Source organism: Schistocerca serialis, chromosome 4, assembly GCF_023864345.2.
Source record: "Schistocerca serialis cubense isolate TAMUIC-IGC-003099 chromosome 4, iqSchSeri2.2, whole genome shotgun sequence".
NCBI lineage: Eukaryota > Metazoa > Arthropoda > Insecta > Orthoptera > Acrididae > Schistocerca > Schistocerca serialis.
The window spans coordinates 375,511,917-375,656,095 of NC_064641.1; positions in this window are offsets into that span (position 1 = coordinate 375,511,917).

Here is a 144,179-nt window from a genome sequence, read left to right on the forward strand (position 1 = left end):
GTGAAATAAATATGAAGTGCAGGAAAGCTAAGACGAAATTCTGCAGGAAAAATGTGAAGACATCGAAAAAGAAATGATTGTCGGAGGGACAGACTCAGCATACAGGATAGTGAAAACCACCTTTGGTGACATTAAAATACAGGATGATAACATTAAGAGTGCAACGGGAACTCCACTGTTAAATGCAGAGGAGACAGCGGATAGGTGGAAAGAATACATGAGGGGGAAGATTTGTCTGATGTGATAGAAGAAGAAACAGCAGTCGATAGGTGACGTAGGGGATCCAGTATTAGAATCAGAATTTAAAAGTGCTTTGGTGGACTTAAGATCAAATAAGGCAGAAGGGATAGATGACATTCCATCAGATTTTCTAAAATCATTGGGGGGACGTGGCAATAAAACGACTATACACTTTGGTGTGTAGAATGTATGAGACTGGCGACATATCATCTAACTTTCGGAAAAGCATCATCCACACAATTCCGAAGACGGCAAGAGCTGACCAGTGGGAGAATTATCGCAGAATCAGCTTAACAGTTCGTGCATCGAAGCTGCTTACAAGAATAATATACAGAAGAATGGAAAAGAAAATTGAGAATGCGCTAGGTGACGATCAGTTTGGCTTTAGGAAAAGTAAAGGGACGAGACAGGCAATTCTGACGTTACGGATAATAATGGAAGCAAGGCTAAAGAAAAATCAAGACGCTTTCGTAGGATTTGTCGACCTCGAAAAAGCGTTCGACAATATAAAATGGTGCAAGCTGTTCGAGATTCTGAAAAAAGTAGGGGTAAGCTATACGGAGAGACGGATCATATACAATATGTACAACAACCAAGAGGGAATAATAGGAGTGGACGATCAAGAACGAAGTGCTCGTATTAAGAAGGGTGTAAGACAAGGCTGTAGCCTTTCACCCCTACTCTTCAATCTGTACATCGAGGAAGCAATGATGGAAATAAAAGAAAGGTTCAGGAGTGGTATTAAAATACAAGGTGAAAGGATATCAATGATACGATTCGCTGATGACGTTGCTATCCTGAGTGAAAGTGAAGAAGAATTAAATGATCTGCTGAACGGAATGAACAGTCTAATGAGTACACAGTATGGTTTGAGAGTAAATCGGAGAATGACGAAGGTAATGAGAAGTAGTAGAAATGAGAACAGCGAGAAACTTAACATCAGGATTGATGGTCACGAAGTCAATGAAGTTAAGGAATTCTGCTACCTAGGCAGTAAAATAACCAATGACGGACGGAGCAAGGAGGACATCAAAAGCAGACTCGCTATGGTAAAAAAGGTATCTCTGGCCAAGAGAAGTCTACCAATATGAAATACCGGCCTTAATTTGAGGAAGACATTTCTGAGGATGTACGTCTGGAGTACAGCATTGTATGGTAGTGAAACATGGACTGTGGGAAAACCGGAACAGAGGCGAATCGAAGCATTTGAGATATTGTGCTACAGACGAATGTTGAAAATTAGGTGGACTGATAAGATAAGGAATGAGGAAGTTCTGCGCAGAATCGGAGAGGAAAAGAATATGTGGAAAACACTGATAAGGAGAAGGGACAGGATGATAGGACGTCTGTTAAGACACGAGGGAATGATTTCCATGGTACGAGAGGAAGCTGTAGAGGGCAAAAAGTGAGAGGAAGACAGAGATTGGAATACATCCAGCAAATAACAGAGAACGTAGGTTGCAAGTGCTACTCTAACGTGAAGAGGCTAGCACAGGAGAGGAATTCGTGGCGAGCCGCATCACACCAGTCAGAAGACTAATGATGATAAAAAAAAAAAAAAATCACTAGGCGTAAATTCAATTCACTCGTAACGTCACGGGCAGAATTCTATAACTCGTGAAACATTTTTTCATAAAGGGGAAATTTGTTCTTTAAATACCACATGTTAACGTTGAAAGACACATATTTTATAACGACGTACATGCAACGGACAGGAGTATCAAATAACGAGACTTATCGAAAATTAGCTTGTTCGTGCGTTTCGTGTCATATCATGTGAAATATAATTTCACATGCCACTTTAAAACAGCAAAATTTTTTAGATTGCCACCGATCAGTTTTCATTTTTTGCTTGCCAGACACATGATAGACGCAAAGCTCATGTTAGTTCATTTACGTCACGAGGATTCCGTTGTTTGATTTCGAAATTATAAAATCGAGTAGATTAACAATTTAACATAGTCAGATGAAAGTAAAATTTTTTATCGATATTACATGTATGGTAGCGTGGAGGGTAAAAATCGTAGAGGGAGACCAAGAGATCAATACACTAAGCAGATTCAGAACGATGTAGGTTGCAGTAGGTACTGGGAGATGAAGAAGCTTGCACAGGATAGAGTAGCATGGAGAGCTGCATCAAACCAGTTTCATGACTGAAGACCACAACAACAACAACAACATGTATGCAGTGGTTATTTTATCGTAAGCTACATGGCGTACCCGGCTTCGCTCAGGGAGTTGATATGAGATTGTGTCGGAGTTAGAATAAAAGGATAAACGGTATAAGAGGTAAATAATTTTATTGAAAACCATATTCTAACTACTTACAATACTTGTTTACAAACAACATTTTTCATTTTGTTACCTGGGGTATATAGTACAATTTTTTCGAATTTCCTACGTGTATTTGACCGTGAGAGAAGCAGGATGACGCTCTATTTTAAAGTTTGTCCTCGCGGTTTGTTAACTGCAAAACCGTGCGTAATATGATTGGAAATTGCAGTCTTTTAAATTGGAATGGCAATTGAGTGGAAATTGGAAATTGCAGTCTTTTAAATTGGAATGGCAATTGAGTGGAAATCAGTAGTATTATGGGGGTAAATGAAGGGTGCCCTTCGTACTTTCCAGTCATACGTTTGGCTTTGTAGATGTTACTCGATAGCTGTTCACGTTCATCCTTGTTCCATTACATAGTTTTGGTGACTTGAGATATCTGAGTCGCATGTTCAGAGATCGAGTTCTAAGTCGAAGGAAATGTAATGGCATTCCTGGTACTCGTACATTGGGAACTTAAACATACTTAACGCACTTCGTCTGTTTCGTTTTTTCGCTATTCTTTTTGTTTTCACCGTTTTGCTTCTAAAGTGGCAAGATCTCCTCCTCTTTTACTTTTGGGCATTGTGTACAATATAAATCAAATCAACTTTCTACTGGAACGCCAAGTACACTTTAGACAAATATCACACTTGATTTTCTATTATGTTCAGTCTCTGTATCACTTTGACTACTCATAGTTCACTATTTGTTTTTATTCACTCACTGAACTACTTTTTCGGTTCATCCCTTCGTTACTGATAAGAAACTAACTCTCGAACACACGACGGGCCTTGGTTTATATACCCCGACCAATGGGTAGTTCCACCAGTGGTGAATTCCAGAACATACCAAAAAGGCTCCGAATGGGCCACAACGTTCCAGAACATTCCACAAATTCAAGAGTGTTCTGGAATGTTCCACAATGATTTGGGATTTCCCGAACACTCTGAAATCTTCCTGAATGTTCCAGACTATTCCCGAACGCTCCAAAACATCCCGGATTATTGTGGAACACTCCGGAACATTCTGGAATGTTGTGTAATGTTCTCGAATACACTCGAATACTCTCGAATGTTCTAGAAATTTCTACAGGGCGAGACTTCCAAGCCGTTACATCTTCAAAAGCACGCCCCTCAGGTAAAAACGGGAACCTTCTTCATGGATGGGGGATAGAGGGCTACCAGAGTTTAGCGGCACGCACATTGTACACTTGCTTTTATAATATGATATACACTGATTAGTTACCATTACGTTGAAATATTTAAAGAAACATTTGTGGTACTAAATGTACCTTAAAGGGGCACGCTAGTAGAGCGGTCTCGCAGAAACTAAGGCAATACTGCTTATTAATGGATGGAATTCCAAATTTTACTACTGATATGAATCTTAGTGAAAGACAACCTGTTTAGTTCCAACACGAAGCTGCAGTACTGGCATAGAGTCACACGAAATTTTCATCATTAGGGCCGATACCCCTATGAAATGCGGAAATGACCACTATACGTCAGAGAGCGGGACCTGCCACTATTAAAGGAGGCGGGAAATAATGTGTTGTCTGCAGAGAAGCATTAACAGCATAATGGGGTGGCCAGGACAGCTCTGTGACTTCGAACGTGCACTAGTCATTGGATGTTATATGGATAACAAATCCACAAGGGACATTTCAACTCTTCTAAAGCTGCCCAGGTCGACTTTTTGCGATGTGACAGGGACGCGGGAACGTGAAGGTACAACGACGATTCAACGAAGACTAGGTAGACCTCATGTACTGACCAACTGGGACCATCAAGCGTTGGGGATGGTGGCTGTAGAAAATCTCCTGACTTTAGCCGAGGGAATCGCTCATGAGCCCCAAAGTGCTACCAGCAGTCCAGACAGCACTATGACTGCGTAGGATGATAAAAACGATGGGGTACATTGGTTGAGCAGCTCTTGATAAACCACACATTTCTCTTGTCAGTACTGAGCGACCCCTTGAGGTAACGTAAAGCAGCACTGGCCAGGGGTCTGAAGTGATACCTTTTGGGTTTGGCGAATACCTGGGCAACATTACCTACCATCGTATGTGGTGCCTACAGTGAAGTGTACTCCACTTGTTGTGCCTAAGATAACGCTATATGCGGGAGATAATCAACACGTGTTACAGCACTGTGTACTGCATACAGCAGAGGAACAGGTCGGAGATGATGACTCTATCAACATGACAATGCAACCTGTCATAATGCAGCATCTGCGCTTGGTTTGTGGACAGCAGCTCACCTTAAAAATGCTCTGGCCCGCCCAGAATTCCGACGTGAACCCAGAGGAACGCCTTTGAGATGTTAGAATTTCGACTTCGATGCAGATCCCAGCGTTCATCACTACCTCCTTTGGTTTCAAATCTTGTGTAAGAACGGGCTCCCACTCCTCCACAGACATCGTGTCGTCGTTGAAAGTGTCCGCTATAGAGTTCAAGCAAACATAAAGACGAAGGGTGCACTCACCCTATGTTAATGTTCACTAATAGATGTTTGCATATTTCTGATGAAATAGAGTATACTGTAAAAATATTGACCGTTACATTTAAATGCCATAAATATTACAGTACATTATATAAGATGGAATCCTGTGGATCAATTATTACAGCGGCAGCTAGACTCCACTCAACACAATATGGCGAAAATCTAGAATAAGGCGATTTCGGCGACACCTGTTCCTTATTCTACGAAGTTCTGACATTGTTTGTACTAACCCTACTGCTATTATCTTTCAGCTGAATCCATATAATGAAGTGCCAGCTATATCGAAAGTATCAAGGATGATTCTTGACTCTACAGTGGAATGTGTGTTGAATGAAACTTTCTGGCAGATTAAAACTGTGTATCCGATCGGGTCTCTTAGATGATGATATCGTTGATGATGATGATGATGAGGATGACGATGATTTGGGTTTAAAGGGCATAAACATCTTCGTTCTCACTCCCTCACTGCACTAAAAGTCCATGTAAAATGATGTGGAACTGGATAAGGAGAACTGGCAGCCCTAGCATGTCGTGGTTGATAATTCGCGTGGCAGTAGCGTAAGTCAGACGGAGGTGATTCTGAGAAATCTGAAGGTATTAAGCTTCCTCGTGCAATCTGCTTTGGGTTGGCGTACATGTGGAACCACATTAAATTGCTCTCAAATAAAGTCCCTAAATATTTGACAGTCTCATCGACTTCAGGTAACTGGTTAGCAAGTGAAGTTATTGGAACTGATGCGCAGTCCTGATGAGACACAAGAGAATGGTGCGATATTTCGCGGGAGAAAATTGATATCCTTGATTCAGGGACCAATTATGTAATTTCGTGTACAGCCTCCTGGACTTGGCACTCTGTTATGTGCAATGGTGGAGAGCCATGATACAGGCAATAGCCCTCCACATGCAGTGACGGTAAGGGCGTCGGTTCCACGGATGTCACAACACCAGTGATTGCGACGGCATACAGGGTTACACTGAGAATCAATCCCTGAGAGACATCAGTTTACTGCATGTGTTGATTGCTGACAGTCGAGCCTGTCTGTACCCAGAGCAGTCGGAGGTATAGAAAATTATGGATGAAAATGGGCAAACAGCCCTGGAAGCTCCATTCAAGCAGTGTAGACAGGATGTAAATGTGCCAGGACAGGTGGTATCATAAGCGTTCTGTAGATCAAAGAAAACAGCGATAAGGTGTAGGTGATGCGCGAAAGCATTTCAAACTGCTGATTACCGACGGATCCTGTTGGTCTGTGGTAGACAGGAGTGCTCGAAGGATACTTTGGAATTGGCTCCACCCACCAACACAGTCGTCAGTCGATCATTATTTCGAATAATTTACACAGCCTCTTCCTTAAAAATATTGTTTGATAATAATTCAAAATTTGAGGGCCTTTTCCCAGTTTCCCGCCATTGTATGGGAAACTCCATTTTGTGCCGAATGCGATTGTAAAACCCGAGGGTGTATTTTATGCTGTCATTGTTTAGGTGTTTAAGGACTTGGCTGTGGTTGTATCCAGTCAAGAAGCTGTGTCACGACACTCTGCTAAGTAGTATGGAACACCGTATGACTCAAAGCATTGTGCAAGGAAGATTAATGAGTTTTGCTTCGCCAGGCGTTTCTGGGTCGTGAAAGGAGGATGGTACTTACCATGTGCAGACACTTTGGCAAGGTGATATTCAGCCACGAGCGCGGAATGAGCACCGACGGCACCACTGACGGAGGTGGCAGGAACTACTGTCGATGGTAGGTGGCCACAAATGTGGAGGAGTTTAGTCAGTAGTTGAGACGAAGGAGTGTGAGCGCTCATAGATTATCCATAGCATTCCCAATACTCCTGCTTCCTCTCATTAAAAACCATGCCTTCACTCGAAGTCTCTTGAATACTATAACATGTTGAATAAAGCAGTGGCACTTGTGTCATTGAATCCTGTGACACACCCTGGTATTTCTTCAGACCGCTATGCCATTGGTGCCCGTCGGAAGACCCCGAAGAATAGGGTAAAGTTGCTTCCATGACATATATAATCGTATAAATAGTATGTTGTACCACTTCTTCGACAGCCTTCTCTTGCCTGGCTTCAAAAGTTGCTGTGGAAGTGAAATCTTTCCAGTTGGCTTCCCGAAAGGACGACAGTGGGCATGTTCCATTGGTTGAAGGTTTGAGGAAGAGAGAGTAATGTAGTAGAGGACACTATAGACGATCGGCTGGATTGAGGACGAGATGCTCAGGCTGCAGACTGTAAAATCTATGGGTGAGTATTTCCCATGAGCTGTACTAAAATTTGTTGGAACTGTAAAATCTATGGGTGAGTATTTCCCATGAGCTGTACTAAAATTTGTTGGAACTCCAGCGTTAAGTAGGCTGACTTCTGGTTCTTCTAAGACAAGTTTTGAAAGGTATGTATGAGCCTCATAATAATTCTCTTTTGGTATTCTATGAAATAAAATTGTAATTTGTGTGCAGTTTTATTTTTCAGGTTATTATTCGTTACTTTAACGTTTGTCAGTAATTTAATTTCATTCACTATCTAGCTTCGACTAACTATCATTTCGAATTTCGAAGTTACAAGTTGCTTTGAGAAAATAATTTGTCGAAAGTAAAATTAAAATGTATAGTGCAAGAAGTACGGCTTGAACAGTGTCGATCTTTTTGAATTCAAAGAATGACTAGCGAACACTATGCTTGCCCGCAATCAAGAAAAGGTCGGCTATTACTGGTGAATGAGATCCCAGTGCGCCAGCTACTTGTTACGTCACCCAACAGCCAAGTACGGCAACCACAGTGGAAATGGTACAATATGTAAACATGCTAGAGAGCATGCCACTTAAGTGATCAGAGACAACACGGTCTATTTAAACTGTTTAGTGTATTCGAGTCTTCTTCAATTCCCGAGTGAATACTCTGCATTATAATTAAATCACTCGAACGTGACCAGAAAGTACGTACGAATTTGCTCTATCCTATCACAGTCGTCAATATCGAAATATCTGGAACTGGAAAACAATGTGATATTGATTGCGACGTCAAATATGGCGCAAACAGGTCGACGATGGCACTGTAGAATACTTTAAAGCAGGATTTCTTGCAAGTTTTGTCCAATAAATGCAAAAAAAATGTTTTTAGTAGTTAAACATCATACTTAAACTGCAAGGAGTTTTTTAAATGACGTTTTTATTACAGTGGTAGGTAAAAAATATTAAAAAAATGGTTGAGGGTTTGGTATTTTTTTATCTACAAGGATATATGATCTTTAAACATCGTCGAAGGAAAAGGCGTTTTATGTATTTTGAAGTAGGTGTAACCTAATTTTGAATAAGACTGCATTACAGTGCCTGTCTTGATAAGAAGAACGATCCAATATTCATTCAGATCTGCGTGTATGTTGTTCTTAATAACAGAGGAACTGCAATATCACGTTTATCCGCCGATACCAGGCATCAACTTTCAATTGATACGTCCCCCTCCGTACACGAATTGTCCGCAGCTCGTGGTCGTGCGGTAGCGTTCTCGCTTCCCACGCCCGGGTTCCCGGGTTTGATTCCCGACGGAGTCAGGGATTTTCTCTGCCTCGTGATGACTGGGTGTTGCGTAATGTCCTTAGGTTAGTTAGGTATAAGTAGTTCTAAGTTCTAGGGGACTGATGACCATAGATGTTAAGTCCCATAGTGCTCAGAGCCATTTGAACCATTTGTACACGAATTACATAGTGTGAATGGATGGACCTTGCCGAGTCCTCGCCCATCCAAGTACACCAGATTTCTCCAGATGCGCCCATGTCGAGGACATTAGAACCCCTTATCGGTGATTTGGAAGTGTTGTGATGGAATAGCAGACGGTTAAGAAGAACAAGGAATGGTTGGTTTTATGCATGATGGAGCTCCAGACGGATGGCGTTCGAAGCATTTTATGTAAATCCACTATGCTATCAATTTGAAAGTATTGTTCTAGTGTCTTAGATCAGTTCCAGGAGGGTACTGAGAAGAGAGAACATATACACATGCACTTCTAAGACTACATGGTTCTGCACTTAATACAGGCTATTATATTAGATCGCTTCAGTTTCTGACCTATCAGCCATGTGAAATGCAGCGCTATTAATATTCCAATGTAAGAAATATGCTTCCAGCGCAAGACATACATCCTTCTTGCAGGATCTCTACGATAAACTATTGTTGTTGTTGTTGTTGTGGTCTTCAGGCCTGAGACTGGTTTGATGCAGCTCTCCATGCTACTCTATCCTGTGCAAGCTTCTTCATCTCCCAGTACCTACTGCAACATACATCCTACTGAATCTGCTTAGTGTATTGATCTCTTGGTCTCCTTCTACGATTTTTACCCTCCACGCTGCCCTCCAATGCTAAATTTGTGATCCCTTGATGCCTCAAAACATGTCCTACCAACCGATCCCTTCTTCTAGTCAAGTTGTGCCACAAACTTCTCTTCTCCCCAATCCTATTCAATACCTCCTCATTAGTTACGTGATCTACCCACCTTATCTTCAGCATTCTTCTGTAGCACCACATTTCGAAAGCTTCTATTCTCTTCTTGTCCAAACTGGTTATCGTCCATGTTTCACTTCCATACATGGCTACACTCCATACAAATACTTTCAGAAACTACTTCCTGACACTTAAATCTATACTCGATGTTAACAAATTTCTCTTCTTCAGAAACGATTTCCTTGCCATTGCCAGTCTACATTTTATATCCACTCTATTTTGACCATCATCAGTTATTTTACTCCCTAAATAGCAAAACTCCTTTACTACTTTAAGTGTCTCATTTCCTAATCTAATCCCCTCAGCATCACCCGATTTAATTTGACTACATTCCATTATCCTCGTTTTGCTTTTGTTGATGTTCATCTTATCCTCCTTTCAAGACACTGTCCAGCCCGTTCAACTGCTCTTCCAAGTCCTTTGCTGTCTCTGACAGAATTACAATGTCATCGGCGAACCTCAAAGTTTTTACTTCTTCTCCATGAATTTTAATACCTACTCCGAATTTTTCTTTTGTTTCCTTTACTGCTTGCTCAATATACAGATTGAATAACATCGGGGAGAGGCTACAACCCTGTCTCACTCCTTTCCCAACCACTGCCTCCCTTTCATGCCCCTCGACTCTTATAACTGCCATCTGGTTTCTGTACAAATTGTAAATAGCCTTTCGCCCCCTGTATTTTACCCCTGCCACCTTCAGAATTTGAAAGAGAGTATTCCAGTTAACGTTGTCAAAAGCTTTCTCTAAGTCTACAAATGCTAGAAACGTAGGTTAGCCTTTTCTTAATCTTTCTTCTAAGATAAGTGGTAAGGTTAGTAATGCCTCACGTGTTCCAACATTTCTACGGAATCCAAACTGATCTTCCCCGAGGTCCGCTTCTACCAGTTTTTCCATTCGTCTGTAAAGAATTCGCGTTAGTATTTTGTAGCTGTGACTTATTAAACTGATAGTTCGGTAATTTTCACACCTGTCAACACCTGCTTTCTTTGGGATTGGAATTATTATATTCTTCTTGAAGTCTGTGGGTATTTCGCCTGTCTCATACATCTTGCTCACCAGATGGTAGAGTTTTGTCATGACTGGCTCTCCCAAGGCCATCAGTAGTTCTAATGGAATGTTGTCTACTCCCGAGGCCTTGTTTCGACTCAGGTCTTTCAGTGCTCTGTCAAACTCTTCACGCAGTATCTTATCTCCCATTTCATCTTCATCTACATCCTCGTCCATTACCATAATATTGTCCTCAAGTACATCGCCCTTGTATAAACCCTCTATATACTCCTTCCACCTTTCTGCCTTCCCTTCTTTGCTTAGAACTGGGTTGCCATCTGAGCTCTTGATATTCATACAAGTGGTTCTCTTCTCTCCAAAGGTCTCTTTAATTCTCCTGTAGGCAGTATCTATCTTACCCCTAGTGAGACAAGCCTCTACATCCTTACATTTGTCCTCTAGCCATCCCTGCTTAGCCATTTTGCACTTCCTATCGATCTCATTTTTGAGACGTTTGTATTCCTTTTTCCATGCTTCATTTACTGCATTTTTATATTTTCTCCTTTCATCAATTAAATTCAATATTTCTTCTGTTACCCAAGGATTTCTATTAGCCCTCGTCTTTTTACCTACTTGATCCTCTGCTGCCTTCACTACTTCATCCCTCAGAGCTACCCATTCTTCTTCTACTGTATTCCTTTCCCCCATTCCTGTCAATTGTTCCCTTATGCTCTCCCTGAAACTCTGTACAACCTCTGGTTTAGTCAGTTTACCCAGGTCCCATCTCCTAAAATTCCCACCTTTTTGCAGTTTCTTCAGTTTCAATCTGCAGTTCATAACCAATAGATTGTGGTCAGAATCCACATCTGCCCCTGGAAATGTCTTACAATTTAAAACCTGGTTCCTAAATCTCTGTCTTACCATTATGTAATCTATCTGATACCTTTTAGTATCTCCAGCATTCTTCCAGGTATACAACCTTCTTTCATGATTCTTGAACCAAGTGTTAGCTAAGATTAAGTTATGCTCTGTGCAAAATTCTACAAGGCGGCTTCCTCTTTCATTTCTTCCCCCCAATCCATATTCACCTACTATGTTTCCTTCTCTCCCTTTTCCTACTGACGAAATCCAGTCACCCATGACTATTAAATTTTCGTCTCCCTTCACTACCTGAATAATTTCTTTTATCTCGTCATACATGTCATCAATTTCTTCATCATCTGCAGAGCTAGTGGCATATAAACTTGTACTACTGTAGTAGGCATGGGCTTCGTGTCTATCTTGGCCACAATAATGCGTTCACTATGCTGTTTGTAGTAGCTAACCCGCACTCCTATTTTTTTATTCATTATTAAAACTACTCCTGCATTACCCCTATTTGATTTTGTATTTATAACCCTGTAATCACCTGACCAAAAGTCTTGTTCCTCCTGCCACCGAACTTCACTAATTCCCACTATATGTAAGTTTAACCTATCCATTTCCCTTTTTAAATTTTCTAACCTACCTGCCCGATTAAGGGATCTGATATTCCACGCTCCGATCCGTAGAATGCGTTTTCTTTCTCCTGATAACGACGTCCTCTTGAGTAGTCCCCGCCTGGAGATCCGAATGGGGGACTAATTTACCTCCGGAATATTTTACCCAAGAGGACGCCATCATCATTTAATCATACAGTAAAGCTGCATGTCCTCGGGAGAAATTACGGCTGTAGTTTCCCCTTGCTTTCAGCCGTTACTATTGTTACTATTGTAACAAACTGTAATATGAAAAAACTACTTCCTTAAAACATCGGCTTTGTGTGATACATGCACAATATAGCTTTCCAGAGCAGTATAGCGTCCACTGTTCACATCCGATCACGATTCACTTTACCCACATCTGTCCTATATATAATGATCGTTAGTGACAGCATACCTCTTACAAGGAAACAGATTAACACATAGCAGCGGCGTCCAACATGTGAAATTACACATCATACCACCACTAAATCTGTAAACAGCACATCTGTGAAGCAGATGTATACATGGGGATTGCAGTGTCTCACAAACACCTATCGCTAACTTGGAATCATCTTAGTTATGAAACTGAAGTCTCGATTTTACACCCAAGATGCGACAGGGAAATGGGGTACATCGCATACATCTTCGTTCGTTTAGAGGAATGTGGCGAAACAGGATGGTCACGTTTCATCACACATGAGATAGAAGTCCTCTGATGACCGAGAGGTTTGCTGTTTTTAATCGCAAGCAGACAGTGCTCTAAGTCATATACAGAACACGTGGTTGTATACAGGTCGAACACATGCTATGTCACACAAGTGATGCGTCCTGACAGAACAATGGAGAAAATGGTCAAATGACCTGCAGCAACATCTCCCTCTCTAGAATGCATCATAAGTCTGCCATTAAATCGTACCTCGTTACAGCTCCATCCCAATCGATCACTCTGTCAACTCTCTGTTATCGTTTAACGCAGATGCATGTAAGTTTAGAGGCAGATGGTTCTCTGTTTTCCTGAAAGAGTCTAATATAGTAGTCAACTCGCATGTATCACTATTACCTCAATAGACATATAGTAGAGGGCGGCCTCAACAGAAAAAAAGTGACTGCTTTCCTGGTTCCCATCACTTCCATGTCAACGATTTCTCAGATTCCTCTTGCTGTCGGATACTTTTTCCCGTGTACAAGTTGTTCTGCGCCAACCAGGAGAAACGCAAGTACTTCCTCAATTTCCCGACATTTCGGTATACTCGTATATTCCCTCAATTTATATGTATTTTCTGTCATTTTTCGCTATTCTATTTGTTTATCTCACTCGTATCCATGCATTCATGACATAACCTATCGTCCCGTGTTCTGAAAGTGCTTGTAAATGTAGTACAGCTGCCCACACCTAGAACAAGTACACTATTTTTCTGATCGGGAGGCATAGTATAGCACTGTACACGATTGCATCTAGTATCCTCCACACCCATAATCCACATCTGCAGTGCGTTTGCTCTGTTTTCTGTCTGTCTGTGTGTGCTCGTGTGACGCAGATACAAGGGAGGAGAGAGATGCGGTAAAAATCTTACCGAGTTCTCTATCGAATGAAATTAGTGGAGCTTTTATAGTTCGTGATTTTTCTCTGTTGGATGGTACAGAATAATGATGACAGCATGTAGGGGTGATACATATGGATGGGCTGCGAGGGATGCAGATCTGCTTCGAATTGCAGTACCTATGTTATTTGGGGATGCACCACAATGCAGTAGAAAAATCTTCGTCCTTCTCCCAGTTCTTGCACTGTCTTTTATGCTACCTGATGTTGCAGGAGCAGGCTTCATTTGGCGCTGACCTTACACATCTTAGCCTGCCGCTGTGGCCTTGCGGTTCTAGGTGCTGCAGTCTGGAACCGCGGGACTGCTACCGTCGCAGGTTCGAATCCTGCCTCTGGCATGGATGTGTGTGACGTCCTTAGGTTAGTTAGGTTTAAGTAGTTCTAATTTCTAGGGGACTGATGACCTAAGATGTTAAGTCCCATAGTGCTCAGAGCCATACTTACACATCTTACACTGCTGGCGGAGCTACGACAAAATGTTCCCATTTCGACCAAATGGTCAAAACACGGTCCTGTCGCACTAACTCAGGTCACTCAATTTCTACACGGGTTGCGGAAGGTGGTGGATATACAATATGTGATCAAAAGTATCTGGACACCTTGCCGAAAATGACTTCCAAGTTCGTGGCGCCCTCCGTCGGTTGGTTCAAATGGCTCAGAGCACTATGGGACTTAACGTCTGAGGTCTTCAGTCCCCTAGAGCCTAAACTCTTTAAACCTAACTAACTTAAGGACATCACACACATCCATACACAAGGCAGGATTCCAACCTGCGACCGTAGCGGTCGCTCGGTTCCAGACTGAAGCGCCTAGAACCACTCGGCCACATCGGCCGGCCCCTCCATTGGTAATGCGGGTATTCAGTATGTTGTTGGCCCACTTTTAGCATTGATGACAGCTTCCACTTTCGGACGCATACGTTCAGTCAGGTGCTGGAAGGTTTCTTGGGAAATGGCAGCTCATTCTTCACGGAGTGCTGCACTGAGCAGAGGTTGTAACCTCCCCCTCACTTATCGACCTTAATGACAGTGAAAAATTAAACCGCGTGTACTTAATGGGAATTTGGGAAAAGCAATCGTCACCAAAGTTAATCTGCCGGTAAAGAGGGAGGAAAGGGTTACATCTAAATGAAAGGAAAAATGCAAATGAAACTGGTGGAAATTAATTTTGAAAAGGGGTAAAGTTAATAAAGAAAGTAAATGTTACTATAGTAACTGAAAAGGAAGGGTTATTACACATATAATTAGCACTAGAAGCGTGGCAACTGAAGGTTGACACGTGTAGCATGAAAACAGAGTTTGTCAGAAGTAATAAATTTCATTACACTCTGACTTAATTTAGCAAAAGAATTACTAAAACCGGAAAATCGAAAGTTAATTTAGTGACTTAAGTTAATAGTGAGCTTTCTGAAGCACATCGAAATTCAGTAAAATACGGTTAGTCTTGGACTACCTCAACAATCATTTCAAAAGCTACTTGAATCTACGCAATTTAGAAATAAGAGATTTAACTTCTAACTTGAATTAAATGATTCTGAACAATTAAAAATAGTAAAATTTAGTACGTACCAAGCTGAGCTGCTGTCACAGGTAAGCTAAAATATGCTAACAAAATTCGCACTCTTAATTTGTGCTCGTGTAATCTAAATATTGTAGCCGGCTACGAATGCTTTAACTGAACTTTGAAATTAAAGCTGTGAAATCGAAATATATTTTATTAATGATGGCGTTTGAATTTCAACGACACTCAGGTTCATTTCGGAAAAGGAAGGGGCCCTGCTTGGCAATGCAATTGGGACAATGAGCAACAAAGGTTCATGCTAAGTTACTGTAATTTTGTGATGCAAAAATTTTAAAAGCTGAGGTCTGCCATACAGTTCTGAAACTTTACGTGCTTTTAGTCTTCCTTGTTGGTTGATTGAAGGTTTGAAGCCGTCGATCGAGGAGGTGGCGACAGTCACTCATTGTCGGCCGTCGCTGTTGCAGAAGCTGGATGTTGGCGCGCCTTCTTCTCGACACGGTCACCAGGCGAAACGGGCTCTTGATGTGCGCCATCTAATGCTTCCCGTCCGCGACACCGTGTCAGAAACTATCATAGCAAGTCGAGCGCAATTACATGCTGCCCAACCCCGAAAGCGCGGCAACTCGCAGGAGCGTCACACAACACACCTGCTCCACTGCACCACCCCAGCCAGACTCCCCCTCTCCCCTTTTCCACGCGACAGAGTTAACACTACCAAAGATCCTAAACACTTTGGTTCTCCACACGACCTATCGATGTATTCGTTCGATAGCATAGTTTTCTCTAGGCCAGACCCAGCGTATAAATACAAGTAATATTCACAAAACAAACCAACATAAATGCATATATATATATATATATATATATATATATATATATATATATATATATATATATATATATACAAACAGTAAAACAATTACAATATATAAAAACACAGAAATGTCACATCTTCAGGTAACAAAATAAGGAAAAAAATTATAGTGCAGCAGATGGAAATAGGAGGATATGCATTTCTGGCGTTACAAGGTATTGATGTCAGTCAATGAGACCTGGCACCAAGTCGGCGTTCCAAAACATCCCAAGGCGTTTTGTAGGATTCGGATCACAACTCTGTGCAGGCCAGTCCATTACAGGGATGTTACTGTCATGTATCGTGTTGAAGGATGCAATCGCCATCCCTGAATTGCTCTTCAAAGGTTGGAAGCAAGAAGGTGCTTAAAACATCAATGTTGACCTGTGCTGTGATAGTGCCACACAAAACAGAAAGGAGTGAAAGCCCCCTTCACGAAAAACGCATTGTGTACCGTGATTCGTCGCTCCACACGACATTTTTCCACTGTTCAGTTGTCCAATGTTTACGCTCCTTACACCAAGCGAGGCGTCGTTTGGCATTTACTGGTGTGATGTGTGTCTTATGAGCAGCCTCTCGACCATGAAAACAACGGTTTTTTTTATCTCCCACCTAACTGTCATAGTACTTGCAGTGGTTCCTGACGCGCTTTGGAATTTCTGAGTGATGGTCTGGATAGATGTCTGCCTATTACACGTTAGGACCCTCTTCAACTGCCAGCGGTCTCTATCAGTCAACAGACGAGGTCACCTGTGCGCTCTTGTGCTGTGCATGTCCCTTCACGTTTCCGCTTCACTATCACATCGAAGACAGTGGACCTAGGGATGTTTTAGAAGTGTGAAAATCTTGCGTACAGACGAATGACACATGTGACACCCAATCACCCGACCTCGTTCGAAGTCTGTGAGTTCCGCAGAGCGCCCCATTCTGCTCTCTCACGATGTCGCTGATATGGAGTACCTGGCAGTAAATGGCGGCGCAACGAACCTAATACGAAAAACATATGTTTTTGGGGGTGTCCGGATACATTTGATGACATAGCGTAGTTCTCTCTCGCTTCTGCTCAGTTCCGTCTTCAACTGGAATGATCACATGCACAAAGCTGCAGGAATGATAGCAGCTGCAAGAGGCGTTTGGACTGCCTAAAAAGCTATGTTGGAATTTTACTGCAACAGACTGGCTTGGATATCACTGGTTATCACTGACATCGTTATTCGCAGGTGCAAATATCAGTTTCCTCTACTTTTTTCGATGTTTTACGTAAAGGTATTCTCAGATGAGATTAATTTTTAGTTACTAAGTGGTTTACAGCACCCTCCACGTCGCTAAAGTTTCGAGTTTCTAGAGAAATAATTTCCGGTCGATATCTTCGAAATTAATCTGCGCAAGCGATACTGCATAGGAAGTGATATTGCTGTGCGCTTCACATCGAGAGGTATCGCGAAAATTGTATGATATTATGGCAAACCATTTGAAATCACATATGTTCTTGTAATCCCAGAGTCAGGAGATGGATGTAAAAGCAAGCAAACACGTCGGGGCCAGAAACAATGACGCCTTTGTGTAGAGGGGAACCGACCCAACCTTTGTTCAACAGTCTTTGCGGTATACATACGAGTGTCTGGTGATCGCTACTGTGTGTCCTATCGTGAGGGATTTATAGATTCAAAATATTGATAGCTGTAAGGGAAGTGAAAGATTTTTTTTATGTGGAAAATTATGTGTGCTATCGATATTTAGATTCGTTCCAGAACCACGGCCGTCAAGAGGAGACAATTCCAGTATATTTCTCGGTGTTAGACGGCAGCAGCCATCCTAATATTTAATTGTAGTTACACTGGTAATATGTGCCTAGTTTCCTATATTCTAGTGAGTATGGAGATGTCCATAGAAAGCACAGCAGCATGCAAGCAGGTTGGGGCCTGAAACAGCGTCTCAGTGGAAGCATTTGTTCCTTCCTACACTGGTTCAGAGAGTCTAAGAAAGCTTCCGACTTACGACGATTTGGCTTGCAGCTCCCCCTGGACGTGTAAATAGTGGACTAATATCCAGTTTGCATTGAGTTGCCTTCGGGACCGCATGTGTCACAAGTATACATTGCGGAAATTTGAGACGGTTCAATACAATGAGTGTTTCCGCTGGGAGTATTGACAGTGTTCGAACTCCTACTACTCAGGTCCTCGTCAGGTGGACGTTCGTCCATGGCCGGGTGGCCTGTCTCTGAACGACATGCGTTTCCATGGCTGCATTGATGGGCCACATTTAAAATGACAATTTCCTCCGTTGATGCTGCACTGTGGCACAGTGAGTACGTGGGGTTGTATTTGATGACCTGTAGGCCAGTTTTGCTGGGTTTCATTGTCTGTGAAATATCGTAATCTGTACAAAATAGTTTTTTGCTGCTGAAAGTCTCATCTGCAGAAAAAATGGCGGACAGTGTTTCCACTCTGGCAGCATTAGTAAATTGGCGGGTAAATTCATTAAGAGCCAATCAGAATGCTCCATTCATTCACAAGACATCCTTTGTGCTGGGACATAGGAGCCTCTCTACACACTGGTTCAAACAAGATGGATCGTACTTTATCTATGGAAAGTTCTCAGTGTAAGGTGATGTATTCTTTGTTGTGGTGTTCAAAGACAAGATGAAGTCTGGCGTGATGTGGTCCCTCATTCAGCATTGTGGCATTGTGGCATTACGACAACTCCAGACCAGTAGCTGTAGGACACCGAAAATTCCAGCCATGCTACACACACATCTTGTGTCCATGCGTCAAACATACTCGGCAGGTAAATACATGCACGTGGCCGCCGACACATCTTTCATGTGGGACGGAATGTCCCATTAAGATCGCTAGTGGGAATGCACCCTGTATTATTCTATGATGCATGTCAACAGATTTCTAGAGTGCGTTCATAGGGGTACTTGGCTGTTGTTTTTATAGACATGTGTCGTTGTTATAACATTAAAAATGTTTTAGCTGTGTCTGCGAGGTTGAGCAGCTATGCAAACATCTCTCTCAGTGCTGGGCCCACAGCTATGTGTTATTGTGCCAGCAATGGAGCCCAGGTGAACATGTGAGTGTTCAGAGGAAGAGACTGCTCTTATTTACATAGACATGCGACGTCAGTATAATACTCGAAGAATTCAGTATAATACTCGAAGAATTCTAACTATATACCTGAAAATAGATGCGACTTTCACATGCTGGCTGTAGGCAGCAGCAGCCTGAGAGCAATGACTTGCACCCCTGCCTTAGTCTCCAGCGGGGGCTCGCACCCGGAGTCAGTGGGCATCAGCGTGCGCATGCGTCGAACCTCTGAAACATCGTGGTCGAGTTTCTGAACGATAGTTCGAAAGTGGTTTTTAAATGCATCGAATGTTTATGCACTGCATTATTTTTGGCTTTTTAAGCCTTGTGAGCATTGGCAGAGACTTTTACTTGCATCATTTGGAAATTTACGACTTGTTTTCGTGTCTGCACATCAGTGTACTGCATTATTTCGGTGATTTACGAGTAGTTTGCAGATCTGTAGGCTATGTAGTGTGACAAGCACATCAAAGCGAGTATTTTGTATCAGTGTAATAAATATACTATGTCAAATCCATCCCTAAATAAATTGTTCCAAAATAAATAAAGTACAGTCCTTCCTGTCATTTTTCCCCCAGACTGCCATGGGATGACAGCGTCCTCTGGTGGCAGTACTGTGTATAGGTCAGTTGGACTCCTGTCATTTACTTAGGTTAGTGGAGTTAGCCCAGGTGACCTTTTTTCTCCTACTAAATTTGAACTTCTCAGTATGACAGCATTGTTATGTTGCCATATCTATCACCACCATCTTGGATCGGCCATTTTGAATAAATTTGGCAACAATGCAACGTGGGGTGGTACATAGGTTGTCCCACTACTGTTGCCATTATAGCAAGTATGAATACCAAAGTTAATAAATCAGTCAAGAAAGCTAGGAGAATGTTTCTGCTAGATAGAGCAGATAAGCAGTTATTACCATCTCACTTAGACAGTGAATTGGCATCACTTAGTTTCAGTAAAATGGATGTAGAGGAATTATGGGCACAGTTTAAGCAGATTGTAAACCGTGGTCTGGAGCGTTATGTGTGTTGTAAGTGGATAAAGGGTGCAAAAGACTGACCGCGTTTTAATAATTAAACCTGGGGGATACTGAGGAAGCAGAGGCTGTTGCACTTACGGTTGAAAACGGACGATAAGTGGAGGTTAGTGAGTTTCATATATCTTTGGAAAGAGCTATGTGCGAAGCATAGAGCAACTACCGCAATCACACCTTAGTAAAAGGTATGGCTGAGAATCCGAGAAAACTAGTCTAGTGAAAAACCGCTAAGCGGGTCGAAGGTTACATTCGGTCACTTGTTGACCAGTCTGGTGTGGCAATTGAAGACAGCTAAACAAAAGCCAAAGTTTCAAATTTCACTTCCAAGAAATCGTTTACACAAGAAAATCGTACAAACATGCCTTCATTTGACCACAGGACAGACTTCTGTATGGACGACATAGTAATAAGCATCCCTCGCGTAGAGAAGCAACTGAAAGATTTGAAAGTATATAAATCAGAATGTCTGGATAGAATTCAACTTCGGTTTTACAAAGAGTACTCTACGGCATTGGCTCCTGACCTAGCTTGCATTTATCGTGTCTCTCTCGTCCAGCACAGGGCCACAAGCGACTGGAAAAAGGTGCAGGTTACCTGGGAAATTACAGAAAAATATCCCTAATTCAATTTGGTGCCGAATTACTGAACATATTCTCAGTTTGAATTTAATATACTTCCTGCAGACTGAGAAGCTTATGTCGACGAATCGGCATGGTTTTAGAAAGCGTCGCGTGTGCGAAAGTCAGCTTATCCTTTTCTGACATGATATACTGCCAACTATGGACGAAGGCCACAGGCAGACTGCATATTTCTAGATTTCCGTGAAGCATTTGACACGGTGCCCCATTGCAGGCTGTTAGAGGAGGTACGAGCATATGGAATAAGTTCACAGATGTGTGTGTGTGTGGCTCGAAGACTTCTGCCGTAATAGAACGTAGTATGTTGTCCTCGACGGCAAATGTTCATCAGAAACAAGGGCACAGTCAGGTAGTGCCCCAGCGAAGTGTGGTAGGAGCGCTATTGATTTGGTGGACAGTTGACGATAACGTTTGGTTTGTGGTGCGCGGTCATCAGCGCCTACACAAAGGCCCAATTCTTACAAAGTCCAATTTTTACACAGTCCAATCTAGCCACTGTCACGAATGATGAAGCTGATGATGAAATGATGAGGACAACACAGACACCAAGTCCAGAGCAGAGAAAATCCCCAACCTGGCTGGGAATCGAACCAGGGACCCCGTAATCCTTGGCGGACAGAATGAGCAGCAGTTTGCGATTGTGTGCTGATGACGCGGTGATGTGTTATATGGTGTAGAAGTTGAGCGACTGTCGGGATACACAAGACGACTTGGACAAAATTTCCAGTTGGTGTTGTGATGACTGGGTGTTGTGTGATGTCCTTAGGTTAGTTAGGTTTAAGTAGTTCTAAGTTCTAGGGAATAAGGAATAGCGCAGTAGGCAGTACAGTTGAAGAGGAATGGACATCTCTAAAAAGGGCCATCACAGAAGTTGGGAAGGAAAACATAGGTACAAAGAAGGTAGCTGCGAAGAAACCATGGGTAACAGAAGAAATACTTCAGTTGATTGACGAAAGGAGGAAGTACAAACATGTTCCGGGAAAATCAGGAATACAGAAATACAAGTCGCTGAGGAATGAAATAAATAGGAAGTGCAGGGAAGCTAAGACGAAATGGCTGCAGGAAAAATGTGAAGACATCGAAAAACATATGATTGTCGGGAGGACAGACTCAGCATACAGGAAACAACCTTTGGTGACATTAAAAGCAACGGTGGTAACATTAAGAGTGCAACGGGAATTCCACTGTTAAATGCAGAGGAGAGAGCAGATAGGTGGAAAGAATACATTGAAAGCCTCTATGAGGGTAAAGATTTGTCTGATGTGATAGAAGAAGAAACAGGAGTCGATTTAGAAGAGATAGGGGATCCAGTATTAGAATCGGAATTTAAAAGAGCTTTGAAGGACTTACGGTCATATAAGGCAGAAGGGATAGATAACATTCCATCAGAATTTCTAAAATCATTGGGGGAAGTGGCAACAAGACGACTATTCACGTTGGTGTGTAGAATATATGAGACTGGCGATATACCATCTGACTTTCGGAAAAGCATCATCCACACAATACCGAAGACGGCAAGAGCTGACAAGTGCGAGGATTATCGCACAATCAGCTTAACAGCTCATGCATCGAAGCTGCTTACAAGAATAATATACAGAAGAATGGAAAAGAAAATTGAGAATGCGCTAAGTGACGATCAGTTTGGCTTTAGGAAAAGTAAAGGGACGAGAGAGGCAATTCTGACGTTACGGCTAATAATGGAAGCAAGGCTAAAGAAAAATCAAGACACTTTCATAGGATTTGTCGACCTGGAAAAAGCGTTCGACAATATAAAGTGGTGCAAGCTGTTCGAGATTCTGAAAAAAAGTAGGGGTAAGCTATAGGGACAGACGGGTCATATACAATATGTACAACAACCAAGAGGGAATAATAAGAGTGGAAGATCAAGAACGAAGTGCTCGTATTAAGAATGGTGTAAGACAAGGCTGTAGCCTTTCGCCCCTACTATTCAATCTGTACTTCGAGGAAGCAATGATGGAAATAAAAGAAAGGTTCAGGAGTGGAATTAAAATACAAGGTGGAAGGATTTCAATGATACGATTCGCTGATGACATTGCTATCCTGTTTGAAAGTGAAGAAGAATTAAATGATCTGCTGAACGGAATGAACAGTCTAATGAGTACACAGTATGGTTTGAGAGTAAATCGGAGAAAGACGAAGGTAATGAGAAGTAGTAGAAACGAGGACAGCGAGAAACTTAACATCAGGATTGATGGTCACGAAGTCAATGAAGTTAAGGAATTCTGCTACCTAGGCAGTAAAATAACCAATGACGGACGGAGCAAGGAGGACATCAAAAGCAGACTCGCTATGGCAAAAAAAGCATTTCTGGGCAAGAGAAGTCTACTAATATCAAATACCGCCCTTAATTTGAGGAAGAAATTTCTCAGGATGTACGTCTGGAGTACAGCATTGTATGGTAGTGAAACATGGACTGTGGGAAAACCGGAACAGAAGAGAAGCGAAGCATTTGAGATGTGGTGCTATAGACGAATGTTGAAAATTAGGTGGACTGATAAGGTAAGGAATGAGGAGGTTCTACGCAGAATCGGAGAGGAAAGGAATATGTGGAAAACACTGACAAGGAGAAGGGATAGGATGTGATACGACATCTGCTAAGACATGAGGGAATGACTTCCATGGTGCTAGAGGGAGCTGTAGAGGGCAAAAACTGTAGAGGAAGACAGAGATTGGAATACGTCAAGCAAATAATTGATGACGTAGGTTGCAAGTGCTACTCTGAGATGAAGAGGTTAGCACAGGAAAGGAATTCGTGGCGGGCCGCATCAAACCAGTCAGTAGACTGATGAACAAAAAAAAAAAAAAAAGGTTCTAGGGGACTGATGACCATAGCTGTTAAGTCCCATAGTGCTCAGAGCCATTTGAACCATATTTGAATCCAGTTGGTGTGATGAATGGCAGCCAGGAAAAACGTACGTTATTGCGGATCAAACCCATAATGTCCGGATACAGTATTAGTAGCATCCTGCTTGGCGCAGTTAAGTCGTTTAAATATGTGGGCGTAACGCTGCAAAGCGATATGAGACTGAAGAACACGTGAGGACTATGGTAGGGAAGGCGAATGGTCGACTTTGCTTTATTGGGAGAATTTTAAGAAAGGAAACCGCATATAGGTCACTAGTGCGACCTATTCTCGAGTATTGCTCGAGTGTTTGGGATCCTTACCTGGTCGAACTGAAGGAAAACATTGAAGCAATTTTGAGGGGGGTGGGGGGAGAGGCTGCTATATTTGTTACCGGTAGGTTCGAAGAGTACTGAAGTGTTCCGGAGATGCTTGGAGAACTCAAATTGGAATCCCTCTAGGAAAGGTGACTTTGTTTTCGGAAGACACAAAAGAAAATTTAGAGAACCAGCATTTGAAGTTGACTGCCGAAAGATTCTACTGCCGTCAAAGTGCATTGCACTTAAGGGCCACAAAGGTAAGAAACGAGAAATTACGACTCATACGGAGGCATATAGATTGTTGTTTATCTCTCGCTCTATTTGCTAGTGTGACAGGAAAGAAAATGCCAAATAGCGGTACAGGCCCCTTCGCCACACACATTACGGTGGCATGCGGAGTATCTATGTAAATGCAGATGTGTATGTAATCGTCCTTTCATGTCCGAAGACGCGAGGGAGTGGCTACGGTCAAGTAGATGGGACGCCGTCAGTATGAGGGGCGCTTGAAAAGTCCTTGCAAAATCTGAGAGATGACACTACCGGCGAGTATCGAGGTCATATTTAGTTAGTAGCATCATTGGAAAGAACGCACACCTAGTTTCAGCCATATTGGTCTATTTCTTTGGCATTCATGTGAATCAAGGAAGTCGAGTGATTGTCAAAAAATGGACAAAAACGAATTTCGTGTTGTGATTAAACATTACTTCATGAAAGACAAAACGCCTCAGGAGACAAAAGAGAAGCTTGATATAGATTACCGTGACTCTGCACCTTCGATTAGAACAGTTTGCAAGTGGTTTCAAAATTTTCGGAGTGGCCATATGAGCACAAGTGATGCTCAACTTTCTGGGCAACCTGTGGAGGTTACGACTCCAGAAATCATTGATAAAATCCATAATATGGTGATAGATGACAGAAGAGTTTAGGTGCGTGAGATTGCTAGTGCTGTGGACATCTCGAATGAACGGGTACATAATATTTTGCATAAACATTTGGAGATGAGGAAGCTATCCGCAAGATGGGTTTCGCCATTGCTCACGCTTGACCAGATACGGAATCGTGTGAAGTGTTGCAAGGATGGTTTGCAGCTGTTCAGGAAGAATCTGCAGGACTTAAAGCCTCGTTTCGTCACTGTGGATGAAACATGGATACATTACTATACTCCTGAGACCAAACAACAATCTAAACAATAGGTTACTAAGGGGTAATCTGCATTAAAAAAGGCGAAGAGCATTCCTTCGGCCAGAAACGTTATAGCGACAGTATTTTGGGATTCGCAGGGGATAATCCTCATCGACTATCTGGAAAAGGGTAAAACCATTACAGGTGCAAATTATTCATCGTTATTGGACCGTTGAAAACCGAGCTGCAAGAGAAACGCCGACGATTGGCCCACAAAAAAGTTGTTTTCCATCAAGACAACGCACCAGCACACACCTCAGCAGTTGTAGTAGCAAAATTATTTGAAATAGGATTCCAACTCGTTACATATCCCCCCCCTATTCTCCAGACTTGGCTCCCTCTGACTACTGTTTGAAGAAATGGCTGGCGGGACAAAGATTTTATTCAAACGAGGAGGTGACTGCAGCCGTAATTGGTTATTTTACTGCCTAGGTAGCAGAATTCCTTAACTTCATTGACTTCGTGACCATCAATCCTGATGTTAAGTTTCTCGCTGTCCTCGTTTCTATTACTTCTCATTACCTTCGTCTTTCTCCGATTTACTCTCAAATCATACTGTGTACTCGTTAGACTGTTCATTCCGTTCAGCAGATCATTTAATTCTTCTTCACTTTCACTCAAGATAGCAATGTCATCAGCGAATCGTATCATTGATATCCTTTCACCTTGTATTTTAATTCCACTCCTGAACCTTTCTTTCATTTCCATCATTGCTCCCTCGATGAACAGATTGAATAGTAGGGGCGAAAGGCTACAGCCTTGTCTTACACCATTCTTAATACGAGCACTTCGTTCTTGATCTTCCACTCTTATTATTCCCTCTTGGTTGTTGTACATATTGTATATGACCCGTCTCTCCCTATAGCTTACCCCTACTTTTTTCAGAATCTCGAACAGCTTGCACCACTTTATATTGTCGAACGCTTTTTCCAGGTCGACAAATCCTATGAAAGTGTCTTGATTTTTCTTTAGCCTTGCTTCCATTATTAGCCGTAACGTCAGAATTGTCTCTCTCGTCCCTTTACTTTTCCCAAAGCCAAACTGATCGTCACCTAGCGCATTCTCAATTTTCTTTTCCATTCTTCTGTATATTATTCTTGTAAGCAGCTTCGATGCATGAGCTGTTAAGCTGATTGTGCGATAATTCTCGCACTTGTCAGCTCTTGCTGTCTTCGGAATTGTGTGGATGATGCTTTTCCGAAAGTCAGATGGTATATCTCCAGACCCATATATTCTACACACCAACGTGAATAGTCGTTTTGTTGCCACTTCCCCCAACGATTTTAGAAATTCTGATGGAATGTTATCTATCCCTTCTGCCTTATTTGACCGTAAGTCCTCCAAAGCTCTTTTGGATTCCGATTCTAATACTGGATCCCCTATCTCTTCTAAATTGACTCTTGTTTCTTCTTCTATCACATCAGACAAATCTTCACCCTCATAGAGGCTTTCAATGTATTCTTTCCACCTATCTGCTCTCTCCTCTGCATTTAACAGTGGAATTCCCGTTGCACTCTTAATGTTACCACCGTTGCTTTTAAAGTCACCAAAGGTTGTTTTGACTTTCCTGTATGCTGAGTCTGTCCTTCCGACAATCATATCTTTTTCGATGTCTTCACATTTTTCCTACAGCCATTTCATCTTAGCTTCCCTGCACTTCCTATTTATTTCATTCCTCAGCGACTTGTATTTCTGTATTTCTGATTTTCCCGGAACATGTTTGTACTTCCTCCTTTCATCAATCAGCTGAAGTATTTCTTCTGTTACCCATGGTTTCTTCGCAGCTACCTTCTTTGTACCTATGTTTTCCTTCCCAACTTCTGTGATGGCCCCTTTTAGAGTACTGCCTACTGCGCTATTCCTTATTGCTGTATCTATAGCGTTAGAGAACTTCAAACGTTTCTCGTCATTCCTTAGTACTTCCTTATCCCACTTCTTTGCGTATTGATTCTTCCTGACTAATGTCTTGAACTTCAGCCTACTCTTCATCACTACTATATTGTGATCTGAGTCTGTATCTGCTCCTGGGTACGCCTTACAATCCAGTATCTGATTTCGGAATCTCTGTCTGACCATGATGTAATCTAATTGAAATCTTCCCGTATCTCCCGGCCTTTTCCAAGTATACCACTTCCTCTTGTGATTCTTGAACAGGATATTCGCTATTACTAGCTGAAACTTGTTACAGAACTCAATTAGTCTTTCTCCTCTTTCATTCCTTGTCGCAAGCCCATATTCTCCTGTAACCTTTTCTTCTACTCCTTCCCCTACAACTGCATTCCAGTTGCCCTTGACTATTAGATTTTCGTTCCCTTTTACATACTGCATTACCCTTTCAATATCCTCATACACTTTCTCTATCTGTTCATCTTCAGCTTGCGACGTCGGCATCTATACCTGAACTATCGTTGTCGGTGTTGGTCTGCTGTCGATTCTGATTAGATCAACCCGGTCACTGAACTGTTCACAGTAACACACCCACTGCCCTACCTTCCTATTCATTATGAATCCTACACCTGTCATACCATTTTCTGCTGCTGTTGATATTACCCGATACTCATCTGACCAGAAATCCTTGTCTTTCTCCCACTTCACTTCACTGACCCCTACTGTATCTAGATTGAGCCTTTGCATTTCCCTTTTCAGATTTTCTAATTTTCCTACCACGTTCAAGCTTGTGACATTCCACGCCCCGACTCGTAGAACGTTATCCTTTCGTAGATTATTCAATCTTTTTCTCGTGATAACCTCCCCCTTGGTAGTCTCCTCCCGGAGATCCGACCGAATGGGGGACTATTCCGGAATCTTTTGCCAATGGAGAGATCATCATGACACTTCTTCAATTACAGGCCACATGTCCTGTGGATACACGTTACTTGTCTTTAATGCAGTGGTTTCCATTGCCTTCTGCATCCTCATGTCGTTGATCATTGCTTATTCTTCCGCCTTTAGGGGCAATTTCCCACCCCTAGGACAAGGGAGTGCCCTGAACCTCTATCCGCTCCTCCGCCCTCTTTGACAAGGCCGTTGGCAGAATGAGGCTGACTTCTTATGCCGGAAGTCTTCGGCCGCCAATGCTGATTATTTATCAAAAGTTTGGCAGTTGCGGGGATCGAACCCGGGACCGAAGACGTTTTGATTATGAATTAAAGACGCTATCCCTAGACCACGGGTTCCTTCGTAAATTATTTCGTACCGATATCTGTTGACAGCAGCCAAGGCGGAACATGACTGTGCAGATCAACTGTGATCTGACGCATTCTGTTACGAACTGGGTATGTACGGAAGTCGGCCCAGCATCCTGCCTTACGATCATGTACAGCGCCGCATGGCCGAGAAGCTTTTATGACGTCCTTTGCGGGCACCTCGAACAGCAATTCGAACACGCGAATAGTTCTAATGTCCAATCCCACATGTTCTATTTGGACCACGTCAATATTACCATCAGCTTGACGGAAACGGAGTCCTGTTTGGTCGTGTTTAGAATGCGTTCCCGTGCATCGTCAATGATCGTTTTAACGTAAGCAGTGTGAATGAGAATCAAGAGATGGATACCGAGAAGTTCAGATGGCGGGATCTTAGATTCCTCACGGAGGAAATGGTCCACGTCTAATGCTTCCAGTAATGCCATTTCAGGAACAAAAGTTGAAACGTAATGTCGATTTTCTTAACTTATTTGCCATGATCGCAGTGCACGAAGCCCGCGTGAAGGCTAACGCAATGTAAACCAACACGCTCAGCAGATGGAGGTATGGGATGTCCTCTTTGGGCTGGCGCTAAGACCAGACTACAGTCTCTGTTTTTCTCAGCTTTTCGAACATCTTGCACCATTTGACACCGTCGAAAACATTTTCCAGGACAACAAATCCTATGAATGTCTCGTGATTCTTCTTTAGTCTTGTTTCCATTATCACAGCAAAGTCAGAACAGCTTCTGTCTTGCCTTTATCTTTTCTAAAGCCAAACAGATCATCTAAAACATCTTCGATTTTCTATTCCATTCTTCTGTATATTATTCTTGTCACCAACCTGGATCTACTAGCTGAGAAGATGATTGTGTAACAGTTCTCGGACTCATCTTCTCTTGCAAGCTTTAGAGTTGTGTGGATGTCGTTTTCCCTGAGGTTAGATAGTATATCGGCAGTCTCATCCATTAAATTTTGATTCTAATAATGGCTCCCCTATTTCTTCTACATCGATTCATCTTTTTTTAGTATCACATCATCAGATAAGTCTTCCAAAATACACAGGCCTTCAGTGTATTCTTTCCACCTATCCTCTCTCTTCTCTGACATTTAACAGTGAAATTCCCATTGCATTCTTAAGTTACCACCCTTACTTTTAATTTCATCGAAGGTTGTTTTGACGTTCCTACTTCCTAGGCAGTCCTTCGACAATCCCTTCTTTTTCGATTTCTTCACATTTTTCATGCAGTCTTTTCGTCTTAGCTTCCCTGCACTACCTATATATTTCATTCCTAACTGACTTTTCTTTCCGTATTCCTGAATTTCCCTCAACATTTTTTGTTCTTCCTTCTTTCATCGATGAACTGAGGTATTTCTTCTGCTAGCCAAAGTCTCTTCGCAGTTACATTCCCTGTATATACCTTTTTCTCTCCATCTTCTGTGATTGTCCTTTTTAGAGATGTCCAGTCCTCCTCAAGTGAACTGCCTACTGAGCTGCTCCTTATTGCAGTATCTAGAGGCTCAGAGAACTTCAAGAATATCTCTTCATGCCTTAGTATTTACGTATCCATTTCTTTAGGCTTTGATTCTTCCTAACTAATCTCTTAAACTTTGGTCGGCTCTTCATCACTACTAAATTGTGCTCTGTGTCTATGTCTGCTCCTGGGTACGCCCTACACTCCAGTACCTGATTTCGTAATCTCTGCCTGACCATGATGTAATGTAACTGAAGTCTTTCCGAATCTCACGGAGTTTTCGAAGTAAACTTTCTCCTCTTCTAATTCTTGAGTATTCGCTATTACTAACTGGAATTTATTGCAGAACTGAATCAGTATTTCTCATCTCTAATTCCCCGTACCAAGCCCATATTCTTCCGTAACGCTTTCTTCTACTGCTTCCCTTGCAATCGCATTACAGTCTCCCAGGACCGACTTCCATCTACATTTAAACACTGAATTACTGTTCAGTATCCTCGTATACTTTCACTATCTCCTCATCTTCGGCCTGTGACGTAAGCATGTATACTTGAACTATCGTTGTCGGTGTTTGTTTGCTTTCGATTCTGATGAGAAGAACTCTTATCGCTGAAATTTTCACAAGATGCCTCTCTCTGTTCTACCATGCACTTCATAACGAATCATTCTCCCGTTATACCATTTACTGCGAGGCTGATAATGCAATATATTTATCTGACCTGAAATCTGTGTTTTCTTTACATTTCACTTCACTGTCCTTCACTATACCCACATGATTTCCCTCTTCAGACTTTCAAGCTTCACTACAACATTCCTCGCCCCGACTTGTAGAACATCATCAAAAATGGCTCTGAACACTATGGGACTTAACATCTTAGGTCATCAGTCCCCTAGAACTTAGAATTACTTAAACCTAACTAACCTAAGGACATCACACACATCCATGCCCGAGGTAGGATTCGAACCTGCGACCGTAGCAGTCCCTTGGTTCCGGACTGCAGCGCCTAGAACCGCACGGCCACCATTACCGGCTAGAACATCATCTTTTCGTTTGTTATTTACTCTTTTTCTCATGGCCATCTGCCTTTTTGGAGTCTCTCATAGAGTCTCAAATGGGAGACAAGTCGGAAATCTTTATCCAATTGAGAGATCATCAAGCCCTGCGGATACACATTATGTATCTGTAATGCAGTGGTTCTCGTTTCTTTCTGCATCCTCATGCCGTTGATCACTGCTGATTTTTCTGCCTTTGGAGCAGTTTCCCACCTCCAGGGCAAGAGATTGCCCTGGACCACTGTCCTCTCCTCCATTCTCTTTGACATGGCCGTTGCGTGAATGAGGATGGCTTCTTATGCCAAAAGTTTTTAGCAGAATTTAAGCGATGGGAGGATTCGAGCCAGTGATAAAGAACGTTTTCATTATTAATCGAGGACAATACCCGTAGATAGTGGGGATTACAGTTTCGCATGTCTTACTTTGGAACGACGGCATAGATAATGTTGTGGGGGAAAGCGAACCAATGACCGCTATTAACTGCGAGAACACGTAGAAGATTCGATTGGTCCACGAATGAGACTATCTACACCACGCTCGTCCGTCCTCTTGTGGAGAATTACTGCGTGGTGTGGGATCCGCATCAGATAGGACTTACGTAGAACATCCAAGATGTTCGAGAAAGGCAGCTCTCTTGTAATTTCACGAAATAGATGAGAGGGTGCCTCGGATATGATACACAAATAGTGGTGGCAACCATTAAAACAAAGATGTTTTTTCTTGCGGCGGGATCTTCTCATGAAATTTCTGTCATCGACTTTCTCTTGCGAATGCAAATATTCTTTTAATATCCTCCCACATCGCTAGAAACAATCCTCGAAATGAAATAAGCGACATTATACACTATGTGATCAAACGTATCCGGACACCCCACCTACTGCCAAATACTCCGTATCAGCGACCTTAGTAGTCACTAGAGATAACTGAATGGGGAGCTCCGCGGAACTCACGGAATTCGAACGTGGTAAGGTGATTTCGTGTCACTTGTGTCATACGTCTGTACGCGTGATTTCCACACTCCTAAACATCCCTAGGTCCACTGTTTCCCATGTGATAGTGAAGTGGAAACGTGAAGGGACACGTACAGCACAAAAGCGTACAGGCTGACCTCGTCTGTTGACTGACAGAGACCGCCGACAGTTGAGGAGGGTCGAAATGTGTAATAGGCAGACATCTAGCCAGACCATCACACAGGAATTCCAAACTGCATCAGGATCCACTGCAAGTACTATGACAATTAGGCGGGAGGTGAGAAAACATGGATTTCATGGTCCAGAGGCTGCTCATTAGCCACACATCACGCCGGCAAATGCCAAACGACGCCTCGCTTGGTGTAAGGCACATAAGCATTGGACGGTTGAACAGTGTAAAAACATCGTGTGGAGTGACGAATTACGGTACACAATGTGGCGATCCGTTGGCAGGGTGTGGGTATGGCGAATGCCCGGTGAACGTCATATGCCAGCGTGTTTAGTGCCAACTGTAAAATTCGGAGGCTGTGGTGTTATGGTGTGGTCTTGTTTTTAAGGAAGGGGGAAATGTCTCAACGCAGACCAAAAGCGTGAACAAGTGGCTGTTTCGCACTTACATTTTGGTGCGATTTCACCGGGATCCTGTGGGATTTTTGGATCATCTCGTGGCTGTGAATGGGACACTAGTGTACCATTATGAACCAGAGACCAAGTAATGTCCAAACAATAGAGATACAGTGGTTCTTCATGTCCAAAGACGTTGTAAACAAAGATCAGCAGACAACTTTCTCCCATGTGTCTTTTGAGATACAGATGGGTTCTTGCTTACTGATTATTTACAACATGGTAAAACCATCACGGAAAAGTACTCTGTTGAAGTTGTCGACAAACTGATGCAACAGTCGGTCTCCAAACGGCGAGGAAAGGTGAGGAAAGGAATCTCGTTTCCGCACCACAATCCCTCATCTCACAATGCGGCCATCACACAGTACAAACTGCCAAATCTTCTCTTTGAAACCCTCAGACATCCGCCTCGTTCACCTGATTTGGCCCCTCTTAGACTTAATGTTCCCAAAACTGAAGAAACGTTTCAAGGGAAGATGATTTGTAAAACACAGAGGAACCCAGAAAAGGCTACGAATCAGTGGCTTGGAGCACAATCGAAATAATATTTTTTAGATTGATTGAGGAAGCTGGAACAAAAATGCCACAAATGTGTTAAAATCAAGGGGTAAAACGTTAAGTATATAACTTTTTGCAAACCGAAAACACCGTTTTTTGTTTATAAAGCCAAGAACTTACTCGCTCCCTCTCGTAAATGAGGGGTTGCTATTTTTCCTGTTATTCTCCCACGAGATATACACATTATCTACAAGCAGAAAGTTGTTAACGTTTTATAATACCTGGACGAAGGAAAAAGCTGCAGCATGCATAACTAGTAAAGTAAATAGGTAGGGGGCGGGGGGTAGTATGGACCAGTGGGTAGTATGGGCCAGTTGGTCTTTCAGCTATTCACTACTAGGTAGCAGCATGGTACACAGTGTAGTCTTTGCCGCCAGCGCCATTTCGCCATGTGCATAGAGTTTGTTTGATTCCCAGTGTCGTATCATCAGTGAGTGATTATAGTTTGTTTCCGCTTCTACAAGTTGTTGCCTCGAATACTTTTTAAAATCACCCTGAATCATTACAGGTAAGAATATACTTATGAAACTAGAGCTGTTGTTTAGTTTACTCTATTAATACAAGACGTTGACAATTGCATTTCGTTTGCTGTAACAACGTTTCGCTTACTGCCATGTTTTCACATCAGTGTGAGCCGGGTAATATGGGCCATGCGACATTCGGGTGGTATGGGCCACGGCATTAATTTTTTTTTCTTTTTTTAGGCTACTATGCCCACATTTAAGAAAAAAACCAGAAGGTGAAGGTTGGGGAGAATGGTCAGAGAATTATATGAAAAATGCAGTTGCAAGTGTACTAGAAAATAAACTTTCCGAAAGAGCCGTGTCTTACCGATACCACGTACCTAGAAGCACTCTGCAAAGGAAGTTAAGAGCTATAGCAAACAGTGAGCCAGCTGATACGAAACTACAAATGGGGACTTTTAAGGCAACATTTGATGAAATATGTGAAAAACTGTTAGTAGCTAATTTGATGGATTTGGATTCGAGACTAATGTTCCTGTCCAAAACAGAGTTCTTGAAACTGACTTGTGTCCTGGCAGAAAAATTAAATTTGAGTCACAGATTCAACAAAAGGACAAAAATGGCTGGAAAATTTTTTTATGCCAGTTTTATGAAGAAGCACCCAAGTTTGACCTACAGAAAACCACAATCACCTAATCTGATGCGGTGTGTAGGGTTTAATAAGCCACAGGTCGAAAGGTTCTTCAGCCAGTTTTAAATTCTCTTAAAAGCATTCCTTTCGTCCATCCCAAATTTGTAATGCCGACGAGACTGGCGTATCGTGTGAGCATGAAAATGACAAGGTCGTTACAGTGAAAGGCAAACGTCAAGTGGGGGAAATTACTTCTAGAGAGAGGGGGTGTAACGTTACACTTGTAATTTGCATGAGTTCAACCGGGCAGTTTATTCCTTCGCTTTTTATTTTCCCAAGGAAACGAATGAATGACAGTCTCATGATTGGTGCTCCAACCGAAAGCATTAGTTTCCCAAATTCTAGCGGTTGGAAGACAGCTGAGGATTTTCTTAAGTGGCTTCGACACTTGGTTTCCTTCACAAAGTCCTCAGCAGGAGATCCTGTCTGGCTGATTGTAGATGGACATGCCTGTCTTGAGAACTTGGATGTCATCATGTTTGCTCGGGAAAACCACGTCCATATGTTAAGTTTTCGCCCACACACTTCTCGTAAGTTACAGCCTTATGATAGAATGTTCATGAAACCTTTAAAAAACTGCTACAACACAGCTTGGAGTTTGTGGATGAGGGCTCATCCCGGGTCAATAATTAATGACTCCGATATAGTAAAATTGGTACGTGATGCCTACAAGCAAATGTGTCGACTAGATATAGCTGAAAATGGATTCAGATGCACTGGCATTTACCCGACAAACCCAGACGTATTTACTGATTTGGACTTTATGGGCAGTGATGTAACCAACATTGTACAGGAACCTCTCCCCGAGATGACCCCTGATGGGGTTGTTGTTACTTCATCTAGGACACCCACTTCGACCTCACCAGCAGCTCTGATAGCGCCCCCTCAGCTTGCTTCATAGGCAGAATCTACAGTTACTTCTGGAGAGAGCACCACTTCCTCCAATGCACAACACTCAAGTGAACTCAATGATTCAGCAAGTGTTTTAAAAGAGAAGTCGCCTGTCTTTCCTGCAGCGAAAAGAGGTTGACTTGTCGGAAAAGAAAGCCAGAGAAAAGCGAAATATTGACATCAACTCCAATAACAAATATGCTGACAGACAAGAAATGAAAGGAAGATCAAAAGGAAGAACCACAATAGAAAAAGAGACACGTGAAATTTTCAAAACAAGAACAAACGTTGACCATTAAGACGAAGAAAAATGAACATATCAATTTTTTTCTATAATGAGAGTCCTACATGAAGAACTTCTCAAGACGTAGATTTAAAATGTACTGTGCGTGGAGAAAGGTATGAGGAAAACTGGATTCAGTGCAACAAGTGAGAAAGCTGGGCACATGAGCTCTGTGCAGACACTGACGACTAACTTTTTTACTTTTGTGATCTCTGTAAGTTAAATAAATCATAGGGTAAATGAGCTGTAACATGTTATACATTGTGTATAGTATTAAACAATAATACCTTTATTCGAAACAGTGTTTTTAATTTATAAACATAATCATATTGGTGTGGCCCATACTATCCGCCAATTTTAAAATGCCCTAAATGCATGGTTAATTCTAGTTACATTTTGTGTTATGTTCCCTTCATATATTGCTAAATATATTTTTATAACTTAAAAGAAAGAAGTTGAAAACCTGATTTTTTGCTCATAACTGAGTTAAGCTACAAATATATTTTGTAACTTAAATTTTTCCGTAAATGACTCATAATACCCGCCGTTCCCTTGTAAGTTTTAAACTATTTAAAAAGAGAAACTGTTTTCGTCGCTTTTTGGAACTTAGTTGTTAGGAAGAAAATATGCAAAATCTGCAGACTATGAATTATGAAACTGGATGTATGAATATGTGTACGCAAGCGAGTGGGCCAATTTTTCTGAATAAGAGCACTTAGCGACTTGCAACAATCTTTGCACGTAATTTCAAGCCTTCACGAAATTCTTTCTCGCTAACAACCCCTACAAAAGGACACGAGAAATATTTATCAGTTAGTACTTATCCGTTGCTGATGCAGCAAAAAGTACCGCATAGGGCATGACGTTACCATTTATAACTTTTTTATTACTAACTGTACTCACGACACATTTGCAGACAGTATATATAAGCACCACTGAATGAAAGTGTAAAATTATGTCATTGTACGACTCATGGTTCAGGAGGTATGATGTCATAAACAATGAAATGGGCGAAAAACAGCCGCATCGTACGTAACGGTTACATTTATTACTTCTTTGCTAATAACTCTACTCGCAATAAATTTCGCAGATAGGATCCACATATGCCGCTGAATGTGCCTGTGATGTCACAAACATTTAGCACAAGGCCAGATACTGTGTGGTAGGGGCGTGGACGCAGAACTACAAATAAATAGCCGGACAACTCCGGATTTCTCCGCTAATATACAGTATTCAGTCTTCTAATTACTGTTTCACGTGTTTGTGGATATAAATTTTCTCGAGTAAATAAATACTTGAAGTGTTTGGAGGACACATTTTCCATTCTTTCAATTGTCAGGAATGTGGAGGATTTATCGTACGACCTCTGCCAAGATCATCGACATTGAACTTTGTTTGGTCATTAATAAATTACATGACCGTTGCTTGTTCCTACATTCTGTTACTGATGATGATGATGATGAAGTCCCATACTCCTTGACAGAGCGTAGGGGAACGATGCGGGAGATCCGCACCGCCGTACTAGGCAAGGTCCTAGTGGAGGTGGTTTGCAATTGCCTTCCTCCGACCGTAATGGGGATGAACGATGATGATGTAGACTACACAACAACACCCAGTCATCTCGAGATTGGTCCTCGTCCGTAGTCTAGGCATTATCCAACGGGGGGGGGGGGGGGGGGATGGGAAGAAAGACATGCCAACCAGCTTTGGGGGAAACATTCCTCATTGGTGATGAGCACAGGGTACACAGGTGAAACGCCCTGACAGCGCCGGAAATCGAAGCCGGGACCCTGTCCTCGGGAAGCGAGAACGGTACCGCGAGACCACGAGCTGCGGACATAGAAATGTGCAATTACAGCGCAATGAAGCATTTTAGTATGGTTTACGAAATTCCGACGTTGCTGGAGTAGTCGCTCATGCCCTGAGATAGTACATACCGAAAACGCCAACGAAAACCTTGACAACAGATGCGAACGTGCGCGCGTCCTGTAATAACACTGGTAGCCGAGTCGGCAGGTGTTGAGACTGCAGGGAGAACTTGATTGGGACAGTTGTGATCCATGCTAGGCCGGACGAGGTCAGCGGCGTCGTTAACAGGTGGCGGCACCTTTGACGCACGATCTTTGATGGTGGAGCTCCAAGTGTGAGCTGCTGAGTGCTGGTCTGCTGGCCTGGCGCTCTGAACACGGGGTGGGGAAATACGCCATCGTTTCAACGAATTGCAGAGGGTAGCCACCATGTACGAACTGACTGAATAAAGAAGGTATGAGATAAAATAACAACTGAACCAAACTATTGGCAGAGAAGACAGTCACATGGTTTTAAAGACAAAAATTACACTAGTGCATTAGGGAAGGCGCAATCTCGCTACGAGATTTAATTTAAAACTTATTAAATGTTGAATGTTATGGATATAGAGCGGTCTTTAAAAATTAATGACTCAGAAACGCTTTAAGCGCTCACTGAGCACTATCGAACTGGTCCAGTAGATTTTCTGCACATTGCGTATTTCAAATTACAGGCCGGAATGTATATTTTGCGCATGAAGAATGAGTTTTATAGTAAATAAAACATGAAAGTAGTTGCAGCATTTGTCAACAGAGGTAATTTGAAAGTATAATTAGTTTAATTGCCCAATATTTATTAATTACATTAAGACGAAAAATAGCGCTCATATGAGTAAAACGATTATTTGTGAGAAAATCATTGAAGCTATACAAGAACTAACATCAGCATTGAAAACCGGACGAAATTTACGTTCAAATTCATGCGTAATACGTCTGTTTGATATTAAATTTATAGTTTGTATGTGTTTTCGAAAGTCAGAAATACTTGAGCTAGACTCAAGTTCAGTGCGAGGGTACAAGAATCGGCCGCCATTTCCGCACGACACACACGGGGGTTTTGGCGTTCAGTTGGAGCGGAGTTCGCATACGGACATGACGTACGTTGGGCTGGAAGTCGCCTCGTGTGTGTAACCGAAATATTTTATATGTATTCGCTCGGGACTTGTATAATATTCGCGTGTGACGATCGCGAGGAGTTTGAAACATTGTTCAGCGTTTTTACTCTGAATAATTTAGTATTATATCCGTCTTCAGTAATTCTAGTTCTCTTTCCTTCCTGAGGCCTTATTCCTGCTGCAATGCAGGGTCGGCCTTGTTACTATTTATTTGGCAGTGTTAGTTGCAGGGGATGGCCGGATGCCCATCCTGCTCCCACCCCGAACTCCCTGGGATGGAAGTAGTGTACCCTTGCCGACTGTGTCTAGTGTAACCCATGGAATAGTGCGAACATGTTTCAAATGTCTGCAAGTAGTCATGTAATTGAGGCGGAACGTGGGTACCAGCCCAGTATTCACCTAGAGGGATGTAGAAAACCGCCTAAAAACCACGGCCAGGCTGGCAGGCATACCGAAGCTAGTCGTTAATGCGTCGGGCCGATTCGATCCGGGGCCGGCGCGCCTGCCCAAGTCCAGGAAGCAGCGCAGTAGGGCTCTCGGCTACCCTGGCGGGTCTCAGTAATTCTAGTTGCATGTACCGAAATAAACAACAACCAGTAGCATAATAGAAATTATATATCCTTCACAGTCTTTAGGTACTTAGAACCTTTGTTCAGAAGGATGTGGTTCATAGTGCCTGTTTTTTGTACAGACACTACAAACTAAATCCTTCTCAAGAAGGGCACTAAATACTTGAAACCGGTTAAGGAAATAATTTTTTTTTAATGCAGCTGGTTGCTGATTATATCGATACACTATGAATAATATTGGGCTACCCGACTTTGTCTAAAAATGTACGAACTGTTCTGCTGTTGACTTTGATGGTGACATGCAATAAAAAAATACCGTTAACTCGCAATGACAGAATTTCAATTTAGAAGTGTGCTGAAGCACTCTGAATAATTTTCGCGGATTTTCTAAAGATCAAGCGAACATGTGATTGTCGTCGACCTACTTAGGTTCTCGCACTGACATTAGTTTAATAATAAACTGTTGAGAATTGTGTGAAAGGATATTTCGCTTGTTTTCTCCGGAATATTTTCAGTTTGTGAAAAATGAGAACTGAATATTATTTTACAGCAAATCCCGCCGTGCAATTAAAATTAACTAGTGACTGCTTTCATTTAGGATTAAATGCGACAGAGGTTCAAAAATGGCTCTGAGCGCTATGGGACTTAACATCTGTGGTCATCAGTCCCCTAGAACTTAGAACTACTTAAACCTAACTAACCTAAGGACATCACACACATCCATGCGCGAGGCAGGATTCGAACCTGCGACCGTAGCTGTCGCGCGGTTCCAGACTGAGCGTCTAGAGCCGCTAGACCACGACAGAGGTGTTTGCTGACCCTCGGACAGCGACGAAGCCAATAGTTTGAAATACAACCATGCGCTGAGAAGCACTATCAACAGCGTTTTTCCATCTTTATTTAACTTTTTATTGCTGCTCCCGCACGCAGGAGTTCACGAGTTGAACTTTGTTGGAAGCAACAGGGATTAATTTCACCATTAGTGAGTTACTTTTTTCATTAAACAAGCAACAAGAAGAACAGAACATATTGAAAACAAACCGCTTTCCTCCCACATTTCTCCTTCTACGTCGCAGGCAACACGCAACTTTTGCGTTTACGTGGAAATGGAAACGATCACTCTTGACAGACGAGAGTCAAGAAGAGAATAAAAAGCCAGGGGCGTTGCTGTAGACTCATTTACCAGACGTAGTCGACTGAGACAAGAAAATTGGAGTTGAACCATAGTGGTCTCGAATACGAATTCAGTTTCTTAACCAGTGCTCCACGTGGCTAGGTAGCTGATAATGGACACTGCTTAATTAGTGCTTCGTCAATAGCACAAGGAGAGATAGGAAAGCAAGTGTCTCCTATGTTCATTCCGCAATAACGTGTAGCAATTGAAAGTATAATTTTCCGAGTACAGTGTTGAGACAAATCGTACTGTAATCTCAAATGGCCACTTTCAGTTCTTCAATTGCGTTATTATTGTTTTTTCTCGGGAGCTAGGCATTTCAGAATGTTGACAAAGTAATTAGTAGCGAATACTGGCAGTCATGATCTTTTAGGTGTCCCCTTCCTTACGTTTGACGGAAGTTTTGGTCACGATTTTCCGGCGTATTGGCCAATCAGCACTTGTGTAATTTGCGTTCAGGCCAGCGCTGTGTTCTTCGTGCTTCGGGGAGGTGGGTGTTTAACGCGGTTGTTGCAGAACTGCAGTTTTGTTGTGATGATGCGATTTAGTGCGGTAGTCTCCACCTATATTAATACACTTCTCCCAGTGATGCACTGGTTATTTTATAACTGATACAAATAAGTCCTTGTATTCTTATTTGAGTTTTTTTCCATTCCATGAATTATCTTTTGGACTGATTTAAAACTGTGAATGCTGGTTCATTACACGTAAGCGTCTTTTTCAGAAAAGGGTCACCATTCCTTTCACAGTATTCTCTCAGGTCTGTACACCAAGCCTTGTTTCCTTGGGTTGTTGCGTAAATTCTTTCGGCACCCACCCTGTACTTGTTTGGCTGCAGTTTGGGCTTTTTACTGATAACGTTCTGAACTGCACCAACACTTACTGAAACTATTTATGGTATAGTTTCAACTGTAATACGTCGATCCTCAGTGCGGGTTTCAAGCGAAAGAATTGACACTTCAATTGGTCAGCCACGACGCTTGTCGTCAGTCAATGAGGTTCGATCATTTTTGAATTGTTTTACCGACTTATAATTTCTACCGTGCATACAAGTTTCACCATGCTGTAAAATCGCTCGAGAAAATGTTTTATTTGCTTTTTTACTTTTATAAAGCCATGCTTTTTTTACATTTAGAAAGCAAATAACAGTTCGGGAACTTTGTTCATCTAATTGGGAATTCAAGCGGACACGCTATCGTTAAAATACTAAGCTTATAACCAAAGGTATTTTTGCCGTCAGGTGTTTTCAGCTCATATTTGTGATGCCATCCTGAAGTCATAAAAGTACTAAACTTCTCCTACACACTGTTTCATTTCTACATCAATTTTACCGTTTAATTACCGAGTGAATCTCGTATTTCTTACCTCGAATGGTTTCCCCTGCTTTTAACAATACTTATCCCCGTTCTAATGCACGAGTTTCAGCTGACAAGTTACGTTTTGACGAAGTACTCTGGTTGGTGGGACGCCATGCTTGATTCTGCGAAAGTCAAAGTTTCACAAGCCATGTGAAATAGAGTGTTGTCTCGAAGTCTTTCGTACGACTTGGCAAACCATGCAGTTTCAAATCTTTCGAAGTTCAACGTCATTCAACCGATCAAGTCATTATTAGCAGTTACTCAGTGTTTTACGTTTGACTGTTGTGGTAATACTGTATCGAGTCTACATCACCACGGTGCAGTGTTCACTACAGCACTTTGCATTTTGTTATGAACGTTCGACTGATATTTTATGTTCACTACTATTCAGTATCTGGTACTATGGCTGCTGTATCTTACGTTGCACAGATGTTGCAAGTATGTGCTGCTCAGTGGACTTTAGATACTTCCAAAATGGTTCAAATGGCTCCAAGTACAATGAGACTTAACATCTGAGGTCATCAGTGCCCTAGACTTAGAACTACGTAAACCTAACTAACCTAAGGACATCACACACATCCATGGCCGAGGCAGGATTCGAACCTGCTAACGTAGCAGCAGCGCGATTCCGGACTGAAGCGCCTAGAACCGCTCGGCCAAAGCGGCCGGCTTAGATACTTCGTTAGCCAGATTTCATTCATTATATATTGTCAGTAAAATTAGCTTGTGATTGACAGATTGCAGTAGCGCGGAGCTGTGTTGCCGGCGAGCAGAGAGCCACGCTTTTCACGTACCTACAAAACTGGCGACACAGCCAGCAGATGATGCTTGAGAGAGAATTATGACTGGCTGGCAGCTGGCCCACAACTCTCGAGTCGCTGAGACGTCAATCACAAAATAATGTTAGTCACAATATAACGTTTTACGTGGGTCATTCAAAAATGTGTGTGAATTCCTAAGGGACCGAACGATTGAGGTCATCGGTACCTAGACTTACCCACTACTTAAACTAATGTATGCTAAGATCAATACACGCACTCGTGCCCGAGGGAGGACTGCAACCTCCGGCGGGAGGGGCCGCACAATCTGTGACATGGTGCCTGAAACCGCCCGGCCATGGGTCATTACTGGAGTTATTACAACGCATAGTTTCTTCATAGAAGGGAATGTTAGATTTTCTTTGTGTTAGTAACACCATTTCTCTAAAGAGCAAGCACTTTACAATTTTTCTTTCTTTTTACTCTTCCTCCATAAAATTCGTTTCAAAATGCGAAACAACATGAACAGCATTTCTTCGTCCACTATAGACCAGATATTAGCGTCCTGACTGAAAGACCAGGATAGCCGCTGTTCGGGTGTTAGCACAGTTTTCAACAACCCGAAGGCAGGTTTGAGCACCACAACGCTTTGTGAACCATGTTTTTAATAGACATCTTGCTTTCCTGCTAAGTTTGAACTGACTTCGCAGCCAGTCATAAGGGGTTGTAAATTTTAAAGGACATTCAAAACCACAGAGCTACTCGGATTCTTTTTTTTTTACGTTAATAAACCATTGACAGTGGTCGATAATAGACGCGAACTCACGGACAGCTTCTAAGGGCCAACAGAGAAATCCAGTCCAAGACCTTTGAATGTGTGGTCTGACACCCACTGTAATTTTTATTTTGGCTGGAGCCACAATAATGGTAAATATTTTGAACACTGTTTCCACCATTACGCTCTAATAATTTTTATTTTATTGTTATACTATCCAGATTTAGGCGGTAGGCTATTTTCAGATACAAAACGGGAATAAACAGTAGAAGCATAAATCACAAAAGCAAGAAACGGGGCAACCATGTCAAACTACATCAACTGGTATGAAATACAAGTCCTTGTCGAGAAAGCATATCTGCTCATGTAGGCCTCATCTGTCATTAGTGTAAGTGAGAACTTCTCTACAACTCCTAAATATATTGCACACTTTCGTTTTTGGTTCCTATAGCACAGCTGTTACATGAAACTGCTCACCAATAAACAGGTATGCTCCACACTATTGTGTCTGAACAACTGACTTAGACATAGATGAAAGGATCTTTCAAACATAGCCTGAGAGACATCACAGTCTGCACAATGCTTTCTGTAGTGTGTTTGTGAGGGAACAAAGTAGCTGAACTGTTTATTTTACGTGGTAATTACAATACAGTACCTTTTATATATCTTAGTTACGTAAGAAACAACCGTTTTAAAATGAGAAATAGTATCAAAATAACCTGAGTGCCTATAGCGGCAATGTGAGTAAATAATACTGACTACGTACTAATAAAGCTAATAATGGCAGTACTTCTTATTCTTCTTCGACTTCTACTACTTCTACTACTAAATATGCCACTAATGATGATAATAATAGCAGTGGCGAGTATAAAAAGAATTTATGGGTGTACAAACGTTTCCTGATTCAGCTGGTTCTGAGGAAAGGAAATTTGAGAAGATTGCGCCAGCTAAGAATACTGGGTAATGAAGATCTACTTGGAAAGAATGACGTACAATGGTAACGAGTGCGTACAGGGACAGTGGTAATCATGGTGGCCTTAGTAGATATGTCGTTAACAGCCTTCTGAAGCTGGAGATGTTATTCAGTTCTGTAATATACTGCGGGAGGTCGTACCAGAGCCAGGGTCCTGCTACTGAAAACGAACTTTGAGAAAAGTGGCTGACGGAAAGGAATTTGCTATGATGGGAGTGGTATTTCTGGCGTGTTGTTCAGGATAGAGCGTTAAGTTCGAGAAGAGATGTGGTGGACAGTGTACATTGATAAGACAGAGACGATAGAGGATATCGAAATCCTCTGCGCTTGCCTGCACGCAGCCAAATTAGCTGTGCGTATAATGGTGAAATATGATGAAAGGGTCGCACATTATGCACGTAACTAACACACACATTCGTAACCAGTTCCAGCCGCCGTGAACGACTGAGGAAGACCTTTCAGGATAACATCGCTGTAGGCAGTAATTGTAAGTGTGTACAAATTTCTTTTTCAAGTCAAGAGGGAAGAGCTTTTTATAATTTTACAGGGCATAGACAGATACTGATGCCTTGTGGCACATTACAGTTACGTTCTGATTCCAATTTATAGTGTCATCTATTATTACTCGTGGACACTTTTCTGAGGAAGAGAAACTGGTATTTGTCCCATTTAGGATAAAAGGTGGTAGCGATTCCCAATGGCTAATGGGTGTCTAAAGACCAACCATTACCTCTTAGGTTTTGAACGGGTGGAGCTTTAACACACCATCCTGCACCCATTTTGACAGTGCATACAGGTAGGTATTGAGATTCTGGATAGCTACCTTCAGGTTTATTGCTTTTGAACCTAGATACAACTGGAGGTCATCAGCTCACCTGTGATTTTTCAGTAGGGCAAACTGATGACATCACTTACAATAAATTAAAAAATACCGAATCCTGGGAGGCTTGTGACTTTATTGTGACGAACAGGACGTATTGTTGTTAACACGTAGGGACGAGCGAAAATATTTATCGGTCAGGAATGAAATATTAAAAGAACTGTTGAGACTACACACGACTGACTAAACTGAGGCCTTATTACTGTCCTTTTTGTGAGCTGAAACTTTTATGCACATAAGCCGATTACAGGATCAGTGATAAAAGCCCGCGGATGTATGAATTTATTTAAACCTTCTCTTTTGTTGTGGCAAATTAAAGGCTGTCTGTATCGTATTGTACATATGTTTTGCTCTTTTCCAATTGCTTTTATTTACATTTTTCTGTTGATACAAACAGTTACCGTTCAGCGATAACAAAAATGAAACGAAATTTTTTAATGCATGGTTATATGAAAAATCCATTATTTCTATCTCCTGGGAATTATCTTTCGGGAGTACTCAAATCTGTTAGCGATATTTTGAAATGTTTTCCCTTTACACTGGTTCGTTTGACAAAGGCGTGCTGGAAAGTAATGCCTCCGAATTTGTGTGAAAACTCTTGAAACTTTTAAAGTAAAACATACTTGAAGATTCGATTAATTTTCAGGTGTGCAGCTGCAAGAATTCTCCTTCTTCCTCTTCTTCTAATATCTCGTGTGTATAACGTTCAGCCATCTTCAGATTGAGGCGCAAGACTGCCGCTCCAGTGCTTGCTTCGTCCCTTTACACTTGTGTACCGTGCGACTGTGCATGCGGCCACAGATGCAAATGCGCCAGAGACGTTGGTCGGCGTCAGAGACGTGCACAAAGCGCGAGTTACATCTACGACTCCGCAGTCGATCTATGTTGGCATGTCGATATATGATTGTGAGCTGCACTGTAACGAGGTCTTTGAGAGTTTATTAAACCAAGTGCCGGATTCCATGACTTATCAAGGTTCAAACCACTATCTCTATTGATTAAATTGGTTGTCAAGCGAATCTCAATTGCCTCCTTCACTATCGAGTCCGAAAAAGATGATGTAGTTGCCAAAATTTCGACGTTGTGATACAACATACTGTGACCAGTGCCAAAACAGTACTCTGCCACTGCCGACTTGTTAGGTTGTAAAAGTCGTGTATACCTCCGGTGTTCTGTACATCTTTCTTGGACAGTATGAGTTGTTTGTCCAATGTAAGAAAGGGCACATTCACATGGAATTAGGTAAACTCCAGGTTTCCGGAGCAGCAAATCATCTTTGACGAAGTCAACGAGTGCAGCTGTCTTGGGTGGAGGACGAAAAATCACTTTTACTTTGTGTCTGCTGAGAATTCGTCGTATTTTTGATGATAGGCTACCCACATATGACAGGAAGGATATTGATTTAAAGGTTTCTTCGTCTTCTTCTGCTTTCTTTGTGGCCTCTTTCAGTGCCTTCAGTATTTGCTGTGGGGAGTACCCATTGCCTTGAAACATTCTTTGCAAGTGCGAAAGTTCATAATATGCGCTCTATGGGCCAAAGTTCATCGAACACTCATCGTCTGGGCAGGATGGTGGCAGCTATTTGCACGTAAATACAAATCCGCTTGCGTCGGCTTCCGATACACTTCATGTCCCAAAGTGCCATCTTCTCTGCGGCGAACCAGAATATCCAAGAATGGAAGGCATTCCTCCTTTTCAATTGCCATTGTAAACTTTATTTTATCATGGAGGGAGGTCAGATATCTTAAGAAGTCTTGCAAGTTATCTTCACCATGGGGCCAAACTACAATGGTATCACCAACATATCTCCAGAATACTGTGGGTTTCAAGTCAGCCGATTCAAGCGCCTTCTCCTCGAAGTCATCAAAAGCAAGAAAAAGGCTCTTGTTCGTCAGTATTAGCCGAATTAAAATTGCTCTTGCTGTTAATCGTAAGTTGAAAAAATTAACAGTACGACACCTACTTACAATGTGGCAAATTACATCGTTTTCTGTGATTAAGAAAACTATTACCGTAGAAAAGCATAAAATGACCCAAAAGATACTCAAAAGCTAAGAAAATGTCGAACGCATGTGATATTATTGCTTCTGCAGCACAAAGGGCCAGTGAACAGTGCTGCATGATATTCGGAGATACTGCACATCATGCTTCATGAAATACAGTCATTGAGGAAAAAGATATTGAATCAGCCTGTAATTGTATACTGAAAAATATATACAGGAAAGCTTAAAAGAATGCAGCGATTAAAATGGCTCAAAACTACTTAGTACATGGTTATATATCGATAAGAAATACAGGTAATGTAATTTAGTAAGTTTGTTAGTTGTTTATTCATCCACAGCTCGTTTACAAAATCAGACATGTCATCTTAGTTGAGAAAAGGAAACAAATTGTAATTTATGCTTAGAGCAATATTATCTTACCAAAAAATACTTTAACGCAATTCATTTGTATCGCTTAATTGCCTAACTAGACTGGCATCAGGTCTTGATACTTCCACAATTCTATTGAATTTTTCGTGTTGTCCCCTTGGCCCATGTGAAATAGATGACTCAGCACTCCACAACAGTGACTGAGATGTCGAGCTAAATAAAAAACAGAAATAGAGAGAATAGAGAATTGTACATCAGAGATCCTGAGCGTAGGAGTTTATGGCAAGAATCATTAAGCTATGACAGTTTACTACAGAATGTCAGTTCTTTGTTACTGAACAATGTTATGATCTTTACTATTGCTTACTACATTACATCTAAAGTATGCACGACTTCGTAGTACGAATTGTGATAGAGGTATACCTAACTAATATTTTAAACTTGGAATTTTTGTTGTTTCTGTAATCTTCAGAGACAATTTTACAATTTTATTACGTTGTGAATTTGCTCGTGGTAAATGTGAGTTTAGTCTGGCTCTTTTTCGTTACTGACTGTTACTCCTTGTGAGACAATTTATGAAAACAAGCAGATGGGCCAAGGAATACATTGGAGTGAGCGACGTAATTATGGCTGTAATGGATGTGTGTGGAGCATGTATCCAGGCAGATTGATGTAAGACAGGCAAGGAAATTGACTGCTGATTTCCACGAGAAAAGAAGGGGTTTAGACAGCGACCTGATGGAAATTGGACTAGTGTTGTTAGAAAACAAGCAAGTGGAGCGCGAGTAAACACATTTCAAGCAGTGATGATGATGATGGTCATATACAAAACAATGATTACTTGAGAGATATATCCACTTAAGGACGAAATTAAAAAACACTGATCGTACTAAATGTGCAGACATCTGATAGGCATTTCTGAGGAGAGCTGACACCAAAATGTTTTTAAAAATTTCGATTTTCACAGTGTTCCATGTTAGTTGAGGGATAAATGAGCGCTAATGCCGCATCTTGGGTACAGAAAAGTTAACTGTACTGCAACAGCAACTTCTATTTCATTTTGTTTTTAAATTTATTTTCTTCTTGAACTTAACAAGAATGATTATTGGCTGTATTGTAAACGATCGAATTTAGTTTTATTTTTGTTTACTTGATTCAGATGATCCAACTAGAATCTTGAGGCCATCTCTTACACCATTTGACCAAAAATATCTGGACACCTATTGGTGAACATTAATACAGGATGTATCCATTCTTTTTTATGTGAGCTTGAATTCTGCTGGGGACACTTTAAATGAGGCATCTGAATGTCTGTGGGGGAATGGGAGCCAATTCTTCCTCCAGCTCCGAAACGAGAGAAAATGGACATTTGTGGTAAGGTCTTATGGGACCAAACTGCTGAGGCCATCGGTCCCTAAGCATACGCGCTACTTAATCTAAACTAAACTAACTTAAGCTAAGGACAACAGACACACCCATGCCCGAAGGAGGACTCGAACCTCCAACGTGGGGAGACGGGTGGGCCGTGACCAGGCGCCCTAGACCGCGCCTCTGTCCCGCGCGGCGAAACGAGAGAAGATAGTTAAGGTAGACTCTAGGGTATGGAGCAAAGTGGACGTTGTAGCTCATCCCGAAGGGGTTCCATTGGGGTCCGGTCGGGAATCAGATCAGGCCAGTCCATTTCTGAAATGCTATTGTGCACAAACTATTTCCTCACTGATGCCGTTATGACAAGGCGCATTGTGTAACGATACAGGTATCATTATAACACTAAATATGTTTATTAGTAGAAAGATTAAATTTCTGTCACGTAAATTATTCGCTTTTATACAGCACAACTTTGAAAAGTGACAGCTGGTGCTGCTGAAGCAGTTACATATTTCCTTAGTATATATTAAGAAATAAATGAATATTATGTTCCGCTTTTTGTTAAAAGCTTAGACTGTGAAACCGACTGGAAAAGTAGGTGTGCATTATGAGCAGTAACAGATTTAGAATTAAACAGTAACTATTACGGACATTCCCGCTTATTGATCTGTGCAAAGGTATCCCGCCCTTTTTGAGAAGAGTGCTCTCAAACGTAGATTGTCGAGATAGTCATAGCAGGATCAAGACAGTGCGTGGGTATAGTCTTTGAGTGGTGAAAACTGAGCACTTGTGAAATTAGTCTCGGATGACTGTTGAATAACGCTATTAATTTGTAAAAGTGCAGCTAAACTGTGTGCTACAGAAGAAGACGTTTGCTCTGACATATTGCGGAGTGAAAAGCCAGCTGCATCGTGGAACATGGGGCTCTGCTCACTGCAAGAGACATTGCTAGCTATACGTACAGCTGAAGATCCTGTAGCGTTTAGAGCGACAAATACCAAGCTGCCACTTCAATTTCAATAGCATTTGTTAAAGAAAAAATTTAAATTATTTGGTCTGTTCTAGATCATAGATATTTCGTCTGCACTAAAACGTAAAGTGGACTTCGATTAGGCAAGCCGTATTAGCAAAACGTGTAAAAGTCATGACATAAATGGAGCTGCAAGTTGAGAAAAAAGTAGTTCAATTGCTCTAAGCACTATGGGACTTAACATCTGAGGTCATCAGTCCCCTAGACTTAGAACTACTTAAACCCAACTAACCTACGGATATCACACACATCCATGCCCCAGACAGGATTCGAACCTGCGACCGTAGCAGCAGCGCGGTTCCGGACTGAAGCGCCTAGAACCTGCCGGCCACAGTGGCCAGCTGCAAGATGAGAAAAACACATTTTATTTACGAAGCAAAAGATTGTCTTGTATGTTTACGTATTTAAAAATCAACACCCTCAGTGTTTTCAATCGAAGATTTTTTTCAGCAATAAGAGCTGATATTTGAATACAAAATCGATAGCCAATTTGCAGAGATTTCGTACATAAATTATAAAACAGCCAAATTTCTTAATGAGTACTATGTTTCGCTGCTGCTGTTCGGAAGACACCACAGGTTAAGCAGAACTATTTCTTATCGTCATAAAACTAGTGGCTTGTGTACTTTGCAACTCGAAACCAGTGGCGTGTGACGAAATCAGATTGTGTTAATGTCAGCTATAGGTGGTAATTGAGACCTATTACGTAATTTCTGATTACATATTTATTAAGTGACAAACGTTTTCATTCCATGTCTGAAATATTTTTATAATCCAGAATGAGATTTTCACTCTGCAGCGGAGTGTGCGCTGATATGAAACTTCCTGGCAGATTAAAACTGTGTGCCCGACCGAGACTCGAACTCGGGACCTTTGCCTTTCGCGGGCAAGTGCTCTACCATATGAGCTACCAAAGCACGACTCACGCCCGGTCCTCGCAGCTTTACTTCTGCCAGTATATTAACTTTAAATATTTTACCAAAATAGCAGCATGTGAAATCCCCTTACATCAGATGGGAAAGGAAAAGGACACATGGTAGGGTGGACCCGCAATAATCGCATCATTTTTCCTTTGAGAGTTCATATTTATTTACAGAATATATACATTAATAAACAGAATGCAATATTTATCTTGTCAAAGAATGAGCAACAGGATTTTCTTTTGCAAATAATCGTTTTCAGCCACTGATACAAGACACCAAGCCACAGTCAAGAAACCAGTAAGAAAAAGAAACTTGGTCTCAGAATAATTAAAAGCATTACTCTCCCAAAACTTTAAAAATGGCCACTTACTGATCTTGAAAGGGTTTTAAAAGATGAAATTTCAATATTAATCAGACTATCTGTGAAAGGAACATATGCAGTTGCGTCTACTAAATCAAGTCCAAACATCCAGTCTTCGGAACAGACTAACATGGAAGTTAAGTGTCAACTGTCATAATCCAGCAAAATTTTCTTTTACATGCATGGAATGAATACAATACTGAAGTGATGGCAAAATGATTAGAAGAACATCTCGAACACTGACCACTACAGAAGATTCAAAGTTTCCAAATATTAACACAATAAGTACGAGCTTAAATAATCTGATTTTGAAAATGTGAATGTTAATCATGAAATGGATAATATTACCCATTTCAGGAGAGACGAAAAACATCTGGTGGAAAATATTAACGTAAGAGCTTGTAATTAAGAGTGTAGGCTAAACAAACTTAAGAAATATGCTGCTTGCGCAAGCGGCTCCACTAAGGTAATGTCAGGCAGCCACAAACACTCCAGAGAAACACCATGCCGGTGTGTAGCTGCAGCAGGTCCACACAGGAAGTGCCACTACAAACAGTGGACCCACAACTAGTATAATTAAGAGCTGTTGCCAATAACCGCTCAGGTGAAACATGAGGTAAAAGGAAGAAGTTAAGAAAATGTAATTCACTAGTGCCTTAATATCAATGGCATAAAACCTTCAAATCTATCATAATAAGATAGTAACACTACTGAAAACTTCACAGAGCGAACTGCACTTAACATAAAACTGTAAAATGAAGGTGTAATAAACGTCTCGCGCCAAAACAACTGAATAGGGTAAGTCAACCTCAGAAAGTTACTTGACGTATAAAAACGGTCAATAAGTGTCCTAGGCTGCACAGCCAGAGACTCGTTTGGCACAAGCAAATTTCTATGAGAAACAGGAGCTTATCTCTAGAAGGTGCTACTTAATTGATAGCATTTGTAAGTAAGGGTCTCTTCCATGATACTTTGATTTCAGAATGATCTAAAATATAATTTGAACAACTTACATTAGTTCGCCAAATTTCGTTAAAATAATTAAAAAATTAAGTAACAAATCCTAGAAAATATCTCACGGCGCTGGAAACAACCACTTGATAAACAAGATTTAGAGCTTATGAACCATTTAACAGCACTACATACCTAACTTCATTAAATAATGGGGTAACTACAAGTACTGTGATGGCTCACAGAAAAATAACACTGATTTCAAAGCCACCAGATTTAAGGTACCACACAGTTCGTGACACAGAGAATTAACAGTCAGGCAGAAATTGAAGTAGCATTTATAATGGCAAGTAGCCATCTTTACATGTGCAGAACAAGCACTAAATTCTAACAGACCAATTGCGGTGAACAACTATTACAATGAATGAAATTTTTTTGAGTTCTGTAAAGGGAGAATCGAATGTGGGCATTTCACAGTGCTGTTATTACCAACCATTGTTATACCAAAAATTCGTTATTCTTTATTTTCAGCTCAATGCAAATCACCAGCATCCAAAAGCGCCCAGCATGGACATACTGGGGACATAAGGGAAGACAATTCAGCTGAAGCACACTGAGGGCTTGGTGAAAAGTCCATTGCATCCACTACCGATACGCTAGCAACGACCCGCTCTCCTCACAAACATAACCAATGGCACACACAGCTGACAGACCGACCATTGACCGTGTTGCCCTCTCCCCACCTACCCAGACACTTTCCCACTCTAGATGCTCCGGCGTGTTTTCAAGGCTCCGGCGTGTTTTCAAGGCTCCGCACCAGCAATAAGACAGGAAACTAAGGCTAATTCATGCCACCTAGCAGGCCGCCAGCTACTGAAGTGGGAAGAAAAGTGAAACCACCATGTCTCAACCTCACCTACCCAAATCGAAAGAACCCTCTTTTTTTTTTTTTTTTTTTTTACCAAGGGGGGAACTAACCAGCCTGCCTCACCTGGGTAACATGTACCTTAAGAGGTTTTTCCGGTATTGAGATTACGAACCAGTAAATTAACTGGGTTTAAGACACTAATAACAAAACAACGGCAACAAATCATGGAGAAAGTTCCACTGTAATTCCAGTATGCTGTCCACCAACCACGCTGGAATTTCAGCCGAAAACCTTTATCTCCCACGATGCCTTGGAAGTGTTGCCTTCCCTGATTATAGTGTCTGTCCTGACGACGATGGGCTCATTTATACTTCCTCGGCCTGCCACAGTTCTGTTTAATCAACTCAGAGGTAATACACTCAAGCAAAAGACCGTTTATACTCTACAAGTTTCCAAGAGAAGGGAGAGATGATACGCAAACATAAGTGCCACTGGAACTGCTCTAGAGGCCCCATGCTGTGCATAATTAAAGGTGAAACTGATCCAAGGTAGCGAAGTATCCAATTTTCTCTGAGCCTTAGCACGGCAAATGATCAAGACAGCTTTCAAATTTATATTAACTCTTTCTTAAAAGGAAGGCTGAGGATAATGGAGGGTGGTCGCAAAATTTTTGATAGCATTATTAAAACAAAAACGCTTAAACTCGCTTGAAAGAAAAGCTGGGTCACTGTCACAAATAAGGTCCTTAGGCAGTACAGACCAAGAAAATATGGTAGGTGGCGTATAGCTGGAGATGTTGTAACTCCTCTAGTAGGAAATAATCAAATCGATCACCATCAATATATAACGATTTCCCTCCTTAGTGTGGGAAAGGAAGCCTGCATAATCAATAAATAATTTAACCGTGGAACCCTGTTCCTTTTAGGATTGTAAAAGCCTCTTACGTGAGTTGTTGCTGGGTTTTCTCATGCTACCCCATTCGCACACGCCTGCTAAACGATGAAAGTCGTTGTATAACGAACGCCAGGTGAGGTGACGCCGCACCTTAACTAGGGTCTTATAAATGCCCAAGTGTGCATCCAGCAGTGAACTATGAAAATAAAAAATGAAGGGCACCAGCGTTAGGTAAAGTTCACGACACAATACCCCCTTTCTTAATAAGTAACTTTGAACCAGTTCACCAGCCAACAAACGCTTCCTAATAGGTCCTAAATAATGATTCTGATATTGTTTAAGCCCGAGGTCGGTAAAGGTCTGAGGTATCTCGGTCAAGACACTACAAACAGGAAACCGCCCAGTAAACAACAGCCCTCCAGTTCCCGAATCTCTTCTTCAAACACACTACCAAGCGCATCAGCAACATGGTTGTCAACACCTTCAATATGACAAACTCTGAAACGGAACGCAGGTATACAGACAGCCCACTTTGGAATCCTACTGGTCTTCCTAGGTCGTGATGAAACCTAACTCAAGGTTTGGCTGCCGGTCTCGAGATTAAATTTTAATTAGGTAAGAGCAAAAAAAAAAAAAAAAAAAAAAAAACCAGCCAAGACCTCGTAAATCGAGTATTTAAGCTCAGGACCTACTTATCTTGTGGAGGCAAAAGCTAGAGGACACCTCTGCAGAATCTTCCTATAAAAGAATAGCGTCAGCTTTGAAAGAATCAGTCTGAACTATAAATATCTTCTGAAAATCGAGAATGGCCGATACAAGAGGGTTAGCGAGAGCGCTCTTGATAGCTTCAAAACCAGATTGCTGACTCTCCAAGTAAAATTTTCTTCTTTTTCACGGTGACTGTTAAGGGAGACAGAAAGCTGAACAGAATTAGGGAACGAAATTCCGGAAGTAGTTGGTTATACCGATGTATCTGACCACCCTTTATTATTGCTAGGAGGAGGGAGCTTTCTTAAATCGGTAGTACGCTCTTGATCAATCTTAATAACGTCCCTGGAAACCAGGTGATCCAAAAAATAAATCTGCTGCCTAGTGAGAGTAACTTGAGATGGTCTAACGGTAAATCCTGCTGAACAGATTCTCATCAACACATGCCCAAGATGAGGAAGGTGTCTATGAAAAAAGTGTAATCATGGTAATTATACACAAAAACGAACTTGATATCCCCTAAAACGTTATCTGACAGTCGTGAAAGCACAGCAGCCCCAACAGTCCATCCAAATGGTACCTGATTAAATTCATACTGGTTCCAATCCATGCAAAACGAGGTAACCTGTCTGGATTCCTCAGTGGCATCTGGCAGTAGACTTGATTTAAATCAAGTGCTCAAGAACTGCAGACACAGAAAACCAAGTAAAACAGTTATGGAGATCAGGCAAGGGAACTGACTCCAAAATTACTTTCTCATTAAAGCCCCTATAATCAACAACCGGCCAATAATCTTCACTCTGTTCCTTAGGTATCAGGAATACGGGTGAAGCATATGGAGTAGTTGGTCTAATAACTACATTCCACTGCATTTGGTCAATTCTGCTTCAGTATTCTCATATTAGGAGGCGAAATACGATAAGGAGAATAATGCACCAGAATATCATCGACCAAACGGATTCAGTGGTTAATCTTATCGGTTACACCCAACTGATTAGTACGTACATTGGAAAATTGTTGTAAGATACTCCTCAGCTGTCTAGCCTGACTGTCTTCAAGATGACTAAGTTCGAACTTCGGCTGGCCTGTGCTTCAGGAAATAATATTACTAATCAGACGACAAGAACGAAGGGAATTTTCTCAGACGGACAAAATGTAAAGAAAAATACATTAGTAGCAAAGTCTAGCACCAAACTTGTCCGTTGAATGAAATTACACCCAAGCAACAAGGTGATGAACAAATTTTTAACTATAATGAGCTTAACAGGCCAAGAAAAATTACAGGTGGAGAAACCCCCCCCCCCCTCCCCTCCTTGCACCTCACCCACCAGAGGCAAGTCTTTCTCGTTGGAAACATGACATCTCTGGAAGGAGAGGTGTACAGGAGACAACTTAAACTGCGAAACTCGAGGTACCAGAGATGGTCAAGCATGGAAACCATTTCCAGAGTCTTGAAGCCCACAAACGGTTCTCGGTCGAGACAAGCACAGAGATATGGAAGAGCATGTTGTCACAGCCACAAATAGGGGCAAAACACGTGGGAAGCTAACTGACAAGAGTTTTACCCCACATCTGGTGTCATAAGCTGTGGGCAAAGCTTAACTGGACACTCACGCACAAGGTGGTTATGTGCATCACACAGAAAACCTTTCTCAGCTCGTGAGTTAAAGCGGGTTGATGACAATTATCCTTTGAAATAAAAGTAACAGCCTGAAAGCCCCCTACCCTGCGCCAGTTGGTAATCCGCAAATTTAGGTACTTCAACCGAAACAAGTAAATCATTCAACTCAGAAAAAGGTAGTAGGGCTTTAGGCAAATATAAAACACGAACGATCCTCCGTTCTCATGCCTTCTAAAATATTCGAGAATATCTTGCTTCTTAAAGTTCATATTCAAGGTGGAGGCAGCCATACGAACTCTTTCAATATAGTCAATGACCCATTGTATGTTTGCACCTGCCAGTAGTATGCATGCTCAAGCTCGCCACAAATGCGTGGTGGTAACTATCAATCTAGGTCGGAGCTAGCCCGAGGTACACTGGCTTTGGAGTTTGTCACACAACAGATCGCTGAACAATCCTTTTGGCAGAGGATAGAGCAAAGTAAGTACCACGGAATGCGAAACTTGTAAAGCGTTCGCACGAAGCTCAAAGAGGACAAGCAACCACAACACTTAATGATTTTGATTTAATTGATCAACAGGCAATCGGGGACCCCACTGAGCAAGCACATAATCGGGTTGGACAGCTTGGCAAAGGAATCACATTGTCCTACCTCTGCGTTAAGTCTCCACATCCCAAATCCTGTGATTCACTAATCGCTATATTACCTCCTACCTAACTTTAGACTTCATTATCTAAAGCCAAAGAACATTACTGATCTTTAAATCTTTCACCTTAACAATTAACTGTAACGTCTCCTTTTCCTGATCACTAAGCTCAAGGTAATTTAAATCAGCAAGGCGGTTACCCCAATGGGACAAATGCACTTGCGATCTATAGATTTGCTCACAAGTAGACAGACTACCCTTCAAAAAATTGAATATTGTGAGACAAATCCTCCAAATCTGCAGAAGTAGCACCTACCTAACCGACAGTGTCAGAGTAAATGTGAAGAGGGCTATCTAATGCTGTGCACAGTTCGGCTACAAGTTCGGAGATATCACCCGCAATAGGAATGTTCCTCAGCCAGAGATTGTTTTCGAGGCGCTCGCGTTTGGGGTAAAGTAAGCCCAAGCAACCTCTGGAATCGATAGCAGTATCGCTCTCTCAAACAGCTGACAAAATTTTTAGTACAAGAAGTCACAACTCTCAAACTTTCGGAAGAAAAATTATGCAAAAATCAGTGACAGTTCTTCCCCTCCCCTTTACCTAGAATGAAAGTAATCATGCTCTGTGGCTACCATTGAAATCCCCTTACATAAGATAGGAAAGGAAAAGGACACATGGAAAGACGGTCCCACAATAATCACATCATTTCTCCTTTGACATTTCATACTGATTTACTGAACACATTACACTAATAAACAGAAAATATTAACCACATCAAAGAATGAGCAACAGGACATTTTATGTGAATAACCGCTTTAAGCTACTGATTAAAGGCCCCAATTCGCAAGTTAGAAATCAATAATAACTACAAAATTACAAAGTGAAAAGGTAAGATATTTGTTAATTAAAGGAATTTGGCCTTGGAATAATTAAAAGCATTGTGCTTTCAAAAGTTTAAGGAAAATCGGCACTTACAGCTCTTAAAAGTGTTTTTAAAAAGTTATTTAAATTACTTTCCGTATTAATCAGGCTAGCCTTTGAAAGTAACATCTGCAGCTGCGATTATTAAATCATGAGTCCAAACATTCAATCTCCAGAACAGGCCAACCATGGAAGTTAAATGGTTCAAATGGCTCTGAGCACTATGGGACATAACATCCATGGTCATCAGTCCCCTAGAACTTAGAACTACTTAAACCTAACTAATCTCAGGACACTACACAACACCCAGTCATCACGAGGCAGAGAAAATCCCTGACCTCGCCGGGAATCGAACCCGGGAACCCGGGCGTGCGAAGTGAGAACTCTACCGCACGACCACGAGCTGCGGACATGGAAGTTAAATGCCAACAGTTACAATCGAGCAGTGTTTTATATAACATACATGAAATTAATACAACGTGGAAGTGATGACGGAAGAGAAATGTCATCTCAAACGTTGAGTAATAGAGAAAGAAAGCTCAAAGTTTCCAAACGTTAACACAATAACTACAGGCGGAAATCTGATTTAGAAAACCTGAAGCTCATTACAAATCGGATAATATTACCGATTGCAGGAGGGATGTAAAATATTTGGCGGAAAATATTAACGTAAGAGCTTTAAGTAAGAGCGTAGGTTAAACGAACTTAAGCCAATCGCTGCTAGCGCAAACTGCTTCATTAAGGTAATGTCGGGCAGCCACAAACTCTCCGGAAAACAACATATCGGTGCATAAGAGCAACAGGACCCCGAACGCAAGTGCCAAGGCAGACAGCGAACCCGGAACACATAAATCTGAAAGCTATTAACAAACACCACTCAGGTGAATGCTGAGCTAAAAGACATAAGAAAATGCAATTCGCCCATGCCATATTAGGCTAACAATGACATAAAATCTTCAAATGTATCATAATAATCAAACAAAAACATTACTTAACAATGCACAAAGTGAACAACGTGTAACAACATAAAACTTATAACATAACGGTATAATGAACGTCTCCCCCTAAACAACTTAACTGAATAAGGTGACATCATTAACCCCAAAGTTACTTGAAATAGAGAATCAGTCAATAAGTCACCTAAGCTACACAGAATTGTTTGCAACAAACTGAAATTTCTATGAGAAACAGGAACGTATATGTAGACTGGCGGCCCGCATCTCGTGGTCGTGCGGTAGCGTTCTCGCTTCCCACGCACGGGTTCCCGGGTTCGATTCCCGGCGGGGTCAGGGGTTTTCTCTGCCTCGTGATGGCTGGGTGTTGTGTGCTGTCCTTAGGTTAGTTAGGTTTAAGTAGTTCTAAGTTCTAGGGGACTGATGACCATAGCTATTAAGTCCCATAGTGCTCAGAGCCATTTTTTTGTAGACCGTGGTACTTAACGGTTAGCATTTACAAGTAAGGGTCTCTTCCATGACACTTTTATTCGAGAACGATCTAAACCACAATTTGAACAGCTTACGTTAGTTGGACAACTTCCGTTAAAATAATTAAAATATTTAACAATAAATCCCAGATAATATATCAAGGCGTTAGAAACAACCACTTAACATACCAGGCTTAGAGATTACTGATAATTTAACAGCACTAAATTACCAATTTCAAAAAACACTAGCATAATGATAAACACCCTGCTGGCTCGCAGGAAAATTACACTGGTTTGAAAGCCACCAGATTTAAGCTACCACACAGCGTGTGGCGTAAACAAGTAACACTAAAGCAATATCTGAAGTAGCACTTATAGCGGGAAGCACTCACCACATATCCAGACACTTCCCCTCTTCACACGCCCCGGTGACTTGTCAAGACTCCGTGCCGGCAATAACACACAGGAAGCTAAGGGTAATTCGTACTACTCAGCGGGTCGCCAGCAAATGAAGGGGGAAGGAAAGACAAAATGAAGGCGCCGCGGCTCAATACCTGTGTCTTCGGTACTTATCAGGTTACTCATTAAACGTTTATTATCTTATTTTCCTGACAAGTGCTGTGGTATTTGATGTAATTACGTGTGTGTGTGTGTGTGTGAGAGAGAGAGAGAGAGAGAGAGAGAGGGAGAGAGAGAGAGAGAGAGTGTGTGTGTGTGTGTATAGGCACATTAATGTAAGGCATTCCTGCTCCATGTTGAACTAATATCCTGTACGATAGTCACCTCAAAGGCAGTTAACATTGAAATTACTAGCTTTCCTCTACGATTATTTGCTGTTAACATCTGTTTACTATCATTTAACCTAATTCCTGTGGTAGACTTCAAACTCTCACAGACAAATGAGAGTGATCAGTCACCACAAAGCTGAGCATGTACTGCACGCGACTGTCTCCCGTAATTTACGAGTCCGATTGCCACACATTGTTAGTGAAGCAATTGTCACATCGTAATTAGGATAAAATAAATGGAACCGAACGGGAACACGGCAATTGTCATGCTAATACAGTCATCGTCTGCTAACTGTTCCGCTGTTCTATGCGTAACACAATGTTGTAAAATATACTCATATCCTTCATCATTTACCGTTTTATTAAGAACAATGTTGCGAAAAAATCTCCATTTCGTAACACTACCAGATCCACACTCCACTGTTGGCACCATACGTGATGGTAGGTAACGTTCTCCACGCATTCACCAAATCCAGATCCTTCCACTGGATCGCCACAAGGTATACCTTTGTTCATCACACCCAACCATGCACCTGGCGCTCTTTACACCACCTCTAGAGACGCTTAGCACTGACTGCAAAATTGTGCAGCTTATGACAGGCCGTTCAACTGTTGTACCCAATTATTTTTTTACTCACTGTCACGGGTTTAGGTGGACTAACGAGTGATTGCTTCCACTGATTTCACACGATTCTTTAGGACCATCTTCCGCAATGTAGGACTGCTCCTGTCCGTCGATATATGAGGTTTCCCTTATATTGGTTTAGCTGTTTCTTCGCATTTCGCCGGCCGGAGTGGCCGTGCTGTTCTAGGCGCTACAGTCTGGAACCGAGCAATCGCTGCGGTCGCAGGTTCGAATCCTGCCTCGGGCGTGGATGTGTGTGATGCCCTTAGGTTAGTTAGGTTTAATTAGTTCTAAGTTCTAGGCGACTGATGACCATAGTTAAGTCGCATAGTGCTCAGAGCCATTTGAACCATTTTTTCTTCGCATTTCGACTTAACAGTCACATCAGCCACAGTTGACTTGGGCGACTTTCGAAGGGTTTAAATCTCTCTGATGGATTGATTACTCGGATGGCACCAAGTGAGATTGAGCCGTCCCCATTCTGCTATGCTGTTACAACTTTTCTACAGACAACACAATAATCCCCAATCCTTTTATACTTAGGGGGTCGCCCTCTCATGACATATAGTGCTCAGTTCCGCATTACATAGGGGTTACTTTTGATCGGATAGTGTATATCGAGTTAGCGTTTAGCACATACAGTACTTTCTAAATTTCAGTTACTAAATAATAATAACAAAAATTTTAAACTGAAAATCGCCTTTTTTTTAGAAACCTGTGGCATCATCTGCAGTGTCATAAGTGAGATTTACAATTAACGTACCGGTAGACACCCAGAGGACGCTTATTATTGGGTTTATTTGACTACTTTTTCGCATAAGACGCAAGCAACCTCAAATATTCGTTGTATTGGTGGCAGCACATCGGAAGTTAAAAGCACCACTTTGAACTTCTGACGTGTTGCCACTAGGACAATGAGTATCGGAGACAACACGTCATAGTTCTTAATCGGTGGTTTTCACTTGTGACTTGTTGCCACCTTGGAATGAATGTCTGACGGTGTTCGTGTCAGATGACCAAACTATTCAAATAACACAAATAACAGATTAATGATAAAAAGTAAGAAATGTTAGTTAAAGAATTAAAATGACTTGGAAGTAGATATGGGTGTTTCTAACGGTGTCTGGAATACTAATACTGACTATGAACTAATGCTAGCCGGCCGGGGTGGCCGTGCGGTTCTGGGCGTTACAGTCTGCAACCGCGTGACCGCTACGGTCGCAGGTTCGAATCTTGCTTCGGGCATGGATGTGTGTGATGTCCTTAGGTTAGTTTGGTTTAAGTAGTTCTAAGTTCTAGGGGACTGATGACCTCAGAAGTTAAGTCCCATAGCGCTCAGAGCCATTTCTGAATTAATGCTAAAAATACTAGTGACACTGCTACTACTATTACTACAACTACTACTACAACTACTATTGATAATAACAACTATAATAATAAAGATTATTATTATTATTATATCAATAATAACAGTGACTGTATACGATAGGAAAAGTATTTACCAATGTCCAGACGTGAGATTTCATGCCAATGTGAGTAGTGGCAGAGAGAAATTCAGATAGTCTGCATCAATAGACGCATTTGTAAATGAAGGAAGACTGGTGGGCAAGGAAGGTATTTAATAGTAACGTAGTAAGGGGTGTGTACAAAATAAAGACATACATTACTGTTATTGTTCGTAGAAGGTATGTAGTAGTTGTCTTCTGACTCTGCATATATAATTCTTATCACTGATGTTATGAGGGAGATCATTCAAGAGTCGGTCTCCTGTTACTGACAACGACTTAGAGAAGGCAGAAATGATTTTTTTGTAATGGGATGGAGTGTCTGTGCTGTGTCGTTCAGACGAGTGGCTTAAGGTCGTGGGGATACATAACGGAGTCTATACAGTGAGTCGGTGATAAACAATTTACTTTTCTAATAGTTTCTGAATTCTTAGGTGATGCAATCTCATTATTTGGGACAATAAGAGACGAAGGACACGGAAAGTAAGCTGCAGTTTGCAGTTGAGAAGGGAGTAAGACAAGAGCGTAACCTCTCTCTAAAGTTATTCTGGCATGAACAATGAACAAACAGCGACAGAAAGAAGGCGAAATTGGGAAGGGTGATTAAAGTTCATGGAGGAGAAATAATGACTTACAGTTTGCCATGACACTGCATTTCTATCAGAGACGGCAAAGGACTTGCAAGAGCAGTTGGATTGTGTCCTGGAAAAGTGGTTACGAGATGAACATCAACAAAAGCAAATCAAGTGCAATGCGATCACGTGATATTAATATAATTATATTAGGAAATGAGACCTAAAAGTGGCGGATGAGTTTCGCTATTTGGGCAAGTAAATAACTGATGCTGGCTAAAGTAGAGCATCAGTAAAATGAAGATTTGTAATAGCAATAAAAGCTTTCCATAAAAAGAGACCTTTACAAGTCTGGAAAGTCTATGATGTAATATATGCAAACTGAAGCGATGAATGAAAATTTGTACCAAGGCTAGCGTACCAGCCCAGATCTCCTGTTCACAATTTCAATATACTAATCACTACGCTACACCAGCACAGTGTCTCCTGCATGGACTACCCTAACACAATTCCTTCCTCAGTCCAAATTCCCATTCAGTACCAAGCGGCCGAGGAGTGAAAGGGAGTTTGCACTGAGAGGAGAGGCGTCCTAGGGTTGTTCATGCAGTTATGCAAATGCACTGAGGAAGTAGGGGGGCGTGGGGGTGGGGGGGAGCGGGAATAAACACAATTTGTTAGTGTGGGTAAAATACAATCTGAGGCAAACTCGACTGACTTTTGACCCCTCGCCTCCCTCTTAACCTATTGTTATGCTAATGATATATTACCTGCTGGAGGCTGATTCATGATCCCCTGGAGGTTGTTCATCCTTTTTAGAAGCCTCCACCTCTCCCCTCCACCTATGTGAGAAATCCCCTCGCTGATACAAACAAACTTTTGATATCAAATTAATTAACTAATTAATTAAATCGATAAATTAATTACCACTCCCACTCAGGTAGACCCTCATCCCTCCCCTCCACTCCACCTAGAAAACGATTGGCAAGAAAATTGCTCAATCTGTGCAGAGCTGTTGCTGTGTAAGATGCAGGTACTATCCTGTCCAGGGACTACATGTCTTAATTACGTAATTACGCAGCTACAGATTGAAGGTGTTGTCTTGTTCGAAAATTTTCATGTTGGTGGTCACCTTGAAATGCAGGTATTCACTGAACTAGGGCACAGTGCCACCACCAGAAGAAACCTCACCCATCATTCGCTCCTTCCCCACCCATCCCACAAAAAACTGTACAGAAAAATCCCTGAACTGTGGACTGGAGTGTTGACTGAAGCCACTTATTTGCATTATCACAGTGGTGATATTTAACATTAAAGTGTAACAAAGGCTAGTCGAAATGCAAGTTCTTGTCGTCTAAATGTGTAACAACAGAGAAATGAGCAGTAGAGTAAGATACGAGAGCTACTGGTGGATTCAAGCACTTATTGCTAGCTATTTACTGCGTGTATTGATCAAAGTTGATGGACTGACTAGCTCAGCTGCAGGTATTTGTACTGGTGGTCAAGGATAAGGTTAAACTCACAGTCGAGTAGTGGTGGCAATTGCTTAAGTGATGATAGTTAATGAGGTATTACATGATGTCTTAGACTGACTATATTACGTAACCAGTATGTAACTTGTGGTATATTTCGTTGCTTTTTTTTTCTCAGTTTAATTTCTCTGTAGGTTTGATGTACATTTTAGAGTAATGGTATGGAGCCTGATATTCTACATGTAACTAGTGTATGCAATGTTTTTTATTTTGTTGATTTTGTTTTGTATTTAGACATTGCCGTGTAAAGAGTATTACAACGCAATTTATGAATGTCAGATTACTAGTTCTGTGTTTGGACGGTGAGCTATTTAAAATTTTATGAGTACAATTACTATTTTTTTGTTTGTTTTAGAATTATTTAAGTTTGGATTACTCCTAAAAATAACGGAGATCCTGGTAACAAAGCAAATTTTTTTCTCACTATTATTTTTTATTTGTATGATGTAATGTTTTATTTGTCATGTGGATTGTTGTAAATATGTATGTGTATGTTACTCCGTATTGTGGAGAGTACAATAATGCAACAACTGTGTCAATAATTTGGTAAAGTAACAGCATTTGGTCGTCTATTTGAGGTCACCAGGGGCTAAGGTCTCTTCCTGGTTATTTTGATGACTTGCTACGTTAGTTCTAATACAGCTACCTAAAAAAAAAAAAAAGTTCGGAACTACCCTCGCATTGCAAGGACAGTACCGTGCCATTTTTTCCTGCATGGGTAGCCGGTGGTGAAAGGGTACAGTACCGCCTGACATTGGAAATAGGTACAACATACTTCATTATTTTTGTCAGAACAACACATTTTTTTGTAAAATAACTCATTTCAATTAATACAGCGAAGCCGGATACCAGTATGGGAAAGAATGACAATTTATTTATTTAATTGATCACATGTGCACTCCCTCAAAATAAATCCCTGCATCCAGTTTGGTGAGATCTGTGAAATGAATGAATGTATGGTCGTCTGCTAACCGCAGATAGTGAATGTGAATATATGATCATCTTTGAGACGATCCTTTGGCCACCTTTGGTGGGACCAAAGAGATGAAATTTACCTGATCATTGAGCGCCTGAAATGTGGCTGACCAATACGGTAGCAAGGTGCTCCCCCACTTCAACAGAGGTGCGAGAGGACCTCAAGAACGGCCATGTTTCAGCACTCTGCCGCTGGATCTTGTGCTGTTAAGGCCTGTCTTAGTTGTGCTCCGTAAAGACAAAAGAGTGGAGACATGGTATGCATGTGGAATATTTAAGAGTAGTTTGAAATAATAATTTCTCTATTTCAGGAACTTTTGTGGGGAGAATTAAATGTCAGGCAGGTAATATTAATGGGATCATAGTAATCTTCGGAAGTGACCAACGGTCACAATGAAACCACGTGTAGCAATAAGTTGAAATACTTCCGTGTGCTTAAGTTAAGCTGAATTACTAGCGTGTCTACTATAAGTTGAAATATTTAAGAAATAGCGTGTGCAGGACTTGAAATTAGAGGCGAGTACTTCCACGTGGTGAGTACTGTGTGAGTCTCAATCTGTGTATGAGACAAAGGATAAAGTGAAGTACTCGTCCATGGTATCAGTTGAGGACTCGTGTGTGTGATGAATATATTCTTAATATTACTTTGCAAGATATGTTTCCGTGTGACGCTTGATTCAAACTATAACACTCTGAGAGAGAAACAAGGTGAGTCAGCCGTCTATTCAGCAGCGCCACTTGGCTTGCATTGCACACGAAGACGTGCATATATCTCCAGAGTTCATAGTAGGAAAGTAGAATTACAAAGTGGGGCAGTGTCGTGAGAAACTGGGATAAATATTAATTGAAGTGGGAAAACTGAAAGTGATAATGTTGTGACTATTCCCTGTCTTGTATTTCATGTTGCAGTGTTGTGCATGTCATGTAATTTAAGTATGTGTGGTTTGCATGGGAGAGTAGCAAGGTAGTTTCAGAGGTAGTGGGTTATGCTTGTTCCTTCTGTACCGCTCGGTCTGGAGGAAAGTTTCGTGATGATGATTGTGTGGGTCGAAGTGTGAGATATAATAAAAGATCCACCATCCTATCCAGAAAGTGCACTGTAGCGTTAAATAATTACGAGACCATAAGATAATCACCAATGTAAAGCCATGCCCACTGGGCGGAATTTCACATGTGTTATTGTTGTAGGTTACAGAATTTGTGTGTATAAGTTATAGAATTTATCGGAATAAATAAGATAGTGAAAAGAATTCTTCAAATTGTATGTTGTAATGATGTCCCGAATTTATAATGTGTGCGCCATTCATATTCAGTGCGGTGGCCACATGTTAATAAAAGCCATTAAATAAAAGACAAAAAGAAAATGTGGTATTGCCAGTGCATAGTGAACAGTCAGAGTTCTGTAAATTACTGATAGTCAGAAGTGCGTTTCCGTTGCATATTATTCATACAGGAGGATAATTTGTAAGTTAATTGAGAGTACGAGAGTTCATATTACTCGATAAATAAGAATGAATCCACTCGCTTGGCAGACTACTTATCTTGCAGGCCTGACTGCTTGATGCCACAGTATGAGCAAGGCATTTGGGTGCCTCTCACAATTTCGACACTGCCAGGATTCTGCTGTTAGGTTTTGCTGTTAAGATTTTTTTATGGAATGTATTGTGATAGCGCTAAGAAGTAAAATTTTTTTGTTTGCAATTTCTTTCTGGATTGGTGAGGATCTTTTATTTTTTTAATGTAGTCACTTGCTACGTCATCTAAGGTCGGAAGATCGTTGTATAATTTTTTTTGCGTAATGTCCGTAGTAACTACGTTGCAGTCGAAAAGTGTAGTCACCATGGAGAATAGTGATTCTGGCGTGAACGTAGCAGTGCGGCAGGAAGTAGCTGTCGACCATGGGTTAATGAGCGAGAACGGCAAACACTCGGAAGGGGTTGAATTGTTCAGCGGACCGCGGCTAGGTGATCCTTTATGCGGCGGGCTTTGTCCACAAACGAGGGCTTTTCCTGACGACGCGGGCGAGCCGAAGCTAGGTCAGGTATGCAGTGAATGTGAAGCTTCCCTTGGCGAAGCCACGGTTTCTCAGGCGAACTAGGTGAGCGCATTGAAAGTAGCAAATGACAATGTGCTACTGCAGTCTTTACAGAGGATGGATAGAGATAATAAGGAGAGAGATAGGGAGAATAAGGAAAGATTGGAAGCGATGGATAGGGAGACTAAGGAAAGATTGGAGGGAAATAAGGAAAGACTGGAAGCGAAGGATAGAGATAATAAGGAAAGATTGGAGGCAATGGATAAGGGAAATAAAGAGGCAATGAGGAAGCTACACACAGTTATCGATGAGCGTCTGGCCACAGTTAATTATCGGATAGATGAGGGGGAGAAAAATCTGGATACGGTGAAGCAAGTATGTGATGCCGTGAAAGAAAAAGCCAATAATTTGGAGGTACAAATAAGTGCAATAGAGAGCGATATTACAGAACATAGGGACGTGTTGCCTGATGAACGAATCAAAGAGATAGTGGAGGACTTACTTGCAGATAAACAAGGGGCATTAGACAGCGTAGAAGCTCAAGTCACCCGGCAGGAAGTGGCGCTAAATAAACACAGGGATGAATTTGCGGAGGTAGTGGTCAGAATGAATACGGGTAGTGCAGATGTAGAAAAGATCAGTATAAGAGGCGAAACAGGCACTGACAGTACTCAGCGAGAGGTTTATGCTGACCAGGAGGAGATACAATCACTATAGCAGTGTGGTGCATGTCATGTAATTTAAGTATGTGTGGTTTGCATGGGAGAGTAGCAAGGTAGTTTCAGAGGTATGGGTTGCTTGTTCCTTCAGTACCGCTCGGTCTGGAGGAAAGTTATGTGATGATGATTGTGAGGGTCGAAGTGTGAGATATAATAAAAGATCCACCATCCTATCCAGAAAGTGCACTGTAGTGTTAAATAATTATGAGACCATAAGATAATCACCAATGTAAAGCCATGCCCACTGGGCGGAATTTCTCATGTGTTATTGTTGTAGGTTATAGAATTTGTGTGTTTAGGTTATAGAATTTATTGAATAAATAAGATAGTGAAAAGAAAAAGATTGGTGGACTTTTCCTTCGAATTGTATGTTGCCATGATGTCCCGAATTTATAATGTGTGTGCCATTCATATTCAGTGCGGTGGCCACGTGTTGATAAAAGCCGTTAAATAAAAGACAAAAAGAAAATGTGGTATTGCCAGTGCGTAGTGAACAGTCAGAGTTCTGTAAATTACTGATAGTCAGATTTGCGTTTCCGTTGCATATTATTCATACAGGAGGATAATTTGTAAATTAACTGAGAGTACGAGAGTTCATATTACTCGATAAATAAGAATGAATCCACTCGCTTGGCAGACCACTCATCTTGCAGGCCTGACTGCTTGATGCCACAGTATGAGCAAGGCATGTGGGTGCTTCTAACAATTTCGACCCTGCCAGGATTCAGCTGTTAGAGTTTGCTGTTAAGATTTTTTTTTATGGAATGTATTGTGATAGCGCTAAGAAGTAAAATTTTTTTTTGTTTGCAATTTCTTTCTGGATTGGTGAGGATCCTTTATTTTTTTTATGTAATTGCTTGCTACGTCATCTAAGGTTGGAAGATTGTTGTATAATTTTTGTTGCGTAATGTCCGTAGTAACTAGGTTGCGGTCGAAACGTGTAGTCACCATGGAGAATAGTGATTCTGGCGTGAACGTAGCAGTGCGGCAGGAAGTAGCTGTCGACCATGGGTTAATGAGTGAGAATGGCAAACACTCGGAAGGGGCTGAATTGTTCAGCGGACCACGGATAGGTGATCCTTTATGCGGCGGGATTTGTCCACAAACGGGGGCTCTTCCCGACGATGTGGGTATGTTGTCGTGAGTGTGGTGGTGTTAAGGTAGCTGATTTCTAGACCTATTCTGTTAGTGAATTAATGGATTGAATGAGAAGGAAAATGTGATGTCTGGTGAGTGAGAGTCGTAGAGTAGTGTGATCAATGCGCACGCTCCTGTAAAGGGGATGCTACCGATCCATAACTAAAACATTATTGTGCTTTGTTGTTTGATTTGGATGAACCTCGATGGCAGGTCAGGATCTGACATCATGTGGATGGTTAATACACGTCCTAGAAACGTTGTTATATATAATAAAAAGGTAAAATATATAAAGAGATACTAATTTCAGTCTGTCACATGCACAAAGGTGCATTGTATGTTGTAGATTTAGAGTCATCAGTTTCTAAAATGTTTATTGTGTTAGGATGTTAAAGTAGTTTACTATTTAATAACATGTGGTAGGTAATTGTGAACTGTGTAGATTATTTCTTATTTTTTTGTTAGAACACTTTCAGTGTGTCACAAGCACAAAGGTTCGTTGTATATTGTAGTTTTAGAATCAACAGTTTCTAATATTTTCACTGTGATAGGATGTTAAAGTAGTCTACTATTTGATATTGTAATTATGAGCTGTATAGATTGTTTCTTATTCCTTTTTTTTTTTTTTTACACTTACATGTTTTGTATGAGGGACGACAGGTTCAATCAATAGCATGAGTGTGGGCTGTATATAGAAAAGGCATAAATGTTGATGTTGTATATGTAGAAAACTAGGGTGTATGGTTTTATGTTTTTTAGAACGAAGATTCTTTTATTACCAATGTATCTAATAGATCATACATGTAATCAATGAGTATTTAAATGCTGTAAGAATATCCTTTTGTCTGTAAAGTTGCGAGATGCATGGAAGGGTCTGACTGATTGGGTGTCGTAGCGCAGAGAGGCTACACAGAATGCACCCATACCACGTAAGCCAAGCAGATGTCGGCATGGGAGAGGCAACAGAGCCGGTGCGCTCCCCACTCCACTGCCAGTCGGGGTGCACCCCATGCGCCCGCTACAGCAGGTCAACGGCCTGGGACGACACGCACGTACCACTGGCCATTCATAAGTTCCGCCACCCTTACGACTGGGGAAGTATCCTGCAGAGGCAACAGCGGGTGGTTTCTTCTGCTCAACGGCGCGCGCAGCGGCGCCACGGCAGAATTGACGACGCGCAGCAGAGCCCGGCGGGCATTTGTTACCAGCAACTATTAACTAGTACTGGACTGCGGAGCCGTGAAACAAGATGACTCCTTGTATGTCTCCATAAGGTGGAAAGTGAAGGGCTGGTGTTTCCAGGTTGTGAGTGGTGGAAAAGATTTTGTCTTTAGCAGACAGGACGATTGTTTTGCTTTGTCTTGACCACTGAACGGTGGGATCCATAAAATTTTGGCAGTGACTTGTTAAGTGTGCTTTGTGAATTGCATGTGGGACGCTTGGTATACTTAAAGAGGACAGTTGTCGTTTGGTGACTAATTATTGTATGAAGGCAAGAAACTAAAGTGGGACATTGACATTTGCATTTGTAGTAGGAGACATTTCTTTAATTGGTGCGAGAATAAGTGTTGTTTGTTGGAACTTACGACTTTTAATTACACCATGAACTGAAAGGACAGAACCGTGGGTAATAGTAGTTGTAGGGCCATTTCTGGACGACCAGATTCGTGTGGATGGTACTCTGAGAGTGAATATGACATTTGTGCTTAGTGTGAGATACAGTTTACGGTTCAGTGCGTGTTCAAAATGCCGATTTGAGTGACCTAAGGACTTTCGTCCGGGTAACCATGGGAGAGCTTTGACACCGAGACAGTGTTTATAGGGAACCTGTCAGCAACTTTTTTGACCCCTAGAAAATCACAGAATGAAATGATTCCGTGTGACTCGCAAGATAGGGAAGAATGTATTTGTAATTGTGTAAATTTTTTAAAATATGTTTCATTCCTGAAGGGACAGCAAGTGTAATTGTATTTCATTAACATTTGTGTTTAGAATAGTTAGTGTTTTTTTTGTTTGTTCTGTGTTATCAAGTTCACGTAGCATGTTTATTAGAATATTTGGAACAATGATGCTTTAATTATTAGCCAGTGGCGTAATACTAAAGTAGCGGCTATTGTTGCATTGGTCAGTAAGGTTGTCACAGGGGACAAGAGTTTGCATAGCACAACAAATACCGGAATTAACTGAAGCATTTTGATGTCGTGGACAGTAATGATCTTGTTGGTGTGTTGACTGAAGCCACTTATTTGCATTATCACAGTGGTGATATTTCACATTAAAGTGTAACAAAGGCTTGTCGAAATGCAAGTTCTTGTCGTCTAAATGTGTAACAACAGAGAAATGAGCAGTAGAGTAAGATACGAGAGCTACTGGTGGATTCAAGCACTTATTGCTAACTATTTACTGCGTCTATTGATCAAAGTTGATGGACTAACTAGCTCAGCAGCAGGTATTTGTACTGGTGGTCAAGGATAAGGTTAAACTCACAGTCGAGTAGTGGTGGCAATTGCTTAAGTGATGATAGTTAATGAGGTATTACATGACGTCTTAGACTGACTATATTACGTAACCAGTATGTAACTTGTGGTATATTTCGTTGCTTTTTTTCTCAGTTTAATTTCTCTGTAGGTTTGATGTACATTTTAGAGTAATGGTATGGAGCCTGATATTCTACATGTAACTAGTGTATGCAATGTTTTTTATTTTGTTGATTTTGTTTTGTATTTAGACATTGCCGTGTAAAGAGTATTACAACGCAATTTATGAATGTCAGATTACTTGTACTGTATTTGGACAGTGAGCTATTTAAAATTTTATGAGTACAATTACTATTTTTTTGTTTGTTTTAGAATTATTTAAGTTTGGATTACTCCTAAAAATAACGGAGATCCTGGTAACAAAGCAAATTTTTATCTCACCATTATTTTTTATTTGTATGATGTAATGTTTTATTTGTCATGTGGATGGTTGTAAATTTGTATGTGTACGATACTCCGTATTGTGGAGAGTACAATAATGCAACAACTGTGTCAATAATTTGGTAAAGTAACAGCATTTGGTCGTCTATTTGAGGTCACCAGGGCCTAAGGTATCCTACTGGTTATTTTGATGACTTGCTACGTTAGTTCTAATACAGCTTTCTAAAAAAAAAATTGTTCGGAACTACCCTCGCATTGCAAGGATAGTACCGTGCCATTTTTTTCTGCATGGGTAGCCGGTGGTGAAAGGGTACAGTACCGCCCGACATTAGAAATAGGTACAACATACTTTGGGAAACAATGACAATTTATTTATTTAGTTGATCACATGTGCACTCCCTCAAAATAAACCCCTACATCCAGTTTGGTGAGATCTGTGAATTGAATGAATGTATGGTCGTCTGCTACCCGCAGATAGTGAATGTGAATATATGATCATCTTTGAGACGATCCTTTGGCCACCTTTGGTGGGACCAAAGAGATGAAATTTACCTGAGCTTTGAGCACCTGAAATGGGGCTGACCAATACGGTAGCAAGGTGCTCCCCCACTTCGACAGAGGTGCGAGAGGACCTGAAGAACGGCCATGTTTCAGCACTCTGCCACTGGATCTTGTGCTGTTGAGGCCTGTCTTAGTTGTGCTCCGTATGTGGTATGCATGTGGAATATTTAAGAGTAGTTTGAAATAATAATTTCTCTATTTCAGGAACTTTTGTGGGGAGAATTAAATGTCAGGCAGGTAATATTAATGGGATCATAGTAATCTTCAGAAGTGACCAACGGTCACAATGAAACCACGTGTAGCAATAAGTTGTAATACTTCCGTGTGCTTAAGTTAAGCTGAATTACTAGCGTGTGTACTATAAGTTGAAATATTTAAGAAATAGCGTGTGCAGGACTTGAAATTAGAGGCGAGTACTTCCACGTGGTGAGTACTGTGTGAGTCTCAATCTGTGTATGAGACAAAGGATAAAGTGAAGTACTCGTCCATGGTATCAGTTGAGGACTCGTGTGTGTGATGAATATGTTCTTAATATTACTTTGCGAGATATGTTTCCATGTGACGTTTGATTCAAACTATAACACTCTGAGAGAGAAACAAGGTGAGTCAGCCGTCTATCCAGCTACGCCACTTGGCTTGCATTGCACAGGAAGACGTGCATATATCTCCAGAGTTCATAGTAGGAAAGTAGAATTACGAAGTGGGGCAGTGTCGTGTGAAACTGGGATAAATATTAATTGAAGTGGGAAAACTGAAAGTGATAATGTTGTGACTATTCCCTGTCTTGTATTTCATGTTGCAGTGTGGTGCATGTCATGTAATTTAAGTATGTGTGGTTTGCATGGGAGAGTAGCAAGGTAGTTTCAGAGGTAGTGGGTTATGCTTGTTCCTTCTGTACCGCTCGGTCTGGAGGAAAGTTTTGTGATGATGATCGTGAGGGTCGATGTGTGAGATATAATAAAAGATCCACCATCCTATCCAGAAAGTGCACTGTAGCGTTAAATAATTACGAGACCATAAGATAATCACCAATGTGATGCCACAGTATGAGCAAGGCATGTGGGTGCCTCTCAATATGTGTGACCTAACGTATGCAAACACACACAGAACAAGATATCCCCTAATCCCTCCTCCCCTCTCCTGCCCCTTGGCCACTCATGCAAACCTGGCGTTGATAGCTGGCACATCACTTAGTTCTCACACTTCCAATGCGATGGGAAGCTGTAGTGGATGGAACAAAGGTATTCGAGAAGAAGTAGGTAGCGTCTGTTAGGTACCACAATAACCCCACCTTTGTCTCGAGCAGAGTAGTGGATACCTGGTAAACCCGAAGCTGTGGACATCTTGGAGCCGAGCGGTTCTAAGCGCTTCAGTCTGGAACCGTGCGACCGCGACAGTCGCAGGTTAGAATCCTGCCTCGGGCATGGATGTGTGTGATGTCCTTAGGTTAGTTAGGTTTAAGTAGTTCTAAGTTGTAGGGGACTGATGACCTGAGATGTTAAGTCCCATAGTGCTCAGAGCCATTTGAACGATTTTTTGACATCTTGGAAACATTCACCCGCTCTGTTAGATTGATTGACTAATTAATTAACTCGATACCCTTTGTGCAGGCAGTTTTTCCTTCCATTCTATTGTTGGATACTATTCCTCGTATATTTGGCTTGATTCGATCTTGCTACACCCAGTTTCCAACACATTTTCCATTTTTCCCTTTTGCCTCCTATTGGCTGATACTGGCATAGTTCGCTATTTGGTAGGAAGTTATTACGTTGGAGGTAGCGGAGAATTAAAAATCTCAGCTCAACTGCATGTTACGTTCTTAAGCAATCTGCAGAGGGGCAGGACAGATGTCTGTTCACAGTATCACTATCGGAAACAATAAAATGCTGAATTGGGAATTTGCTGTTGCGACTGGATTTTTAAAGAATCCTATAGAATTCCTAATTTGGTTTTCTCAGCTATACTAGGATGAAGAAGGGGGAAGAAGACGTCTACCGCGTGATAGGATGATATGATGGTTACAGCAAGAATTACCACAACAGGACAGAGTTCACTGCAACGTACTGAGAAGCACTAAACTGCGATCCTAGTAGCTGTCACCTCTAAATGCTTGAGATCACTGAAAACACTCATGCATACAGCCCACTCACATCCATCCAGCGATGACTGAAGTAGCAATTCAGATGTTATCAACACGTCTAACGCCAACGCATGGCAGTGATCGATACTGAATCTCTCTATTTTCCACGGAGAACACATGCAAAAACACATGCAACGACAGAGACAGGTCAGTGCATACTGAATATTAATATACTCTTCAGCTATCTAGAGGGCGCTGCAATGGCCGCCACTGGGACTTATCCTTCTGGCTACTTGCAAGAATCGACTAGCTGACTGCCTGGAACATCTCTTTGTTCCCGCGAATTGCAACAGTCTTACATTGTAAATGTCAATTCGTTTCAGCCAGCGGCACCTCTGCCACAAACTCTGCATGCCTAACAGTATCGTCCTAGGAAACCAGCCACGTACTTAAAATTAAATACTACGACTTCAGTCCAAATCTGGTGACATTGGCAGTGAGAAATGTATCAGAAATATGTCCTCCTGACAGCTGTGGCCCTGGAAATATCAATATCTATATCTTTCTTATGACCGGACATAACGTTATACATAAAATCTTTCATCCTTCTTAAGGCTATGGATGCACTGAAGTTAGAAATTTCCAGTCAAATCCATACCTCACTTATGACCAGACATAGTCATTTTCTTTGTATATGTTGGAACACTGACCACAGTAACTTTACACCCCAACACATGCTTTATAAGCTTGCTGATCACAGTGAATCTATCGCTCAACCGTACCAAGTATAACACTTCGCCAAATAACTGAATGCTGGTGGCACCACACAATATTGAGCGAAAATTCAGCGATGGATGGACATTTGTTTCTCTTGTTAATGGTACCAGTGTGTCTTAGGAACAGAGACGTAATCGTCTTATAAGTGACCAGCTATTGAAAACAAGACTGCAATGGCTATGTTACTGTCACCCTACATAAAAAGTAGTCGTAGTCGTGTAGGCACAAACAAAAGTCGCTGATGACATCAGTGTTAAAAAAAATGCTTTTTAGATCAAGGTAAGGTATTGCTTCCAAATGAAAGGGTCTTCCACACGAATACCGCGACATTGAAGGTAGATGGCGATCGCTGGTATTGTGTATCAATCGACCGAAAGTGCAGGTGTACGAAGCGAGTGGTATACGCTCGTAATAAAATGACCATTCGCACCTAATTTAGAAAGTGATTTAGCTAAGAAACTTGGTAGTGATCCGATATTTGTAACTCCTTCATGCCGCTGCTAGATATTTCTCACGCTAACGAATAGTATTTGTAACACACTCTATCTTGATGGTTCAAATGGCTCTGAGCACTATGGGACTTAACATTTATGGTCATCAGTCCCCTAGAACTTCGACTACTTAAACCTAACTAACCTAAGGACATCACACACATCCATGCCCGAGGCAGGATTCGAACCTGCGACCGTAGCTTCTATCTTGATGCCATGTAGACTATGTAATAGAGTTTTAGTGATATATCCACGAAGCTGTAGGCAAGGGAGAATTATGATTGGTTGAGAATGATCACATAGAGTACATGGTATGCTACGTGAGGAATGATTTAGAATATGTAGCGCTAGACTGAAGTTGTAAGAAACGTACAAAATCCTATAACTAATATACTGGCCTTTGAGATCTATAGTGTTATCCTTTCTGATAGAAATGCTGTTAGCGGTTTGGAATCAAGCTCTTCATTCAACCACACACTTGCATTGGATCCTATGGAGATGTCTTTTAATGGTGGCAGCAAATGAATCATATTTGTTGCACTCTTATATCTCGAAATGAGTCACCTTTCCTGAACCTATTTTCTTGGGAACTCATGTTACAAAACTCCAATGTGGTTTTAGACAGTCCTTCTGCATCTTATAATTGTTCCTCAGTCTCTGCCCTTCCTTCCCTGCAGCTTTGTCCACGTGATCACTCCAGTTTAAGTCAAAACTGACAGGGGTCAGCGAGTGATATATTTACCACCTTCTGTATCTCGTCGAGAAGCAGGGTAAACCGAATTAGTGTGGCAAGACTGTATTTAGACTACTAGGTGGAAATGGGAAAATGTGTCATATCTCCAACAGCTATGTACAATGTGTAAGGCCTGTGCCAAACAAAGATTTCTCCTGCAACAACAGGTAATAGAAAAGACAGTATGAGCAGTTACGGTGGTGGTGATTCTTATCGGGAAAATTAGGAAGACTTCACATCATATGAGAACTTGAAGAAGGATGAGGATTTTGCTCCTGCATTGTATTGCATTTCCAAAATACATATTGTAACCTCCCCGCACAGAAATCTTAAAAGTCAATAAAATGTGAAATTGTAACCTCCCAGCAAGAATATCAAAGTCAATGTTAAGTGAAATGTTATATTCCCACAAAACTGCATAATAAAAATGAACCAAACGTAACATGCTTGGCAAATTAAGAATAATAATGGCGCAAATGTAAACTCCCCACAAACATTAACTAATGAAGATTGCTCATTAAGCCCACAATAAAATTAATTAAATAATGAAGCATAAGCTATGTGTAACATCTGAACACAAATAATTAAACCTGACAAATTTTATAAGGGCAGCGGCGCTGACCTTCGGCCCTGTGCAATAATTAAACCTGAACACAAAAACCAAAATTTCTTACATCAGTAAACTCCATCAATATCTGCTCTTATTTTTCGGCACAGCTCCGTGCAATGCTGGCCCATGTTTAATTTTAATTCTTGGAGGGAATGCATAGGAAGTATAACTTGACTTGAAATGAATCTTTTTGTTTAAAACAGTTACTTTATAAGAAAATTATTATTGGGGCAATTCTTGAACAAATTAATTACAATTAACATATGTTATTAGCTGAGCGCAATGCTGCTTCATTACCTTCGATAACAATATACCTCGTCCTGAATCGTGACCAGAGATGCAAGGAGAGCACGCCGCCGACGCATGCCGACGCCCGCTCAGTACAACCGTCCACTCGCTACTACTACTGCCGACTGACTACAACTGCCGACAGAGTGCCACTCGCAACTGAACTACTCCCTCTGCCGACTCCCCACACACTACTGAACTCTCGCGCGGTCAAGCGCAGACTAGCAACGATAAATAACTCTCTGGTCAGAGATTCTATCATGCCTCGCCATCGCTGGTAATGAATGCATTGAATACATACGTGTTTCAATACAGGTACTGAAGTCGAAAGGGGAACTGAATCTCTCAGGGTTTATTCATGTCTGTCAGCCAAACACTCTGTCTCTCCTTTTTATTTTGTACCATTCAACACAGAAAAACTGCAAATTATAAAAACTTCACAAACATCACGCAGTAGAGGACTCGATAAGGTATTACTGTATCCCTCTCTTCCGAAATATCGAAAACAAATACCATCTGCAATCTGACATTGAACGTATGTGGCGATTCTGTTAGATATACAGGTATTGATCCACTGGAGCAGGTCGTCAGTGGTCAAAGTCGCTTGCACAGACCAGTGTAAAATTTCATCACCCATACTGCAGGGGGATCATATCCCACAACTATCAGTCACAAGACAGGATTCCTGTGTTATTCTTTCATAATCAGTTTGGTACATTGTTTTTCTGCTGTAACACATCTGAGCACTGTATGAATACTGCTTTGTACACCGCCATACATTTTGTTTTTCCGCCATGACATTGACATCTGTGTCAGGTGCTAAGCTGACATTAACACATTTTGATCCATTGACTCTCACAGAAAGCTTGATATCGCATGGCATAAATTATGCTGCTCCTAAAACACAAAGGATGGTTGAAAAAAGGCAGTGGGTGTGTTTCTTATTGACTAAAATGTCGAAGACATCGTAACATATGGAAACTGAAAGAGTTTCCGGCGTTACAAAACAGCTGTCTCAAGATAATACTCTCTATATTTACTCTCATATTTCACAGTGACAGGTAGCATATGTCTCAGTGTTCCCTTTTTCAAAGAGATCCTATGCTTTGATTCCTCATACTGGTGTTGCTTATTGCACCCAGGTATACGATCGCTTTTCCAGTGTCCTAGGTGGTAGTCATCTTGACCTACAAATCTTTGGACACTGCATCTTTCATCTTTATACCTCATAGCGCATAAGCACACGTGGAACAAGGAGGTGTTCTGTAGGACTTAAACCCATGGATAGTATGCACCATTAGTTCTCAGTCCCACAGGTGGAGGAATCGAATGATTTTCATTCACAGAGGTGAGATTGCAAGTTTCCTCATCCTTCCACATTTTTTGTCATGTTTTCATCAGTGTTACGTCTTTTCCATGAGTTTTCGGAATTTTACCAGGTTTTCCGTAATTTCAACGCATTTTACTCACGTTACCTGAGGTCCAAACCACCACTCTCGACGAGTTGTCACGTGAACATCTCATCATGGTGGTCTCGTGATACTATCATCCAATGACATTGCAGCACAGTTCACAATTTCTGTATTCTTGCTAAATTTTCCCCTCCATTACATTGCGAGGATAATATACATGTCAACATGTCGAAAGACCTGTTACACAGACTGCATCGCGTGACACAAATACTTTTCTTAGTGTAGGAAATAGCCATCAGCAGAGATGTGCAAAAATTACTTTCCTTAGGCGAAACACTTAATAAATGTGTCAAGATTTTATTACGATTTGCCATCTGCCCCTATGTATATAGGATAACAAAGTATTCTCACATTTGTGCTATAAAATCGGAGATTCTGAACTGCAGTGCTCAGCTCTCTATTGCGAAATGAGCTACCCCTCTGTTGAACCAATAGGCTAAGGACCCTGAGAAAAACTCAATGTGACCTCTCTCTAAGCATCTCGTAACTCTTCCTCTGTCTTGAACCAACTCCTCACTGTCTCCAATTTAATTTGAAACTGTCCAGAAGTAGGAGGGTATTATACCTGCTACATTCGACATCTCATGAAGGAACAGAATGATCTGAGTTCCACGTAATCAATACACTTAGATATTTAGCTTTTGCAAAGAATATAACACCTGTTTCAAACTTCTACTGACAGGTGCTAGTGATTTAGACCGGAGTTCTCATTCCAATACTGTAACTACCATTCTGAGAAGACTGTTCCATACTTACTCACATCACCCACCAAATTACACATGATCTCTGTAATTGCTTGAATGCTGAGGGGTTTAGTATTCCTTGCTGGTGTATAGGCGATATGGGCCTCATACATTTGAGAGTGTTGTGGTGATATAACAGACGATTAAGAAAAAGACACATTTGAGTTATGCATGATGGAGCTGTAGACAGAAGGAGTTTGAAACATTTTACATAAATCACTTGTGCCATCAGTTCTGTAGAACTGTTATAGTGTCTGGATTCTATACCAAGAAGGTGCTGGGAAGAGAGAAATGATCATAGAACATGAACACAAAAGCATAGCAGTGGTGTTGATATGTGTAATTACGTACCATACTGCGCTAACTCTGTGAACAGAACACATTCTCGTCCAGACACACACAACATTTGTCCAACTGATGTATACAAAGGTACTGCAGTACCTCACAGACCCCTGTCACTAACTTAGAATCCCTGTATATATGATATTGAACACTCGATTTATGTACAAGAGATAGCAGAGACATCCAGTACTTGTCATACATCTTCGTTCATCTAGAGGATGGTGTCAAAACAGTTTTTCTATCGATGGACATGATTCAACACACATGCTTTGGAAGTCCTCTGGTGATTGTGGTATGGAGAGGTTTGCCACTGGACGTTGATAACATGCAAATTCCTACCACGCCAATCATCCCCAGATGCTTTCCATGGCAGGGGTGGAGCACTATTGCTGACATGCGCATCCATGACTCCAGCTGTGCTCATGGTGGCAGTTCTCTCTGGTCTCTGTGTGTTGGCGCTGGAAGTGTACAAGGGGGTGGGCGCACTGTGTGTGGGCATCTGGGAGGTGAGTAGGCTGTATGTATGAATGTTTTGAGGGATCTCAGACATCTGACAGTGACAGCTACCAGGATCGTGGTTTAATGTTTCTCAATACATTTTCAACAGACTCTGTTCTTAGTGGTTTTTGTTGTTGTTATTATCCTCTTATGCAGTAGACTCTTTCTTCCTCCTCCTTCTTCACCCTGGTGTCGCTGAGAAAAGAAATTTAGGATTCTATAGTGCTTTAAGAATACAACCGCAACGTCAATTTCCCGACTGACAATGATCTCTGACAGCTAGCCATGACAACTGCTACTATGGATTGGACCATAGTTTAAGTGTGTGGTGTTTAGTGCTTCTCAGTACATCGCAGTGAACTCTGTCTTGCGTGGTGTTTATTGTTGTCTCTGTCCTATCACGCAGTAAGCCATTCCTCCTCCTTTTGAATGCAGTGGAAAGGACCAACAAGAACTTTATAGCACTATAAAAACCCAATCGCAACATCAAATTCCCGATTGATCAATTTATTGTTTCCAATGCGAGCGCGTAGCCGCTCTGCAGATTGATTATGGGACGTAGCATGTAACTGAACTGAAATTTGCAATTCTCGGCTACCTCCAACATAATAACATCCTACGTAATGACCGAACTTTGCCAGTATCGACCAGTAGGAGGCAAGGGGGAAAATCAAGAAGGGTTTGGAAACTGGGTGTCTGCAGGACCGAATCCCACCAAATATACTAGTCCTACTATCCACCAGTAGGATGCAAGGAGAAACTGGCTGAACACAAAGGGTATCAATTTAATTAATTACTCAATATTTAGAAGACATTCATGGCTTAGCGTTTACCAGGTATCCACTACTTTGTTCAGGACAAAGATGGAGCTATTGTGGCACACAACGGACGCTACCTATTTCGTTTTGAATGTCTTTGTTCTTTGTTCCATCCGCTTCTGATTTCCATAGCAATGGAAGTGTGAGAGCAAAGTGTTGCACCGAGTCCCAAAACCAGGTCTGTACGAGTGGCGCGAGGGCAGAGGGGGGGGGGGGGAAGGGTTGGGGGACATCTTGTTCTGTGTGTGTTTGCATACGTTAGTTCACACAAACAGCAGAAAGCAGCAACTTGAGACAGAGAAAGGGGGAGAGAAAGAGAGAGAGAGAGAGTGAGGGAGGGAGGGAGAAAGAGAGGCGGGAAGTGAGTCAGGTGACAAACTTTAAAGGTATGCTGCTGCCTGATGCTTTGTTTGCGGAGGATTAGCGCGGTCCTGCTGCTCCGGCGGTCGCTGACTGGTGAAGCGTGCAGTGTGGTGCAACTGAGCCGGCAGTCAGCGACATGATCAGGAGCTTTTTCTTCTCGAGATACGTTTAGCGCGATCTGTGGCAGTGTAAGTACGAGCGGTGAGTGTTTCATGACGGTATTGCTTTCGTGATTGGAAAAAAGGCGAGCTATTTAATTACTTATTTTCGATGTACAATGAAGCACAAAAGAAACTGATATAGGCATGCGTATTCAAATACAGAGACATGCAAATAGGCAGAATACGGCGCTGCGGTCGGCAACGCCTATTGCGCTGTTGTTAGACCAGTTACTGCTGCTGCAATGACCGGTTAGCGAGATTTAAGTGCGTTTGAACGTGGTGTTACAGTCGGAGCACGAGCGATGGGCACAGCATCTCCGAGGTAGCGATGAGGTGGGGATTTTCCCATACGACCATTAAACGAGTATACCGTGGATATCAGGAATCCGGTAAAACATAAAATCTTCGACATCGCTGCGGCCGGAAAAATATTCTGAAAGAATGGTCGCAACGACGACTGAAGAGAGTCGTTCAACGTGACAGAAGTGCAACCTTCCTGCCAATTGCTGCAGATTCAGTGCCGGGCCATCAATAAATGTCAGCGTGGCAACCATTCAGCAAAACATCATTGATATGGGCCTTTGGAGCCAGAGACCCACTCGTGTACCCTCAATGAATACACCATATAAAGCTTTAAGCATCGCTTGGGCCCATCGACACTGACGTTGGAGTACTGATGACTGGAAACATGTAGCCTGGTCAGACGAGTTTCGTTTCAAATTTTATCAAGCGGATGGACGTGTACGGGTATGGACACCCCCTCATGATTCCATAGACCCTGCATATCAGCAGAGGACTGTTGAAGCTGATGGAGGTTCAGTAATGGTGTGTGCCTTTGCACAGTTGGAGTGATACGTCTAGATACGACTCTGACAGGTGACACGTACATATGCATCCTTTCTGATCACCTGCATCCATTCATGTACATTGTGCATTCCGACCGACTTGGGCAATTCCAGCGGGACAATGCGACACCCCACACGTCCAGAATTGCTATAGAGTGGCCCCAGGAACAGTCTTTTGAGCTTAACCACTTCCGCTGGCTTCCAGTCTCCCCAGACATGAACATTTTTCAGCATATCTGGGATGCCTTTCAATATGCTGTTCAGAAGAGATCTCCACCCCCTTGCACTCTTACGGATTATGGACAGCCCTTCACTATTCATGGTGTCGAGTCCATGCCATGTCATTTTGTGGCACTTCTGCATACTCGCAAGGGTCCTACACGATATTAGGTAGGTTTACCAGTTTCTTTGGCTCCTTATCGTTTTTCACAAGATCTGCGTCTTGTGAAACAACAGAGAATGATGAAATTTTTCACATCAGATAAAACAGAATTCAAGTTGTGTGAACTGAATATTATAAATAAACAGTATATCCTTTTTTTCGTAATTGAGATTCCTGTCGTTGGATTCTTCAAGTCTGAGAGCTCAGTGATTTTTCCCATCACTTCTTTCCGGAAAGGATGGGGAGGGAGTGGACGATGGGTGGGACATCCACTGGTGATGGCATGGAGCACTATCTCGTTCGATCCCTGTGTGTCAAGGTGAGCATGCACACACAGCAATTTTCCAACAAGACATCACCTCCAATCTGCAGCTTTGTAATTACGTAATCAAGACATGTAGTAGCTGGACAGGGTAATACCTGCACTTTCCACACTAAACGCTCTGCACACACTGAGCGATTTTCATATCAATCTTTTTCTCAGCAAGGGGAGGGGGGGGGGGGAGTGAGCTGGGGGATTTACCAGAGGGCGCAGGGTTAGTTAATTTATTGATTTAATTAATTAGTCAGTTAATTTGATATCAAAGGTGTGCTTGTATTGGGGAGGTCATTTCCTAGAGAGGCGGAGGAGAAGTAGGGAGAGAGGGGGGTGTGTGGGTTTCCTCAGAAGGGTGGATTATCCCTAGGGGTCATAAATCAACCTCCAGGAGGCCATAAATCAATTAACGTAACAATAGGTTAATGGGTGGGGTTCATTAATGAATCGAGTTAACCTATGTATCCTGCACTAACAAATTGTGCTGATACTGAATTTGGTCCCCTATTGCCAGGGGGATGTAAGGGTTAGTGCATCGCCCTAGTGAGCAGAAGACCCACGTTTGAATTCCAGCCTTGGTACAAATTTCCGTTTGTCACTTCAGTCTGCATATACACATCATAAAATTAAGTGATAGGAAGTCATTTCTGTAGGTATCTGTATGGAGTACTGTCTTCCTTGGAAGTGAAAAGTGAACATAAGTATTTGAGATAAGGATAGAACTGAAGCTTTTGAAACGTTATTGAACAGAAGAATGCTGAAGATTATGCAGGTAGATTGTGTTAGTAATAACGAGATACTCAATCGAATGGGGGGGAGGTGTGAATTATGATATAACGCGACTAAAAGATGTGTTTTATTGATAGGACACATCCTGAGACATCGGTTTTGGATTGGAAGAAAGCATGGAGGCAAAAATTGTAGAGGTTAAGAAAAATTTTGAATACAGTAAGCACGCTCTTATGGATGTAGGTTTCAATAACTTTGCACAAATAGAGGAACTTCTGCAAAATAGACTAGCGTTTGAGCTGCGTCGAACTAATTTTTCGACTGGAGACACATTTAATTATGCATGTCCCTTGCTCTTTTGATATTTTTTGACAAATCTCTGTTGTTTCTATGACTCAAGAAATTATCGTATTATTGTGCCCCATATACATACATGCAATCGCTTATATCAGATTCTGAAGAATATCGTTATGCTGAAACTGTATCTCAGTTTAAGAATGCAAAATCTCACGGAGATAGGAACATTTTTGTTAAATTCGACAAAGATGGCAGGATGGAATCCAGCTGAGGAGACTGCTGACTGCTCTAGCAGGTGCAGTAAACGTAAAATGTAAAGAGTAGGAAATATGTCGATGGTACGAGGGGCTAAGCACCAGTGACATTATCGTAACCATAGCATATATTCACAAGGATAGCGCTAACAGCCACACAGAGGACACATAAAACTCGATGGTGGCTGAGTACAGTTGGCCGAAAGCCAGTTAATGTTTAGCCACATCATTTGCTAGGACGGAGAGATAGTTTTATTTCTGAAGGGGGTGTTAGAGATTCCTCGTTATCTATTTCTAATGAAGGTAAAATGTAAGTCCTATTGACACTATACGGTTTCGTATCCATACAGATGTGTTCTTTATTTTCTTCATTTATCTTTTTTATATTCATATGTAATATTATACTTTCCTGAATTGTGGAACTGTTTAAAAGCGATGTGTCCATCAGCGACTATTATTGGTGGAGAAACGTTTAAACTCGTCGATAATATCAATTTATTGCTGTATACTCAAAATTATAATCGATGATTTTAATTTGTATCATTTGAGACCCAAGAAGTTACAAGTGATAACAATACTTTCATACAGTAAGTATTTTTATCAAAGAATTTGAGAATATATTTTGGGTTAGAGTTGAAATATGGGCGTCATTAACCTGTAAAATGGCAATGGTTTGGTGATGAATTAGAGAAAAAGCTGACAAGTAAACCAACCCAAACAATATACTTCATATTTGATCGAATTTCCATATGTCACAGTGTAGGGCAAAATAACAAATGTTCAAATGAGTGTGAAATCTTAGCCGGCCGAAGTGGCCGTGCGGTTATAGGTGCTGCAGTCTGGAACCGCGAGACCGCTACGGTCGCAGGTTCGAATCCAACCTCGGGCATGGATGTGTGTGATGTACTTAGGTTAGTTAGGTTTAACTAGTTCTAAGTTCTAGGGGACTAATGACCTCAGAAGTTGAGTCCCATAGTGCTCAGAGCCATTTGAACAATTTTTGTGTAATCTTATGGTACTTAACTGCTAAGGTCGGTAGTCCCTAAGGTTACACACTACTTAACCTAAATTATCCTAGGGACAAACACATACACCCATGCCAGAGGGAGGACTCGAACCTCCGCAAAATAACAGATAATTTTTTGTACCTATCCATAAAGCCAGTAAGGGGGTAAAACACGTCCTTGAAAAAAATTGAGTTCAATATTTCTGAATAAATATCGTTGAAATGGTAACACATACGAAAAAAATCTTTAAAAAAATGTACTGTGGCTTTTAATTTTGCATTCAGTGGTGGATCAACATTTGTCGAGAAAGTCATTTTTATTGAAATCCCCTTTTCCCCCCCACATTCAATTTTTCTTTTCGACATTTGGCTAATAGAAAAATGCGTAGCATCGTTGGTACTAAATTCACTTATATACGAATATGATTAAGCGGCATTTGAAAGACGCATTTGTCCGAAAGAAGTTAGAAAGTCTCTGTATAAATGCACATTCAGCAGTTTTTGACCAGAACAGTTCTGCGGCTTTCTCATTTTTGAATAGATTTATGATAACATTACAGCAATAAAGTACATACAATTTCAAATATAACATTATTAAATCTGAAAAGGCTGCAACTTGAAAATAAAAAAAACATCAAATGTAAAAAGTAAACACTAATACAACAGAAGAAATTATTTATTTCACAAAATTAAAAGTCATATATACATATACTTTTCAGTTTTCCCATGTATGAGCGCTAGTACCGCCGAACCATTTCACTTTTGTGCTTTCCCACGCGTGAGTGTTAGTATATGTAGAATATACATTTAGAATATGTGAATATGTCATTGCAGAAATCTACCCAGGTCACTTTTTTGGGGGTCTGGGAAACTGAGATGTAACCATTTCCAGTGCCCATGCACATAGATACACATTCTGAACAGAAAGGTGAGAAAGCCATTGATATCGTAAGGGTGATAAATCCTACACGAAAATAAGCTTCAATGCAGAAAGGTTCCTAAGTCACTGAGGTGGATACTATTCCGCTTTCCCACACTTGAGCGCTAGTGTCACGAAAACATTCATAAAGCTGCAAAATGGCGGAAAATAAGAGGGTGTTGTGGGAAATGAAGAATATAAAAGAAATAGTACTAAGAAAGCATGACTGTGTAAGTAGTGAAGAGCACATTTCCTGTAGTGCAAAGATAGTGTATCACATAGAAATAGACTTACAGTGCAGGTAAATATCAAGAAGTTTGAATTACTGATTTATCGCTTTAAACTGTAGGTTAAAAGATTCGTACGTTTCAGGAACAACTTATGTTGTGTGCCATCTCTCGAACTAAATAATTTAAAATTGAGCAATAGGTAAACGGAGACATGGTTCAAAGGCCGACTTTTCAAACTGCTGTAAGAGTAGACCTATCTCTATGCCTTTGTCCTAAATAGTTTAAAATTAAATAATAGATAACTGTGAGACATTGTTTAATGGCCGACTTTTCAGATTGTTGTAAGGCTACACTTATTCGTATGCCTTTTTTTTTTTAAATTATGAATTTGGCCAGCTATGGACCGCATACAACTTAAGACTTATGGTGTTTCTTTTTCTTCCGTTCTTCCCAGTACTTCTTCATTTTCTCGCCAACTGCTCGTCTCTGCTCATCTGTCCACACTCTCTTGGGTAGAGGTTTTGGCGCATCTTCTTCATAGTTTGCGTTTTCTATAAGTAGCCTAAAGTTATTCCTGTCACGTATTATTTCTTCTGTAACACCTATTTTGTTGGCGTCTTTCTTTACTGCTTCCATCCATCCTACGGTGTTTTTCAGCTTACTAACGTAATTAAAAATTTTCTTTGTAATTCGTGTTTCTTCCATTCCTTTTAAATGTCCATAAAATTTTAGCCGTCTCTTCCTCATTGTATCTGTGATCATTTCTGTATTTTTGTATAGGTCTTCATTTCTCCTTTAAATCCACCTGTTTTCCTTGTTTTTCTCAGGACCTAGAATTTTTCTTAATATTTTTCTCTCTCTTTTTTCTAGTTCTCTTAATTCGCCTTTCTTATTCAATGTTAGGCACTCTGATCCATATGTTGCTTGTGTCTTAATAACTGAATTATAATGTTTAATCTTTGCTTGTATGGATATTGATTTCTTATTGTAGTAGTTTTGTGTTAATTTATATGCAAATTCCAACTTTTTTATTCTTTCTTTATTTGTTGTGTTATCCAGCCCATTGGCTTGGATCCACTCCCCCAGGTATTTGAATCTATCAACTCTTTTAATTTGTCCATACTTTGTTTTCATAAACTTTTCTGTATTATGTTTGTGTTCTATATACTCGGTTTTTTCGTAGGATATTTTTAGCCCAGTCTTTTCTTGTGTATACAATAATGTTTTACTGTCAATATTAGTACTGTTCAAGTCGCAGTATTCAATACTGAAATGCACAGTGAGAATAAACAATTCAAATTTAGAATCACACTACATTCGACTTCTTAGCCCCAAGTAATAACATGATGTTACAGCTTTTCAGTTGTAGTATGAAAAGCTGTATACAACACCTGATTTTATAGGACTGTGTGTAAGAACTGATATGAGATTATCAGTGAAGAGGAACAGGAAGAAATATTCTGAACTCTCTATAGGGTGACCATAGATCATGAATAGGATATTCTTTTGCAACGAATGGCTGAAGTGGTGGATCCAGCACAACATAGACCATCCAGAGAAGACTCAGAACTGAGAAACAAAACATTTAAATACAATGTCTAGTTGCTTGAAGAAAAAGTGCAGGTTCGCAGGGCAGTCTCCTCCTCCTTATGTAGTGTGTCTTATGAATACGGAAGAAGACTCCGCAGATTGCTGCTTTTGGGACAGTCACCACATGATGCAAGAGGGAAGGGATCTGATGGAAAAGCTACGAAGGTAGAGGAACTGAGGCTTATCTGAGAACATATAGAAACGATTCCACTGAAACAAAGCCATTATTCTGCTAAAATAATCTACTGTTCAGATGCGTAGTGGTCTGTAAATACGAAGTATTTTCTCTTTACAAAAGAAACATCCAGTACAAAGATGAACTATAGGTTTCCTAACAAATACTTCATGAAAGTATTGCACTGCGGTTTGGATGCCCAGAAACAGATGAGTGCTATGTTTATGTGATACTAAACAACAAAATTAGAAACCCCAATCTGAATCAAACAGCCAAATGGCAGCAGTAGCTCAATTAATGAGCCACAAAAGAAGAAGTAATGTACATGACATAGCTTTAAGGAAAAGGTAGGAAAAATGCATGAGTAATGAAAGCACTGTGGTCTCAGTGTTTGACTTCATGCAAAACCTATATTTGCCAGCAATATCATTTAAAGACATATTCTGTTTGAGGCCGTTATCCATCAGTGTATTCTCCATTTACAACTTGAAGACAGCAAAAACATATTTCTATATGCACCACGAGGGACAGCGGAGAAAAGGTGCAGATGAAGTGTCATTTCTTAATTATTATATCGACGAATTTGACCGAAGAACGTATCAGAATTACGCTTATTTAGCGACAGCTGTAGTGGACAACGTAAGAATAACACACTTGTAAGGTTTTGCTTGGCTTTAACCTATATGAATCGGTTTGATACTATTATCCACTTCTATCCACAATGAGAACATTCATTCTTGCAGTGTGATCGGAAGTTTGGGATGATAAAACGTACTCTTAAGAAGAGAGACGGGATTACACACCCTATGAATATTGCAAGCATATTGTTGCATCTTTAAAAATCAGCGCGTTTACTTGGTTGAAACAAGTGACATCAAGGATTTTACCGAGCAGTGGTTGCATCATCTCTCTCTCTCTTCTTTTTTTGGTATGAAAATGCTTGGATATTTTTCAATGTAAGAGGTGGTCGGAAAACGTAAATGATATTTAATATATTACTAGCGTCGCGTATATTCTCCATGCTCGTAAATGCAGATTACATATACCCTGACTACAATCAAGACTGCTACGCAGGCACAAATGTTAGTAAAAATGCGCACAGGTTTGCTTGTGGTGGTTTAACGACGTTATCTAAACTCGCAGCTGTCTCGAAGATAATCAAAAGCAGGATGAAACTATTACTGCTTTTTCCCGTTAAATTAATAGCTGCGAAGAAAGAGGCGACATATACACATACGTAGCGTAAGGATTTTTACTCACGATAAATAATTTTCATTGAGAGCAAGTTGACTTCATATTAGGGTAAGCATTTCCTTGACAGAAATAAATTTAATTGCAAAGTCAAAGATCTTGTAAGGCAAACCTGAACATTGTTGCCTACTGCAGTTAAATCTTCGATGCAATTCCGTAAATATTCTGATAAAATGAACTTGCAAATATTAAAACTTGAAAATTACTATCAATATTCGAAGTATTTATAATGTTACCTTGGGTGTGGAGCCCAATATTTAGTATTTAGTTAAATATTGCGAAATGTGCACCGTTACGATAGAAGAAAGACAGATGGCCAATCTTCTACGCAACTAACTTTAAACAATTATTTTTCACATGAATATTTCCACAGTGATGGAGAGGTTTTGAATAAGAGCAGGAGAAATTCACTTTTTTCCATATATTATAAAATGTAATGCATACATCAAATACTTAGTGTGCCAGAACAGTTAAGCGGCTTAAATCTTCCACAGCAGAGGCAAAAGTACTAGTGGGTCTTTGAACGGAATCTGTTTTAACCTTAATGAGATAAGATGTCCATGGCTACAAAGAAAATCTTTACAAAATATAGTTACTCTTTGATACTACGATACATATTTTCTTCACATAGTTAACACAATGATATCATACTGACGAGTTGTAGGTTTCATAGCTATCTGTCGTATTAGCTACTCTTTCGTCGACAGAGACATACTTGGTTTTTTCTTTTTGAGAATTCTCATTCACACGTATGGTATAGGCCTAGTTTAATTTTTATTGGGCTTTCCAGGAAACGTCACATGACATCAGTTTTACAAGACGATGACGGTATAGTTAGAAACATTACATGCTTCTAGAGAGAGGAAACAGCACTTCAGTTTATCCCAGTTTAGTTATTTCAAGTATTTGTCGAAAAAGAATGGGTGTGTTGTAACAAGGACCTGGACTGGTGAACTGATCGAAAACACTTTTCATCTGTCTCTGTCAAAAAGAGCTACTCCACACACATTTCCCGCTCAAGAATTATGTCAAGACGTTAAAATTTCCTTAAAACTGTGTGAGATAGACTTTCGGAACCTTCTGAGATATATTCCTGAAGAATGTATGAATTTTTAGGAACAGATTTTATCCTGGCCACATGCTGATACTTAAAAATTCTGCAAATAACGCTTCGTTATTAGGTTCAGTATAAGTAAAGTGTTACCAAGGAAATGCAAAGCTAGCTTATCTAAAGTGTCGTTTTTGCGTGACTGAAATAACATTTTTTGAAATTATGTTTCACTACCTGTGGTGTTATCTTGTTAATGTATGTGTATAACAACTATGCTCTTCATGTAATAAATTTAATATGCGAAAATAATGTCATTTGGGAATGGCTTTTAATACTTTAATGCAGAAAGGTACCTAAGTCACCTGACTTTGTAAATTTACGCACTAAATTACGTATTTCATCACTGAGCAGTTGTTTGTACATCTATTTCATTTTCTCAGAAAACTAACTAGTAGGTTTTCTGTGATTGTTTATGCCTTAGTTATTGAGCTGAACAGTTGTTTGTTGTTTGTACAACATCTATTTCATTTTATCAGAAAACTAACTAGTAGTTTTTCTGTGATGGTGTATGCCTTAGTTACTGAGCTGGACAGTTGTGTGTTGTTCTTTAAAATTTGCTTCAAGTGACTTAGGTAACTTTCTGCAATGACACACTCAGTTTTCTGGAAAAGACTTACTAAGCAACTCAACATGACACCTGGCACTCAAGTGTACACATATCGGGTGCGGATGCAGTGATGCAGAGATATTTCTATCTTATTTCGCGTCCTTGGAATACCACTTCATAATATACGATTGAATTTGGTATTAACGTACTATACGTTTTGATATTAGTCAACATGATATACAAAATGGTGGGGGTAGGGGTGGGGGCAGGTGACCTAGAAAAAAATGACGTTTTCCATAAATCTGGATGCACCGTTGTAACGAATATTAAAACCCATAGAGTTGTTATCTGAAGTTTTCTTTACATCTGCTAAAGTTTTGGGGGTAGTCATCCAAAAATATTAAACTCAATCTCCTCAGTGAGATGTTCCACCCCCTTAATGGCTGTATGGGCCCATATAAAAAATGTGTCTCTTATTTCACTCTACACTACAACGTCTTCAAAGCTGATCAAAATCGAAGTGCATCCCTTGGGTAGGTTTGAATGGGTGTCTCTTAACCCATATGAAAGATTTATCAGAAACGTTGTATATCCGAGACGGCATGAAGTGGCTGTGTTTTATTGTGATGCATGTAATATACAGGCTGGAAGAGCGACAAGACTTTCTCGAAAGAGAAATTTGTGGACAACTTTGTAACAAGTTTTATCTGAAACTGTTTCTCTGGCGTAGAGCATAGTACGGAAATGAAAAAAGGGCGCTAAACGCTTCAATAGCCCACCAGTGAACAGATAACTACTAAAGGCCACGTCTTTCACCTCATTTATTCAAAATAGTGACAGAATTCACACCAAATTAATAGACGCCGATTTCCTGAAATACAACGGAAAGTGGAACTAATCTGCTCAAAAATTTTGGCACTAACCTCATGCCTTTTTTTAAAAAAAATATCCTGGAAATCTCTTTCTCGGGGCACTGATGAGAGAAGATCGTTAAGTAGGACCACGTGTGCAGGGGAGATAAAAATTAACCTGCACTCTTACAAGGGAAACTTCCATCCCACCCCTCTCAGATTTAGCGGTAATATGGCCCAGTGGCTTGCTCTCCAAAAATTCAACACAGATTAAGCATGAAAACAGGAAGAAAGTGCTCTGAACTGTGGAAAAAAGAAGCCATATCGAAACAGTGAACGGTCCATGTGCAACATCGAGCTAGTTTGCATAGTTGTTGCATAGTGGTTCTGGGGTCACAGTGTTGGACTACAAACGGGTAGGGTCGTGTTCAAATCTCCCTGGTTTTTTGTATTTTTACGCAGAATTATGAATTGTCGCTCCAGCCGTTGACGTGTCTGTTCACTATATTCAGATCTGTCTCTGTGTCGTGGTTTAACGTCCTTTTTGCAATAGCGAGGTGTAAAGAAGTAATCTGCACACGTACATATCTCCTGTTTGGTCTACACTTGTACCACGCATATAATGACTCTTGCGTTCCGTTTCGGAAATTTTGACTCTTGAGTTCCTTTGTTGCAGCATAGTTCACACCCGTTTATTTATTATTTTAATATCTGTGAGAGGTCTATGCATCATCTCACCTGCTGTCACTATTCATCACATTTACTCGTGACGTTAATATACGGGGTGAGTCACTAACTATTGCAACCTATCATAACTCGCAAAGTATGATGGTTTTTGGGACGAATGTTGCATGGGACAACGCGGGCCATAATATGACGGTGGTTTTTGTGGCTAGGAGGGGTCGCGTCAGAGATATGAAGGTAAAGTTTTTTTATGGGATGCTACAGTTTGGTACTTCTTTTCTGATAGCGCCTATCGAGGAGAATCCAATGATGTGTAACAGTAAGGTCTTTCAAGGTCAACGAAGGTCAGAAAGGTGACATGAACTTCCATTTACAGAAGGTGTTCGCAGTGATGATCATTGGTATCAACGGAGTGCTGCAATCTTCTTATTATGGACTGGGTGCTATTCCTTATCACTTCGGCACTTATCGAAACACATACTCTGACAATTCTCTCTTGTATATCGTGCAAATAGTAAATAGTCGCCGAATACGGCTTATCCATTTAACGGGCTATTCACATGTCAAGAACGTTCGACTTTTTCGCAATACAACACTAATAGGAACGGTAAGAGTAGTATCGTCGAATGAAGGGAATGTGAATGGTGTATTCCTTCGAAGAAGAAGTCGATATGCTTTCATTTACGGAGAACGCCCACTAAATTCAGTGAGAGCTAGAGACTTACACGCAGAAAGATATGTTCAATGTACTCACCCTACTTGTCTTACATTTAAATATGTCTATGATAAACTGGGAACAACTGGATCTTTAACGCTTCGGAGACATACCTATCAAAAGATAGTTACAAACGAAGAAACGGAAATTGGTACTCTTGCACTGTGGTTTGAGGTCAACCGCAAGGGAATCTGGCATGAGCCAGAGTAGTGTTGTTCGTGTTCTGCATCGCCATAAATATCATCCTTACCGTATCAGTCTCTACCAAGAATTAACTGGTATGGATTGTATGCGTCGCAAAGAATTCTGACGTTGGACTCAACTTCAGATTCAGAGGGATGACACATTTGTTAATTTTATTTTATTTGCTGACGAGGCTTTATTCACGAACCATGGAAATGTTCATTTCCATAACATGTATTATTGGGAAACTGAAAATCTATGTTGCTGCAGCAAGCTGTACGCCAAAAATCGTGGACGATGAACGTATGGTGTGGCATTTTGGAGGACAGAATTATACGCCCGTATTACATCGAAGGAAATCGTAATGGTAGGAAATACACCACATTCCTGCTAGAAACATTAGGTCTGTTATTGCGAGAAATATCTTTAGGAAAAAGGAACAAAATGTGGTATCAACAAGAAGGGTGTCTGGCACGTATTTCGCTGATGGCTAGAAATGAGTTGTAGAGAGAATTCCGAAATCGTTCGATTGGACGCGGAGGAGATGTGTCATGGCCGGTTCGTTCGCCAGACTTGACGCCTCTGGATGTTTTCTTGTGGGGATTCGTAAAAGACATTGTTTGTAAAGACGTTCCAACTACACCTGAACATATAAGAGAGAGAATTGTCGCAGCATGTGCTTCGATAAGTGTCGATGTGGTAAGGAATATCACTAAATCCATGATAAGAAGATTACAGCACTGCATTGTTATCAATGGTCATCACTTCGAACACCTTCTGTAAATGGACGTTCATGTGACCTTTGCGACCTTCGTTGACCTTCAAAGACCGTACTGTTTCACATTACTGGATTCGTCTCGATAGCCGCTATCAGAAAAAAGTACCAAACTATAGCTTCCCATAAGAAAAAAAAAACAAAGTTAACCTTCATATCCCTGAAACTACCCCACCTAGCAGCAAAAAACCACCGTCATATTATGGACCCCGTTGTCCCACGCAACATCTATCCCACAAACTTTTCAGCTCCTATCATTCTTTCGGAGTTATTCTAGGTGGAAATAGTTAATGTCTCACAACATATGCAACACCAAGTAAATGTCTAGAACCACGGCGTCGTGATTGTGTGTGTACGATACATTGGCTATAGAATATGATTCATATTCTGTGACATTGTATCGTGTCCACACAACCACGGCGCCTTAGTTGTAGACATTTACTTGATGTCGCATATGTTCAGTTTGAATCGTTCTGTGTTTCTATTTTCTTCTTTCTTTCACAGTTAAGTACACTTACTTCCTGTTTTCATATTCGATATGTTCTCAGATTTTGACAGGCCATCCACTACCCCATTTTACCAGTAACTCCTAGAGGGAATAACTCTTGTTAGCGCAGTTTAGATGAGCGCATTGGCTCTCCAATCGCAACCTACAAATTATGACTTGTAGGTACACCAAGGAAGTTGATATGAAACAGTGCACTACCGTTTTTGGAGGCAACTGAGGTGGGCTGCGTTCACCCAGACAGCACGCTGTTATTTCCTTACGATTCGGCCTATACATTGTCTGATCAAGAGCATCCAGGCAGCCATTGGAGGATACTAATATGGAGTGTGCCCACTCTTCGTCTTTTTGCCAGCTTAGCTCCGCTAGGCAATGGCGGCTGCTGTGTAAGAGCACAAGAGCAAGTGAACATCCTATCTTTTGACACCCTGCTATTAAACGTAATGTAGATGAAGTAATCTGAAACACGTAGCACTGAATCTACCGCGCTATTTTACATTGCTCCTGTTCACTGGGTGAATCTTGGCATCAGAGTCGCGAGCACACCTTCACCTGCGCACGTTTTAAGGAGCTTCTGCGCGTGCGCAACTGACGTGACGTTATTATCTTACAGGGCAAATACATACGCATGTGATAAACAATGTGCACGGTTAATGGAGTGTACTGCTAGCCCTTTCCACTCAACTACAAGTTTAGGTCAGTACCACCAGGTAGTAACACATTGCAGCAGACTTTTGTTCCTGTTCACTTCGCATACAACCCACTAGATGACAGCACTCCGTGGATATGCCAGTGCATTCACTATTCAGTAAAATTTGATCTGATGTCAGTATTTGTTATAGTTATAGGAAAACCTATTTTATGGTATTCTGAATGTATATTAAGTTTTGGATTTTAACGTACTGTAATCCGTTTGAGGCGCTGAGACCCATAGTGAACGTATATATGAACGTCCACGAAGAGCTGTCACACTAGTTTCTCTGACAGTCACGTAAATGGGGGATCGAAGACGGTGTGCTTTTTACCCTTATGGCTGTCGGCGCCTCATTTGTATTTCAATCAAGTCACCTTGTTGCTACATAGTACTGCTTGAATTTAATCATTTCCACAAATGACAGTTTGTGTTTGGACTTGTTTACTGTGCAGGAATTGGCTTTCCTGTGCAGTGCCAACACGAACTCTGTTAAATTTGTTCTAAACGCCTGGCGAACGTTACCTGCTATCATGTGTGGTGCCACAGTGAAGTAGTGAGGAGGTTGTGTTACGGTATGACGACAGTTTTCCTGTTTAGTGTGTGGTTCCCATATTGAATGTTTTGTTTTGTTTTGTAAGGGTTATTCTTTCATTCAGTGCTCCCCTTACTTGAATCCACATTCATATTTCAGTAATACAATAAACAAGCACTTTTCAGTAAAACAGTTACAGCTCTGCGTACCTGAAATGGAAACAAGGAAACAAAAAGATTTGTACATAGTGTAAGACGTCGTGGTCTCCTGACCTTCATTGCTTACATATTCCGCCCTCACAATCATATTCCGCACATCAAGACACTTCATTCGAACCCAAACTCGATAAGATAAAGTCAATGTTGTATGAATTCATGTAAACGATATGCAAATAACTAATAAATCACTAGTGCGCACCGTGGTTGAAATACTCGAGGCTGGCGTACACACATACACATACATTCCAGACACGACGGTCACAGGAGCTTTTAGTTCGAGAGATGCAACCACACGCCAGGAGGCCAGTCCCAAACCATCTTCGTCGGCCGGTGGCCGCCCGTGGAGAGGACAGCGTTCGCCTGAGGGAAAGGAGGAACGACCCCATGTTCAGCTTAAAAGCAAATTCCGCTACATTGTGTGGGAGCGGCCAGCCTACACATTCTTCACACATAACACGCAGTTCCAGAGATTTTCACAGGGAGACAGCAAATGCCAAATGCCGATACTACAGATTTCCGGATTGGTCGCCTTAAACGAAACGTCATTCTCCCGTTTTAGAAGAGCAATGCTGATTAGCAGACGATATTTCTGACCCCTTGAGCTGAAGGATTAATGGAAGAGGTTGAAAGATATACCCCTTCACGTCTGGCGTGGAGAGGCGCCGTTCCGTTGTCGCTCTTGGAGTGAGGAATAAGTGTCTCCTCAGTACTTCACTGGGAGAGCACCTCTGTCGAGAGCAAATCAAAGTGCGACTCCCTATATTGAGTCCTTGCGATTAAGCGTTGTTGACTGTGTTGGCTGGCACACTTATTGTGTGGTGTGAACGGACAGAGTTATAGTTAAACGCCTGCGAGCGAATTTTTGAGTGGCATTGTGGTGGACTGGTTATCTGACCGGTGTACCACGCCAATAGTTAGACTAGGAGCAAATAGCAATACTTGACTTCATCAAGGCGTAGGGAGAGTTTGATTGGCGAAGGTCAATCCAGATAGAACGAGAGTTATCTTACTTGTCAGCAGCGAGCGGCGCAGACAGCAGTCATCGCAGCTTACGGTATTGTGCGCTACAGCTATTGCGAGCCCCATATTTCCTCCACAATAGTACACTTCACTGCATTTCACACACGACAGCCTCAACTGTACCTAACAACATTCTAAAGGATAATTATTCAAGTTGAGTAGGTGCGACTCTCAGCCATTCTGCCAAGTCAATAACAATATTAAACTTTGTATAGAAATTTCGTTAGCGAATCCTATCCTTGAGAGGTAACTTCACATTCTGAAAAGAACCGGGATATAACTTGTTCAATTCATAACTAAAAGTGCCATTGTGATTTCTCAGAATTTTTGCAAAATAAATAATAATTTTCGTTAGTTTCATGTTTTTCTTGAACTAACTAGCACTACTCCAGTACCCAAGTATCCCACTAATTACGTAAGAAATTTTGTGAATTTTGTGTCATTTCCTTACAGCGGACGACTCCAGAAGATATTTATTGCTGAAAGTTTTTCAGGCATTTCTCTTTAGAACGTTAGGAGCGTCTGTCTCATTTCTGTAGTAGTGTGGGGGGTGGAAATTGCATCTTGCAGGAGCCACAGGGTAAAGGGTACATCTCAGATTAATCCATTGTGCAGAATAACAGAATAACAGATCAACCCCACACACCACAGAATAGGTATCATATGCCATAGTCATAGGTATCATATGTCAGAGTCATAGGATCAATCAAGAATGGGTTGCGTAATTGGACTGTCATTTGTTCCATCCGTGGAAAGGTCTTTCAGGCCAAGATTTTTGGTACCATGCACTCCCCACGGTATGCGATGCTTTTGTGGAATGTCCACTTCTTTTTCAAATGACAGTTCACATGAAACAAGTATTTTAACAGAAATGAAATACTGTCTTATACTACATACATAGATATGTATTCATAAAAATACTACGTCCTCCTTAATTATATCATCATTCCAATCTCTGTAATCTTTGGTCTGGGGTGTTTGGAGACTTCTCCTTTTGTATTAACGTAGAAGCTTTTAGTGTGAATACATTATTCCTGTATACAAATTCCCTCAATATGCACTTCTGTAAGTGTCTTTGTGAAATTCGCTTCCAATTTTTGTAATTCACATTGGCCTATGTCCGTTAGGCGTTTTATTTTTCCATTATTGGGTTTCGATTCCCCCTAGAGGGGGTGGGCTGGCAGCAACGTAATACCGCGCTCTTCAGCCAACAGAATATTAACAACATAATAATAAGATAATAAACAATAAAAAAGGCGATGAAAACGATTTTAAACTGTAAAACGGAGGAAAGTTGTGGAAAAAATATAAAAAGAAAGCGTTGTTGATGCTAAGTAAGACGCACAGTAGGCAGACAGGTACATTAGTAGATAGACAATTAAAACACAGCATGGCGACAGTCTGGTTTGTGTTCGCAGGAGATAAATAGTTCAAATGGCTCTGAGCACTATGAGACTTAACTTCTGAGGACATCAGAACCCTAGAACTTAGAGCCATTTAAACCTAACTAACCTATGGACATCACACACATCCATGCCCGAGGCACGATTCGAAACTGCGGCCGTAGCGGTCGCACGGTTCCAGACTGTAGTGCCTAGAACCGCTCGGCCACTCCGGCTGGCGCAAGAGATAAAAATCACACCTAGCGACAGTATAGTTTCTGTTTGCAACACTTAAAGAAAGACGCACAACACTAACACGCACTAACCACTGCACTAAAGCACTAAAGAGTAGACACGAAGATGACACACCACAGGCTAAGGCACATGGGGGGTGGGGAGAATGTTGGGCGGCAAGAATGCTGACACTTACATGAGAGCACACGCAACAACAGTATCACAGCGAAGCAGCTGGTCTTTTTGTGTCCACCACCAAACGTGTGTTACGACAGGTGTGTTATGAGCGTGGATTGCCAAGTGCTTTGTTTCATCTTTCACACTCCAGCGTATTGAGAGAAAAGTTGCGAGGTTCTTGAAGAAGTTGAGTCCCTTCCCTGCTACTAGATGCTGTAAAGCACCTCGCGTTTCGTATACGCCTCCCGTCCCTCACGCGAATCCTCTACGACCTGATTCCTTTCCCCCATCACCTCCTATGCCTCAAACATACCAGTATACTCTGCACCTCCTGCTGCCTTGATCCCCCTCATCCCCTGGTTGCTCTTCTCCTCTGCAACCCTCGCCCTCTGCCGCACATTCACTGTTGTGTCCCCCCTACCCTCCATCTGTACACCCTTCATCTCCTTTTCCAAGGTGGCTTCTGTCCCCCTCCCGGATGATGCCCTCTCTGCCTCAATTTATCCCTCCTATCAACTCTGATCCTCAACTCCCCCTCCTTTCTCTGTCCTTCCCCTGGGCTCCCTCTACCCCCCTTTCATTCTGATTTTTCCCTGCCTACCCTCCCTCTGCTTCCCTTCCCTCCCCCCCCCCCCCCCGAGTCCTTTTGCATTCTCCTCTTCTGCCTTTCCCCACTCCCTCTCGGGTCTGCCCAGCCCTTCCCCCCCTTATGAGTCCTCCTCCTTCGTCAGCTCCTCCCCCTCCCCCCACTTCGGTTTTCCTCTCCTTCCCACTTATCTTTCCCATCATCTTCCAGGTTCCCCCCATCTGCCCTCAGCTGTGGTGTGTCACATTTGTGCCAACTTTTTAGTGCAGTGGTCAAGTGAGTGTTCAGTGATGTGTGTCTTTTCCACAGTATTGCTAACAGAAATCATGCTGTCGCTGGATGTGATTTTTATATCTCTTGTGAACTGAAATCTGACTGTCGCCGTGTTTTTTAATTGTCTGTCTATTATTTTACCTGTATACTTCCTGTATATTTTATTACCATCGCCAACCCTTTGTTTTACGTATAAAGCTCTACAATTTTCCACCATTTGACCATTTAAGTCACCGATTTTATCGCCGGCAACAGAAAAAAAGAGCGCAAAAAATATGTCACAAACAGTACCAATAATTGCTTAAAACATGCTGTAAATACAATAAATAAGATAATATGAAAGTATCAATATAAAACTATATTTCAAAAGACGACTTGTAAAAATGTAATAATGTTTTACTGTGTTTGTGCAACCATACCATTTTCTGCATCTTTTAGATGAAAAAAAAAAAACCCACTGATGATGGCGATATTTGTCGCCGAAACTAGTTTCGGGTAATAAAGAAATAAACGAATAACAAGGTGTTTTGCATCAAGGCGGACTCAGTTTCTGATATTACTGCTTTTATTTATTATCTTTATTTTAAAAGAAAAACTCTGTAGGCTGAAGAGCGGCGTCCTAAGCTGCTGCCAGCACGCCCCCTTCGGGGGGGAATCGAACCTCAATAAAGGAGGGGTCGAGAGGGTAGCGTCTGGGTGGATACGTGGTAAGAGGACTACGCCGATAGTGCTTGGCCCGTCGGCTGTGTGGGTTGTTGGCTCTGTGTAAAGACCGGGTGGTTGCCAGTACACCATTAGTGGCCTTCAGTTTGCTTCAGCTGAGGTGTCTTCCCTTACGTCCATGCTGTGCGCTTTTGGATGCTGGCGTTTTGCACTGGGCTGAAATTATGGAATTACGACTTCTTGGTGTAGTAACGGTTGGCATCGCTCGCACTGATATATGCCCGCATGTGTGACTTTCGGTTTATGGATCTCATCTGGAAGCTTTCAAATCAGTGTTATTTTCCTCCGAGCCAGCAGGGAATTTGCCGTTACCCTTACCGTTTAATGAAATTGAGTATTTAGTGCTGTTAAAGTGTTCATAAGCTCTAAATCTGGTTTATTAAGCGGTTTTTTCTAAAGCCTAGAGATATTTTCTTGGATTTATTATTTAATTTTTTAATTGTTTTAACGAAATTTGCGGAGCTAATGCAAGCTGTTGTAATCGTTTTGTCGTTCGTCCCGTAATCACAATGCCATGGAAGAGACTCTTACTTGTAAATGGTAGCAACTAAGTACCACCTTCAATAGATAAGCCCCCGTCTCTCATAGAAGTTTCAGCTTTGTGCAAACAACTATCTCACTGTGTAGCGTAGGTGACTTCTTCATTGTTTTCCTATTTCAAGCAGTTTTTTGAAATTAATGATTTCACCTTATTCAGTTAAGTTGCTTTGGGGCAGACGTTTATCACACCATCATTTTACCGTTTTGTCTTATTAAGCAGTGTCCGCTCTGCGCAGTTTACAGTAACGCTACTATTTTCATTATTACGGCAGGTGTGAAGCTTTTAAACCAATACGTTTTAAGGGGTTGAACCCGTGGTCTAGGGGTAGCGTCTTTGATTCATAATCAAAACGTCTTCGGTCCCGGGTTCGATCCCCGCCACTGCCTAAATTTCGATAAATAATCAGCATTGGCGGCCGAAGACTTCCGGCGTAAGAAGTCAGCCTCATTCTGCCAACGGCCTTCCCAAAGAGGGCGGAGGAGCGGATAGAGGTTCAGGGCACTCTCTTGTCCTAGTGTTGGGAGATTGCCCCTAAAGGCGGAAGAATCAGCAATGATCAACGACATGAGGATGCAGAAGGCAATGGAAACCACTGCATTAAAGACACGTAACGTGTATCCACAGGACATGTGGCCTGTAATTGAAGAAGTGTCATGATGATCTCTCCATTGGCAAAAGATTCCGGAATAGTCCCTCATTTGGATCTCCGGGAGGGGACTGCCAAGGGAGAGGTTACCATGAGAAAAAGATTGAATAATCTACGAAGGGATAACATCCTACGAGTCGGGGCGTGGAATGTCACAAGCTTAAACGTGGTAGGGAAACTAGAAAATCTGAAAAGGGAAATGCAAAGGCTCAATCTAGATATACTCGTAGTAGGGGTCAGTGAAGTGAAGTGGGAGAAAGACAAGGATATCTGGTCAGATGAGTATCGGGTAACATCAACAGCAGCAGAAAATGGTATAACAGGTGTAGGATTCGTTATGAATAGGAAGGTAGGGCAGAGGGTGTGTTACTGTGAACAGTTCAGTGACCGGGTTGTTCTAATCAGAATCGACAGCAGACCAACACCGACAACGATAGTTCACGTATACATGCCGACGTCGCAAGCTGAAGATGAACAGATAGAGAAAATTTATGAGGATATTGAAAGGATAATGCAGTATGTAAAGGGGGAAGAAAATCTAATAGTCAAGGGCCACTGGAATGCACTTGTAGGGGAAGGAGTAGAAGAAAAGGTTACAGGAGAATATGGGCTTGGGACAAGGAATGAAAGAGGAGAAAGACTAATTGAGTTCTGTAACAGGTTTTAGCTAGTAATAGCGAATACCCTATTCAAGAATCACAAGAGGAGGTATACTTGGAAAAGGCCGGGAGATACGGGAAGAATTCAATTAGATTACATCATGGTCAGACAGAGATTCCGATATCAGATACTGGATTGTAAGGCGTACCCAGGAGCAGATATAGACTCGGATCACAATATAGTAGTGATGAAGAGTAGGCTGAAGTTCAAGACATTAATCAGGAAGAATCAATACGCAAAGAAGTCGGATACGGAAGTACTAAGGAATGACGAGATACGTTTGAAGTTCTCTAACGCTGTAGATACAGCAACAAGGAATAGCGCAGTAGGCAGTACAGTTGAAGAGGAATGGACATCTCTAAAAAGGGCCATCACAGAAGTTTGGAAGGAAAACATAGGTACAGAGAAGGTAGCTGCGAAGAAACCATGGGTAACAGAAGAAATACTTTAGTTGATTGATGAAAGGAGGAAGTACAAACACGTTCCGGGAAAATCAGGAATACAGAAATACAAGTCGCTGAGGAATGAAATAAATAGGAAGTGCAGGGAAGCTAAGACGAAATGGATGCAGGAAAAATGTGAAGACATCGAAAAAGATATGATTGTCGGAAGGACAGACTCAGCATACAGGAAAGTCAAAACAACCTTTGGTGACATTAAAAACAACGGTGGTAACATTAAGAGTGCAACGGTAATTCCATTGTTAAATCCAGAGGAGAGAGCAGATAGGTGGAAAGAATACATTGAAAGCCTCTGTGAGGGTGAAGATTTGTCTGATGTGATAGAAGAAGAAACAGGAGTCGATTTAGAAGAGATAGGGGATCCAGTATTAGAATCGGAATTTAAAAGAGCTTTGGAGGACTTACGGTCAAACAAGGCAGAAGGGATAGATAAAATTCCATCAGAATTTCTAAAATCATTGGGGGAAGTGGCAACAAAACGACTATTCACGTTGGTGTGTAGAATATATGGGTCTGGCGATATACCATCTGACTTTTGGAAAAGCATCATCCACACAATTCCGAAGACGGCAAGAGCTGACAAGTGTGAGAATTATCGCACAATCAGCGTAACAGTTCGTGCATCGAAGCTGCTTACAAGAATAATATACAGAAGAATGGAAAAGAAAATTGAGAATGCGCTAGGTGACGATCAGTTTGGCTTTAGGAAAAGTAAAGGGACGAGAGAGGCAATTATGACCTTACGACTAATAATGGAAGAAACGCTAAAAAAAATCAAGACATTTTCATAGGATTTGTCGACCTGGAAAAAGCGTTCGACAATATAAAATGGTGCAAGCTGTTCGAGATTCTGAAAAAAGTAGGGGTAAGCTATAGGGAGAGACGGGTCATATACAATATGTACAACAACCAAGAGGGAATAATAAGAGTGGACGATCAAGAACGAAGTGCTCGTATTACGAAGGGTGTAAGACAAGGCTGTAGCCTTTCGCCCCTACTCTTCAATCTGTACATCGAGGAAGCAATGATGGAAATAAAAGAAAGGTTCAGGAGTGGAATTAAAATACAAGGTGAAAGGATATCAATGATACGATTCACTGATGACATTGCTATCCTGAGTGAAAGTGAAGAAGAATTAAATGATCTGCTGAACGGAATGAACAGTCTAATGAGTGCACAGTATGGTTGAGAGTAAATCGGAGAAAGACGAAGGTAATGAGAAGTAGTAGAAATGAGAACAGCGAGAAACTTAACATCAGGATTGATGGTCACGAAGTCAGTGAAGTTAAGGAATTCTGCTACCTAGGCAGTAAAATAACCAATGACGGACGGAGCAAGGAGGACATCAAAAGCAGACTCGCTGTGGCAAAAAAGGCATTTCTGGCTATGAGAAGTCTACTAATATCAAATCGGCCTTAATTTGAGGAAGAAATTTCTGAGGATGTATGTCTGGAGTACAGTATTGTGTGGTAGTGAAACATGGACTGTGGGAAAATCGGAACAGAAGAGAATCGAAGCATTTGAGATGTGGTGCTATAGACGAATGTTGAAAATTAGGTGGACGGATAAGGTAAGGAATGAGGAGGTTCTACGCAGAATCGGAGAGGAATGGAATATGTGGAAAACACTGACAAGGAGAAGGGATAGGATGTGATACGACATCTGCTAAGACATGAGGGAATGACTTCCATGGTACTAGAGGGAGCTGTAGAGGGCAACAACTGTAGAGGAAGACAGAGATTGGAATACGTCAAGCAAATAATTGAGGACGTAGGTTGCAAGTGCTACTCTGAGTAGAAGAGGTTAGCACAGGAAAGGAATTCGTGGCGGGGCGCATCAAACGAGCCAGTAGACTGATGACCAAAAAAAAAAAAAAAAAAAAACGTTTTAGGGCGAGGGCGAATTTCATTTCCTCAACTTCTATCTTTTAGCTGAAATTCCACCTGAGTGGTGATTGTTCACATCTCTTAATTTTACGTGTAGCGACTGCGCGTTATTAGTGTGGCTCCTGCCCGCAGGGACCTGTTGCTGTGTCAGTGGTGTTGTTCGGCAGTGTTTATGGCCGCCCCACATTACCTTAGTAGAGTTGTTCGCGCTAGCAGCGTATTCTTAAGTTTGTTTAGCCTATGCTCTTAGTTGTAAGCTCTTACGTTAATATTTTCTGCCAAATATTTTAGATCTCTCCAGAGATGGGTAATATTATCCGATTTATGATTAAACTCCAGATTTTCTAAATCAGACTATTTCAGCCTGTACTTACTGTACTAATATTTGGATACTTTGAACTTACTTTCTCTAGCAGTCAATGTTTCATATGATTTTTTATTTTGCCATTACTTCGTGTTGTATTCATTCCATGAATGTAAAATAAAATTTTGCTGGATCGAAACTGCTGACACGTAACTTTCATACTTAGTCTGTCCTGAAGACTGAATGTGTGAACTTGGGATTTAGTAATCGCAACTGCAGATGATCCTGTTAAAGGTTAGTCTGATTAAGATTGAAATTAATTTGAATTTATTTTTTTAAACCATATGTAACTGTAAGTGATGATTTCTTCTTAAGGTCTTGGAGGAGTAATTGTTCCAATTATTCCGAGTCCAAATTGCTTTAATTAAGGGAGGTCTTACTTCATTCTCTTAAAATTTTGTATTTATTATCGATTTCTTGCATGTGGCGTGGGGACTTTGATGATTGCCTTAAACGGATTATTTTAAAAATGCAGTCTTGTTGCTCAGTCTTTGCATGATTACCATTGTATTCCGTTTATAAATGTAATGTGTTCTGTAAGTAAATGCCAAGTTTCAAATGAAAAATGATGCAATTATTGTACATCCGTCTTTCCTTGAACTGTTTTCCTTTCCCATCTAATGTAAGGGGATTCCTGCAGTCACTGTGAAATCATTTCACGAATTTAAAAGAGCTACGACCAATTATATACTTTCCTTTCATGTCATTCTGGGATTCTTTTCCACTGCATAACTGCAGAGCTCATCAACAAAATATTAAATTTTCTTCGTTACGAATCACTAAGAAACGTAGCAGTCTTGTTTCCGTCTTACTAATACACAAGAATATAAAGCACTTATGGTTGTATTACTCTGGACCGTAAATCCCCCGTCCAGTAGCCATTGTAACATTACCGTAATGACCGCTGTGTTGACAGTAAACGACGTGAAGCGCAGTAAAATAGGTTGTTCCCTCGTCGTGGCTACTTCAAGGTACCGGTCGCGCCGAGGGATAGGGTTCTGCCCACATCTCGCAACTAACAATGGGCATAGTGTTAATTAGTTTGCTAACGGCCCCACAGGAACCAACCGCACAATTAGGGCAGTGACAATGACGTTATCAGGTGTTGTACCACAGTTACTGACAGAGAGCGGATACTGTACAGTGTACCATCATCTGATCCTATGCAGTGAGTCAATGACAAAACAATCCTTGTCTTAGCTTTGTACGTACTATAAATAACTAAAAAAGCTTTAGCTACCCATTCAGTCGGCACAAAATCGATAAAATCTACAGCACAATTGCCGTCTTCCTCCACAGGGCAACTTGAATGGTAATTGTTTCTGCGTTTACAGACTGTTCACTGATCTCTATAATTTTTCCTCACATTTTCTCAAGACTTTACGACCTTATGGTCAACAGACTTAAGTAAGAAATAAAACATTAAGAGTATATTCTTAAAGTCATTACATTTTTCTAGTCGGGTTCCTCAGTTGTAAACTGTTGCATTGCCAGACAGCAAGGTCTCAGTAATACCACTTTTTGGTTTTGATGTAACCAGGGAATTTTATTCATAACCAGTTTTTTTATTTAATTTTTTTAAAATCCAGTTGATGTTTTTGCTTTTTTTAATGGTGAATTGACCACTTAGTATCAAGCAGAAGTTCCATTTTATCGCCTTTGTCCGTCCGGAGAGTCCTTTGTTTCTAATACGCCTTAATATGGGTCGAACGCTGTTGCTTTAGCTCTCCAGTAGGTTTATTCCAGTCTTTGTAGCTTTCCTTTCGACTTGAAATCCTTACAGACTTTGTATTCTGTTTCTAAATATGTTCTGTTCTAACAAGAGACTCTCTGGCGTGTTGGAACTCTTTATTACGAGTTTCTCTAATCCGCTTCGTGGTGGTCTTATTCCAGAGTTAATGATATACATGTTTGGGTAGTCTATTTTTATCCACTCTGTACAAATGTCCAAAAAATGTAAGTCCTGTTTTCCTCATTGTCATCGAAATCTTATCAGCTGGCCTTAGTTACACACAGTACCTTTCGTAGGATTCTCCTTTGTTGGATATCTGATTTCCTTAGCTTCTAGTTCAGAAGGTGGCATTCACTGGCGTATTGTTCTTCTGTTTTGATCACAGTGTTACAGTGGTTCACCTCCCAGCCCCTGCATGAACCATATAGCTTGACGTTGGTGGAGTGGCTTGTGTGAGATACAGAAAGCTGTGTCGTAAGTGAAACCAGAGTGGAGGGCTACCTGTTGAGAGGCCAAACAAACATGTGGTTCTTGAAGAGAAGCAACAGCCTTTTGAATAGTTGCAGGGGTAACAGTCTGGACGATAGACTGGTCTGGCTTTGTAGCATCAACCAACGTCGTTAGTGTACTGGTACTGCAAAAAGTTGAAAGCAAGGGGAAACTACAGCCGTTATTTTTCTTGAGGGTATGGGCGATACTGTGTGCTTAACTGATGATAGCATCCTCTTGGGTAAAATATTTTGTGTATGATAGTCCCCTACTGGGCTTTCTGGGAGACACTACTCAGGAGGATACCGTCATAAGGACAAACAAAACAGGTGCTCTACCGGTTGGAGCGTGGAATGTTAGACACTTTAATCGGGTAGGTAGCTTAGAAAATTCAAAAGGAGAAATGGATAGAGTGTATTTAGATACAGTAGGAAATAGTGAAATCGACTTGTAATCAGGTGAGAATAGCGTTGCAATTACAAAATCAAATATGAGTAATGCTGCAGTATCTCTAATAATGATTATGCAAGAAGAAATATGGGTAGCTATAATGAACAGCATAGTAAACGCCTCGTCGAAGCCAAGATAGACGCGAAGCCAACACCCAGCATAACAGTACAAGTTTATAAGCCAACTAGCTCCACAGAGGATGAAGAGATTTAAAAATTGTGTGATGAGGTAAATGGAATCATTCGCAGGGTGAGGAAAACGAAGATTTAATTGTAATGAGGGAGTGGAATTTGGTAGCAGGAAAAGAAACGGAAGGAAAAATATTAGGCAAATGTGGTCTGGGGGAAAAGCAATGAATGACGAAACCGCCTGGTAGAATTTTGCAAAGAACAAAATTTAATCATCGGTAACACTTGATTTAAGAATAATGAAAGAAGCTGGTATATGTGGAGGAGATATGGGGACACTGGAAGATTTTAGACTGTCTGTATAGGGATAAGACATAAATATTGGAATCAGATTTTAAACTGTAAGATATTTCCAGTGGTATATGTAGACTTTGAACACTATTTATTAAAAAAAAAACTTTAGATTAAAACAGAAGAAACTGCCAAAAAGATAGAAAATTTAGGACATGGAAACTGGATAAAATGAAAAAAAAAAACAGAAGTTGTTGGGAGTTTCTGTGAGAGCATTAGGCAAAGATTGATTGAAACAGGAGAAAGAAAAGCAGTGAAAGACGACTGGATGACTTTGAAAGATGTAATATTGAAGGGAACAAGAGATCACACAGGTTAAAAGACGAGGCCTAGCAGAAATTAGAGGACATCACAGGCGTTTCGAATTTAACTGATAAAAGGAGACATTATAAAAGTGCAGTAAGTGAAGCAAGCGAAACGGAAAACCTACATATAAAAATAAATTTGACAGGAAATGCAAACTGACTTAGCAGGAACGGCCAGAGGACAAATGTAACAATATGGAAGTATTTATTATTAGGGTATAGATAGATCCTACGAATAGGGATATTAAAGAGGACTTTCGAGAAAAGAGAAGTAGCTGTATGTATAACAAGAGCTGAGATGGAAAAAAAGTACCAAGCAAAGAGGGGAAAGTTGAAAGGTCGAAAGAGAATATAGAGGAGCTATACAAATGAAACTGAAGGCTGTATTATAGAAAGGGAAGAGAACGTAGATAAAGATGAGATGGGAGATATGATACTGCGAGAAGAATTTGATAGATCAGTTAAGGACCTAAGTCGAAACAAGACGCCTGGAATAGACGGTGTTCCGCCGCAATTACTGATATACTTGGGAACGTCAGCTATAACAAAACTATTCCACCTGGCGAGACAGGTGAAATACCATCATACTTAAAAGAAAGTAGTAATCTGAATTCCAATGAAATCATTTGGTGACTGTACTGAATATTATCAGATGCAAAATACTAACAGCAATTAGTTACGGAAGAGTGGAGAAAATTGTAGAAGGCAACCTCGGGGAAGATCAGTTTGGATTCTGGAGAAATGTTGAAACACGTGATGTAATACAAACGCTGCGACTCATCTTATCAGATTGGTTAATCTATTGAATTTGTAGATTTATAGAAAGCCTTTGACAATACTGACTGGAATACACTCTTCGAAATTCTGAACGAGGCAGGGTAAAAGACAGGGAGCGAGAGGCGTTTTACAGCTTGTACTTAAAACAGACAGCATTTGTAAGAGTCAAGGGGCATAAAAGGGAAGCAGTGATTGAGAAGGAATGAGACCGAGTTGTAGCCCACCCCCGAAGTTAATTAATGTGCACATCTAACGTACAGTAAACGAAACAAAAGAAATATTTGTTGGTGGAATTAAAGTACATCATCATCATCATCATCATCAGTGTTCTGCCTAAGGCACGTTTTCACATGGTAGTTCTCCAGGCTGTCAGGTCTTCTGCCATCCTCTTCAGATCTGCATAATTTCCTCATCCCTTTATGTCGTCTATCATCTCGTATCTCTTTCTTCTTCTCAGTCATCTCCCACAAACCAAACCTTCCAAAGCATCTGCTAGCAAGCACTCCCTTCTCGATGAATGTCCCAACCAGTTCTTTTTCCTTTCTCTTACAACCTTCAGCAGACGTCTTCTCTCATCAACCCTGTCCAATACTGTTTCATTACTCACTCTTTCCATCCAGCTTATTCTCTCCATTCTCCTACACAGCAACATCTCAAATGCTTCTAACCTTTTATAATCCTGTGATGTTTAAAGCTTTCCCGGCGTACTGATTGTTCCATAAAAATCCTCTCGTCACGGCGTCCATGTTTCTGTTCCATATAGTCCCACAGTCCAGACAAAATATTTGTCTAGCCTTTTCCTTAGACCCTTATCTAATTTGCCACATAGGAGTCTCCTATTTCTGATGAATGCCTCCTTCGCTATGGCAATTCGAGTTTTTACCCTCTGGTGACATCTCAAGTATTCAGTTATTGTGCTTCCAAGATATTTAAATGCACTTACTTGGCTAATGCTAGATCGTCCTATTTTAATATTGGACAGTCTGCGTCTTGTATTGATGTCCATAATCTTTGTTTTTGCTGTGTTTATTTGCTTCCCATATTCCGCACAAGCTTCATTCAGATCTTTCAGCTTCTTATTCCATGTTGGCTAACTTTCTGCCATTAATACCATGTCATCAGCAAATCTTACACATTCTGTTTTCTTTCCACCAATACATATTCCTCTTTCCCATCTAAGCCTTTCGCAATAATCTCTTCAACATATGCGTTAAATAAGAGTGGAGCAAGGCAACAACCTTGTCTAACACCTCGTCAGGTGTTGCTTCCTTCTGACATTTCATTTACAATTCTTATCCTTACTTTCTGGTGTAAATATAGTTTCTGTATCAGTCGTCTCTCTTTCCAAATAACTCCTTTCCTCTTCAAAATATCCATCAGCTTATTGAACTGAACTCTGTCAATAGCCTTTTCTAAATCTATAAGATCAGCAAAGATTTCTCTACCTTTTTCTATTTATCTTTCCCCTATAGTTCTTAACAGGCCAATAGTATCTCTTGTTCCTTTTCCTCTTCTAAATCCTAACTGCTCCTCTGCAATCCCTATATCCAGCTCGCCATATTGCCTTCTATTCAACAATCTGAGCAAGAAATTAGCTGCATGAGAAATTAGACTGATGGTCCTATGCTCTTCACATTTTTTAGTCTTCTCTTTTTCTCTATCGGTATCATAACTGTTGCAAGGAAGTCCTCAGGCCATTCCCGTTTGCCATATATCTCGTTACAGAGATAGACTTTTTCTTTTCTCGCCTTGTTTTTCAGACTCTTCAACAGTTCTGCTGGAAAATCATCAATTCCACATGCCTTCCTATTCTTCATCTCCTTCAGCTCCTTTTCTATTTCTGCTTCTAAGATGCTGAATCCCTTTCCATCTTCCGGTACATATTGCTCCTCTTCAACCTCAATCTCAGTTTGAATATCATCCCCTTGTACAGACATTCAATATATTCTTGCCATCTGTTCAAAACCTCCAGTGGTTCTTGTGCTAGAGTACCATCAGCTCTTTCTGCTTCCGTGTTATTCCTCTTTCTCTTACTTTAAAAATTATCTCACTAGCCAGTCTATACATCATTTCACACTTTCCCTCTTTCTCTGTTTTCTCTATTTCGTCCCATTTCTGTTTCATCCATTTTCCCCTCGCTTCTTCAGTTTCTCTTCTTAATTCATTATTCGTTTTCCTGTACCTCTTTCTGCCTTTTTCAGTTTCTACATTTTTCCACTTTCTCCAGTCTTCCGTCTTTTTCAACATGTTTTCTGTTATCCATTCTCTCCTGGTACTTTGTGATACTCTAATTCCTAGTACTTCTTTGGCAGAGTCCATGTGTCCTTCCCTCATTTTTATCCATTTGTCATTAACACTTTCATCAACACTACCTCTTTCCCATTTTTCTATAAATCTTTTCTCCAAATGTGATGCCTTTCCTACCTCTTTGAGCCTTTCTATGCTTAATCCTTCCTTTGCTTTACCTCTCCAGATATTTTTCAACTTCACTTGTATTTCTCGCACTACTGGGTTGTGGTCTGAATTTATATACGCTCCTGGATAAGTTTTGGCTTTCATCAAAGAGTTCCTAAATCTTGTCTTATCAGGATGTAGTCCAACTGGTATCTTTCCCTATTCAAATTTGATATCAAAGCGTAACATCTCCTTTTGTGGTGTGCAAATGATGTGTTACCTACTGCTAATGGATTTTCTATATAGAAACTAATTAGTCATTCACCTCTCTCATTTCTTATTCCTAATCCAAATTTTCCTACTGTATCTTCATCTCTTCCTTCACCCACCACTGCATTCCAGTCCTCCATGATGATAACGCAGACACTTCTATTTTCTTTCTCAATTAGTTCTTGTATATTCTGATAATACTCTTCCACTTCCTCATCTCTATGCTGGCAGGTTGGCATATATACCTGTATTGATACTAAATCTTTTGAACTACTCTTCAGTCGTATCATCATCAGTCTTCCATCAATATCTTGTTTTCCTATCAATATTCCTACTCCGTTTTCACCACTCTTGATTTCCTCTGAGTAAAAGAGCTTATAACCTCCACTTTGTATCTTCCCATTCTCTCCCCATCTCATTTCACACAAACCGAGGGTATCTAATGTGTTCTTTTTCATCTCCTGTTTTGATTTTTCTAGCTTTCCTGCTTTCAGTGGTGTCCTCACTTTCCATGTTCCAAACCTTATCTTTCGGAACTGATGACCTCAGATATTAACTCCGATAGTGCTCAGGGCCGTTTGAGCTTTATTTTTCCTTCCTTCACTGTCTCTTTCTTCCTTACATATACGTCTACTCTCAATGTGTTCCCCTCCCAGAGGTCTGAATGTGGGGAAATTTTAACTCTTTCACATGGAGAGACATACCATGTTCTGCTTGGGAATGTAATGTGGTAGTTTCCCGTTAGTTTCCACATAGGCAGTAGGATGCCCAGCCTAAAATCAGCCGCTCACTATGAGGCAAATGCCGTCTGTACCCGCCCCTCTGGAGTACAGTTGCTACTTGTACTCTTTTTTGTATCCAAAGAGAAAAGGTGCCTGTTGCACCAGCTCCACAGTACCGAAGTCCATCTTCTCTGCCTTCCTTGTCGTTGAGGTCTTCACTGTATCCCTGGCAAGGAGCCGTCACGGGGTACTATCACCCGGGCCAGGTGAATCCACGTTTTTCAGTGAGGAGTTAGTCCTCCCCCTCCTCCTTGCACAACAGGGCTTGGGACTGGCTATGGTGGAGTTGAATTAAAGTACAGGGAGAAGAAATAAAAAATTGTATCTACTGATGACGTTGTAGTTCTGACGGAGACATCAAAAGACTTGGAAGAGCAAGTGAACAGAAAGGATAGTGTCTTGAAAAGAGGATGTAAATATAACCAAAAATAAAAGTGAAACATGGTAATGGAATAGAGTTGAATTAAATCAGACTCTGCTGGTGTCAGGAGGTGTTTTCTGAAGGTATTTGAGTGTAGCCATGTATGGAAGTGAAACGTGGATGGCAAACAGTTCAGACAAGAAGGAAATAGAAACTTTTGAAATGTGTCGCTACAGAGAAGTGATGAAAGTTGGATGGGTAGATGATATAAATAATGACAAGATACTGAATAGAATTGATCAGAAAAGAAATTTGTGGACAACTTGTGAGTTAACGAGCATTGCGCTCTGTTTAAATATATGGCCGAAAGGGTCAGCCTACAGAAATTGTGAAACGAACGCAGTCGTCCAAGCCGGCCGCGGTGGTCTAGCGGTTCAGGCGCTCAGTCCGGAACCGCGCGACTACTACGGTCGCAGGTTCGAATCCTGCCTCTGGCATGGATGTGTGTGATATCCTTAGGTTAGTTAGGTTTAAGTAGTTCTAAGTTCTAGGGGACTGATGACCACAGATGTTCAGTCCCATAGTGCTCAGAGCCATTTGAACCATTTGAACCCAGTCGTCCAGGACAAAAGGCACAGATTCACTATGAGATGGGGAAACTCACAGGCGTCTATTGTCTATTTAGGCATAAGCGCTGTAGTGTGCGAGTGAGACAGTAGAGGACCTACATCTTAGGGAAGCCCAGTAGAAGGCTTTTGTGGCCAAGGAGATGTAGCAGTGTTAAATATGGCAGACCTAAGATCGGCCATAAATGTAAACATTCATAAAAACTATTTAATTCTGTAGTAGTGCAGGGAATGAAGCTACAGTAATTTTAATCTGCCATCCTCCATACATTTTCATGGGGATCCCAATAAAACTTGAATATTGGTCATATCTATAGTAGTATAGGATTTACAGTTAAAGTGAAATTAACAAGTTTTGTAACAAAGTCCTGAATGCTAAAGTCTAAACGCTTTGGTCGATCTTAATGATCGATATTTTGAAAACGTTCTACTTACTTTTCAAATATAGACTTTAACAATAAAATGAGAAGCTACTGTTAATCAGAACTCAGGGATAAGTTGTGATCTAAATGACAATATATTTATTCAATCTTAACATAGCAAGACAAAAAATTACTTAAGAAACGTCACACAAACATCTTTATTTGACAGATGCTTCCACTAACATGGGCTCTATGGTGGACAAAGTGATCAGCTGGGGATCGACACACGACACTAACCGGAACATTAATCACTTTTCTGACTTCATACATGTGAATCCGGGATACGGCACAAAAACTACTCCACCATCAAGCATCTATATTCTACCATTCCAAAAAGAAAAATATGAATTGAAAGAACAGAGTGCTGAGAAACATATATTGGAGCACTATGCCATAGCAGCGGATACCTTACCCTTCTGCTGGTCAGGGCTGCACACCACGATGCGTTCGGCGACTGAAGTCATGGACGGTCGAAATCTGTTGTTAATGGCGCGCGCGGAAAATGCAAATACCCGGTCTCGCGTTAGGTTAATTCGGAATTTGAGTACTTTCCTACGAATCTCTGAAACTCTGGTAGATTCTAGTGTGCAGGTGGACCCATTTCCTGGTCTGCCAAACCGATTTTACTCCGTGCCACGACTATGTGTGACGGAATATGTCAAATGTTTTGAGAGCCGACTCAAGACAAATAAGTTCACCCATGCATCACTCATTGTGTGCATGATGCTAGAAGCAGTACCTCTGATGGTTCGGAAGCTGACTGGGACAGGTTCTAAGTGGAACACTAGCAAAGGACACAAGTCTCACCATTTAGGTAGAGACCTGCAGTTCTTTAGTAGTGAAGCGCCAGTACAAGAGTGAATTCTTCTCTTTTTGTCTGCTTCGTCCTCAGCTTGGTAGTAAAGCACATTTACATCTTAGACTTCCCCCACTTTAGCACATGCCAATCACTAGCTGGAGTACAGCGTTCGAAGCTCGGAGAGCGCCCCTTGCTCTGCATAAACCGATTTGACCAATCAGAGACTTTAAAGTTAATTGGGAGAGAAGGAAAAACGATTCAGCTTCGCGGGCTTTTTCCTACACGGTTACACCAAGTCTTTTGCTGACAACATGACCAAGATTCAACTACAGCCTTCCATAAAAAGCTTATTATCTAGCCTCTTGCATCCATTTCAAAGTTTCCAAAGAACGGCAATAAATTCGCTAAAAGCCTCGTGCTTTCACAAATATGTGTTGTAGCAGACTCTGGACATCTGGTCGCCAGTGGCCCTGTCCCACAGAAATTCGCTGAACGCTCAGAGTTGTTTTGTTAGCTTCCTCCCTAACAAGGGCCTATCCTCTGCCTTATTTCCAGTATACAATGCGCTGGCCATTGCAGTGCGTCTACAAGGACGACTGTCTGGAAATGTCTCCTCCCAGGTTCCTCAGAAAAAATCGCACTTCCCTTGGCCCATCGTCGCCGTGCACTTTTTCTGCAGTCATTTGAATCAGCCCCCAATTTCTTTGAATGCGGGTGAAGCTTACCATTATTCCTTCCCTAGAGCATGCAAGCAAGAGCATTAACTACTGCCCACCATTTCATCATGATGTATGAAGTCAAATTAGTAATAATGATCATATATTCCCTAATAACATGAAGCTGCGTAACACCGAATCAGAAGTGAGAGTGTTCTGCAATCTCTCAATTTCATATATAAAAGCATCATTAAAATGACGAATGTTATATATATCAACTCTGTAACTTTATTTGTTTAAAATATATAGTAAACTTAAATTATCAGTATTTTCAGTTAAGCATCAGATCATCATTTCCTCCACACAAAACATATTGAACGATGACAGCATGACACCTTATTGAATCATTAGGTAATAGAATATTTGTTGTGAGGTTTAGTGCATAACAGTTACATTTGTTCTTGGTTTATTTATGAGAAAGCACATTGGTGCAAGGCTACTTGCCCTGGCATTTAAAGCTGAGAAGAAAATTGTATTGGATTTATGTAAAGGAATTTGACGTTGATTATGCAATGGATATTATTGTTACTTTATTTAGAACGTGAAAGCGGTCAAGCTTTGATTATTTAAATATTTTAAAATGTAAAATAATGTAGAATAAGCTGTAGCCAATCAGTTGGACGTCTTCAGGAAAGGGAACTGCACTAGTCAGTTGAGCGAAGATGCTTGGCACGCAGGAAACACGGCCGGGGACGGGCTGTGAGTGGAGCAGACGCGAAAGCGGACAGTTCGGCTGGAGACATCTAAGGGTACAGTTCGGATTGAGACGCGAAAGCGGACAGTCGGTCTTTAGGCACGTAGGAAGTGAAACGACTTAGAAAATTTCGCGTTGTGCGGTATCGCGGGACTTAGACTCCGAGCGGTCAGCAGCCGCGCCCCTGGTGTGAACTCTAACTTTTCATATAGTTAACAAGATGGAGCATCGAACTTGTATTTCGCGATGGGATTGTAAATGATCGAACTGTGTCAAATGGATATGCACTGTGTGGCCTACATCTTTTATGGGTCGTTAATTTAGTTCCCGATATTATTATTACTATTTTATACGTTATGTTAACTTCGTATTTTCAAACTTGACATCGGCCAGTCAATTTAACCAAAGGGTTACAAGTGTCTACTTTAGGCCATGTAATGTGACACGTGCTGATCAACCTCTAGACGAGTTTGAGCCAAGACATTTCGACGAAGAGGAACCGCATGTGAGCCTGAACATCTTTGGGATGTTAGCTCGAAAACTTGACTAGAAGAAGGAATCGGTTGATGGAACACATTAAGAGACATCAAGGGATCAGCAGTTTCGTATCGGAGGGAAGTTTGTGGGGTGAAAATAGTAGGGGAACACCAAGAGATGAATATATTAAGCAGATTGAAAATGATGTTGAATACGGTAGTTGTTCGGAGATGTAGAGGCTTGCACAAAATAGAGCAGCATGGAGATCTGCATAAAATCAGTCAGAAAATAAGAACATCTTGATAGAGTCTTAAATTGGTTTCCATGAGATGCACTTTTTGCTCTAAAAGATTTTAGTCAACTCATAAACTCTGTCTATTTTTGCAATCTGACCATGTATTGCAGTGTTTTCTAGTCCTTTTTCTTATATGGTTGATTTTCTCTACCGTCGTAATTTGACGTTTCTCCGTCTCAAGGACTTTCAGTCCATATTTGTCAATCATCATGACCGGGGCTCGCAGTTCCGTCGAGTTGTTAGTTTTCTTGATTTGGCCATTTATCACTTCCTTGTTCGCTGCAAGAGTTCTTTTCATCTGAAAGTTGATCTCTAACCTTAGGAGTATTCTGTTGTGATTTTTCGTCCTAACAATTTCCATATCCCGTTCTAGGTTACATGGTTCACTTCATGTTTTATTATGTGCTCAGGAAAGGTATAATGGCTATTTTCATATTTTGAGCTTCATATGTGTTCTTTATATTTCGTTTTGAATTTTTTACCTGTCACTCCCAGATACAATGATTTGACATTCCAGCTGGTATATACCAGTGCCGCAATAGCTGTCTGGTTTTTCTATTGGTGTCTGTAAATGTGACTAGAGTGTTTTTATTGGTTTGTAAGCTATGTGTAATCCTTGTTTCCAGTATGTTGATATCTGTATGCCTGTTAGCAACGTAGATATTTCTACTTAAAGCTTCACTTCCGCTGTACACTGTGTTTTGATTTTTGGTAACTTTACTATATAAAGTGCTGCAGACTGTCGCTCTTCGATTTTCGTTCATATTTTTTCATTTTTTTTTTTACTTTTGTATCTATGAGCAACATTTGAAATATTATCGGTGCAATCGGGATGATCTTGCGTATCAACGGCTTCCATTCCTCCTCACAACTAAAGTGATACATACAACTACTCAAGTAGCTATCAAAGTGTTATTTCTTGTTCATGTTGGGGATATAAAACAAGTTCGAGACGAAAACCACGTGGAAACTGAAAGGAGTAACATAGATGAGTATGGATTAAGATCTTAGTGCAAGGGAAAATCTCTGGGAGGCTCTTATACAGCAGGTAATCTCAAATGGCTGACGATGATGATACCGATGATCATTTGATTCATTACTCTGCTGACTGGTTTGATGCAATCCGCCAATACCTGCTCTCCATGGTAACCTTGTAACCTCCCCACAAAATAAATTCCGTAACCTCCCAACAGAAAATATTAATATAAAAAATATTCACGTTTAGTGTAACCTCAAAACAGAAAAATTCCTAAACCTCTCAACAGTAAAAAATATATTTATGTCGTTTATTCACATTCAGCGTAACCTTCTAACAGTTTATTATTCCGTAACCTAGCAATAATGAAAATGTGACTCACTTATAACGTTTCAGTAATGGACTGTGAATTTAAACTGGTAAATTTTGAACGCCAGCAATGCTGCGTCATGGACCTGAAAATTCATTCTGAATAAATTGAAAAATCTTACCTTAATTAGGTCGCCGGATAACGCATATATATCTGCTCTTACAATAAATTTTTGTGTCACAGCCCAGTGCAATGCTGGCCGATAGATTTGTCATGTATGAAAGGAACAACTGGCTTTTCTTTGCAATAGTCGGGATGACCAAGGATTGGAGAAATTAGTAAATTCTTTAAATTGAAATGAATGGTTGTCAGAAATTACTTTCAATGAGAAAGATTATTATTAAGAGATTTTTTTAAACATTTACTTGGGACTTGATATAACAATACTACATATGCGCGAGGCTGCTCTTATCTTATACTACAACACTCGGGCTCCGCCATCGCTCCACCACGACCGGCCCAGCCAACACGATACACACGACTGCTCGCTAGCAACTACTTACTGCTACTACTACACAGTTCCTACTGCAGTCAACACTGCTCTTTGGCCTCAGATTCTCTTATAACTTACATATCGCAGGTAGCGCGTGAGCAATCCATCGAAATTACATCTGCTCGAGTGCGCTAGCAACAAATTCCTTAATCATGGACCTCTTACAATCTCTTCATTTCAAAGAAGCACGGCCTTAATTATTTGTTGTACATCTTCCACTGTCTGCCTTCGTGTACAGTTTCTGCCCTCTACAGTTCTACCTAGTACAATGGAAGTTAATCCCTTACGGGTTACCATCCAGCCTACTATTCTGTCCTTTCTAACAGCCAGTGTTTCTCACACATGAGTTTACTCGTCGTCTTCTAGGAGAACAGCATCATTTCCTTTCTTATAAGAGCACTGATTTCTCAGTATCCTTCAAAAGCAACATATCTGAAATGCTCTGTTCTCTTCTTTCCCGCCATGCGGAGTGGCCGCGCGTTTAGAGGCACCATGTCACTGACTGCGCGACCTCTCCCGCCGGAGGTTGGAGTCCGCCCTCGGGCATGGGTGTGTCTATTGTTCTTAGCATAAGTTAGTTTAAGTAATGCGTAAGTCTGGGGACCGACGACCTCAGCAGTTTGGTCCCTTAGGAATTCACACACATTTGAACATTCCTCTTTTCCAAGTTGCGCACAATACTAAATTCATTTCCAGACAGTGCGGTACTCCAAACGAGGATTCTAAGAAATTTCTTTCTCAAATAAAGACTTCTTTTTGCGAGGAGTGCTTTCTTTACTTGAAGACCACAGGAAACGTACACTAATAGCCAGATGTGATTTTGTTGTTGTGATTTTCAGGCCGAAGAATGACCCCTTGATGTGTCAGAAACTTTCTCAATCGATCCCTTCTTTTAGTAAAGTTTTGCAACAAATTTCTTTTTTCCCCAGTTGAGTTCAGTACTTCCTCGTTAGTTATATGACCTACCCACTAACCTTCATCACTATTCTGTGGTGATACATTTCAAAAGCTTCTACTCTCGTCTCATCTCAACTGTTTACATCCACGTTTCATTTCCATACAAGGCTACATTTCAGACAAATACCTTTAGAAAAGACTTCCTTATACTTAAATTTATATTCTATTCCAACAAATTTCTCTTATTCGGAAATGCTTTTCGTTTCATTACTAGTCTACATTTCGTATTCCCTCTTCTTCGGCCATCATCAGTTATTTTACTGACCAAATAGCAAAAATTATCTACTGCTTTCAGTATCTCGTTTCCTAATCTAATTCCCACAGCATCGCCTGATTTAATTCGACTCCATTCATTGACATTGTGTTGCTTTTCTTAGTGTTGACCTTATATCCTCTTTCAAAGACACTGTCCTATCCGTTCAGCTGCGTTTCCAAGTTCTTTCATGTCTTTGACAAAATTGCAAGGTTTTATTTCTTCTTCCTAAAATTTAATTCCATCACCAAATTTTTCTTTGGTTTCCTTTACTGCTTGGTCGATGCACAGATTTAAGAACATCGGGGAAAGGCTACAACCATGTTTCTCTCCCTTCTCAACCACTCCTTTCCTTTCATTCCGCTTGGGTTTTACAACTGACGTTTGGTTTCTATGCAAGTTATAAAAAGCCTTTCGCTCCTTTTATTTTACCCCTGCTACCTTCAGAATTTCAAAGAGTGTATTCCAGTCCACATTGTCAGAAGCTTTCTGTAAGTCTACAAGTGCCATGAACGACTGTTGTCCATTCCTTAACCTATATTCTAAGATAAGTCGAAGGGTCAGTATTGCCTTGTGTTCCAGAATTTCTATGAGACTAAAACAGATCTACCCCTAGGTCGGCTTCTATCAGTTTCTGTATTGTTCTGTAAGTAATTATTATTGGTATTTTGCGTAAACTGATAGTTCCGCAAAATTCACTCCTCTCAGCACCTGCTTTCATTGGTATTGGAAGCGTTACATTCTCCTTGAAGTGTGTACGTATTTCTCCTATGTAACACGTCTTGGCAACAGGTGGAATAGTGTTGCCATGGTTGGCTCTACTAAGGATGTCAGTACCTCTGACGGAACGTTTTCTACTACATAGGCCTTGTCTCGACTTAGGTATTTCAGTTCTCTGTCACATTTCTCTAACAATATTATATCCCTAACTCATTTTTTTCTACATTCTCTTTCCTTTCTGTGACATTACGTTGTATACCCTTTATTACCGTTCATTGCTGAGCACTGATTTCCATTCTGAGCTCTTTTGTTCAAAGCCCTCTTTAATTCCCTTACTTTTGATATCTATCCATCCTGTAGTCATAAATGCTTCTATATTCTTACAGTTGCCGTCCGACCATTCCAGCTTAGCCGATTTGCACTTCCTATGACACTTATTTTATAAACGTTTCTATTCCAGTCTGTCTGCTTCCTTTGCTGCGCTTTTATATTTTCTCCTTTCATCAATTGAATGCAGTACCTCCAGTAATACCGAAGGATTTCTACAGGGCGTTGTTCCTTTACTTATGTGATCCTTTACTGCCCTCACTGCTTCATCTCTCAAAGTTACTCAATCGTCTTTCCTGTCTTCCTTTCTCCTTTGTCTGTCAATTGTTGTCTTACGCTCCCTTTGAAACTCTCAACAACCTCTGATTCTTTCAACGTAGCCAGGTCCCATCTCCTTAATTTTCTACCCTTTTGCAATTTTGTCAGTTTTAATCTACAGTTAGTAACCAATAAATTGTGGTCAGAGACCACATCGTCTATGGTTTGAAAATCTCTGTCTTGCCATGACATAATTAGTCTTCCAGTTTCTCCATGTATCTTCCATGTATAGACCCTTCTCTCATGTTTCTTAAAGCAGTTGTCAGCGAAGTTTAATTATGCTCTGCGTAAAATTCCATCAAGCACCTTCCGCTTTCATTCCTTTACCCCAATCCACATTCAATTACAATTTTCTCATATGACTTCGATGAATAATTTTGAAATATATCTTCCAAATCAGTATGATAGGTAATATACAACTAACAGTCCCAGAAAGACAAACGGCAGACAGAACAGGGTATCCCTGAATGCAAGCTTGAGAGCAAGGTGTAATTTGCAATGAGTAAATTTTTATAGTTGTTGGTTCTACAGTGAAGGAAAACACCATGTGGCATCCGTGAAACAGCCTGAAATTCTAAATTGCTTTTGTACTGCTCCCGTCGTGGCTCAATGCAGGTAGTAACAGCGTGACTGAGACAGTCAGTGGCTTCCTGTGCACTGCTGCCTTGAAGTACTTCAGAGAACGCAGCGTCGGCCGCGCAGTGACTTGTGACACAACTGCCTCTGTCAGGGGCAATTCCAGGTCCGGGCGGTCTCGGCTAGCTTTGACCGCGTGTGTTGTGGCTAGGCTAGCGCGTCCTGCACTGTCCAGTAGGCGGCAGGCAGGTGACGTAACGGCAGTGGCCCACAACATTGCCTGATGGCCGGCAATCTGCTTTCCAGGGCCGGTGCTAGACCGATGTGGTGACGGCTCCAAGTCCCGTGGTCTCTTGGCGAACTGCCCTGACACAGAGTCGAACTGTGCACCACGAACAGAATCCCAAGCGTCAGAGCCCCGTAGCGATAGAGATGGGATGCTACCAAACCTGACTTTGGTGTAAAATGGGCAGGTATTTATACGCTTCCGAACTGCACTAGTTTGGGGTTCACTATGCCTTGCGGCGCATATGCTAAACATTTCGGCGGCTCCCGTTGAAGAAATGCTTCCTCCCTCTTGCACTTACGTACTGCTGTGTCATCTACATTGACGAAAAATGAATCGAAACACCGAAAAATAATTAAGGTGCAGTAACGAAATTTCGGGAATACTTTTGTCTGGGTATCATATTAAAATGATTAACATTTTAAGATCATGGATTAATGTTAGTGCGGAATAAACCACTGCAAATGTGAAATGCTGGTACGTTAGTATCAGGTGCAATCGCCACAATGTTAAACGCAAGTATGCAAGCGCGCGGCATTGTGATGTACAGACTCTGAATGTCAGTTAGGGGCATGGAGTTCCACGCCTATTGCACTTGGTTGGTCAGTACAGGAACGTTTAGTACTGACTTTGCGGATGACGTTGGAGTTGTCTTCGCAGAATGTCCCTTATGAGCTCGATTGGAGACAGATCTGGTGATCGAGCAGTCGAAGGCAACATTTCGACACTCTGTAGAGCATGCTGGGTTACGAGACCGGTAAGTGGGCGAGCGTTATCGTATTGGAAAACACCTCCTGGAGTGATGTTCATAAATGGCAGCACAAGAGGTCGAATCACCAGATCGATCAGACCGTAACTCTAGGTGTAGCAACACCGTGTCTAACACACAGACGGGTTGATTGCGTGCCCTCAACTGGCCACCCCTCACCATCACACGTCCGTCACGGGCACCGAGTAGATCCAGTTTTCATCACCTATTTTATTTAATGTGTACAAAGTAAGTGCGCATAGTCTGGCGAAGGCGCGCCATGGACTCTAACGAATGCCGACACGCAGAGGGGACTGCCATCAGCGATAACAGCCCACCGCTTTGTGCTCCAAATCGGCCTATACGGCGAAGGCTCCATTTGCTGCTTGCCTGTGAGCCCCCGCTGCTGCCAATTTCCCGCAACCAGGGCATCATCAATTTGGTGAGAATTGCGGCCGTCTGTTACAATGCGGCTTTCTCTCCATTACCTGCTTCAGACGTGGAAACCTCGGAGTCCATGAGGAAATATTCAGCCTCGGGCCGCAAACGATGCAATGAAATTCAGTGAGACAGCGTGTTGTGAGCCATGATACCACGAGTCGCTGTTGTGTGTGAACAGTGCTCCTGATCTGACCCTGTGAAAGAAAGCGGAGTTCAACAGAAATAAAAAGAAAGAACCTTTTCGAATCTGTATTTCAGCATTTAATTATAGCAAACTCTTGCTCGTAATTAAATAAAATGTGTGTTAAATATTCTTGAAATGCTAGAGGAAGATACAGGAAACAGGAACTGCGGAAAAACTCGACTGTGATGTAATCTCTATTCTTCGGAATGAACCTTTTCCTTTTCCCAACAGTAAGATTTTGCCGAAGGATTTGTATGCAGCGGCCTTCACGCTCAACATTTTTTTTCCCACCCAAGTGAATCTCTTTGTGGCCCTGTCGAATAATAAATGTTAAACTCTGAATTTCAATCAGCTCTGCAAAATTTGATTAGAGAAACGGTTTTGGTAAGAGTAGCCAGCCACTTTTAATCACTCAAACATGGCTAAAAAGACAAAACTGTATCACCGCCAATTACTGTCCTGTGGTTATCAGACCTCACTGGGATAAATTCCAGGCTCCAAGGCTCGTTCTCTGTAACAAATAACGCTCCACGCTGTGCCTCATGGCGGATGCTGAAACAGTTACAGAGGACTAATGTGGAGCATCGTTCCTCAACTCCGGAACCCCGAGTTAGCCATACAGGAATCAGCCAACAAAGCAAGGTTTCCCTGAGTACACCTCGTGAGACGACCCGGGAGGCACGTTGGCTTATTCGAATGCCACAGACGCGGTGAGAATTATGGTGTACAGGGGACGGAGACCAAATAGGTGGGAAGGGTACCTTGAGGGCCGCTGCAGGTAAAAAGAGCTGTCTGCTACTGCAATACAAGAAGAAATGGATGTCGATTTGGAGAACATAGAGTATCCAATCACAATCGTAACATCTACGAGGTGCATTCAAGTTCTAAGGCCTCGATTTTTTTTTCTAATTAACTACTCACCCTAAATCGATGAAATTGGCGTTACTTCTCGACGTAATCGCCCTGCAGACGTACACATTTTTCACTACGCTGACGCCATGATTCCATGGCAGCGGCGAAGGCGTCTTTAGGAGTCTGTTTTGACCACTGGAAAATCGCTGAGGCAATAGCAGCATGGCTGGTGAATGTGCGGCCACGGAGAGTGTCTTTCGTTGTTGGAAAAAGCCAAAAGTCACTAGGAGCCAGGTCAGGTGAGTAGGGAGCATGAGGAATCACTTCAAAGTTGTTATCACGAAGAAACTTGCGTAACGTTAGCTCGTTGTGAAACAGCACATGCGGAGCCCTTCCCGGACGTTTTTGTTGTAGTGCAGAAAGGAATTTGTTCTTCAAAAAATTTTCGTAGGATGCACCTGTTACCGTAGTGCCCTCTGGAACGCAATGGGTAAGGATTACGCCCTCGCTGCCCCAGAACATGGACACCATCATTTTTTCAGCACTGGCGGTTACCTGAAATTTTTTTGGTGGCGGTGATCTGTGTGCTTCCATTGAGCTGACTGGCGCATTGTTTCTGGATTGAAAAATGGCATCCACGTCTCACCCATTGTCACAAGTGACGAAAAGAAAGTCTCATTCATGCTGTCGTTGCGCGTCAACATTGTTTGGTAACATGCCACACGGGCAGCCATGTGGTCGTCCGTCAGCATTCGTGGCACCCACCTGGATGACACTTTTCGCATTTTCAGGTCGTCATGCAGGATTGTGTGCACAGAACCCACAGAAATGCCAACTCTGGAGGCGATCTGTTCAACAGTCATTCGGCGATCCGCCAAAACAATTCTCTCCACTTTCTCAATCATGTCGTCAGCCCGGCTTGTGCGAGCCCGAGGTTGTTTCGGTTTGTTGTCACACGATGTTCTGCCATCATTAAACTGTCGCACCCACGAATGCACTTTCAACACATCCATAACTCCATCACCACATGTCTCCTTCAACTGTCGATGAATTTCAATAGGTTTCACACCACGCAAATTCAGAAAACTAATGATTGCATGCTGTTCAAGTAAGGAAAACGTCGCCATTTTAAGTATTTAAAACAGTTCTCATTCTCGCCGCTGGCGGTAAAATTCCGTCTGCCGTACAGTGCTGCCATCTCTGGGACGTATTGACAATGAACGCGGCCTCATTTTAAAACAATGCGCATGTTTCTATCTCTTTCCAGTCCGGATAAAAAAATTGGAGGCCTTAGAACTTGAATGCACCTCGTACTATTAAGAAAACGCAAAAGTGATCTTTTATATTCCCTTGCAACTTTTAAAACCATTGGGAGGAAGTGACAACATAACGACAGTTAAAACGGACGTAAGGTAAGAACGCACTCTTTCTCCTATATTGTGTAATTAGTGTTCGGGAGAAGCAAAGAATGAGGTGAGAAATAGGCTGGAAAGTTGACCTCCTGTCTACAGATACAACAAAATCTTCTTTAATGTCTGAGGGTACTAGAAAAATGTGCGATCACGAAGGTAAGTGTGTCTCCTTGCTGCGTTTGGTGCCAGGTGAAATCAAATTTTTAGACAAAGGGGCATGTTCTGCGAAAAGTATAGAATATATAAGGCGCATGAGAGGAGTCTCGTTTTGATCTTAATTTTTCAATGTTTTTTTAAATTCAGTTCGAATACCTACGTAATTTAAATACAAAATTCATCAAATCCATGCTTATTAAACTCCTAATAGTCTTTTTTATGAAAAATTCGCGTCTTGTTATTTCTTATCAAACACTGAGGTGAAAAAAATGCTGCTGTAGCGATATGCACACATACAGATGGTAATATCGCTTGCCCAAGGTATAAAAAATGCCAGTGCGCTGGCAGAACTTTGCACACAGGTAATTCATGTGAAAAGGTTTCCTACGTCATTGTGACCGCACGATGGAATTAACAGACTGAACGTGGAATAGTAGTTGGAGCTAGACCCATGGGACGTTCCATTTTGTAAATCGTTAGGGAATTCGATATTTCGAGATCCACAGTGTCAAGAGTGTGCCGAGAACACCAGAATTTCAGGCATTAACCTGTCGCTACGGACAACATAGCGGGCGTCGTGTTTCATTTAATTGGCGAGAGCAGCGGCGTACACGTATAGTTGTCAGCACTAGCAGAAAAGCAAAATTGTGTGAAATCACCGTAGAAATCAATGTATGAAATTACAGTGAATTCCAGACCATTAGCTGCTTACAGGCGTTAATAAATGTCAACTGGTACAGTTGAAAATGTGTGCCCCACCTAGAATCCGGGATCTCCTCCTTACATGGCAGACGCTCTATTTTTTTTCTTATCTCATTTTTTTCGTAATTGTTCGTTGGATATGTTCGGGGCGGACGATCCATGACACCTGTTAAAGTTCATCGTTGATCCATTCACTCAGTTTTTTTTATTGCAGAGGGCAACTAATCCTCTGACCGAAGACGCTGAGGTACCGTGCCGGCATCCGACAGAGCCATCGAGGAGGCTGACGATAATGCGACTACTTATCTCTGGTACGCTCCCCGTGAGACGCACAACATCTGTAGTGCCCCTACCCACTATACTCATTATTCGCGGCAGTCATTCTACCGATTCCCGTAAGAGTTTGGGCAATGTGAGTGCATCCGCACTGAAGATCAGTGGCCGGTAAGCTTTATGTCCGAAAGAACAGATACCATCTTCATACGGAAATCAATGTAGGTCGTATGACGAACGTATCCGTTAGGACTGTGGGGCGAAATTTAGCTTTAATGGGCTATGGGAGCAGACGACCGACGCGAGTTCCATGTCGATTGGGCCCTAGACTACTGGAAAACTGTGGCCTGATCAGGTGAGTCCCACTTTCAGTCCGTTAGATCTGAAGGTAGGGTTTGAGTGTAGAGTGTAACACAGACCCCCTCCCCCCCCTCCCCATACCCTCGAAGCCATGGACCCAAGTTGTCAACGAGGCACTGTGCAAGCTGGTGGTGGCTCCATAATGGTGTGTGCTATGTTAACATGGAATGGACTGGGTCCTCTTGTCGAGCTGAACTGATTATTGGAAATTGTTATGTTCGGCTACCTGAAGACCGTTAGCAGCCATCCATAATCTTAAAGTTCCCAAACATGTCACCGGGCTAAAATTGTTCACGATTGATTTGAAGGACATTCTAGATACTTCGAGCGCATGATGCGGCATCCTCATCCCCCGACATGAGTCCCATCGAACACATGTGGGACATAATTGAGAGGTTTGTTCGTGCACACAATCCTGCACCGGCAAAAATTTCACAATTATGGACGCCTATGGAGGTAGCACGGATCAGTATTTCTGCAGGGGACTTCCAGCGATGTGTTGAGTCCATGCCATCTCGAGATGCTGCAACACACCGGGCAACAGGAGGTGTGACAAGATATTAGGCGGCAACCAATGTCTTTCTTACCTGAGTGGTGGTGGTAGTTAGTGTTTAACGTCCCGTCGACAATGAGGTCATTGGAGACGGAGCGCAAGCTCGCGTTAGGGAAGGGTTGGGAAGGAAATCGGCCGTGCCCTTTCGAAGGAACCATCCCGGCATTTGCCTGAAACGATTTAGGGAAATCACGGAAAACCTAAATCAGGATGGCCGGAGACGGGTTTGAACCGTCGTCCTCCCGAGTGCGAGTCCAGTGTGCTAACCACTGCGCAACCTCGCTCGGTCGTTAGCTCAGTGTACACTGTACACAAAAATCCAGTTTTCATTACGAACAAAAATTGTTAATTACGCATTATGTATAATCAGTACCGTATGATAAGAATGTACAAATTATTTTTTCTTCATTTTTTTTGTACTTTATGCTTCACGTAGAAGATGCACCATTGTTTAAAAATTTTAATTCCGTCAGTATTCTAACCCTACTGTTACAGAGGACTGGCTGCACGCATCCGTACTCAACTCCAGAATCCCCATTCGGCAGACAGGGATCAGCCAATGAGGAGAAAGTTCTCTGGGGTGAGACAAACTTAATACATTTATAGCACTGTGAGATAAGGCGGTCAATGGCTTCATTCAAAACTGTTTACGGTTGTTTGTGGGACCATGAGTGTACCGAGATGTGCTCTTCTTCGTCCGAAGCAAACCGACGGCCACGAATGTCTTTCTTTATGGCTCCAAAAACAGCCCAGCGAATGAGGACTCCTCCACAAGGCAACACTGGTTGTCGAGGAGCATCTATTTTATGATAACATATTAAACACGATCCGAAAGTCCGGAACCGCGCTGCTGCTACGGTCGCAGGTTCGAATCCCGCCTCGGGCATGGATGTGTGTGACGTCCTTAGGTTAGTTAGGTTTAAGTAGCTCTACGTCTAGGGGACTGATGACCTCGGATCTTAAGCCCCATAGTGCTTAGAGTCATTTGAACCACTTGAGCCACGACTCGGAAGTTTCAAAACCGAATTTCTCGAGAATTTTTGAAAGTTGCTTCGAACTGCTTTGGGAGAGCTATATTTGAGTTCTGAACATCTTCATGTACCATAAATAAAAAAAATAATTAAAAATCCAATTGCCGTGTGCTCCGCACTCGAGATGGATATGAACAGTTGTTAAAATGTAACCCACAGAAATACTCGCAAAATGTGTTAACAAAGGCAGTCGATCACGTTCGAAGTTGATTTTTACTTATTCCACCTCCGATTTCAGTGCACCTTCGAATTGTCTTGACCAAAACAGGTATAGCTCTTCTGCGGTCCTGTTGGTATCTTTTTGAGGACTCACTATATATAATCTGAACCATCAATTCGTCTCTTGTGTAGGTAGACTTCCTTTTTATACCGTATTAACTCGAAAAATTCTAAAGCGTTAGTAAGATCTGCGGACGACGAGGACCAAGTAATGTGACTATTTCTACTGATTCATCTTCCGCGGACTGTTAGGTTTGGATTATGAGTCTCCTGAAGGCAAGAATTTGCAGGGGCCCCGTGATGCTGGAAGAACATGTCATCCTAGTAGCCAAAGGATCTCTTTCAGTAATGGTTGGAGCTCGTTTCACGTAACTTCTAGATAACGGGACTTTGTAAGGCGAAGCATTCACACAACAAACCCAGTCAAATGATTGTGTATTATACCATATCACAGGTATACAGAGAAGCGTTCTAGTAAAAGTGTCGTCACAAAGGCATGTAGATTTTCTTTACACCATCGATATAAGAGAATTCTTGATCTTGTCACGAATTGTAATGTATCCCTCGAAATAATAGTTAAAGTGAAAAGGAATTATTGAAATTCAATCCTCCGAAATATAATTGTTCGGAATCGGGATACATTACAGTGATCACAACAGGAGTACAAGAAAGTGAAACATGTCATTAGACCATCAATATTCATTAATTGGTGAAGGTAGGCCGTGATAAATTGATGTATAATGTAGGAAAAACTTTTACGCTACACAAAAAGTCTTTAATCGCATTTAGTGACAAGAAATTTAGATTGCAACTTTCGTCTTACAAAGATTTCAAATGAGCGTATAATGCCGCGAGGATGGCGCATAATCGACACGTCAGCTAACCAATCGCTTCCCAATGTTATTGAAAACTAAAAGAAAGACAAGGGCTTGACATATTATTATTAGAGGTCAATGATGCCTTTTCTGAGGTATAAAACTTGCTCCAAGTTTATTAACATTGTTATTATGACAAAATCTCAGGGAACAAGAAAAATAGCTTGCTTACTTAATACAAGACGTAAGAAAAAGTGAGAAGAACAACACACGTTTCGTGGCTTATTAAAAAAATGAAGAACCAAATTACTTAAACAATGATATACAATAGCAGTAGCATAAGGCAGAATTTGATCTCCGATTTTGAGTCAAATGTTATTTTGTAATTGCACCTGTGGGCTAGAGGTAGTGTTTTTGACTACCAAACAAAACGTTCTCGGTCCCGGATTCGAACAGCCCACCGTTTAAATTTTGAAAGAAAAACATCAGCAGTGGCGTAATCACTCTCATTCAGCAAATGGCCCTGGACTTCCGCAAATAGCCTTGGGTTTGGAAAATGCCCCTAAAAGGCGGAAGTATCAGTAATGATCAACGACATGAGGATGTAGACGGCAATGGAAACCACTGCATTAAAGACGCATCATGTATCTCTATAGGACATGTGATCTTTGACTGGAAAAGTGTTACGACGATCTCTCCATTGGCAAAAGTCCCCCATTCGGATCTCCGAGAGGGGACTGCCAAGGGGAGGTGACCATGAGAAACAGATTGAATAACTAATGAAAGGGTAACGTTCTAGAGTTGGGACGTGGAATGTCAGAAGTCTGAACGTGGCAGGGACGCTAGGATATCTGCAAAGGTAGATGCTAAGGGTCATTCTAGATATAGCGAGGATCAGTGAAGTAAACCGAAAGGAGGACAAGGACTTCTGATCAGCTGAATGTAGGGTAATATCAACAGCGCCGGACGGAGTGGCCGTGCGGTTCTAGGCGCTACAGTTTGGAACCGAGCGACCGTTACGGTCGCAGGTTCTAATCCTGCCTCGGGCATGGATGTGTGTGATGTCCTTAGGTTAGTTAGGTTTGATTAGTTGTAAGTTCTAGGCGACTGATGACCTTAGAAGTTAAGTCGCTTAGTGCTCAGAGCGATTTGAACCATTTTGAATACCAACAGCACCACAAAATGTTATAACGGATCGACAACAAACCGACACCGACAACAATAGTTCAGATTTACATGCCGTGTCACAAGCAAAGGATGAAGAGATAAAGTGTATAGGAGTACTGAACAAGTAATTCAGTATGTAAAGGGAGATAAAAACCTAATACTCATGGAAGACTAGAATGCGGCTGTATGGACGGCAGCATAAGAAATGATTACGGGGAAAAAGGTTTAGTAGTAGCAAAGAGAGAAAAGAAAGACTACTCGAGTTTTGCAGTAAATATTAGTTAGTAGCAGCTAATATTCTGTTCCATAATCACAAGAAAAGGACGGGAATATGGTAAGATTTCAGTTAGATTACATCATGGACACAGAGAGATTCACAAATCAGATATTGGATTGTAGTGTGTACAGAAAAGCAGATGTAAACTTAGAATATAATTTAGTAATGATGAAGAGTAGGCTGAAGTTTTGGAGACTGGTAAGAAAGAATCAATGTTCAAAGAAGTGGAATACGGAAGTACTAAGGATTGACTAAACACGCATGAAGTTCTCTGAGGCTATAGAACTGCGATTATGAATAGCTTATTAGACACTTTAGTTGAAGAGGAATGAACGTTTCTTAAAAGGCACTCACGAAAGTTGAACAGAAATCGTTGGTACAAGGAAGGCAACTGCGAAGAAACCATGGATAGGAGGTGAAATACTTAAGGAGATCGACGAAAGGCCGGCCGAAGTGGCCGTGCGGTTAAAGGCGCTGCAGTCTGGAACCGGGCATGGATGTTTGTGATGTCCTTAGGTTAGTTAGGTTTAACTAGTTCTAAGTTCTAGGGGACAAATGACCTCAGCAGTTGAGTCCCATAGTGCTCAGAGCCATTTGAACCAGATCGACGAAAGAAGGAAATACAAAAATGATAAGCGATATCTGGGAATACAGAAATACAAGTCACTTAGAAACGAAATAAATAGAAATTACAGGGAAGGAAGGCGGGATATGGCTGCATGAAAAATGTGAAGCAACCGAGAAAGAAATGATTGTCGGAAAGACTGATTCAACACACAGAAAAGTCAAAACAGCCTTCCGTGAAACTTAAACCAAGGGCGACAACATTAAGACTGCAGTGGGATTTCCACTGTTAAATGCAGAGGAGAGAGCAGATAGGTGGAAAAAGTACTCTGAAGGCCTGTAGCCGGGGGAAGACTTGTATGATGATGTGTTAGAAGAAACAGCAGTAGACAGAGAAGAGACAGTGGATCCAGTAATAGAATCAGAATTTAGCAGAATTTTGGAAGACTTAAAATAAAAGAAGGCAGAAGGGATAAATAGCAGTCCGTCGGAATTTCTAAAATCATTGAGTGAAGAGTGAACAAAACGCCTATCCAGGTTGGTGTGCGGAGTGTATGAGACGGGCGATATACTATCAGACTTCAGGAAAAACATCACACACATGATTTCGAAGATAGAAAGAGCGGATACGTGCGAGAATTATGGCACTGTCAGTTCAATAGTTCATGCATAGGAAGTTGCTGACAAGAATAATACACATAAGAATGTAAAAGAGAACGGAGGATCTGTTACATGACAATTAGTTTGGGTGACTTTAGGAAAGGTAAAGGTACGAGAGGCAGTTCTGACGTTGCGATTGGTAATCGAAGAAGGACTGAAGAAAAATCAAGGTACGTCAATAGGAGATGTGGACCAGGAAAACATGTTCGACAATGTAAAGTCGTGCAAGATGTTCTAATCTCCGAGAAAAATAGGTTTAAGCTATAGGGAAGGATGGATAATACACCACATGTACAAAAATGAAGAGGAAACAACCAGACTGGAGAATCAATAACGAAGTGCTTGGATGAAAAAGAGTGTAAGGCAGGAATGTAGTCTCTTACCGCTTTTGTTCAGGCTATGCATCGAAGAAGCAATGTCAGAAATAGAAGAAAGGATCGAGAGTGGGATTAAAATTCAAGGTGAAGGCTATTAATGATAACTTTTACTGATGACTTTGCTACGCTCAGTTTAATTGAAGAAGAATTACAGTATCTCTTGAATGGAATTGACACTAATGAGTACAGAATATAAATTGAGAGTAAATCTAAGAAAGATGAAAGTAATGAGAATTAGTAGAAATGGGAGCACCGGGACGCTTTAACATCAGAAATGGAGATCAAGAAGTAGACATAGTTAAAGAATTCTGATACACAGGCAGCAAAATAGGTCGTGGAAGACGTAGCAAGGAGAACATAAAAGCAGAGTAGCACGGACAAAAACGGAATTTCTGACCAAGAGAGTCCTGCTAGTATCAAACATAGGTTTTACTTTTAAGGAATAAATTTCTTAGAACGTGCGTTTGGAGCACAGTATCGCTTGGCAGTGAGACACTGACTGTGGGAAAACCGGAACAGAAGAGAATCGAAGTCTTTGAGATGTGATGCTATGGAAGAATGCTGGAATGAGAAGGTAAGGAATGAGGAGGTTCTCCGCACAAACACCGACATGAAGAAAGGAAATCTGTTAAGACAACAGGTCATAACTTCCATGGTATTTGAGGGAACTGTAGAGGATAAAAACTGTAGAGGAAGACAGAGATTCGAATGCATCCAGCATGTAATTCAAGACTTAGGTTAAAATTAAAATGTAATCCCTTCATCTCCATCTTAAAGGTGTTGAGTTCACTGTACATGATAAGTATAGGCACTGTTCATATGTTATGTACGACAAAGTCACTTACGTGGAACACCGATACTTCTACAAATCCTACGTTCTATTGAGGAACTACGTACTTATCAACTCAGTAATGTCTTCTACTACATCGAACTTATATTCAGCTTCACGTTGTGGAGAGGAGTGACTGCTGCGCACTGAATCGGACAGTTTCCTGAAAACGCGAGCAAACATTCTGGAATCCGGTACTCTGCGGTTAGGAAATCGTCTACCGTATTCTCTACAACCAACAGCAGTGTTTCAATTACGAATGCAGTAGCCACGTATCGTTTGTAAATACAAGGAGCAGTGAAACGAAAACGAGACGTATGGTAAACGTAAGTAAACAGTTTATCACTTCAAAAGTAATCGTCATAACTGATAATACATTTATCCCAGTGTGAGATAACCGGTCAGTGCCTTCATGGAAAGCAATTTGCGCTTACCTACGGAACAATGATGATGTCTAAGCGAGTGCCTCTTCGTCCGAAGCAAATTGGTGCCCACAAATGTCTTTCTTTAGCGCTCCAAAAATATTGAAATGGCAGTGGGGGAGGTCGGGACTGTATGGAGGATGTGTAAAGGCTACCCAGCGAAATATCTACAGCGTACTCTAAATAGCCTTGGCAACTCGTACGAAGATGTGCACGCCTAGGTACAATTATGATTCCGTAGGTAACCGCATACATTTTTCCATGAAGGCATTGGTCGCCTTGTCTCACAGTGGGACAGATGTATTAACAGATACGGCGATTACTTTTGAAATAATAAACAGTGTACTCACCGTACATTTTCTTTTCCATCTTCGTAGTTTTCATTTGACTTCCCTTTATACTTGAAGCATGTCGAACGATACATTAGAGTCGGCCACCGAACCACAAGTGCCCGCATCTCGTGGTCGTGCGGTAGCGTTCTCGCTTGCGACGCCCGGGTTCACGGGTTCGATTCCCGGCGGGGTCAGGGATTTTCTCTGCCTCGTGATGGCTGGGTGTTGTGTGCTGTCCTTAGGTTAGTTAGGTTTAATTAGTTCTAAGTTGTAGGGGACTGATGACCACAGTAGTTAAGTCCCATAGTGCTCAGAGCCATTTGAACCATTTTTCGAACCACAAGTACAATCACAATTGAAAGATTGAAGTGCGTAAAGTCAATCACGGTTCCGCAACAATAAACTTAAAAAATGACAATCGATAAATAAAGCCCTGACAACTGGAGTATCAGTACTTGGAATGAAAACATATCGGCAACCAATGGTATTTAAGTAACGAATGAAGGCTGCGAAACATGTAATGTGGTATGTTTTTATTAGGATTTGTCTACATTACCACATCCCAAAATGTATACTAATTCCACTGTAATACCTTGTATAGAGGAAGAAAGATATGTTTCGCAATCATAATTATTATTATAACAGATAAACCAAATGGCCAGCCAGTTTAAGGAGTCTATATGCTGTTGAGCTTAAGGATGTACTTTCGTTGTTGCATGTTCATGTATTTAAGAGTGATTATAAATGATGTTTTATAAACAAGAGCACTTTAAAACATGTGGAACTCTGAGTTTTAGTGGGAACAACTGCAATCACATCTTCGCACTGCCTGCTCTTACGCAATCTGTATGTGTTATCTTACTTCCCCTTCAGGTAACATGTGGCTGCCACAGGGTTAACTGCCATCAGCCACGCTATCGTCTGCCTACGTATCGCATTTCAGTCTACCAATCAGGTTCGACCAATTTACCGGTCCTTGCCGCCTTACAAGGGTTAATGAGGTCCCATACTCCGACGAGCGTAGGGGAAGCTGCGGGAGACCCGCACCGCCGTACTAGGCAAGGTCCTAGCGGATGTGGTTTGCCATTGCCTTCCTCCGACCGTAATGGGGATGAATGATGATGATGAAGACGTCACAACAACACCCAGTCATCTCAGGGAGGGAAAATCCCTGACGCCGCTGGGAATCGAACCCAGGACCCCGTTCCCGGGGAACGAGAACGCTACCGCAAGACCACGAGCTGCGGACTTACAAGGGTTAGAAGAGATATTAAAACTGAGGATGACAGAATGCCAATTAAAAGATCCGCTGATAATACTTCTTCCTTCTGTGAAAGAGAGTAATTGCCAAGGGGTTTGTTTAGCTGAGTGAAGGCACCGTATGGTCCACAAGAGGGGCAACAGTAGGCACTTGTCTCCACCTGGAATCTGTGATACACTTTTTATTAATTTAAAAAGGGTCACGTATTTCTAGAAATTATTATCTCTGATCGTATTCGTCCATGTGCATGGGGACAAGACAATAGCTGTGGTAAGCACTACACTGGTACGTCGTCAGGATCTTAGTGGTAAGATAGATTTCGCGGTTGTTTTGTAATCTTGAGGACGGGAATCCTTACAGAACATTGTCAGGATAGAGTACCTGACCTTTTCTCTGTCTGTTACTTGAACATCTCTTAAAGAACTAAACACAAAAGGACAGTCCCAACACCTAGCACAGAACAAACATGTATGCATTATATCTGCCCAACACCCGTTTTCAATTTCCACAAGAACGTACCCTAGCTTGCACACATCTTCATTTCACCCGATAAGTCTGCATTTGACTCGTAAACGTTTGTTGAAACTTTATTCTGTTTTACACAGTAGAGCAATTCTACACTACTGGCCATTAAAATTGCTACACCAAGAAAAATGCAGCTGATAAACGGGTGTTCATTGGACAAATATATTATACTAGAACGGACATGTGATTACATTTTGGCCGCGAGGGTTTAGATGTGCGGTCTAAGGGGCTGCAGTCATGGACTGTGCGGCTGGTCCCGGCGGAGGTTCGAGTTCTCCCTCGGGCATGGGTGTGTGTGTTTGTCCTTAGGATCATTTAGGTTAAATAGTGTGTAAGCTTAGGGACTGATGACCTTAGCAGTTAAGTCCCATAAGATTTCACACAAATTTGAACATTTGGTTACATTTTCACGCAGTTTGGGTGCATAGATCCTGACAAACCAGTACACCATAACAACCACATCTGGCCGTAATAACGGCCTTGATACGGCTGGGCAATGAGTCAAACAGAGTTTGGATGGAGTGTACAGGTACAGCTGGCCATGCAGCTTCAACACGATAGCACAGTTCATCAAGAGTAGTGACTGGCGTATTGTGACGAGCCAGTTGCTCGGCCACCATCGACCAGACGTTTTCAGTTGGTGAGAGATCTGGAGAATGTGCTGGCCAGGGCAGCAGTCGAACATTTTCTGTATCCAGAAAGGCCCGTACAGGACCTGAAACATGCGGTTGTGCATTATCCTGCTGAAATGTAGGGTTTCGCAGGGATCGAATAAAGGGTAGAGCCACGGGTCGTAACACATCTGAAATGTAACGTCCACCGTTCAAAGTGCCGTCAATGTGAACAAGAGGTGACCGAGACGTATAACCAATGGCACCCCATACCATCACGCTGGGTGATACGCCAGTATGGCGATGACGAATACACGCTTCCAATGTGAGTTCACCGCGATGTCGCCAAACACGGATGCGACTATCATGATGCTGTAAACAGAACCTGGATTCACCAAAAAAAAAAAAGTGACTTTTTGCCATTCGTGCAGCCAGGTTCGTCGTTTAGTACACCATCGCAGGCGCTCCTGTCTGTGATGCAGGGTCAAGTGTAACCGCAGCCATGGTCTCCGAGCTGATAGTCCATGCTGCTGCAAACGTCAAAAATGGCTCTGAGCACTATGGGACTTAACATCTGAGGTCATCAGTCCCCTAGAAATTAGAACTAACTAACGTAAGGACATCACACACATCCATGCGCGAGGCAGGATTCGAACCTGCAACCGTAGCGGTCGCGTGGTTCCAGACTGAAGCGCCTAGAACCGCTCGGCCACACTGGCCAGCCAGCTAGACGGAAACCATATTGGCTGAATCCTAGGCTGCCAGAAGACGGTTCTACCGACGAATTTGGTGGTTAGCCGGCCGTCGTGGCCGTGCGGTTCTAGGCGCTACAGTCTGGAGCCGAGCGACCGCTACGTTCGCAGGTTCGAATCCTGCCTCGGGCATGGATGTGTGTGATGTCCTTAGGTTAGTTAGGTTTAATTAGCTCTAAGTTCTAGGCGACTGATGACCTCAGAAGTTAAGTCGCATAGTGCTGCGAGCCATTTGAACCAAGCCAATTTGGTGGTTGTTTTCGAAGGTTTTCTATATCCACATTCACATTAATAATATAAAAAGATGCAGACAGCATAGAGTGGCGAAATTTGCATACCTTTAAGATACAGCAGTAACCTACATCATGTAGATGTAGAGAGCAGTATCCAATCTTCAAAAAATATTAATTCGGTAACTACCAAATACTTAAGATACAATAAGCCTTGTGCAGTTCCTGTCTAATTTATTCTGTATTGGGACACGACTCGTTCTCAAATTCAACAAATCACTTGCGTCAGAAACGGAAGTCTTGGAATTTTCCCCCCTCTTGGATCAGCGGACGGCCAAGATGACCACAGAAAATGGAGAGAAAGAAATCCCAAATAAATACGAAAGTGTTGAGAAACAGCACACTTTATAATAGCGAATAATCTGAAAATGAAGTTATAGTCCGCTTAGCAGAAGAAAGTGAAAAAATTAACGTTATCTTGGAGGCAAAGTAATGCATGACGGACAATGCAACAGCCGCCTAAGAATTAGGCGAACACATGCAAAGAGAGCATTCGGGGAAATAAAGAGTTCTAATAATATCAAGCACAAACCGTAATTTGAGAATAAATAGTGCCTGAAAATATACGTATGGGACGAGAACTGAATTGAAGTGAATCATTCACTGTGAGAAAATCTGAAATTAGGAGAATGAAGACGTGGAGAGAACTGAAATATTCTATTACAGGAGGGTGCTAAGAGTTAAGTGGAGTGACAGAAAAGAGGTGGTTCTCCACAGAATCGTTGAGGGAAGAATACGTATGAAACACCAACTAGAAGAAAGCATGACAGGAGAAGTGCTGAGGCGTCAGAGAGTAGCATCCACTGTACTAGTAGAAGCCCCATGGGACAAGACTTTCAGAGGAAGAAAGAGACTGGAGTGCATACACAACGAGTATGTGAGTAACGCTGCTAGTAAGTGACTGGCAAAGCAGAGGATATCGTAGCGGTCCGCGTCAAACGAGTCGGAAGTGTGATAAAGACAATTAAACAAACATTGAGATAGCATTTTCTGATCGACCTATCTCGTGGCCCCGAAGCTGAGTTTTATACACCTAAAAAGAAGAAGAATACTTTCTTTTATTTGAAAAGTGTCTTTGATTCCGTGCCCGATCAGCTAATATATTATCTTGGAATAGATACCGCAATGTTACAGTGCTACTTGTTGAGTTAATGAAGACGTTATTCAAAGAGTGAAGTGCATAGCAGGAGTATCGGGAAGTTTCTCTTTAACACTACTTCGTCTACGACGTGATCTGTGGTACAACGGGTGATTAAAAAGTTTCCGTTCGAGGGCTGTCCAGTCCAGAATCGGTACTCCAATCTTTCAAAACAGCCGTGAGCATTGATGAAATCATGCCACCGATGCACCGATAACCATTCCGTAAAGCACCCTGTCCTGCTACTCGAAGAAGTCCGTTAGTACTTGCTGCACGTCCTCGTCCGACAGGAATGCTCGACCCTTCAAGACCTCTTTTAAGGGACCGATGGCGTGATAGCAGCTTAGGGAGAAGACAGGACCATAGGACGGGTGCTAGAGTATCTGCTACCTGAGTTGGCGCAACTTTTTCGTTGCCAAACCTGTGTTATAGGGAAGTTGTTATCATGAAGCAGCAGCACCCCTCCGCGCACCATTCCACAGGGGTAGTTACCGACAGACATGCTAGGCATCGCACGTTCTTCATTCTGCCATGGATGTTGTAACCACCCCACAAAATTCATTCACATTCAGCGTAACCTCCCTCAGATAAATTCTGTAATCTTGGAACAATAAAATGTGACTAATCTCCTAATAAAATTGTCGCTCACTTATAACCTTTCAATAATTGACTGTCAATTTAACCTGGTCAATTTTGGACGTCAGCAGTGCTGCGTCATGGCCCTGAAAGATCATACTGAATAAATTGAAAATTCTTACCTCGGTCTAGTCGCCGGATAACGCATGTATATCTGCTCCTATATGAAATTAAACTTTTCTGGCACAGCTCAGTGCAATGCTGGCCGATAGATTTGTCATGTATAAAAGGAAACAACTGATTTTTCTTTACAATTATCGGGATGATCATGGATTGGAGAAATTAGTAAATTCTTTAAATTGCGATGAATGCTTATAAAAAGTTAATTTTTTTATAAGAAAGATTATTATCAAGAGATTTTTAGGAACATTTACATGGGAGTTGATTTAATAATACTACATTTGCGCGAGGCTGCTTTTACCTTATATTATACCACTCAGGCACCGCCATCGCTCCACCACGACCGGCCCAGCCAATTCCATACACAAGACTGCTCGCTAGCAACTACTTACTGCTACTAACAACACTGCTCTCTGGTCTGAGATTCTCTTATACCTTACATATCGGAGGCAGCGCGTGAGCAATACATCGAAATTGCATCTGCTCGAGTGCGCTAGCAACAAATTTCTTAATCATGAACCTCTTACATAACCCTCCACTGGCGGGGGGGGGGGAGGGGGGTCAAAATCAAAATTTGGCAGCGATGGTGAGTCAATTTGACTTGCCATGAGCATCAAATTTTTCTATAATCTATCTAGTTACTAAGTCTACTGTCACAGAGTATATACATAACTGATTGACAAAGTGTATACGCAATGAGTACAAAAGATATTAACAAATGACAAAGTGCACACGCACTGTATAACTGTTTAGAATTTTTTTTACAGGAACTAAATAAATAAAGTGCACACGCCCTGTAAAAGTCTTTAGCATTTTTACATGAATTAGACATATGAAGGGGTGAAATAAAGTGCACACGCACTGAGTACAAAATATATTAACAAATGACATAAAGTGCACAAGCACTGTAAAACTCTTTAGCATCTTTACAACAAATAATCATATCAAGGAGTGAAATAAAGTGCACACGCACTGTAGAAGTCTGTAGCATACTTAGGACAACTGATCTTATTAACAAATGAAATGAAGTGCACACGCACTGTATAAGTCTTTATCATTTTACAAAAATTTAAACGCACCGTATAAGTCTTTACCATTTTACAAGAACTAGGAAAGGAATGGGAGGGATTGCATCATGGTTGTAGCACAGTAGGTTGCATGTAGCTGCACTGAAAGTCCATATCTTTCTACAGAAGCACAACACCAAGTGAGACAATCTGAACTTCTCTTCCCTGAAGTATTTATCAGTGTAGCCAAGACACTGAAATGTTGTATTAATATTCAATGTTATCATTTTGGTAGGACATTAGGTACACCAAACAGTAGGACCATAATAACATCTCCATCGTTCAAGGTGGCGGACAGCATGATATGACAACACCACATTCTTGTAGAATCCATACTCTTTCATCAACGGAGAATTAGTGCAAAAACCAAATATAATGCTCCATGGTCATGAGGATGGACAGGACAAACGGATATTGCAGTAATTTCTGGTAATTAGGTGAGAAGGTGAAGGACATTAAGTCTTATGCTAGTCATCATTGAGAATTACATCAGTGTATCAACCGATTTGAATAATTATTGACACTCATTTGTTGGTTACTTAACATTTCTGTACTATGTATGGAGTAATACAGAATATTATTCATAAGTCATCTTATTACAATAATTATTACAGATCATTATTCAGAAGTCATCTTATTACAGTAAATATTGGCACTCATTGGCCAGTTACAAACATTTTTATGCATTATTCAGAAGTCATCATTCAAAGCAAGAGTTAATTAATGGCATAGCATTTATAGAGTATAACAAAATATTATTTATAGAAATTATTGGCATAGAATTTATACATAAGTCATCATATAACAGTAAATAGTGGCATTCACTGGCCAGTTACTAAACATGTAGCAAGTATTGAGTATTAAAAAACGCTATTCATAACTCATCTGATTGCAGTAATTATTGGCACTCATTGGCCAGTTACAAAGTATTCATATAGTTTTACAAAACATTATTCAGTATTATTCTCAAGTCATCATTCAAATAGGAGTTATTGAGTGTAGCATCAAGCTATTGGTGTTTATATATGATATCATGTAAGTGACATAAGACATATTTAAAAATATAAGGTATTGGAACTATTAGTCAAGGTCTGTAGTCCACTAATACATAGACATAATGGAATCAATACATCAGAAAAATTTGTGTTACATTTAGGACTAGACATATATGTTAAACTGGTAGCATTATTTAGTTGTATACTAGCAATAGATGGGACAGGTAATAACTTTTTTCTTTTTTTGCTAGCAATGCATTGTGTTGGGATCGATAATTAATTGCTGGGGCGTAAAAATATATGCTTTTGACTTATTGTTAGAAATAAGGATTAATAACGTCATTTGTCATGAGTCAGCTGTAGCAAGGTCATGAAACAAGTAGAGTATATGTGTTCACATTCATGAATCATATGCACAAATGGGTAAAAAAAATGCAAGTATTAGAACAGGTTTCATAAGTAACAGGTTTAGTAAGTATCATGAAAAGGTTCTCCTGGAAAAAATACAAAGTGGATTATTGAGCTGAAAGAAAAAATGCATGTAATGCTGAAAAGTAGTGAACTTAGAATTAACAGGTAATGAAACGTGTACTTAATATGTATCTACTCTAGCTGTCTTTCCCAAAACATTCAGTCATTATACTATGCAACATAAGACATAATGTCAAAAGGAACTGCAACAAATACTTAAATAACTACGTAGCATCTCTTAACTAATAGTAGATATATAAACTTTATCATTATTCTCATCTGCAAGGAAAAACTTCATTATTCATATTATAATAACTTCATCATTATCATCATCTGCAAAGAAAAACTTCATTATTCGTATTATAATAACTTCATCATTGTCATCATCTGCAAAGAAAAACTTCATTATTCATATTACAATATTCTTCATACAACTGTTCATCATCATTTATTATCATCTGCAAAAAACAGACACTTCATTATTCATATTCATATTACCATTTACTTCATACAACTATTCATTATCATTCATTACTTCATATAGTATAGAGTTTCTTACTCTAGCATATATCATCACTCAAAAAAACATGTGTAGTTCTGTCTGACAGCTTGCTCAACAATCGCCTCGTATTCTGAAAGAAAAATAATTAGTCAAGACTGCTATCATACGATGTGTACAGTATATTCTTGTAAATGCTTGTTAGTTCTGATCCATTTACTCATCATGACAAGTTATTGCATTTTCTTTCATTCATTCCGATGGTTAAACTTCCATTTCATAGTAAGCCACTGTGGTTTGTTTAATTTAATTCTTGTACACGTTATTGCTTTCTGAAAATGATGAATATGGATTAATACATTGCATTTAATTCACATACCCATTAAATAAAAACTTGTTTCTAGTGATATAACTAAGCATACATCATAGCATGACAGAAAATTTATAAGGTCAAAAACATAGACAGTTTTCAAGTGCCAAAAGTGGACATGCAGTATCATAATGTAGTAGCAAAAAATGTAAAATAGTCACGATGTTGAGATATCATAAGGCAAAATGTCAATGTCGACTGGTGTTTGTTACATCTTAAAGATTTCATAGTACATACAGAGAAAAATTCTACTTTCGATAGGAAAACCATCATTCATACACCAAAAAATGGAACATGTACACGGTCTGATGTCTAACGACAAGAAAAGCGACCTGCTAACCTT